General features: G+C 44.2%; 1 protein-coding gene across 1 annotated transcript; it reads right to left on the bottom strand.

Annotated features, from left to right (window-relative positions):
• Positions 1-2,920: 2,920 nt before the first annotated feature.
• LOC149434044 (opsin-5-like) lies at positions 2,921-72,918 on the bottom strand. Its single transcript, XM_089664176.1, has 4 exons — positions 72,789-72,918; positions 14,846-14,965; positions 7,454-7,624; positions 2,921-3,285 (listed from the first exon to the last, which is right to left on the bottom strand). Exons 1-4 carry the CDS (start codon positions 72,916-72,918, stop codon positions 2,921-2,923), a joined length of 786 nt encoding a protein of 261 aa, XP_089520302.1.
• Between the last annotated feature and the right edge of the window lie 51,288 nt (positions 72,919-124,206).

Below are 124,206 nucleotides of genomic sequence, written 5' to 3'. Positions count from 1 at the left end.
CTGTCAATCACAGCCGGTGAGCCAATGAGGACAGCGGGGGGGGCAAGCCGTGGTTCTATATGTCTTATGGATGCATAGAGCAGAGGCTCGAGGATAAGCACACAGTGGTGCCCCCAGGGCAAGTGGCTTTCCCTGGTGGCACTGTTCGAGGAGGAGGTGCCAGGAGCGCCATCGGGGACCCAAAAAGAAGAGCATCTGGGGATGCTCTGTGCAAAATCACTGCACAGATCACAGATCAGGTGAGTATAGACATGCTTGTTACAAAAAAAAACAAACAAAAAACCTTTAGTGTAACTTTAATGTCTTTTCTGTCATGCTTTGCTCCACTCTCCACCCTGTCCACCCACAGCTGACATAAGAACACACCACGCATGCGCACCTATCTTTTATCTGGTAAAATGCAAGCAAATGGCTAAGCATGTGCAGTGCACACTCCATGCAATCCATGGACACTCGAAGTAAAGGAGCAGAGAATGGGTGCAGGTCACTACACATATTCTATAGCATGCATTAGGAGCAGGGTAGGGAGACAAAGTTCCACCTCCTTGTCCTGGGCACTAGATGAACCTGTCCTGTTACTGCAGTCAGCAATAACTTAGGGCCCATTCACATCCCTGCATTGTGTTAACTCAATGCAATTTTTACCATGTGTTACTGCAAATGCACTGCAACCTGTGTGCTACAATGCACCGAATTGCCACTCATTTTAGACAGCACCCCAATAAAAAACATATATCCATTAAAATCTGACTGTGCTTTTATACAAATTGCCACTAGAGGGAATATTCACAATCCTGTGGCTTGTTTGGCCAGAAGAGTTAAAGGATAAGCTCACCTTTTAACAAAAAATAATAAATGCACATTTTTTTGCAGGTAAAAAAATGTGCATTTTTAAAATTTTCTGTTTCTGGAGCCTGGATCAGCAGAACGCTGGTGCCATGCAGGTCTCACCCTGACCTGTCAGTATATCTGATGATCAAACATCCCATATGTGCAAGCAAATACTACTGACAGGAAGGCTCAACGAACTACCACAGCGCTGTGGAGTGCCGTAGTAGTTCATTGAAAATCACAAGCCAACAGCCATAAAGGCTGCTGGGACTTGTAGTTTTCCCATTCACAGAATGCTGTGAATGAATGACTCTGCCCACCTGTCCGCCCATGTTTTTTTTTTCAAATTGTGACAGCTACAGAGGGGGGAGAAGATCCCCTGCTGGCTGTCACATCGGGCATCGGGGGAGTTGGGGGCTGGTCAGATCGTAACATTTTACACCAGGAATATGGGTGTAACATGTTAAGAAAGGTGAACTTATCCTTTAGAGAACATTTGACCAACAGAGAAAATAGCCCAACGCTATAGGCTTAGTACATTTAACCAGAAGAGGAAATAGTATAAGGTACTTAACTGTAAAAATGGCAGAGCTATTCATCATGTGAAACGCATGTACACATCATTGGATTGAGAAGGAGCTCAGGTAAGTAAGGGCTCTGGGAGAAGCAGCACACAGAATGTTTTTTACCTTCATGCATAGAATGCATGAAGATAAAAAACCTTCAGCCTTTACAATGACTTTAACCAATTGAGCTCCAAACGTTTTTACCCCCTTCATAACCAGGCCAGTAAATCCTGAATACGGCAGCCAGACTAATTCACTTTACCAACCGCTCCGTTTCCGCCACCTCCCTCTGCCAATCCCTCCACTGGCTTCCGATTGCACAATGGATCAAATTCAAAATCCTAACACTGACGTACAAAGCTGCCCACCATACTGCCCCAAATTACATCACCGACCTAATATCCAAGTACCACCCAACATGCACACTCCGCTCCTCACAAGACCTCCTTCTCTCTAGTTCCCTGGTCTCCTCCTCCCATGCCTGCCTCCAGGATTTCTCCAGGGTGTCACTCTGGAACTCCCTACCCCTGGTATCCTCTGGAACTCCTACCCCAACCCATCAGACTATCACCTACTCTCCTCTCCTTTAGGCGCACCCTGAAAACCCACCTCTTCAGGGAAGCCTACCCCACCCCCTGCTAATTGCCGACCTCCTCCACTCTTCCTACCACTCCATCCCCCACAGCTATCTCCTCCTGTACCACTATCCCCTCCCTCCTAGATTGTAAGCTCGAAGGAGCAGGGCCCTCGAACCCCTCATGTATCATATTGTATTGTTATTGTATTGTCGCATGTTCTATCTCCCTTTGTAATGTACAGCACTGAGCGAACTGTTGGTGCTTTATAAATACTGTATAATAATAATGTTTTGCTTTTCAACACTGCGCTACTTTAACTGACAACTGTGCGGTCATGCAACACAGTGCACAAATAAAATTTTTTATAATCTTTTCACACACAAAAAAAAAGCTTTCTTTTGGTGACATTTTATCACCACTGGGTTTTTTTTTGCTATATAAATGAATAAAAAACAAAAATGTTGAAAAAAAAAATAAAATGGATAATTTCTGATGACAGCCTTTCTTGAGGTCCTAAAATGTCAGGACAGTACAAATGACCCCTTTTTGGAAACTAGACAGTTACAGTAGAGATGGTTTAGTAAGCGGCATGGAAAGTTTTCTGAAGTAGTAATTTTTTGTCGCAATGTTTTGGAAAATGAATACATTTAAGAAATTTGCATGATTTTTGCGCATTCCTGCAACACACTTATGTAAACCTAGACTTACAGATCACTTGAGACAAACAATGGAGTTCTGTTTCTGCAAAATGATACCAAATCTGTATAGCAGTTCACTGTTGAGCAAAGGAATCTCCATACACATAACAGAGGTCTCCCTCATATTATTTCCTCTTCTGGTTGAATGTTCTTGGCCTATGGTGTTAGGCCATTTACTCTACTGATTGAATTTTCTCATGGCTTTCTTCTATAGGAATCAATGTTAGGGAAAATGATATTCGCCTTTTTAATGAGATGGCACAGGCCAGTAGGTCACCTTGGTCAGCTTGATCTCCAACGTGTGACTCTTCTGATTTCTGGTATCAAAGACTGCCACTTCCTGAGCAGAAGACTTGACTTTGACGATAATCTTTGCATAGGAGAACACAATGACAATGGTGGGCAGAATAAGGCAAAAGAACATGATGCTGATTACAAAGACCTTCCCTCTCAGAGAAGCCTGTGCCAGCCACCAGTCTAATGTACAGGAGGTTCCAAATGGTTCCGGAGCATAGTTCCCCACTCCCACCACTGGCAGAGTGGCCCAAAAGGATGCATAGAACCAGATAAGGATCAGGCTAATGAAGGCATGTCGTCTTTTCACCCAAGTACCTAAAAAAAAAATTAAGGTGCATATTTAGTGGAAACAAAAGAGAAACACAAACATTTTAATTTAACCATTTCAGTAACAGCTTGTAATACCCCATCATTACTAGGCCATTTTCCAGTTTTCACTACTGGAATAGTTTGACTGACAATTACACCATCAGGTAACATTACACCTAAATTAGTTAATATAACTTTTTGGAGACAGAGCTTTCTTTTGGTGGCATTTAAACACCGCTGTTTTTTGGGTTTTTTTTTTTAATATACAAAAAAGGGAAAAAAGACAGAAAAAATTTTTTCCCTTTCTTTCTGTTAAACTAAATATGCCAGGACAGTACAAAAAAATCCAAAAGACCCTTTTTGGAAAGCAGACACCTCAAGGTGTTTTAATTGTTTGCTACAATTTTTTTTTAAATGAGAAAACATTCTGATATTGAGGAGGGGGTAAAAACAGAGCTTGGGAATGGTGTACTAGATACATTAAGGTTACATGCACACTGGGATTAAAAACACTCAGCACTTACAAGCGTTTGGCGTCTCTTTTTTCATCCTGTAAACACACCTCTAGGTTAGCCTGGATGCCCATGCACACATAGGTGTTTACAGATGGATTAGAACATTGCCAGTGTAGCACCCTCCTAGATAGCTAGGTGGAACTAGATCACAAATAGTGAGGAGGGCTCAGTAGCAGCCTGGGTGTGATAGCTAGCAGGGTCAAATTTGGGTCAGAGCTGAAAGGCTCTGCAGACTGGCTTTCTGAGACTTCTCCCTGCACTAGAACTTTGGAGAAAGTTCTAGAAACAGTGAAAAGAAGTAAGAAGTGGCTAGTCTGCACTCTAAAGGTATCCTGGCAAATTCCAAACAGGAGGCTTGGCAAGGGGCTGTCAGGGCAGGAGCAGGAAAATGGACAGGCAGGCCTTATGGTAAGGTTACGCACCGACTGGCGACAGCCACCACCCACAAACCGGAATCCCTCAGGGAGTGGAGTCTAAGCCCCAGGCTGCCTTTCACCAGGGCCCCTGATGGTGGGGATGGACTTGACGTAGCCTGAGACCAGGTCACGACCCCCGAGAAACCCCAGCTGTGGTAACGGCTACCGCAAATGGCATATAGCTGGTGGGAGCCAGATGGGAAGACGTATAGCGTGGTCAGACAGTCCGGGTCGATAACAGCGGAGCAGACAGTACAAGACAGTAGGCAAGAATACTCAGGTCACGGGCCGGGTTCAGCAACGGGAGGTCAGGTAACGGGATAAGGCAGAGAAATGTCTTGACAAAGCCAGGTCGGTTTCCAGTAGAGCAACGAGAGCTGAACAAGAGCTTGCGGCAATGAAACATACAGGACACGAATGCAAAGAGCAGCTGCAGACAGCAGGCTTAAATGTGATCAGCCACACCCTCCTGGAGGAGGAGCCGCAGAGGCCTGAAAGCATAAAGGCTCCCACCTTGCTTTGCAGAAACCTAAGATGGATGCCAGCACATGGAGCAGCACAGCTCTGAGGAAAGGTAGGACCTTGACAGGGGCCAGGACAGCCCTTAAGAGTGACTGAGCCTGCAGGAGTCAGGGAGGGGGACCAGATGGAGATAGGCTCACCTACAGGCAGAGGACCTTGGAGGGAGGAAAGCTCAAGACTTCCCCGGTTCTAAGAGTGAGGACCACCTATGTAGCTTGGAAGGAGCGGCCCAGCTAGAAGGCCTGGTAGTTTCCACCGACCCATCAGCAGGATAGGAGTAGACCTACACCCCCCGGGGAAGGAGCACTCTGGTGGGAAACTGGATTATCTTACTACCCAGGACTGTCTTCTTTTACAGTGGTAGCAGGGGCGGACTGACAACTCATGGGGCCCCCGGGCAATAGGGGATCATGGGGCCCCTGTGTCTTTGCCCAATCTCATGCTCAATCATGCTCCTTCTTCAGACCTGAGCCCCAGTAGAACCCTGACATTTTTATAATGTGAAGGGAATGGGAGGGAGGCACGTAGTTCCTGGGTCCGAAGGACCTACATATTTTCCTGCATTGTACAGGAATTATATTTCTCCGAAATGCATTACCACCCCCTTCACCTCCTACATCCGACTCTGCTCTCCTAGCTTCATTTTTATGCACAGACACATCCTGGACTCTACTTCCTGATCCTATAGACAGATTTTGCTGCTGGACGGCTGGATGTCCCACCTGGATCTAATTACCACACGATGAGTCTCTTATAACTATTTATCTTGTACGTGCAATTTATCCATTGTTTACTAAATAAATTGGCTATACTGTACTGCACTTAGAGGCGCCTTCCTCTCTTTTTCCTTTATCAAATGCCACTAACCTGCCCAGCTCTGCAGATGCCATAGGAAGATATTACATGGCTGTTTCTGCCTGTCCATGTAAGTGCAATTTTATATTTCTTATGGTCTTTTATCTCTTTATGTTTGATCATTAAATTGACCTCTGTTTTCCATTTAAGCATTCTTTGCCCAATAGCTATTTATATACCTATTTTGAGTCCCTATTTGTCACTCTTGCTTTTCTGCGTGTCTATCACTCTCAGCAAGGGCCAACACAACTATGACTCCACCACAAGAGACTCAGGGGTAGACAAGATACTCTTGGATCCTGCCTCTTGCAGAATGTATTTATCTACCTGTGGGTGACACAACTCCCACCTAATTGTCTGTTGTACCCAGACGGTTCTGACTTCTGAGATACTTTCCTGACATTCCCCATTACTTTTGGTCATGACCATCTTTGTGCTTCCTCTAGCACCTACAATGAAAGTATCTAACCTCAGCCAGATATCCCCATTACAAAGGGACTTGTCTGACTATGGGGTTTATTTATGAAAGCTAGAGAGTGCAAAATCAGGTGCACTTCTGCATAGAAAACAATCAGCTTCTAGGCTTTATTGTCAAAATTTAATTGAACAAACTGAGGCTAGAAGCTGATTGGCTACCATGCACAGGTGCATCAGTTTCTGTGTGAACCAGCTTTAGTAAATCTCCCCTAGTGTGTCATATTAATACAGTGTAAGAAGCTTGTGGCGGACTGCCAGGCACCCCTCCTGGGTGCTTCCATCAGAGAACTGCTTCCTCATTTCTGGGACACAGGACCAAGAAATTATAATTGGACATTGCACTCTCTTTACTGTTAACTCATAGAATTGATACTACACAGGATTTATACCACACAGAATCAGGTAAGAGCTTGATCACATTATCCTAAACAATCAAAACTGTAAACAGTAATATCATCAGTACATCTAATGAACAGCTAACATCTAACAGTGATATAATCAAACAGTAATCTGCTTAACAGCTAGCCAATCAACAGCCAGGCACCCAGGCCAGCCAGGAGCCTACCCCAGACAGCCCAGCAACAAGCCCACATCCCTGGATATACAAAGTACATTACACATGCTGTCTTTCAGGTGTTTGCCTTTCATTTGTTCCAGCAGTCTGAAAAAGTAGAATTAATTAATCTTAATAGATTTCTTAAGGGAGATTGTTGATAAATATTTGTGTCCCAAGTGGAGGAGCTTTGCCAACCCTGTCTACAAGAGGGACACCATATTTCCTCTGACCTTTAACCTGTACAAGATTATTATATCACTGGGCTGTTAACCTAAACACACAGGCAATGTTGGGCTTTCTTAGTGGAAAACAGAGCAAGCTTTGCAAATTGAGTGATGGGGGTGCATCCTTTATTTGAAAAATGAAAATGGATGCAAATAATTGAAAGGGAATACCAGGGCTGTTTCTGGAGTCCTAATAGACCAGGGGCACCTCTGGGCACACAAATTAAAATGTTGAGGGTCTGGTAGGACACCATGATGACCACTCTCACTCAAATCTAAGACCAATATAATCTTTTTTTAACTGAACAAAAATGAATGGGTCTATTGAAATAAATAATAGAAGAATTAAAAAGAAGATACAATGTTCCAGAACTGTATAACACATAGAAGTTTCCATATCTCAAAGAAGACCTAGAGCACTCAGTAGAGGACCCAGGGCACATTCCCTGGGGGCCAGGGTCTAGGAACACCTTGGGGAAATTTATTATCAGTTTATAAACTTTAAAATTGCTGAAAATAATAATAGCTGGTAAAAAAAATGTACTTTTCTATTAAAGAGATGGGCTCTAATATATTGCATTTCCAGTCTTCTCCCAATCTTGAACTTACCATATCTCAGATGGCAGATTTTCATGTATCTGTCAAAGCTGACCACGGTCATAGTGATGAGACTACCACAGCCAAAGAAGAAGCCAATCCATCCGTACCACTGACAGATGCTCCAGCCAAACACCCAGCGATGGCTGAAACTGGATATGATGCTGAATGGTTTTCCCGTCACTGTAACAATATGGCAAGTAATCAGTGATCACATAGCATGACATACAGCTGTATATTGTTATGACAAAATCTTTTCATGTGCTGTAATACATTCATCATCTCTAGTTTATGTTCTTCCACTATAATTACCACCTCCCTAAACATATGCAAAGCAATTCTCTTAAAAGTCTTTTTTTCTGAGACTGTCATTCTGATCCTAAAATTACTGCCTGGTCTTTGATTGACAGGAAACAAGCACCCAGAGAGGGCTGAAAAATCTCAACTCATCTACTACGTGCATGGCTGCTGTTAGAAACCACAGGGCCACATACAGCCAACATGACAGGGCCCCCCTCCCCAAACAAAAGTACAGTTTACTATGCTTCAGTTATGAATGAACACAGTGAGTGATTGGTACCGATCGCTCATTGTTTTTATTCAGGAAAGTAAGGGGCTGGGAAATGTGACATAATTACCAGAACCTTCCCCCACTTTCCATTCTGAAGGATCCTATTGTGTGCTTGCAGCTGCCAATGGAAAGGAGAGGAGGGAAACGAACAGCACTGGAGTGGTGGGGGCACATGGGGGGCCAGGGCAGTAGAGGGAAAACGTATTGTACACAGGAAGGGTGCAGTGGGGGGGGTCAACTACTAGAACCGATCCCCTGTATGGCTCTCTGCAGCAGCTGAATACCAGCGGGAGGGAGAGGAGAAGAAGCCAGCTTTCAGCTGCTGCAGAGAGAGCCATACAGGGGATCAGTTCCAGTAATTGACCCCCCACCACCACCATACTGATCACCCTCCCTGCCCACATCCGATTAACCCAGCTGCCTGGGCCCCTCTTGCTAGCCTGGTCCCTGTACAGGAGGACTGGTGGTACGTCCTTATCCACAGCCCTGACTACGTGTCTTTTCAAGGGCAGTGCTTTTGCTAGTTAGTGAAGGAAAATAAGGATGACAGTCCTAGATCATTCACCCACAAAAAAAATATTAAGTCATAAGCTACAAATACAGTAGCTGTTGACCTTTACAAACAGGCACTCACCTATCCAATGATCCATCCTCACCCAGGCTGGTTTCTTCACCAGTATTCAGCCCCTGATACTGGCATGTTAACTGTGGGCAGCCGGCTGTGACTCTTTGGAGCTTCACAGCTGGCTGCCCAATGCGCATGCACAAGCCCTTAGCGAATGGCCTTGCAGCCTTCTGAGACCTGTGACATGTCCCAGAAGGATGTAGGCAGGGAGGGAGGGAGGAAAACTTCCACTTGAATTGCCTAGTTGACCCAAGCAGAAGCGGGGAGTGGAAGGAAGTACCTGTCAAAAACCCACTCCCCCCCCCCCCCCCCCCAAAATAAAAAAATAAAATAAAAAATTAATTAGTGCCAAAAGTTAAAGAGGAGGAAGAGCAGAACATCTCTTTTTTGGGTGAAGTTCTGCTTTAATAAAGAAAATAACTTCATGCACTTGGCATCCCCAGTGGCAAATGATACATCTGCCATGGCAAGGCAGTACTAACCGCATATCCCAAAGGCATGCAACAGCTATCTGTATAATTTTATTTAGGCACCAGAAAGGAGTACCAAAGGGTAGAACTCAGCAAGTATAACTGTGAAGGTCATCTTAAAAAATTACTTTATAGCAATGGGGGGGGATTTACTAAAACTGAGGCGTGCACAATCTGCTGCAGCTTTGCATAGAAACCAATCATCTGCCAAGTTTTATTATCAAAACTTAATTGAACAAGCTGAAGTTAGAAGCTGATTGCCTACTATACACAGATTCTGTGTACTCCAGCTTTAGTAAATCCCTCTACCCTCACAGATTCACTTTAAACTCCCCTATTAATTACAGCTCTGTTTTTGCAAATATTGGTTTCAGAACAATATTTTATCAGTATAATTCTTCAATCCATTCCAACTCTGATGTGACTTTTCTAGGCATTACATGCACGCAATTTATTGTCTGGATTTACACACTGAGAATGCTGCTGGTAAACCAGCATTGCAGTTTATATAATGCTCATTAGATGGCAGTGTTGTGGTTTAATGGATGGTCTTTACATTTGCTGCAGATAAATAATTGATTCATATGTGGTGGCGCTCCAACATCAAATTGCCCATTGGCATCAAACGGAATTCTATGTAATTTAAATGATCGCAGATGGGAATTTGTCATTTTTAAGTAGGGATCTGCCGTGCGTGAAGCTCAGCGAACCAGTTTATTGACGTAGATTACCTTGCTGAATCATGCGACGATGGATGGATATACTTCTAGAGGCATTAATACATTTAAAAGACGATATGTATAAATATAAATGATTTAATCCAGTGTGCATTTTTTTTTTCTTTAAACCCTATATGGGCAACAGGTATCAATGTACATCCATCTTTTTTCTTCAGGGGGGTGTATATATCTGGTGAATAAAAATAAATGCACATACAGTATATTGGCAGAAAAAAATAGCATTTGTTATTTTTGGAAAATGAGCCTGCAAAGCAATGCAAGTGAGATCAGATCAGTACATGGCGGGTACAATTCCAGGCCCCTGCACACTCTTCCTCCAGTTCTACATCTATATCACAGTACAGCCTTTCAGTCGGAGATCTGGAGGAAGTGTCAATGATTAGTCACAGCAGAAGCCGATCAATGGGTGCCAGCCAATCAATGAACGCCAGCACCCTTTTATCAGTGAGGAGAGTGACAGGACACAGCTCTGCCTATTTTCTGCTAAATTTTCTTTCCCTGCAAAGCAGGGAATAAAATCCAACACATTGTAAAATCACCACACTGTGTACACAAAACACTGGTTAGGCACACAGTTAACCCTTTGTTCATCCTAAATGTTTATGATGTTAAGTTTATCCAGTCAATATAAACTTATTGGGATTATTTTACCAAAAATATGTAGCAGAATACATGGGGCTAGCATTTAAAATATGTCTTAAACCCTTTCTCTATTACTGACTGCATGTATATCACTCTATGATGGAAGGTTTTACCACACCAAAGTCACTTGAGACAATTCAATATTTCTTTTGCTGCTCTACAAATCATTGTAATTGTTTTTGGATAATTCTGAAAACAATACTAAGCTTGGTCTGAAGGTAAGCACTAGGGAACACACTCATGGGAACACTGCAGGAATATTCTGCTGTGATATATCTATAAGCTGTGAAAATAAAGAAATATTGATGGGAGTCCTCTCAATTTCCTGGCTCCTGGGTAAAAGAATTTTAGGTCAACAAAACGTAAACATGAGGTTATGGATGTGTGCAGTATGCATACCAATGACTTTATCAGATCTCTCTGCCCAGTCCTTAAAGAGATACTAAAGCTAAAAATGTTTTACCTTAGTGCATTCCTTGCATTAAGGTAAAAAACTTTTTTTTTTATTTCTGTTTCCTTCCCCTTCCCTATGTATTAGGTATAGACTCCAGAGAGAGAAAGATATATTACCCGGTACAAATCATTAGTAAGATCTCATCTGGAATATGCAGTTCAGTTTTGGACACCAATTCACAAAAAGAACATTGGGGAACTGGAGAAAGTACAGAGAAGGGCAACCAAACAGATAAGAGACATGGAGGAGATCAGCTATGGGGAAAGATTAGAGGAACTGAATGTATTCTCTCTTGAGAAGAGGAGATTAAGGGGGGATATGATCAACATGTATAAATACATCAGTGGTTCATATAGTGAACTTAATTTCCAAACACAGAAAAGTTTCTTCACAGTAAGAGCTGTGAAAATGTGGAATAGACTCCCTCAAGAGTTGGTTCTGGCCAGCTCAGTGGATTGCTTTAAAAAAGGCCTGGATTAATTCCTAGATACACAGAATATAACTGGATACTAACAATTATAGGTAAAGTTGATCCAGGGAATATCCGATTGCCTCTCTGGGGATCAGGTAGGAATTTTTTCCCAGCAGGTACAAATTGGTTCATGCTTTGCTGGGTTTTTTTGCCTTCCTCTGGATCAACTCTGAGTATAGGATTATAACTTTTTTGGTTGAACTGGCAGGACGTTTGTCTTTTTTCAGCCAGACTAACTCTGTAACTATGTAACTATGTGAAGGGGAAGAGAGGGGAGAATAGGGATCCAGCGCTGTGCACGGCTGCATCTCTTATCCCCTCTCTTCCTCTTCACACAGCACTTGAGCAGCAGCTGGAGTCATTGGCTCCTGCTGCTGTCAATCAAATTCAGTGAGGAGGAAGTGGGTGGTGGGGATAAGTCCCAATGTGTGTGTCTATGGGGAGCGGCTCCATAGGCCTATCTCTGCAATACATGCACATTTCTCCATCTTTCCCTTTAAAACCACTGCGAGTATATAAAAATACCCGTTGATCTGCCAGAAATCTAGTAACCTTCTTACTTCCCATTTGGACTGACAACACAGTGCCTTCACAGCACTGACATTTCAAACAGTGTTTTCACCCCTGCCTGCTGGACTAATGAACTCTGCCTACCCCCACTCTTCTATAAATGCTCAAACTGATTTCTTTCCCAGTGAAACAATGCTTCAAGAGTCTGCCCACACATTGGGAAGAGGCACATGGGAGATGTAGTTCTGGGGACTTGAATGCATCAATAGGAACTGACCTCCCAGCAGCTGTCCCTGCAGGAATTTTACAAACCCAGTGATGAAATCACAGGAAAGTATAAAAACAGTTTCTCACTACATGAACGAGATCAATAAGAAAAAATTGTGCTGGGACATAAATCAGTGAGAGAGGGGGAGGTTTGGACGCAGCATCCTACAAAACCAGGCCTCTACCGCCAAATTCCCAGCCATTCCAGCAAAGCTATGGTGCTTCTTCATAGTAAAAAAAATATGCCTGCCCCTTCCTATCTCTTTCAAATTTATATTGACCAACAAGGCAGGCCATCCTAGTGATATGCTAATAGTAATATATGTGGCAGGGCTGGTGGGAATGGCAGGCTCTGACGCCATACACAAGTCTTGGAGCTTTGGCTGTCAGAATGTCCTTGGATTTATGTAAAAGAGCACACAGGAGGGCTCATATGCCTAGTGCACTACCGAAGGTTTATTGTATAAAACAAAACATGCAGGCAAATGGATACTCACAAAAATGAATATATACAGGTGTTGTATGACACTAAATCTCAATCCAGTGCAGGAATAGCATGGCCAAACACATCGTAATGCTGCACTGGCAGATGATGCGTTTCGGACAACGCACCTCCTCTTCAAAACTCTGGAGAAGGGCATATGTCTCCTTAAATGCATCAGTGGCCAGCACAGGATTATGATGTGTTTGGCCTCCGCTAATCATGCTCTGGATTGAGATTTAGTGTCATTCAATGTCTGTATACATTTATTTTAGTTAGTATCCATTTGGCTGTATGTTTTATTTTATACAATAAACCTTTGGTAATGCACTAGGTGTGTACACCTTGTTTGCTCTGTTACAGTTGTCTGCTAAATTCCCCAATCTGAAGAGGGCTGTATCAAAAATGCATACCAGAAGGATGCTATATAATTGCTTTTGATGATCCACTACACAAGCAGACTTTAAGGTAGACCTCTATGCACTGGAAGTGTTTATGCATTTTTTGCAATATTCTTGGATTTAGTTTTAACCTTGGGGTCTTAGAGATTGCCAAGGTCTCAATAAAGGTTTCAGTGAAATGCTACTAGCAGGCAGATAATTGACAGAGACTAGTGACTACTGGGACGTTGGTAAAGTTCCCCTTTTCCACACACCCTATTGCAGATATACTGCCACAGGGCAGCATATATGTGTGATATTGCACTTTCTGGTGTAGGAGGCGAGCGCGTGCCCCCAGCGTGCCGCTTCTGTTGTGATTAGTCACAGCAGAAGCCTATCAATGGGTGCCAGCCAGTTAATGAACGCCAGCACCCGTTCATCAGTGAGGAGAGTGACAAGTCACAGCTCTGCCTATGTAGACAAGGCAGAGCTGTGCCCTGTCAGCGTTGATCTGCTGAATTTTCTTTCCCTGCAAAGCAGGGAATAAAATCCAACACACTGCAAAATCACCACACTGTAAAATCACCACACTGTATACACAAAAACACTGGTTATGCACACAGTTAACCCTTTGATTGCTCTAGATGTTTAACCCCTTCCCAAACAGTGTCATTAATACAGTGACAGTGTGTATGTTTAGCACTGATCACTGTATTAGTGTCACTGGTTCCCACAGAGTGTCAGTTAGTGTCAGCTAGTGTCAGACTATCTGCCGCAATATCGCAGTGACACTATAAGTCGCGGATCGCTTCCATTACCAGTATATAGAAAAAATTCCAGTATACAGTATATACCACACTTGATAGACGGTATAACTTTTGCACAAACCAATCAAACCAATAGACTTATTGGGATTTTTTTTACCACAATTATGTGGCAAAATACATATTGGCCTAAAAGAAATTAGAATTTAAAAATGTTTTTGTTTGATTTTTTATAGCAAAAAGTAAAAAATATTGCTTTTTTTTTCAAAATTGTCTTTTTTTGTTTATAGCACAAAAAATAAAAAACCCAGAGGTTATCAGATTATCTATTTGTGGGGGAAAAATACATAAATTTAATTAATGTACAGATTTGCATGACCACGCAATTTTCAGTTAAAATAATGCAGCATTGTATAGCAAAAAATGGCCTGGTCATGAAGGGGGGTAAAAATTCTGGAGGGCAAGTGGTTAATAAAGACTCCACCCCTCTGAGTGAAGGCAGCTTTGGCTTATACTAGTCTTTGATCCTGATTCAGTGATCCAGAATGCACCTGGCCAAGTCATCCCAATTCTGTGCATGTGCACTGAGACCCCATTTAATTGTATGGGTAGCCATACTTGCGGCAGTCTCCAGCGGTTGCCCTGAGTGTGGTTCTCCCCATAGGAGTGAAAGGATCAAATAAGGAGTAGATGACCAAGTCCATGCAAGCAGTAAGAATCCTGAATTGAGTTTAAAGGTAATATATAAGCCCAGGTTGTCTGCACTTAGGGTGTTTGGGGATTTCATTGAAGAACAACCTCTCCAAAGAGGATGCACTTTAAACTGCATGAAAAGATCATGTACTGTGTCCAAATGTTGCAGACTAGTAATTGACATTGGGAGTTCAAATCCATGAATCCATGAATCCATGAATGTTAGAGGACTTCAATTGTACTACAGTAATACCTGTTCATTACTATTTTTAAAACCGGCACAACCAATTCAAATTCGAATACTCGGGTTGAGATTTAATGGCTCTCGCTTTTACCTGATATTCCCAAGTCACTAAATGCTAAATTCATGGTCATGATCTCAGCTGGTCTGAGCTTCTTTTTTCTTCTACATGCCATCAGCAATACATAGCCATTTCCTAAAGTGGAGAGGATACCTGTAAAGAGAAACAGAATGGACAAAAGAAATAAGACAAGTGTTGCAAAAAGATGACTCTCCCTATTTTAGATCAATATCTAGCAATCTGGGCTACATTGAAATCAAGCTCCCATAGCATACTGGTCATAGAAATCAATTACAAAGTTATGACATACTGGTATTTAATACTCACCAGAATCCTTCACTTTGTATCTGGATGCTCTCTTCAGTGCGAACAACTGGGCACATTTTACCAAATTCGGTGGATATACCCAGTTGTAGGCACGTGGCACTGTCCGGCGACCACTGTACAGAGGGAGCAGATGGCAAGGGAAACCCATGTTCCTCTAAGGCCCCCATAGGTGCCATCAGGAGAGCAGCTGTCTGATTGAACACTGCTACCTTTGATGTACCCAATGCTAATAAATAGCATTGTCCCCTTTCAGTTGGCGCGCTTTTCGCAAAGTGGTTAGGTAAGGGACAGAGACCCTGTTGGCTAGGGACAGATTGTCTAGTGAAGGGAAAAGTTCTAGTGGAGGAAGGACAGAGTAGGGATTGTCGCAGGCAGTAGCCCTTGCTCATTCAGGTGCCTTGTTGCTGGTCTGCCTTTCAACCACCTCCTCTGTAAGATGCTGTTAGGTATCAACAATGTGCATGGATATCTTCTGCACAGTACCTTGCAAGTGCTGTAAGGCCAGTGCGGCCATGTATGCAGATCCTGTACCACTTTCTCAGTATCCTCACATTAATATACTTTTCTGTATTAACTGATCTCTGTGTGAGATCTCTCCTCTTCGGGTTTCGAGAACTACACCTTGCCTACACAGTGGCTCCCCAATAATGGACTGATGTTTTTTCTTATCTCACCATGGTTATTGGACACAAAATCCCTTCCAGAGGAGAGAACACACTCTCCTTCTTGTCAGGCCAACTGATCTCTTCTAAATTCTGTTCCAGCACATGGTCCATGTCCTCTAAGTAAACGATCAGTAAAGCATTAAGGTACACCTAGAAAAAAGTACATATCTCTCAGAGGTCTTTTTGAGACATTTATTGGTTAAGAGCATCAAATACACATTACAGGGGAAAGGCCTTCTCCTTCCTCAGGGCATGATGGGAATAGGGGACCTCTTTTAGTGACTGTTAAAGACTGTCAAATCTTAACAGCACTATGAACTGCATCTCTTTCTCTCGTGATCAGAGAGGTAACAGCCTAGAACAAGAAAAAAGTCCACCAAAACTATACCATCATCAAGCTTCTCTTTGGAACTGACACGGGCCTTTAGGGTTGGTCTGACCATGGCCCTTTTACTGACTCCTTCCTCTTCTGCATTCACTCTCCCCCCAAGGTACTTAACATGCAGTCCTTAACCCTTTTGCTGCCAGAGCCATTTTTGCCTTTTTTGCACATATGTTTAAAAAATTATTTTAGGCCTGAAGATTACACAAAACCCCCAAAACATATATTTTCTGAAAACAGAGAATAAAATAGTGGTAGTTCCAATTGTTTTATGTCACACAATATTACCACAAAGGTCTAGGAAATGCAAACTTTTATAAAAAAACACACTAAAGTATATTTTAGGGCAAACAAACGCAGTAAGTTACCCTAATTTAAAAGATGAGGTTGTGCCAAGTAAATAGAACAGCTTATGAAACACAAAATTTCAGTACAAAATGCACAAAAGTTAATTTTAGAGCATGTACAGTCTTGGCCAAAAATATTGACACCCCTATATTTCTGTCAGATAATGCACCACTTAACGCAGAAAATTGTTGCAATTACAAATGTTTAAGCATTCTCAGGGCAAACAAATTCAGTAAGTTATATAAATTTAAAAGACGAGGTTGTGCCAAGTAAATAGATACCCAAACCTTAAATTTATGTGTGCCTATGAAATGGTGACGAACTCTACAAGACCCTGCATGTCTCTTCTGGCCTCCATTCAATGTATTACAATGCAGACCGCAGTGCAATAAATTGTTTCTCGAACGAGAATGTGACAGCTGTGACCCGGAAGTGACATCACACATCACCTTCCTGGTCACACAAATATCCGCTCTCCTCTTTCCCCTGAATCTGCTGGCATGTGTGTACGTGAGGGGCAGTATCAGGGGCTGTATAAGCAATTGGCCCGTAATGCGGACACCCAACTGCTTCAACCTGACAGGCAGGAGTCTGCCTATGACATTTATAAACAATGACTGCAGCCATCGGGAGGCATATAAAACCCTGTGCTGTCAAGTCCGTATTAAGTAAATCCTCCTTCCCCGATCAGCCAATGGGCTTTCCCTCTATTTCTCTAGTTTCATTATAGAATATGTAAACCCAGCATTTCATATTCCTGATATGTGCTTGCTGTACCTTGTACTTGTATTACAAAGTATCCTGTTATCTTTGTTTTGCATCATTTATGTAAAATCCCTGGTGTTACTGCCAGTCCGTCTGACTAACTGACCACACTGAGTAGGAGAACACACTGTGGTCAGTTCTTTAGCTATCCTGCTCTCTTTCAATGATGACCAGAAGGAATGGGATCACTTATAAAAAAAGGTATTTATAATGGGGGTTTTTTTCTATACATATATGTTTTGCATGTCATTTCTGATTTAAGCGGAATGGGTTGTTTTATAAATGAAGGGTTTACAATCACTTTAATGTCAGCTTTTCTCAACCACAGTTCTTTAGAAGCCTAGGGGTCCTATGGAGGTTGCTAGGGGAGAAATTTCTGCCTTTCAGATAAGTAACCACTGAAACCAATGATTTTTAGGCTATAAGGGGGGACTCATCACTTATCCCGAATGTACGGAGCATTGTTTTCCCAGTGATCATCATGTTAATGTACTATAAACTGTAGATACAATAATTAGCAGAGATCCCTAAGACCAGAAAGTTATTTCAAGGGATTCTCCTTGTTAAAAAGATATAGAATGGCTGATTAATGTTAGCAGTAACAAGTTGTATTTCTGTTGAATTAGGAAACATCTAGTAGGTTGAATATACTATTTGTATTGTTATATGCTTCAACTCCTGTTGGTATTGTGTACTCTATATCGTTTGTAACAAAATGTAAATTTAATAAAAAAAACTATTGAACCATAAATCAATATCCAGTCATGTAGACTGTTATTTTTGCAGTATCTATCCTTGCACATGAGCAAAAGATAATGCCAAAATATCATCTACTGATGAACAGCTATACAACTAGAGATCGCAGCAGATATTTCGATAAGGGACTCTTGCTGGAACATAATGATGAGTGATGCATGTGTGAGTGCAGAGGACCTAGAATCACCTCTACTAACAGAAGCAGAGCATAAAATGGTGTATTAAAAGAGGCTACTGAATACTTGAATTCACATTTATGACTGTTTTTAAGTCTTGCAGATTTGCAGTATACTGTATCTATAGAGGTTGAGTGACTAATTTTGAAGCAAAATTATTATTTTTGCCTTAATTTGTTGTTGATAAACCTATTGCAACCCAATTAATTTAATACATTGCAAATGTTTGATGAATTGTCTTGATTTTTCGTCAAAATGTAATCAAAGTGAAAATTCCAAATTTAACTCATACCTAGTATCTATATTTAATGTTAGCTATATTTAACCACTTTAGCTCCTCAGACTTTTTTTCATTTTTTGCACAAATGTTTAAAAAAATAATTTTAGGCTTGAAGATTACTTAAAACCCCCAAAACATTATATACTTTCTGAAAGTCGATACTCTAGAGAATAAAAGAGTGGTAGGGCCAAATTTTTTTATTATTTATTTATTTCAGGTACTTATATAGCGCTGTCAATTTACGCAGCGCTTTACACGTATATATATTGAACATTCACATCAGTCCCTAACGGGACAAAATCGGACGATTTTTTTTTACCGTTGGTGGTAACGTCAACCTATTGAACAACCGATTTTTCGGGGTTTTTTTGTTTTTTTTTTAAACCGCTGGTTTTCAACCCATCTATGGCCTGCATAAGGCTCCATGTACACTGTAGCTGATAAAGTTTAGGAGCTTTTCTGCGTTTTGTTCAGCAACCCCTGAACTCTCCCTAATGTTTTCCTATGTGTCCATGTACACATAGCCGTTTACAGGCAGTTGAGTTTACAGTCGTTTTTTGCGTTCAGGAGTAGATTTGATCAGCGTTTCAAGCGCCAAATTGAAATTCTTTTTAAATCTTCCATTTCCAGATACTGTCCAGAGCCTTTTTTCATCACGAAAAATGCATGCAAATTGTTTTCCCGGGACTCAAATGGACCCAGTACACCATAATTTGAGGTTTTGCATGAAAGAAAATGTTAGACATTGCTGCAATAATTTCTGCACAGAAATGAGCTGGAACACATCCAAACACCACAAAAAAAACAGCTAATCTCAACAAATACTGCTCTCTCTGCTTCTGCTCTCTCTATTTCTCTCAAAATGTCTGAAATAGTTCGTTTTTCAGTGCATTCTGGGCATTTTGGAAGGTCTCCTGAGGTTATCTTTAAAAAACGCTTCTAAACACAAACGCTCATAAACACGCATAAACGCAGCTAAACAGACATTTTCCAGCAGTCAGTTTCCATCGTTCAGAAGTGTCCCGTATACATGGAGCCTAAAACTTCAGTATATTTCATAGCTCATGAAATAATAACAGCACAGGCATTTTTACTTTACATTTTACAGGATTTTACAGCATTTTACAGTATATATTTACTTTCCTCAGTTAATTTGTAACGTTTCCAGTCCAAACATCCCTATATGAGATAATATGTGGAACCAATGAAACCCCTTAGCCTCCTAGGTAAAGTAGACATCTGAAACCTGTCATATTTATATTCATTCGGAAGCTAATATCACGCTGGACAATAATATGCATTTTAGCAGTCTGTAAACGGTAGGTATTCAGAGATATGTATACTTATAGAAAACTGTATCTGGGACTTGGTCATTTATGACTCATAAACCTGGTGACATCCCAGCAGCTACTCCTTAGACCAGATGATTGGTCATATGGTCTCTGTCAACACTCTCCTTGATGTGAAGAAAAGTGGAATGTGACCACATTTTGACAGCTCTCATTTAGCATCAAACCAAGGAACACCTAGCTGGACTTGAGAGAGCCACTTTACCATCTTTGCTTATCCATTGGACTCTACTGAAACTAGGACATTAAGTATTCTCACCCTCAGCTCCTTTTTAGTTCTCTGTTGCATTGTTGTCTTTATGTTACTTTGTAATATCTTTGGGGTTTTTTTCAAATATTTTATTTGCACCATTTTGACAGTTTTGTTTTGGTAGTTGTGGAAGTGATCTGACGGCTTCATAGTGTACACACACACTCCTGGCCACTATAGCAGCCGGGTGTGTTCAAATTTCATGATTCCAGTACAACTTTAAAATGGGGCTGTGGTAATTAGTTTAGTGCATTCGTTTCAACCTTGTTACTGCCAAGAAACCCTTGAAATAATTTTAAAGTATAAGAGAACTCCTGCTAAAACCAATTCATAAATGGCCAGTGGGGAAAATGCACCTTACAAATGAGGTCAGTTGGAAGAATGCCCCCTTGCAGCGCAGGAGCAAATGCCACTTTTACAGAGACCTCATTGAGAAACATTAGTGTAGGGTTCTATGTGCAGCAAGCCAAGTTTTAGTTTTGGAAATTATATACAGTAGTTTGTGTGTTCGCAAATGACACTAAACGACATAATATTACCAGTCTTTAGGATACCTCAAATTTACAATTTGAATAAATTATAATGGTGATCTATGGTCACAACAAACCTTTTCATTTTATAACATCAGCATTGTTATAACAATACAAACAATAGTTATTTTTGACAATCCAATATAAACTTACTTGAAAAATCTCCTTTCCTGTTTTGAGTTCTGCCTGTCTGCTGGTCATCTCTTTCCACGACTTCCTGGATTCCCTGCATGCTTTGCAGTTTCTCCTCTGCTAATTAATTTCAATTTCTAAGGACTACATATCCCATGGTACCTTGCAGTCTGCAAGCAGTGATTCCTGTTCTGACTCCGCCTCCTGAAACTCCTCCTCTCAGCACCTCTGTAGTTTAGAAGGCAGGCTCTTTGAAATGTGTGACACAGCAGTGCCTACCCAGAGGACATAGTGACTACGTACAAAATTCAAGGAAGTTAAGGTGTGGGGATCTTCACAAAATAAGTTTACAAACTTCAAGTATAAATAAAGACAACACTTTTTTTAGTGGAGTAGAGATGGATTAGAACACCTGTCAGATTTTTATTGCTGTCTTTGCCCCGTTAGGGAGATTCTATTTGTCCTGTTTACCATTATCACTAAAAGTAAAAGAAACCCCAAATTTTGGGTTGCCCGCAGAAAAGTAAAAGAGGAGAAATGTTCCAATTGGGACACTAGTCTGGGGGTCCTGAAAGAATTCTCTTATTTTGCAGAGATTTTCTCACTTCCTGTTTTGGCTATGGGACAGGAAGTGAAAGTAAATCTCCCCAATAGGACACAGAAGGCAAAAAATAAACTGGCAGGGGTTATACCCTCCATTACTCTATCCAAAATAAAAAAAAAAAGTTTTTCCTATAGTTCTACTTTCAGATCAAGAGACCAAAAATAATTGAAATACAATCAGCAAAATAATATAACAATTTACATTTTACCACAGACTGGTTAATGGATTGTGCTGAAAAATAGGGTTCAGTGTGGGAAAAGGAAAAGGTATACATTTAGGGGCTAAAAGCATAAATGTATTTTAAATTTAGTAATTGGCTTCATGTTTGATTCGAACATGAACCGTTCGTGTGTTCAGGGAACACGCAAATGATAAGGGCGTTTGGTAGGCCCCACAATGCATTGGGCCCTCACAGTGCATGGTCAGTCAGCCCCTGATCACAGTATTTAACTGTCATCCCGGTGCAGCTGCCAGATTGCTGGAGCCAGCGTCAAGAGCAAAGCTCTTTTTTCCTTTTTTTGGGCCAGTGGTGGTGGTGGGTATCGTGATTGACGTAGGATCTACTTCGGGGCAGGGGCAGACTGACCATTTGGAAACTCGGCACTGCCCGAGGGCCCGGGGTCAGTAGGGGGCCCCATGAGATGCCCCTGGTACCTCTTTCATAGGCTTTTTTGAGTTTGGGCAAGGACACAGGGGCCCCATGATCCCCTATTGCCTGGGGGCCCCATGAGTTGTCAGTCCGTGGGACGTTTTTTATTTTTGTTTTTAATAAAGGACTTGTCAAAAACTGTCTTCTGTCATTTTTACACTAAATGTTTTTTTTTACCATGTACCCCATACTCATTCACATGGGGGGGGGGATCTGGGGCCCCCTTGTTAAAGGGGGTTTCCAGACTCTGATAAGCCCCCATCCGTAGACCCCCACAACCACCGGCCATGGTTGTGGGGAAGAGGCCCTTGTCCCCATCAAGACCAGGCCCTTTCCTGACCTGCGTACTCAGATAAGGGCCTGGTTTGAATTTTGGAGGGACCCCTACACCATTTTTTTTTTTTTTTGGCGTGGGGGTTCCCCTCAAAAATCCATACCTGACCCGAAGAACTTGGTATGGATGGGGGGGGACACCCCACATGTTTTATTTTTTAATTTTTAAATTGACAGCAATTCTTTTTACATTCAGCTGTCAGCTGATGCATAAAAGAATGTTTCAGTACTAAAACACCGCATGACTTAATAATATAGCTCATTTTTTTTAGCTGTGCGGTATCTTACCACATACTCAGTGAGATACCACTTAGTGAATTGTCCTGGTCTGAACTTCGCGGGCAAACTTTCGGTAGGTTCAAGTCTTCAACCACGAACCGAACATGAGGGTGTTCAGTCATCACTATTTATAATCTAAAGCTGGTTAGGGGATAAAATTAAGATAATCAGTTAGGCTCCATTCACACTGGCGTTTAGCCACGCTGTGAATCCCAGATGCAAGAATCTTCTGATTCCTGTGGCTCTGTGCTGTGAGATTGACAGCTGTGTGCAGATAGCTGTGGCCACAGAGCCAGTACAATGCAATGCCAGGCTGTTAGCTGCTACAGCTATTCGTGAGTGTTCCCACAGCCAGTGATTACCTATGGCAATTGGGCAGGATGGTGGGTCTATATGTGGAGCCATCCCAATATATGGAATTTTCCATTGAGAGCAGAGCCTAAGCATGACCTGTGAAAGCACAGCATTTGTACTATGCATAATACATGTGTACTTGTCCCTGAGACCTAAGAAATAAAGCCGGTGTGATGGGTTATCTTTTCTGAAGATAACTCTTGCTTCCAGCAGCATGGCCGGGCTATGTGTTTGTCTCCATCTATGCTGTATATACATTGAAGAATCTGCCATGAGTTGGAAAATCTACTCCAGGGAGACAGGCAGGAGGCTGCAGGCTGGAAACCCATCATATTGGCATATGAGTACCAATGAATTATTCTTAGTGAAAGTGCAGTTGTACTTTAAAGCTGAACTCCAGGTAAACAGCTAAAGACAATAAAATACATATATGAGTGATGCATTACCTACCAATAGATATCTATTTCTGTCCATCCAGTCCTGAGATTTACACAGCTCTTACACAGCACAAACCTGGCTGGCAGGACAGGAAACCAGAATTTTAAGTTAAGTAACACTTGCAGGTCTTGTCCCTCCCCCATGGTGAGTATTCCCATCTAGCAGGGCAGGAGACCTGTTTTTTTCTACTAGAGCTCAGTATTACAATTTGGTATTGACCCTGCCCCCAGTCTGAGACTGGACAGTGAAATGAGAAGCAGCACATTGCTAAGCTAATTTATCTGTCACTCTTCTCTCTCCTCCTATACGCTTGTCCCTTCTTAGCATATGAGTACTGCCACACAAATGTAAGGTTCGTTGTGCTGCTTCTTCCTACCCAAATCTGAGCTTGGCTGTACAGGGAATGAAAGAGGCAGATACCAGGTCAGATTTAGGTACTCACATTTCCTGCATACTGTGCATATTTAAGGATTTATTAAAAAATATAGAGCTGCATTTACTTGTGTCTTTTTTATCTCCTTAGAGTTCAAGATTACATGAACAGTGTCAAAAGTTAGTAACTGAAATGACATATTTTTATTGTGCTGTTGCTTTGGAGAATGACACATATGACATGTAGGCACAGACAAATGTGATTTTCATGGTTATGTGGTTTAATGAATTTTCCATTTCTACTGTGTTTTTGAAGCTTTCTGCAGCATCACTGATTGCTGAAAGATTGGGAAAGTAATGCAGGCCATACGTGGGTCGAATTCTGAACTAATTTTCTTTAGAAAAACTGACATTTTGTACATTTTGTAATCGGAAGGTGCCACCATTGAATTCGAAATTCAATCACCCAAGTCTTCAATTTCACCTCTAGTTGCTAAAGAAAAGAATATTCGTGGCTGAGAATCTTCTTTTCTTTCCAGATCACAGCTCATGCTCATTTCTTTTTCGATTATATTTTTTGCACGATTCTCCAAAAAATTCTTTAAACAATTTAAAACATGCCCGATCACTCAAATTCGATGGTCGCATGAAAATTTGCCGTTGCTGTGGCCCACTAATGGTGTGAAATTAGATCGAAAATTCTTAGTTATGATTTTCAAAAGAAAATTTGTTTGAAATTCGACCCGTGCATGGCCTGCAGGAGAATTAAGCCACTGCTCTGGTATATTTTACTTGGAAACCTTGCCCTGATTGGGTGTGAGTATGGTCTGGAGCAGGAGCGGACTGACAACTCATGGGGCCCCCGGGCAATAGGGGATTATGGGGCCCCTGTGTCCTTGCCCAAACTCAAAAAAGTCTATGAAAAAGGTACCAGGGGCATCTCATGGGGCCCCCTACTGACCCCGGGCGCTCGGGCAGCGCCCGAGTTTCCAAATGGTCAGTTCGCCCCTAGTCTGGAGGCATTAGTTGATATGGTAGTAGTGAGCTTCAGGTTCCTTGTGGCATTTGAAAAAACTGGCCCTCACAAGTATAATTTTTTTTAGTCTCAGGCTTTGTTCACTTTTGTGCAACTCCAAAGTTGCACAATTTCCAATGCGACTTTGGATTGTGACTTTGCAGTGCTACTTTGATGCGACTTCATACTCTGGCACTCAAAGTCCCATGAAAGTAGTGCAGGAACCCTTTCAAAGTTGCTGCGACTTTAAGTTGCATAGATCCGAACGGGAGCCATTGAAAACAGAGGGCTGCCACTTGTCATGCAACTTTATGTGTCCAAAGTTGCATGAAAAGTTGCACAAGTGTGAACAGAGTCTTAAAACCCAACTAAAAGGTTCACTTTAAATCCACAAAATACTTTCCAGGTTTGTAAAGTCTTATTGTTCATTTTCTAAAGAAAGCAGTCACAGCCTGAGAAGAAAAGCCTGTTCCCTGCTAGCATATGCTGCAAATAAGGCCTTTTTTCTGTTCTTTTTGTGGAAGCAGTGGTCTCTCTGCAGAGGCCTGACACACCCCCTACTGTGCCAGAGCGAGAGCTCTCAAAGCATCAAGGGGTGTGTTGAACCTCTGCAGAAAGACCACTGCTTCTACACAAAAAGTAAGGGTCCTTCTTTGCAACATACGGCTGGGGACAGGCTTTCCTACTCAGGCAGCAGCTGCTTTCTAAAAGAAAACAAATTGTACGAATGTGCACACCTTTTTTGTTTTGATGCACCTGGAATGTATTTATTTGAACTAAATTGAAAATTTAGATGGGCTTTCACATAGATTTTTCAGCATGGGAGAGACATTTGCATTTATTGATCCATGTTAGCAAGGTAAGCACAGATACAGGCTAACTCAACAAAGTGGAAGGGTGTACAGAGTGCAAGACTATGGAAGAAAAAGGACACTGTTGAAAGCGGGGTTTAAGTCAGGGGTCTCCAAATTTTCTAAACAAAGGACCAGTTTATTGTCCTTCAGACTTTAAGAGGGCCGGACTGTGGCCATCAGGAGTGGAAATTTTTTTGGCATCAGTAAACATTGCCACTAGAGATGAGTGAATCGAACATGGCGAAGTGGAATTCGTTTCGAATATTGGGAAATATTCGATTCGCGCCGAATCCGAAAATTAGCCAACTTCGGATGCACGAATCGAATTTTCCCAAAAATGGCGGTGACATGTGTGGCGACGGAGCGGGGATCTCTGGGAAGGCGCGCACACATGGCGCGCTGACCCATAATGCATTCATTCATGAAATGTGATCGCATTAGCCAATCAGCAGCCAGCCAGCCAGCACTGTGTAATGGTGGAGCTATAAATTGCGGCCATCTTACAATTCTCCATTAGCCTCCGGTCATTCAAGAGAGACAGACCTGTCTGTATTAGGGACAGAGTTAGGGCCAGAGAGACTTTAGGGCCACAGAATCGTTACTTAGGGACACAGAATCGTTACTTAGGGACACAGAATCGTTACTCAGGGACACAGAATTGTTACTCAGGGACACAGAATTGTTACTCAGGGACAGACACAGAATTGTTACTGAGGGACACAGAATTGTTACTGAGGGACACAGAATTGTTACTCAGAGACACAGAATTGTTACTCAGGGACACAGAATTGTTACTCAGGGAAAGACACAGAATTGTTACTGAGGGACACAGAATTGTTACTGAGGGACACAGAATTGTTACTCAGAGACACAGAATTGTTACTCAGGGACAGACACAGAATTGTTACTAAAGGACACAGAATTGTTACTGAGGGACACAGAATTGTTACTGAGGGACACAGAATTGTTACTCAGAGACACAGAATTGTTACTCAGGGACAGACACAGAATTGTTACTCAGGGACACAGAATTGTTACTGAGGGACACAGAATTGTTACTCAGGGACACAGAATTGTTACTCAGGGACACAGAATTGTTACTCAGGGACAGACACAGAATTGTTACTCAGGGACACAGAATTGTTACTCAGGGACACAGAATTGTTACTGAGGGACACAGAATTGTTACTGAGGGACAGACACAGAATTATTACTCAGGGACACAGAATTGTTACTCAGGGACACAGAATTGTTACTCAGGGACAGACACAGAATTGTTACTGAGGGACACAGAATTGTTACTCAGGGACACAGAATTGTTACTCAGGGACAGACACAGAATTGTTACTCAGGGACACAGAATTGTTACTGAGGGACACAGAATTGTTACTCAGGGACACAGAATTGTTACTCAGGGACACAGAATTGTTACTCAGGGACACAGAATTGTTACTGAGGGACACAGACTTGTTACTGAGGGACACAGAATTGTTACTCAGGGACACAGAATTGTTACTCAGGGACACAGAATTGTTACTCAGGGACAGACACAGAATTGTTACTCAGGGACACAGAATTGTTACTCAGGGACACAGAATTGTTACTGAGGGACACAGAATTGTTACTCAGGGACAGACACAGAATTGTTACTCAGGGACACAGAATTGTTACTGAGGGACACAGAATTGTTACTCAGGGACAGACACAGAATTGTTACTCAGGGACAGACACAGAATTGTTACTCAGGGACACAGAATTGTTACTCAGGGACACAGAATTGTTACTGAGGGACACAGAATTGTTACTCAGGGACACAGAATTGTTACTCAGGGACACAGAATTGTTACTGAGGGACACAGAATTGTTACTCAGGGACAAAGAATTGTTACTCAGGGACAGACACAGAATTGTTACTCAGGGACACAGAATTGTTACTCAGGGACACAGAATTGTTACTCAGGGACAGACACAGAATTGTTACTCAGGGACACAGAATTGTTACTCAGGGACACAGAATAGTTACTGAGGGACACAGAATTGTTACTCAGGGACACAGAATTGTTACTGAGGGACACAGAATTGTTACTCGGGGACACAGAATTGTTACTCAGGGACAGACACAGAATTGTTACTGAGGGACACAGAATTGTTACTGAGGGACACAGAATTGTTACTCAGGGACACAGAATTGTTACTCAGGGACACAGAATTGTTACTCAGGGACAGACACAGAATTGTTACTCAGGGACACAGAATTGTTACTGAGGGACACAGAATTGTTACTCAGGGACAGAAACAGAATTGTTACTCAGGGACACAGAATTGTTACTCAGGGACACAGAATTGTTACTGAGGGACACAGAATTGTTACTCAGGGACACAGAATTGTTACTCAGGGACAGACACAGAATTGTTACTCAGGGACACAGAATTGTTACTCAGGGACAGACACAGAATTGTTACTCAGGGACACAGAATTGTTACTGAGGGACACAGAATTGTTACTCAGGGACACAGAATTGTTACTCAGGGACAGACACAGAATTGTTACTCAGGGACACAGAATTGTTGCTGAGGGACACAGAATTGTTACTCAGGGACACAGAATTGTTACTCAGGGACAGACACAGAATTGTTACTCAGGGACACAGAATTGTTACTCAGGGACAGACACAGAATTGTTACTCAGGGACACAGAATTGTTACTGAGGGACACAGAATTGTTACTCAGGGACACAGAATTGTTACTCAGGGACAGACACAGAATTGTTACTCAGGGACACAGAATTGTTACTCAGGGACACAGAATTGTTACTGAGGGACACAGAATTGTTACTGAGGGACACAGAATTGTTACTCAGGGACACAGAATTGTTACTCATGGACAGACACAGAATTGTTACTGAGGGACACAGAATTGTTACTGAGGGACACAGAATTGTTACTCAGGGACACAGAATTGTTACTCAGGGACAGACACAGAATTGTTACTCAGGGACACAGAATTGTTACTGAGGGACACAGAATTGTTACTCAGGGACAGACACAGAATTGTTACTCAGGGACACAGAATTGTTACTCAGGGACACAGAATTGTTACTGAGGGACACAGAATTGTTACTCAGGGACACAGAATTGTTACTCAGGGACAGACACAGAATTGTTACTCAGGGACACAGAATTGTTACTCAGGGACACAGAATTGTTACTCAGGGACAGACACAGAATTGTTACTCAGGGACACAGAATTGTTACTCAGGGACACAGAATTGTTACTGAGGGACACAGAATTGTTACTCAGGGACACAGAATTGTTACTCAGGGACAGACACAGAATTGTTACTCAGGGACACAGAATTGTTACTGAGGGACACAGAATTGTTACTCAGGGACAGACACAGAATTGTTACTCAGGGACACAGAATTGTTACTCAGGGACAGACACAGAATTGTTACTCAGGGACACAGAATTGTTGCTGAGGGACACAGAATTGTTACTCAGGGACACAGAATTGTTACTCAGGGACAGACACAGAATTGTTACTCAGGGACACAGAATTGTTACTGAGGGACACAGAATTGTTACTGAGGGACACAGAATTGTTACTCTGGGACACAGAATTGTTACTCAGGGACACAGAATTGTTACTCATGGACAGACACAGAATTGTTACTGAGGGACACAGAATTGTTACTGAGGGACACAGAATTGTTACTCAGGGACACAGAATTGTTACTCAGGGACAGACACAGAATTGTTACTGAGGGACAAAGAATTGTTACTGAGGGACACAGAATTGTTACTGAGGGACACAGAATTGTTACTCACGGACACAGAATTGTTACTCAGGGACACAGACTTGTTACTGAGGGACACAGAATTGTTACTCAGGGACAGACACAGAATTGTTACTCAGGGACACAGAATTGTTACTCAGGGACACAGAATTGTTACTGAGGGACACAGAATTGTTACTCAGGGACACAGAATTGTTACTCAGGGACACAGAATTGTTACTGAGGGACACAGAATTGTTACTCAGGGACACAGAATTGTTACTCAGGGACAGACACAGAATTGTTACTGAGGGACATAGAATTGTTACTGAGGGACACAGAATTGTTACTCAGGGACACAGAATTGTTACTCAGGGACAGGCACAGAATTGTTACTCAGGGACACAGAATTGTTACTCAGGGACAGACACAGAATTGTTACTCAGGGACACAGAATTGTTACTCAGGGACACAGAATTTTTACTCAGGGACACAGAATTGTTACTCAGGGACAGACACAGAATTGTTACTCAGGGACACAGAATTGTTACTCAGGGACACAGAATTGTTACTGAGGGACACAGAATTGTTACTGAGGGACACAGAATTGTTACTCTGGGACACAGAATTGTTACTCAGGGACACAGAATTGTTACTCATGGACAGACACAGAATTGTTACTGAGGGACACAGAATTGTTACTCAGGGACACAGAATTGTTACTCAGGGACACAGAATTGTTACTCAGGGACAGACACAGAATTGTTACTGAGGGACAAAGAATTGTTACTGAGGGACACAGAATTGTTACTGAGGGACACAGAATTCTTACTCACGGACACAGAATTGTTACTCAGGGACACAGACTTGTTACTGAGGGACACAGAATTGTTACTCAGGGACACAGAATTGTTACTCAGGGACACAGAATTGTTATTCAGGGACAGACACAGAATTGTTACTCAGGGACACAGAATTGTTACTCAGGGACACAGAATTGTTACTGAGGGACACAGAATTGTTACTCAGGGACAGACACAGAATTGTTACTCAGGGACACAGAATTGTTACTCAGGGACACAGAATTGTTACTGAGGGACACAGAATTGTTACTCAGGGACACAGAATTGTTACTCAGGGACAGACACAGAATTGTTACTCAGGGACACAGAATTGTTACTCAGGGACACCGAATTGTTACTGAGGGACACAGAATTGTTACTCAGGGACACAGAATTGTTACTGAGGGACACAGAATTGTTACTCAGGGACACAGAATTGTTACTGAGGGACACAGAATTGTTACTCAGGGACACAGAATTGTTACTCAGGGACACAGAATTGTTACTCAGGGACAGACACAGAATTGTTACTCAGGGACACAGAATTGTTACTCAGGGACACAGAATTGTTACTCAGGGACAGACACAGAATTGTTACTCAGGGACACAGAATTGTTACTCAGGGACACAGAATTGTTACTGAGGGACACAGAATCGTTACTGAGGGACACAGAATTGTTAATCAGGCACACAGAATTGTTAATCAGGGACACAGAATTGTTACTCAGGGACACAGAATTGTTACTGAGGGACACAGAATCGTTACTGAGGGACACAGAATTGTTACTCAGGGACACAGAATTGTTACTCAGGGACACAGAATCGTTGAATTAAAGAGTATGTCAGACAACACGCAGAGGAGTGGCAGAGGAGGCAATGTTTCAGGAGCGAGCAGACGTGGCAGCAGAGGAAGGGGTCGAGGCAGCACTAGTCGCAGCCAGAGGCCAGTGCTCCCGGTGTCATCCAGCGGTCGTGTCTCCACCGACAACCCTGCCGTCATCGATTGGTTGGCTTGGTCGTCTTCCTCTTCCCAGGTCACCTCTGACACCTACAGCCAACGGTCGGTGGGTACGTCAGACACAACCGTTAGTTGGCATGGCCCGGGAGCAAGCCCACTGAAATCACGTGTCCTCTACCTGCCCCTGTCCTTTGGTGTTCCCTCACCAAGCGAAGTATCTCATGCTGTGGGCTCAGCCCCACTGTACAGTGAGGAAGAGCTAACAGAGGGCGGTCAGGAACGGGGGGAGACATCCGCCTCTTCAGCAGCCAGGCGAAGAAGTACTGGCGAGGAGAGTGGCTCGGTAGCCGGTCTAGAGACAGGTCTGTCTCCTGACCCACACGCAGCCGAGGGGGCTAGTAGTGAGGCGGAGACCCTAATTGATGATGATGAGGCTGATCGCACTTGGCAGCCTCGTCGTCATCTGCCAGGCCCGTAATCTGCCATGGGCCCCCGTACCGACTCCTCATGCTGCTGCCAGGCCCGTAATCTGTCATGGGCCCCTGTACCGCCTCCTCATGCTGCTGCCAGGTCCAGAGTGTGTCATGGGTCCCTGTACGGCCTCCCATTGCTGCTGTCTCCATCGCCACACTCTGCCATGTGCCACTTTCAGGTCTCCTCACACTGCTGGTGGGTTCCATTTTGTCATAGGGTGCTGGCAGATTACGGGCCTCCCATTGCTGCTGCCAGGCCCGTAATCTGTCATGGGCCCCTGTACCGCCTCCTCATGCTGCTGCCAGGTCCAGAGTGTGTCATGGGTCCCTGTACGGCCTCCCATTGCTGCTGTCTCCATCGCCACACTCTGCCATGTGCCACTTTCAGGTCTCCTCACACTGCTGGTGGGTTCCATTTTGTCATAGGGTGCTGGCAGATTACGGGCCTCCCATTGCTGCTGCCAGGCCCGTAATCTGTCATGGGCCCCTGTACCGCCTCCTCATGCTGCTGCCAGGTCCAGAGTGTGTCATGGGTCCCTGTACGGCCTCCCATTGCTGCTGTCTCCATCGCCACACTCTGCCATGTGCCACTTTCAGGTCTCCTCACACTGCTGGTGGGTTCCATTTTGTCATAGGGTGATGGCAGATTACGGGCCTCCCATTGCTGCTGCCAGGCCCGTAATCTGCCATGGGCCCCTGTACCGCCCCCTCATGCTGCTGCCAGGTCCAGAGTGTCTCATGGGTCCCTGTACGGCCTCCCATTGCTGCTGTCTCCATCGCCACACTCTGCCATGTGCCACTTTCAGGTCTCCTCACACTGCTGGTGGGTTCCATTTTGTCATAGGGTGCTGGCAGATTACGGGCCTCCCATTGCTGCTGCCAGGCCCGTAATCTGCCATGGGCCCCCGTACCGACTCCTCATGCTGTGACGTTGCAACAAGGTGGAATTCAACCCTACATATGTTAGACCGCCTTTACGAACAGCGAAAGGCCATCACCGATTTCCTGATGTTACAAGCGGATAAAGGTACTCCCCTGTGTAACTTAGATGTCAGCCATTGGCAGATCATGCGTGACACCTGCCGCTTGCTCAGGCCCTTTGAGGAGGCCACGCTATTCGTGAGTCGGCAGGACTATGGGATGAATGACGTCATTCCTCTGTTGCACGTCCTGGAACAAATGCTGTTAACAATGGCTGGTCAGGGTGCGGCAGACGTGGCGCACAGATCTCAACGCCACATGACCCCTGTGGGGGCAGGACAGGAAGAAGAGGAGGAGGTAGAGGAGGACATTGGTGCTCAGGAATTATTGAGTGAAATGGGTGGTTTTTCCACTCAGCGGACAGGAGTGGAGGAGCAGGAGCATCTGGTAGAGGAGGAGGAGGAGACAGAGGACCCAGACGCACCGTGGCAGTATGCTGTGGAGATGGAGGCAGGGAGTCCCTCGCATTCCTTAGCACAAATGGCCCATAGCATGCTCGCTTGCTTGCGTAGCGACAGCCGAATTATAACCATCAGACAGAGGGATGACTTTTGGCTGTCCACCTTGTTGGACCCTCGCTACCGTTCAAAAATGGTGGCCTTTTTCACACCTGCTGAGAGGGAGGCCAAAATAACGTACTATAAAAACCACCTATGTAGTCAGTTGGTCTCTGCCTTTCTGCGCCAACGTCCATCCTCAGACACTGTGGGCCCTGTGCGCTCGCGTTCTGCTGCCATGGCAGCAGGGGAGGGGTGGGGTTGTAGGAGCAGTGGCAGCTCCACCAGCAGCGGCTGCCTCAGTCTGCAGTCGATGATGAGTAGCTTTCTTCACCAGCGCAGTGAGGAAACTACTAACCAGCCGCAGCAGCAGCAGCATCAGGTGGACCTGGAGCAGGACCTCAAATAACAGGCTTGGGCCTACTTGGGCAGCACCCTGCCAACCGAGGTAGACAATCCCCTTGACTACTGGGCAACGAAACTTGACCTTTGGCCCCAACTAGCTGAATTTGCCCTTGAAAGGCTGTCATGCCCGGCCAGTAGCGTGGCATCGGAGCGCGTGTTTAGTGCGGCAGGAGGTATTGTAACTCCGCGGAGGACACGACTGTCCACCCAAAGTGTGGAGAGACTCACGTTTGTGAAAATGAATCAGGCGTGGATTAGTCTGGATTTCAAACCACCAGTTCCTGACACAACTGACTAAATCCGCCATGAATCATGCCCCAAACATGTTATTATTTTTAACATAGGCCTCTGTATGGACTTCAATTTAAGCTGCTTACGCTTCGCCACTCTGCCATGGGCCCCTGTACCGCCTCCTCTTGCTGCTGCCAGGTCCAGAGTGTCTCATGGGTCCCTGTACGGCCTCCCATTGCTGCTGTCTCCATCGCCACACTCTGCCATGTGCCACTTTCAGGTCTCCTCACACTGCTGGTGGGTTCCATTTTGTCATAGGGTGCTGGCAGATTACGGGCCTCCCATTGCTGCTGCCAGCCCCGTAATCTGCCATGGGCCCCCGTACCGCCTCCTCATGCTGCTGCCAGGTCCAGAGTGTCTCATAGGTCCCTGTACGGCCTCCCATTGCTGCTGTCTCCATCGCCACACTCTGCCATGTGCCACTTTCAGGTCTCCTCACACTGCTGGTGGGTTCCATTTTGTCATAGGATGCTGGCAGATTACGGGCCTCCCATTGCTGCTGCCAGGCCCGTAATCTGCCATGGGCCCCCGTACCGCCTCCTCATGCTGCTGCCAGGTCCAGAGTGTCTCATGGGTCCCTGTACGGCCTCCCATTGCTGCTGTCTCCATCGCCACACTCTGCCATGTGCCACTTTCAGGTCTCCTCACACTGCTGGTGGGTTCCATTTTGTCATAGGGTGCTGGCAGATTACGGGCCTCCCATTGCTGCTGCCAGGCCCGTAATCTGCCATGGGCCCCCGTACCGACTCCTCATGCTGCTGCCAGGCCCGTAATCTGTCATGGGCCCCTGTACCGCCTCCTCATGCTGCTGCCAGGTCCAGAGTGTCTCATGGGTCCCTGTACGGCCTCCCATTGCTGCTGTCTCCATCGCCACACTCTGCCATGTGCCACTCTCAGGTCTCCTCACACTGCTTGTGGGTTCCATTTTGTCATAGGGTGCTGGCAGATTACGGGCCTCCCATTGCTGCTGCCAGGCCCGTAATCTGCCATGGGCCCCCGTACCGACTCCTCATGCTGCTGCCAGGCCCGTAATCTGTCATGGGCCCCTGTACCGCCTCCTCATGCTGCTGCCAGGTCCAGAGTGTCTCATGGGTCCCTGTACGGCCTCCCATTGCTGCTGTCTCCATCGCCACACTCTGCCATGTGCCACTTTCAGGTCTCCTCACACTGCTGGTGGGTTCCATTTTGTCATAGGGTGGTGGCAGATTACGGGCCTCCCATTGCTGCTGCCAGGCCCGTAATCTGCCATGGGCCCCCGTACCGCCTCCTCATGCTGCTGCCAGGTCCAGAGTGTCTCATGGGTCCCTGTACGGCCTCCCATTGCTGCTGTCTCCATCGCCACACTCTGCCATGTGCCACTTTCAGGTCTCCTCACACTGCTGGTGGGTTCCATTTTGTCATAGGGTGCTGGCAGATTACGGGCCTCCCATTGCTGCTGCCAGGCCCGTACTCTGCCATGGGCCCCCGTACCGCCTCCTCATGCTGCTGCCAGGTCCAGAGTGTATCATGGGTCCCTGTACGGCTTCCCATTGCTGCTGTCTCCATCGCCACACTCTGCCATGTGCCACTTTCAGGTCTCCTCACACTGCTGGTGGGTTCCATTTTGTCATAGGGTGCTGGCAGATTACGGGCCTCCCATTGCTGCTGCCAGGCCCGTAATCTGCCATGGGCCCCCGTACCGCCTCCTCATGCTGCTGCCAGGTCCAGAGTGTCTCATGGGTCCTGTACGGCCTCCCATTGCTGCTGTCTCCATCGCCACACTCTGCCATGTGCCACTTTCAGGTCTCCTCACACTGCTGGTGGGTTCCATTTTGTCATAGGGTGGTGGCAGATTACGGGCCTCCCATTGCTGCTGCCAGGCCCGTAATCTGTCATGGGCCCCTGTACCGCCTCCTCATGCTGCTGCCAGGTCCAGAGTGTGTCATGGGTCCGTGTACCGCCTCCTCATGCTGCTGCCAGGTCCAGAGTGTCTCATGGGTCCCTGTACGGCCTCCCATTGCTGCTGTCTCCATCGCCACACTCTGCCATGTGCCACTTTCAGGTCTCCTCACACTGCTGGTGGGTTCCATTTTGTCATAGGGTGCTGGCAGATTACGGGCCTCCCATTGCTGCTGCCAGGCCCGTAATCTGCCATGGCCCCCGTACCGCCTCCTCATGCTGCTGCCAGGTCCAGAGTGTCTCATGGGTCCCTGTACGGCCTCCCATTGCTGCTGTCTCCATCGCCACACTCTGCCATGTGCCACTTTCAGGTCTCCTCACACTGCTGGTGGGTTCCATTTTGTCATAGGGTGCTGGCAGATTACGGGCCTCCCATTGCTACTGCCAGGCCCGTAATCTGCCATGGGCCCCCGTACCGACTCCTCATGCTGCTGCCAGGCCCGTAATCTGTCATGGGCCCCTGTACCGTCTCCTCATGCTGCTGCCAGGTCCAGAGTGTCTCATGGGTCCCTGTACGTCCTCCCATTGCTGCTGTCTCCATCTCCACACTCTGCCATGTGCCACTTTCAGGTCTCCTCACACTGCTGGTGGGTTCCATTTTGTCATAGGGTGCTAGCAGATTACGGGCCTCCCATTGCTGCTGCCAGGCCCGTAATCTGCCATGGGCCCCCGTACCGACTCCTCATGCTGCTGCCAGGCCCGTAATCTGTCATGGGCCCCTGTACCGCCTCCTCATGCTGCTGCCAGGTCCAGAGTGTCTCATGGGTCCCTGTACGGCCTCCCATTGCTGCTGTCTCCATCGCCACACTCTGCCATGTGCCACTTTCAGGTCTCCTCACACTGCTGGTGGGTTCCATTTTGTCATAGGGTGCTGGCAGATTACGGGCCTCCCATTGCTGCTGCCAGGCCCGTAATCTGCCATGGGCCCCCGTACCGCCTCCTCATGCTGCTGCCAGGTCCAGAGTGTCTCATGGGTCCTTGTACAGCCTCCCATTGCTGCTGTCTCCATCGCCACACTCTGCCATGTGCCACTTTCAGGTCTCCTCACACTGCTGGTGGGTTCCATTTTGTCATAGGGTGGTGGCAGATTACGGGCCTCCCATTGCTGCTGCCAGGCCCGTACTCTGCCATGGGCCCCCATACCGCCTCCTCATGCTGCTGCCAGGTCCAGAGTGTCTCATGGGTCCCTGTACGGCCTCCCATTGCTGCTGTCTCCATCGCCACACTCTGCCATGTGCCACTTTCAGGTCTCCTCACACTGCTGGTGGGTTCCATTTTGTCATAGGGTGCTGGCAGATTACGGGCCTCCCATTGCTGCTGCCAGGCCCGTAATCTGCCATGGGCCCCCGTACCGCCTCCTCATGCTGCTGCCAGGTCCAGAGTGTCTCATGGGTCCCTGTACGGCCTCCCATTGCTGCTGTCTCCATCGCCACACTCTGCCATGTGCCACTTTCAGGTCTCCTCACACTGCTGGTGGGTTCCATTTTGTCATAGGGTGGTGGCAGATTACGGGCCTCCCATTGCTGCTGCCAGGCCCGTAATCTGTCATGGGCCCCTGTACCGCCTCCTCATGCTGCTGCCAGGTCCAGAGTGTGTCATGGGTCCCTGTACGGCCTCCCATTGCTGCTGTCTCCATCGCCACACTCTGCCATGTGCCACTTTCAGGTCTCCTCACACTGCTGGTGGGTTCCATTTTGTCATAGGGTGCTGGCAGATTACGGGCCTCCCATTGCTGCTGCCAGGCCCGAAATCTGCCATGGGCCCCCGTACCGCCTCCTCATGCTGCTGCCAGGTCCAGAGTGTTTCATGGGTCCCTGTACGGCCTCCCATTGCTGCTGTCTCCATCGCCACACTCTGCCATGTGCCACTTTCAGGTCTCCTCACACTGCTGGTGGGTTCCATTTTGTCATAGGGTGCTGTATGGCCTCCCATTGCTGCTGCCTCCACCGCCACACTGTGGCTCCACACTCTGGTTTTGGCCCCGTGACTGCCCAAATGAGTGAAGTGTGCGGTGATTCTAAGATCGACGGCACTCATCTGCATGTCATACTGACTGATAGTATTATTTCTGTTCCCCAGCAGACTCCAAGGGCATTTAAATTAAAAGTACAGTGTTCTGCACTGATATAAAGGCTCTCTGAAGCCTAGAAACACCCTTTTTATAAGTTAAATTCGCAGCGAATATATTCGACTCGAATCGAATTTATTCCGCGAATTCGCAGAATCAGCCGAATCGAATTTTTGAATACTTCGCTCATCTCTAATTGCCACATAAGCACCATGTGGTATCATTGGGAGGAATAGTGCCCGATTCTTGGCGTCAGTTGGGCAAATGGTGCCCCAATGTTGGTGCCTGTTGGAAGAATAGTGTTTCGTATGAGTGGGAGGAATAGTGCCCCAAGGACCAGATAAAGGCATGCAAAGGGCCATGTACAGACCCCCGGTTTGAGGACCACTGGTTTAAGTAAATTATTATTATTATTATACAGTATTTATATAGCGCCAATAGTTTGCTCAGCGCTGTACATTATAATGGGAGACAGTACACGAGACAGTACAATAACAATACAATACAATACATGAGGGGTTCGAGGGCCCTGCTCTTTGGAGCTTACAATCTAGGAGGGAGGGGAGAGTGGTACAGGAGGAGATAGCTGTGGGGGATGGAGTGGTGGGGAGAGCGGAGGAGATCAGCAGTTAGGTGAGGACGGGGTAGGCTTCTCTGAAGAGATGGGTTTTCAGGGTGCGCCTAAAGGTGAGGAGGGTAGGTGACAGTCTGATGGATTGGGGTAGTGAGTTCCAGAGGACGGGGGAAGCCCTGGAGAATTCCTGGAGATGGGCATGGGAGGAGGAAACCAGGGAACTGGAGAGTAGGAGGTCTTGTGAGGAGCGGAGAGTGCGTTTTGGGTGGTAGATGGATATCAGGTCAGTGATGTAGTTTGGTTCAGTGTTATGAACAGCTTTGTACGTCAATGTTAGTATTTTGAATTTTATGCGTTGGGCAATCGGAAGCCAGTGGAGGGATTGGCAGACGGGGGAGGCGGATACGGAGCGCTTGGTACAGTGGATGAGTCTGGCCGCAGAATTCAGGATAGACTAAATGGGTTCATAGCATATTAACCCTGTAGCTATGTTAGCCTTGCTAGGATAGATGAAATAAGTCTAATAAATGGGCTGAAATACATATTTCTACTGGGAAAATGCTGTTTTAACCCCTTGCCTTCCCGAGAATTTAACCCCCCCCGACCAGGCCATAATTTTCGGGATACGGTGCTGTGTTATTTTAACTGACAATTGTGCAGTCATGCAACGCTGCACACAAATTAAAATTACGTCCTTTTTTCCCACAAATTGAGCTTTCTTTTGGTGGTATTTGATCACCTCTGAGTTTTTTTATATAAAACATTTTTGCTATAAAACATTTCCAGTAAAACAATGTAAAAAATCAAATCTCATCATAAATTTAGGCCAAAATGTATGTCTTTGCTAAAAAAAATCCCAATACATGCAAATTTATTGGTTTACGTGAAAGTTATAGCATCTACAAATGGCAGTATATATACTGGAATTTTTTTTTCATACTAGTAATGCGGCAGCCAGCGACTTATAACGAGACTGTGGCAGGCATTCTGACACTGGGTAGGTACTGTGGAAACAGATACACATCTCCTGCGCTCAGAGACCCAAATCAGAATTCAGCGGGTAGAACCATATATAAAAGTTCATCTTTCTGAGAGTCTCCCTACTCGATGGGACCCACACCTGTCTGCTATTCCAGTACACTGACAGCCTTCCCAGAAGAGTTGAAGCTGTTATAGCTGCAAAGGGTGGGCCAACTCAATATTGAACCCTATGGACTAAGCCATTAAATTTTATTTGCATGCAAAAGCAGGTGTCCCAATACTTTTGGCAATATAGTGTGCATATACAGAATATATATATATAGTGCCTTGAAAAAGTATTCATACCCCTTGAAATTTTCCACATTTTGTCATGTTACAACCAAAAACGTACATGTATTTTATTGGGATTCTATGTAATAAACCAACACAAAGTGGCACATAATTGTGAAGTGGAAGGAAAATGATAAATGACTGGATGTAAGGGGGAACTCTGATGAGAATTCCTGGATGTAAGGGGGAATTCTGATGGTCTCTCCTGAATGTATGAGGGAACTGTGATAGGCTCTCCTGAATGTAAGGGGGAACTCTGATTGGCACTCCTAGAGGTAAGGGGGAACTCTGATGGGTACTCCTGGAGGTAAGGAGGGACTCTGATGAACATTCCTGGATGCAAGGGGGAACTCTGATGGGCACTCCTAGAGGTAAGGGGGAACTCTGTTGGGCTCTCCTGAATGTAAGGGGGGACTCTGATGAACATTCCTGGATGCAAGGGGGAACTCTGATGGGCTCTGCTGGATGTAAGGGGGAATTCTGATGGTCATTCCTGGACGTAAAGGGGAACTCTGATGGGCACTGCTGGTGGTAAGAGGTAACTCTGATGGGCACTAGTGGAGGCAAGGGGGAACTCTGATGGGCTCTCCTGGATGTAAGGGGGAACTCTGTTGGGCTCTCCTGAATGGGAATCTGGCAGGCACTCCTGGATGTAAGGGGGAATTCTGATGAGCATTCCTGGATGTAAGGGGGACTCTGATGGGCAGTCCTGAATGTCAGGGGGAACTCTGATGGGCATTCCTGGAGGTTAGGAGGATCTCTGATGGCCACTCCTGGGGGTAAGGGGGAACTCTGATGGGCTTTCCAGGATGGGAATCTGGCGGGCACTCCTGGATGTAAGGGGAAACTCTGATGGGCATTCCTGGATGTAAGGGGAAATTCTGATGGTCTCTCCTGGATGTAAGGGGGAACTCTGATGGGCATTCCTGGATGTAAGGGGAAATTCTTATGGTCTCTCCTGGATGTAAGGGCGAACTCTGATGGGCTCTCCTGGATATAAGGGAGAACTCTGATGGGCACTCCTGGAAGTAAGGAGGAGCTCTGGTGACCACTCCTGAATGTAAGGGGGAACTCTATTGGGCTCTCCTGGATGTAAGGGCGAACTTTGGTGGGCACTCCTGGATGTAAGAGGGAACTCTGTTGGGCTCTCCTGAATGTAAGGAAGAACTTATTAATTAATTTACATTTTACATTAATTTATAAAACTAGTTTTTTTGGCCCTCAAATATTTGTAAAATGTACCATGTGGCCTTCATACTGAATAGTTTGCATTAGACTAAAAAAGTGACAACTGAGGAGGAATGAGGGAAAGAGGATTTTGGTTTTAAATGGTGGACTGTCATGCAAAGAAGAGACAGTTGCCACCTATGGCATAATTATTTTATCCTGTGCCCAAACCAACAGCACCAAAACCCAGCATTGTGTTCTTAAGACCTACATCATCAAGATTCTGTTATAGAAATTGACTGACTAGAAAGATACCGCTTGTATACTTCATAAGAAAACCTAGCTGCTCCTATGCACACATATAGTAACATTAAATTACAAACAGAAAAAAAAACATATTAAGGTTATCTACATTAAGTGCAGCACACTCAAAGTAATATGTAGAGAACTTTACAATGAACCCCTTTTAAATGCCCGAGTAGTTCAGCCCTTAAAGGGTGTGGAGTAACAGCTACACAACTCTGAGCACAACACAACTATCCTTGCGCCAAGAGATCAGAAGATATGACAATTATCTCTATCCTCACAAAACCTTACATTGCTGTAGGCGTTTGCAGATGGCTGTTCAATAAAGCTTCCCTTATTGTAAAACATTAACATCTTTATAGTTTTGCTGACTTAATTATAAACAATGTTATCTAATAGATCTTTTATAAAATAGCGTACTGGCAGATTGTGGGGTACCTTAGCAACTTTTCATGGGCTCATATCATTTGACACCCACCGTTTCGCACAGACCCTTTTCTGAATTGCCCATCGTTGGCATAAAGTATACCCAGATCAAAAAAAATAAGTGATCTCTCTCATCCAAAAGTATATTTATTATTAGAGATGAGCGAAGAAATGAAAAATTCGATTCGACTGATTCGGCGAATTCGTGGACAATATTCGATTCGAGTCGAATAAATTCGCTGTGAATTTAACTTTAAAAAGGGTGTTTCTAGGCTTCAGAGAGACTTAATATTAGTGCAGAACACTGTACCTTTAATTTAAATGCCCTTGGAGTCTGCTGGGGAAGAGAAATAATACTGTCTGTCAGTATGACATGCAGATGAGTGCCGTCGATCTTAGAATCACTGCACACTTCACTCCTTTGGCCAGTCACGGGGCCAAAACCAGTGTTTGGAGCCACAGTGTGGCGGTGGAGGCAGCAGCAATGGGAGGCCATACAGCAACCTATGACAAAATGGAAACCAGCAGGAGCGTGAGGAGACCTGAAAGTGGCACATGGCAGAGTGGGAGCAATGGGAGGCGGTACAGGGACCCAGGTCACACTATGGGCCCAGCAGCAGCGTGACCAGGCGGTACGGGGGCCCATGGCCGATATGGGGCTTGGTGGCACCTATGGAAGGCCTGTAATCTGCCAGCAACCTATGACAAAATGGACAACCGCAGGAGTGTGAGGAGATTTCAAAGTGGCACATGGCAGAGTGGAAGCAATGGGAGGCCGTACAGGGACCCAGGTCACACTGTGGGACCAGCATCAGCGTGAACAGGCGGTACGGGGGCCCATGGCCGATTTGACCTCATTCATCCCATAGTCCTGCCGACTCACGAATAGCGTGGCCTCCTCAAAGGGCCTGAGCAAGCGCAGGTGTCACACATGAGCTGCCAATGGCTGACATCTAAGTTACACAGGGAGTACCTTTATCCGCTTTTAACATCAGGAAATCTGTGATGGCCTTTAGCTGTTCGTAAAGGCGGTCTAACATATGTAGGGTTGAATTCCACCTTGTTGCAACGTCACAGCATGAGGAGTCGGTACGGGGGCCCATGGCAGATTACATGTCTGGCAGCAGCTATGTGAGGCCCGTAATCTGCCTGCACCCTATGTCAAAAAATTTAACACACCAGCAGTGTGAAGAGACCTGAAAGTGGCACATGGCAGCAGAGTGTGGCGATGGAGACAGCAGCAATGGGAGGCCGTACAGGGACCCATGAGAGACTCTAGACTTGGCAGCAGCATGAGGAGGCGGTATATAGGGGCCCATGGCAGATTAGGGGCCTGGCAGCAGCTATGTGAGGCCCGTAATCTGCCTGCACCCTATGTCAAAAAATTTAACACACCAGCAGTGTGAAGAGACCTGAAAGTGGCACATGGCAGCAGAGTGTGGCGATGGAGACAGCAGCAATGGGAGGCCATACAGGGACCCATGACAGACTCTGGACTTGGCAGCAGCATGAGGAGGCGGTATATAGGGGCCCATGGCAGATTAGGGGCCTGGCAGCAGCTATGTGAGGCCCGTAATCTGCCTGCACCCTATGTCAAAAAATTTAACACACCAGCAGTGTGAAGAGACCTGAAAGTGGCACATGGCAGCAGAGTGTGGCGATGGAGACAGCAGCAATGGGAGGCCGTACAGGGACCCATGAGAGACTCTAGACTTGGCAGCAGCATGAGGAGGCGGTATATAGGGGCCCATGGCAGATTAGGGGCCTGGCAGCAGCTATGTGAGGCCCGTAATCTGCCTGCACCCTATGTCAAAAAATTTAACACACCAGCAGTGTGAAGAGACCTGAAAGTGGCACATGGCAGCAGAGTGTGGCGATGGAGACAGCAGCAATGGGAGGCCGTACAGGGACCCATGAGAGACTCTAGACTTGGCAGCAGCATGAGGAGGCGGTATATAGGGGCCCATGGCAGATTAGGGGCCTGGCAGCAGCTATGTGAGGCCCGTAATCTGCCTGCACCCTATGTCAAAAAATTAAACACACCAGCAGTGTGAAGAGACCTGAAAGTGGCACATGGCAGCAGAGTGTGGCGATGGAGACAGCAGCAATGGGAGGCCATACAGGGACCCATGACAGACTCTGGACTTGGCAGCAGCATGAGGAGGCGGTATATAGGGGCCCATGGCAGATTAGGGGCCTGGCAGCAGCTATGTGAGGCCCGTAATCTGCCTGCACCCTATGTCAAAAAATTTAACACACCAGCAGTGTGAAGAGACCTGAAAGTGGCACATGGCAGCAGAGTGTGGCGATGGAGACAGCAGCAATGGGAGGCCGTACAGGGACCCATGAGAGACTCTAGACTTGGCAGCAGCATGAGGAGGCGGTATATAGGGGCCCATGGCAGATTAGGGGCCTGGCAGCAGCTATGTGAGGCCCGTAATCTGCCTGCACCCTATGTCAAAAAATTAAACACACCAGCAGTGTGAAGAGACCTGAAAGTGGCACATGGCAGCAGAGTGTGGCGATGGAGACAGCAGCAATGGGAGGCCGTACAGGGACCCATGAGAGACTCTGGACTTGGCAGCAGCATGAGGAGGCGGTATATAGGGGCCCATGGCAGATTAGGGGCCTGGCAGCAGCTATGTGAGGCCCGTAATCTGCCTGCACCCTATGTCAAAAAATTTAACACACCAGCAGTGTGAAGAGACCTGAAAGTGGCACATGGCAGCAGAGTGTGGCGATGGAGACAGCAGCAATGGGAGGCCGTACAGGGACCCATGACAGACTCTAGACTTGGCAGCAGCATGAGGAGGCGGTATATAGGGGCCCATGGCAGATTAGGGGCCTGGCAGCAGCTATGTGAGGCCCGTAATCTGCCTGCACCCTATGTCAAAAAATTAAACACACCAGCAGTGTGAAGAGACCTGAAAGTGGCACATGGCAGCAGAGTGTGGCGATGGAGACAGCAGCAATGGGAGGCCGTACAGGGACCCATGACAGACTCTGGACTTGGCAGCAGCATGAGGAGGCGGTATATAGGGGCCCATGGCAGATTAGGGGCCTGGCAGCAGCTATGTGAGGCCCGTAATCTGCCTGCACCCTATGTCAAAAAATTTAACACACCAGCAGTGTGAAGAGACCTGAAAGTGGCACATGGCAGCAGAGTGTGGCGATGGAGACAGCAGCAATGGGAGGCCGTACAGGGACCCATGAGAGACTCTAGACTTGGCAGCAGCATGAGGAGGCGGTATATAGGGGCCCATGGCAGATTAGGGGCCTGGCAGCAGCTATGTGAGGCCCGTAATCTGCCTGCACCCTATGTCAAAAAATTTAACACACCAGCAGTGTGAAGAGACCTGAAAGTGGCACATGGCAGCAGAGTGTGGCGATGGAGACAGCAGCAATGGGAGGCCGTACAGGGACCCATGAGAGACTCTAGACTTGGCAGCAGCATGAGGAGGCGGTATATAGGGGCCCATGGCAGATTAGGGGCCTGGCAGCAGCTATGTGAGGCCCGTAATCTGCCTGCACCCTATGTCAAAAAATTAAACACACCAGCAGTGTGAAGAGACCTGAAAGTGGCACATGGCAGCAGAGTGTGGCGATGGAGACAGCAGCAATGGGAGGCCGTACAGGGACCCATGACAGACTCTGGACTTGGCAGCAGCATGAGGAGGCGGTATATAGGGGCCCATGGCAGATTAGGGGCCTGGCAGCAGCTATGTGAGGCCCGTAATCTGCCTGCACCCTATGTCAAAAAATTTAACACACCAGCAGTGTGAAGAGACCTGAAAGTGGCACATGGCAGCAGAGTGTGGCGATGGAGACAGCAGCAATGGGAGGCCGTACAGGGACCCATGAGAGACTCTAGACTTGGCAGCAGCATGAGGAGGCGGTATATAGGGGCCCATGGCAGATTAGGGGCCTGGCAGCAGCTATGTGAGGCCCGTAATCTGCCTGCACCCTATGTCAAAAAATTTAACACACCAGCAGTGTGAAGAGACCTGAAAGTGGCACATGGCAGCAGAGTGTGGCGATGGAGACAGCAGCAATGGGAGGCCGTACAGGGACCCATGAGAGACTCTAGACTTGGCAGCAGCATGAGGAGGCGGTATATAGGGGCCCATGGCAGATTAGGGGCCTGGCAGCAGCTATGTGAGGCCCGTAATCTGCCTGCACCCTATGTCAAAAAATTTAACACACCAGCAGTGTGAAGAGACCTGAAAGTGGCACATGGCAGCAGAGTGTGGCGATGGAGACAGCAGCAATGGGAGGCCGTACAGGGACCCATGACAGACTCTAGACTTGGCAGCAGCATGAGGAGGCGGTATATAGGGGCCCATGGCAGATTAGGGGCCTGGCAGCAGCTATGTGAGGCCCGTAATCTGCCTGCACCCTATGTCAAAAAATTTAACACACCAGCAGTGTGAAGAGACCTGAAAGTGGCACATGGCAGCAGAGTGTGGCGATGGAGACAGCAGCAATGGGAGGCCGTACAGGGACCCATGACAGACTCTAGACTTGGCAGCAGCATGAGGAGGCGGTATATAGGGGCCCATGGCAGATTAGGGGCCTGGCAGCAGCTATGTGAGGCCCGTAATCTGCCTGCACCCTATGTCAAAAAATTAAACACACCAGCAGTGTGAAGAGACCTGAAAGTGGCACATGGCAGCAGAGTGTGGCGATGGAGACAGCAGCAATGGGAGGCCATACAGGGACCCATGACAGACTCTGGACTTGGCAGCAGCATGAGGAGGCGGTATATAGGGGCCCATGGCAGATTAGGGGCCTGGCAGCAGCTATGTGAGGCCCGTAATCTGCCTGCACCCTATGTCAAAAAATTTAACACACCAGCAGTGTGAAGAGACCTGAAAGTGGCACATGGCAGCAGAGTGTGGCGATGGAGACAGCAGCAATGGGAGGCCGTACAGGGACCCATGAGAGACTCTAGACTTGGCAGCAGCATGAGGAGGCGGTATATAGGGGCCCATGGCAGATTAGGGGCCTGGCAGCAGCTATGTGAGGCCCGTAATCTGCCTGCACCCTATGTCAAAAAATTAAACACACCAGCAGTGTGAAGAGACCTGAAAGTGGCACATGGCAGCAGAGTGTGGCGATGGAGACAGCAGCAATGGGAGGCCGTACAGGGACCCATGACAGACTCTGGACTTGGCAGCAGCATGAGGAGGCGGTATATAGGGGCCCATGGCAGATTAGGGGCCTGGCAGCAGCTATGTGAGGCCCGTAATCTGCCTGCACCCTATGTCAAAAAATTTAACACACCAGCAGTGTGAAGAGACCTGAAAGTGGCACATGGCAGCAGAGTGTGGCGATGGAGACAGCAGCAATGGGAGGCCGTACAGGGACCCATGAGAGACTCTAGACTTGGCAGCAGCATGAGGAGGCGGTATATAGGGGCCCATGGCAGATTAGGGGCCTGGCAGCAGCTATGTGAGGCCCGTAATCTGCCTGCACCCTATGTCAAAAAATTTAACACACCAGCAGTGTGAAGAGACCTGAAAGTGGCACATGGCAGCAGAGTGTGGCGATGGAGACAGCAGCAATGGGAGGCCGTACAGGGACCCATGACAGACTCTAGACTTGGCAGCAGCATGAGGAGGCGGTATATAGGGGCCCATGGCAGATTAGGGGCCTGGCAGCAGCTATGTGAGGCCCGTAATCTGCCTGCACCCTATGTCAAAAAATTTAACACACCAGCAGTGTGAAGAGACCTGAAAGTGGCACATGGCAGCAGAGTGTGGCGATGGAGACAGCAGCAATGGGAGGCCGTACAGGGACCCATGACAGACTCTAGACTTGGCAGCAGCATGAGGAGGCGGTATATAGGGGCCCATGGCAGATTAGGGGCCTGGCAGCAGCTATGTGAGGCCCGTAATCTGCCTGCACCCTATGTCAAAAAATTAAACACACCAGCAGTGTGAAGAGACCTGAAAGTGGCACATGGCAGCAGAGTGTGGCGATGGAGACAGCAGCAATGGGAGGCCATACAGGGACCCATGACAGACTCTGGACTTGGCAGCAGCATGAGGAGGCGGTATATAGGGGCCCATGGCAGATTAGGGGCCTGGCAGCAGCTATAGGAGGCCCGTAATCTGCCAGCACCCTATGTCAAAAAATTAAACACACCAGCAGTGTGAGGAGACCTGAAAGTGGCACATGTTTGAGGCATGATTCATGGCGGATTTAGTCAGTTGTGTCAGGAACTGGTGGTTTGAAATCCAGACTAATCCACGCCTGATTCATTTTCACAAACGTGAGTCTCTCCACACTTTGGGTGGACAGTCGTGTCCTCCGCGGAGTTACAATACCTCCTGCCGCACTAAACACGCGCTCCGATGCCACGCTACTGGCCGGGCATGACAGCCTTTCAAGGGCAAATTCAGCTAGTTGGGGCCAAAGGTCAAGTTTCGTTGCCCAGTAGTCAAGGGGATTGTCTACCTCGGTTGGCAGGGTGCTGTCCAAGTAGGCCCAAGCCTGTTGTTTGAGCTCCTGCTCCAGGTCCACCTGATGCTGCTGCTGCTGCTGCGGCTGGTTAGTAGTTTCCTCACTGCGCTGGTGAAGAAAGCTACTCATCATCGACTGCAGACTGAGGCAGCCACTGCTGGTGGAGCTGCCACTGCTCCTACCACCCCACCCCTCCCCTGCTGCCATGCCAGCGGAACGCGAGCGCACAGGGCCCACAGTGTCTGAGGATGGACGTTGGCGCACAAAGGCAGAGACCAACTGACTACATAGGTGGTTTTTATAGTACGTAATTTTGGCCTCCCTCTCAGCAGGTGTGAAAAAGGCCACCATTTTGGACCGGTAGCGAGGGTCCAACAAGGTGGACAGCCAAAAGTCATCCCTCTGTCTGATGGTTATTATTCGGCTGTCGCTACGCAAGCAACCGAGCATGCTATGGGCCATTTGTGCCAAGGAATGCGAGGGACTCCCTGCCTCCATCTCCACAGCATACTGCCACGGTGCGTCTGGGTCCTCTGTCTCCTCCTCCTCCTCCTCTACCAGATGCTCCTGCTCCTCCACTCCTGTCCGCTGAGTGGAAAAACCACCCATTTCACTCAATAATTCCTGAGCACAAATGTCCTCCTCTACCTCCTCCTCTTCTTCCTGTCCTGCCCCCACAGGGGTCATGTGGCGTTGAGATCTGTGCGCCACGTCTACCGCACCCTGACCAGCCATTGTTAACAGCATTTGTTCCAGGACGTGCAACAGAGGAATGACGTCGTTCATCCCATAGTCCTGCCGACTCACGAATAGCGTGGCCTCCTCAAAGGGCCTGAGCAAGCGGCAGGTGTCACGCATGAGCTGCCAATGGCTGACATCTAAGTTACACAGGGGAGTACCTTTATCCGCTTGTAACATCAGGAAATCGGTGATGGCCTTTCGCTGCTCGTAAAGGCGGTCTAACATGTGTAGGGTTGAATTCCACCTTGTTGCAACGTCGCAGATCAGGCGATGCTGTGGAATTCCGTTCTGCCGCTGCAGCTCAATGAGGGTGTTCTTTGCGGTGTAGGAATGGCTGAAATGCATGCACAGTTTACGTGACATTTTAAGGATGTCTTGCAGTGGGATGGTGGATTTTAGGAACCGCTTGACAACCAGATTGAACACGTGAGCCATGCATGGCGCATGGCACAACCTTCCTTGACGCAGAGCAGACACCATGTTCTTTCCGTTGTCAGTCAACATGGTTCCGATTTTTAGTTTGCGCGGAGACAGCCATCTGTCGATTTCTCTGTTCATTACACTCAGCAGTTCCTCCCCTGTGTGACTACGTTCGCCAAGGCATACCAGGTGCAGCACAGCGTGACACCGTTGCGCCCTGCACATGTGATATGCCGGTCGGGTAATGGGACTTGGCACGGGGGTGGCGGCTGAGGACACGGCGGAAAAAGAGGTGGTAGAGGCGGACATGCTTGCTGGACCAAGGACGTGCAAACGTGGAGGCAAAAGCGTCGTGACCTGTCCAAGTTGCTGGTGCGGCTGTGCCGGCACCACGTTCACCCAGTGGGCCGTAAATGACATGTACTGTCCCTGACCGTAGTTACAGCTCCACACGTTGGCGCTGCCGTGCACTTTGGCAGAGACCGACATGCTCAAAGACTGGCCCACCATCTCTTCTACATGTGAATGCAGGGCTGGCACTGCCTTTTGGGCAAAGAAATGACGGCTTGGCACTCTCCACCGCGGCGCGGCACAAGCCATCATTTCTCGGAAAGGTGCTGAGTCCACCAGTTGGAAAGGGAGGGACTGCAGCACCAGCAACTTGGACAGGAGGACGTTCAGCTTTTGCACCGTCGGGTGCGTGCTCGCAAACTGTTGTCTCTTGGATACGGATTCCAAGAAAGACTGTTGACGGAATCCGAGAAGAGGAGTAGCAGGAGAAGGAGCATCTGAACGAGCGGAAGATGCCAATGAGCGACAACTCCCCTCAGCAGAGGTGTTGGAGCCTTGACTGGCTGATAGAGGGCGATTGACGACGTCGGGTGACGGAGCAAGTAACGGAGCGGGTGATGGAGCGGGGGCTGGGGCAGGCAGAACCGCCGTATGTTTATCACGGTTTTCCCAGGCCACCGAATGGTGACGCTGCATATGCTGACGCAACGCTGTAGTCCCAACATGGGCCCCCTGGCCACGCTTGCATTTCTGGCCACATAGTCGACATACGGCTACGTTTACTTCCTCGGGCGGCTTGAGGAAAAATTGCCACACCACCGAGTAGGAAACTTTGCCCCCGCTACTCTTCACTGGCTGACTGCTACTTCCTCCGTGCGCAACGGCACCACTACTGGCCGTGGTGGTAGGCTGCAGTGGAGCTGGTGCTCTACTCCGTGGACGTTTGGCTCCACTGACACTGATGCGACCCTGCTGCTGTCTCCTGGGCAACCCACCGACTGTTTTGCTCGCTGCCAAGCTGCCACCCTCTTCTCCTGATGATGCGGAAGAAATTGCCTGATGACGACGAGGCTGCCAAGTGCGATCAACCTCCTCATCATCAAGTAGGGTCTCCGCCTCACTACTAGCCCCCTCGGCTGCGTCTGGGTCAGGAGACAGACCTGTCTCTAGACCGGCTACCGAGCCACTCTCCTCGCCAGTACTTGTTCGCTTGGCTGCTGAAAAGGCCGATGTCTCCCCCCGTTCCTGACCGCCCTCTGTTAGCTCTTCCTCACTGTACAGTGGGGCTGAGCCCACAGCATGCGATACTTCGCTTGGTGAGGGAACAGCAAAGGACAGGGGCAGGTAGAGGACACGTGATTTCAGTGGGCTTGGTCCCGGGCCATGCCAACTAACGGTTGTGTCTGACGTACCCACCGACCGTTGGCTGTAGGTGTCAGAGGTGACCTGGGAAGAGGAAGACGACCGAGCCAACCAATCAATGACGGCAGGGTTGTCGGTGGAGACACGACCGCTGGATGACACCGGGAGCACTGGCCTCTGGCTGCGAATACTGCTGCCTCGACCCCTTCCTCTGCTGCCACGTCTGCTCGCTCCTAAAACATTGCCTCCTCTGCCACTCCTCTGCATGTTGTCTGACATACTATTTAATTCAACGATTAGGTGTCCCTGAGTAACAATTCTCTGGCACTCAGTAACAATTCTGTCTGTCCCTGAGTATGAATTCTGTGGCCCTGAGTAACAATTATGTGTCTGTGCGAGTAACAATTCTGTGTCTGTGCGAGTAACAATTCTGTGTCTGTGCAAGTAACAATTTTGTGTCTGTGCGAGTAACAATTCTCTGGCACTCAGTAACAATTCTGTCTGTCCCTGAGTAACAATTCTCTGGCACTCAGTAACAATTCTGTCTGTCCCTGAGTATGAATTCTGTGGCCCTGAGTAACAATTCTGTGTCTGTGCGAGTAACAATTCTGTGTCTGTGCAAGTAACAATTTTGTGTCTGTGCGAGTAACAATTCTCTGGCACTCAGTAACAATTCTGTCTGTCCCTGAGTAACAATTCTCTGGCACTCAGTAACAATTCTGTCTGTCCCTGAGTATGAATTCTGTGGCCCTGAGTAACAATTCTGTGTCTGTGCGAGTAACAATTCTGTGTCTGTGCAAGTAACAATTTTGTGTCTGTGCGAGTAACAATTCTCTGGCACTCAGTAACAATTCTGTCTGTCCCTGAGTAACAATTCTCTGGCACTCAGTAACAATTCTGTCTGTCCCTGAGTAACAATTCTCTGGCACTCAGTAACAATTCTGTCTATCCCTGAGTATGAATTCTGTGGCCCTGAGTAACAATTCTGTGTCTGTGCGAGTAACAATTCTGTGTCTGTGCAAGTAACAATTTTGTGTCTGTGCGAGTAACAATTCTCTGGCACTCAGTAACAATTCTGTCTGTCCCTGAGTAACAATTCTCTGGCACTCAGTAACAATTCTGTCTGTCCCTGAGTAACAATTCTCTGGCACTCAGTAACAATTCTGTCTGTCCCTGAGTATGAATTCTGTGGCCCTGAGTAACAATTCTGTGTCTGTGCGAGTAACAATTCTGTGTCTGTGCAAGTAACAATTTTGTGTCTGTGCGAGTAACAATTCTCTGGCACTCAGTAACAATTCTGTCTGTCCCTGAGTAACAATTCTCTGGCACTCAGTAACAATTCTGTCTGTCCCTGAGTAACAATTCTCTGGCACTCAGTAACAATTCTGTCTATCCCTGAGTATGAATTCTGTGGCCCTGAGTAACAATTCTGTGTCTGTGCGAGTAACAATTCTGTGTCTGTGCAAGTAACAATTTTGTGTCTGTGCGAGTAACAATTCTCTGGCACTCAGTAACAATTCTGTCTGTCCCTGAGTAACAATTCTCTGGCACTCAGTAACAATTCTGTCTGTCCCTGAGTAACAATTCTCTGGCACTCAGTAACAATTCTGTCTATCCCTGAGTATGAATTCTGTGGCCCTGAGTAACAATTCTGTGTCTGTGCGAGTAACAATTCTGTGTCTGTGCAAGTAACAATTTTGTGTCTGTGCGAGTAACAATTCTCTGGCACTCAGTAACAATTCTGTCTGTCCCTGAGTAACAATTCTCTGGCACTCAGTAACAATTCTGTCTGTCCCTGAGTAACAATTCTCTGGCACTCAGTAACAATTCTGTCTGTCCCTGAGTAACAATTCTCTGGCACTCAGTAACAATTCTGTCTGTCCCTGAGTAACAATTCTCTGGCACTCAGTAACAATTCTGTCTGTCCCTGAGTATGAATTCTGTGGCCCTGAGTAACAATTCTGTGTCTGTGCGAGTAACAATTCTGTGTCTGTGCAAGTAACAATTTTGTGTCTGTGCGAGTAACAAATCTCTGGCACTCAGTAACAATTCTGTCTGTCCCTGAGTAACAATTCTCTGGCACTCAGTAACAATTCTGTCTGTCCCTGAGTAACAATTCTCTGGCACTCAGTAACAATTCTGTCTGTCCCTGAGTATGAATTCTGTGGCCCTGAGTAACAATTCTGTGTCTGTGCGAGTAACAATTCTGTGTCTGTGCAAGTAACAATTTTGTGTCTGTGCGAGTAACAATTCTCTGGCACTCAGTAACAATTCTGTCTGTCCCTGAGTAACAATTCTCTGGCACTCAGTAACAATTCTGTCTGTCCCTGAGTAACAATTCTCTGGCACTCAGTAACAATTCTGTCTATCCCTGAGTATGAATTCTGTGGCCCTGAGTAACAATTCTGTGTCTGTGCGAGTAACAATTCTGTGTCTGTGCAAGTAACAATTTTGTGTCTGTGCGAGTAACAATTCTCTGGCACTCAGTAACAATTCTGTCTGTCCCTGAGTAACAATTCTCTGGCACTCAGTAACAATTCTGTCTGTCCCTGAGTAACAATTCTCTGGCACTCAGTAACAATTCTGTCTGTCCCTGAGTAACAATTCTCTGGCACTCAGTAACAATTCTGTCTGTCCCTGAGTAACAATTCTCTGGCACTCAGTAACAATTCTGTCTGTCCCTGAGTAACAATTCTCTGGCACTCAGTAACAATTCTGTCTGTCCCTGAGTAACAATTCTGTCTGTCCCTGAGAATGAATTCTGTGGCCCTGAGTAAGAATTCTCTGGCACTCAGTAACAATTCTGTCTGTCCCTGAGTAACAATTCTCTGGCACTCAGTAACAATTCTGTCTGTCCCTGAGTAAAAATTCTGTGGCCCTAATAACGTTTCTGTGGCCCTAAGTAACAATTCTCTGGCACTGAGTAACAATTCTGTCTGTCCCTGAGTATGAATTCTGTGGCCCTAACTAGCGTTTCTTTGTCCCTAAATAACGATTCTGTGGCCCTCATTAACAAGTCTGTGTCCCTGAGTAATGGTTCTCTGTCCCTAAGTAACTTCTCTCTGTCCCCAATTCTCGTTTCTGTGGCCCTAACTCTGTCCCTGTCCCTAGTACAGAGCGGTCTGCCTCTGTTCAATGACTGCAGGCAAATGAAGATTTCCAAAATGGCCGCTATATACAGTTGTGGCCAAAATTATTCAACCCCCACTGAAATTGAGTGTTTTGGCCAGTTTGACATTGCTTTTGATCATTCAGTCATCTTGCTTACATTTACATTAAAGAGGCACTTGTAGGTCAGACAAATATAACATAACAGTTATAATGAAATAACCACAAATGTCTTTTCTGTGCTCACAGCATTATCAGTTTTATTCAACCCCCAAGTGACATTCAATCTTAGTACTTAGTACAGCATCCTTTTACAGTTATAACAGCTTTTAAACGTGAAGCATAGCTTGACACAAGTGTCTTGCAGCGATCTACGGGTATCTTCGCCCATTCTTCATGGGCAAAGGCCTCCAGTTCAGTCACATTCTTAGGCTTGCGCACTGCAACTGCTTTCTTTAAGTCCCACCAGAGGTTCTCAATCGGATTTAAGTCTGGTGACTGCGATGGCCACTCCAAAATGTTCCAGCCTTTCCTCTGCAACCATGCTCTAGTGGACTTGGAGGTATGCTTGGGATCATTGTCCTGTTGAAAGGTCCAACGTCTCCCAAGCCTCAGGTGTGTGACGGACTGCATCACGTTTCCATCCAATATCTCCTGGTACTGAAGAGAATTCATGGTACCTTGCACACGCTGAAGCTTCCCTGTACCTGCAGAAGCAAAACAGCCCCAAAGCATGATTGACCCTCCACCATGCTTCACAGTAGGCAAGGTGTTCTTTTCATCATAGGCCTTGTTCTTCCTCCTCCAAACATAGCGTTGATCCATGGGCCCAAACAGTTCTAATTTTGTTTCATCAGTCCACAGAACACTATCCCACAACTTTTGTGGTTTGTCCACATGGCTTTTGGCATACTGCAGTCGACTCTTCTTATTCTTTGGAGACAGCAAGGGGGTACGCCTGGGAGTTCTGGCACGGAGGCCTTCATTACGCAGTGTGCGTCTTATTGTCTGGGCTGAAACTTCTGTACCCACATCTGACAAATCTTTTCTCAGTTCCTCAGCAGTCACACGGGGACTTCTCTCCACTCTACGCTTCAGGTAGCGCACAGCAGTCGAAGTCAGCATCTTCTTTCTGCCACGACCAGGTAGCGTTTCAACAGTGCCCTTTGCCTTGAATTTGCGAATGATGCTTCCTAAGGTGTCTCTTGGTATGTTTAACATCTTTGCAATCTTCTTATAGCCATTGCCCTTCCTGTGAAGAGAAATCACCTCTTCTCTTGTCTTCCTGGACCATTCTCTTGCCTTCACCATGTTTGTAACCACACCAGTAAATGTCTAGAAGGAGCTGAGTATCACAGTCATTTTAAAGCTGCCTAATTGGTGCTTATTATGCTTGATTGCTGCTCGGTGACATCCACAGGTGTTTTCAATACCTGATGGAAAGCACCTGTATGAACCTCTGTTCTTCAGAGTGGTAGTCTTTAAGGGGTTGAATAATTGTGGCAATGAAGAAACCACATAAGAACCATTTACTACTGTATTACATAAACAATTGATGTCATTTTAGTTGCATTTGGGTAGTTACAACGTCCTTGTAGGATTTGATTCTGAATACAATTCCAAATGTACACTATAGTCCCTAAACCCCTTTACAGCATTGGGGGTTGAATAATTTTGGCCACAACTGTATACCTCGACCATTACACAGTGCTGGCTGGCTGGCTGCTGATTGGCTGATGCGATCACATGTCGTTGAGGAATGCATTATGGGGCAGCGCGCCTTGTCTGCGCGCCTTCCCCGACATCCCCGCTCCGTCGCCGCACATGTCAGCCGCCATTTTCGGAAAAATTTCGATTCGCGCGTCCGAATTAGGCTGTTTTTCGGATTCGGCACGAATCGAAATTTTTCCGATATTCGACTCGAATTCCACTTCGGATACTTCGATTCGCTCATCTCTATTTATTATCTTCTTCAGTGGCATCTGAAGACCTATTTCCCATTTTCAGGCTTTGATTGATATATCTCCTTTAGTGATAGGATATGTTCTTCAGGTGGTGATTGATAAATGTACCGACCAATCAGAGGGTGCAATCCATGGTATAACGCCAGCCCAAGAGAGACAGAACATCTCAGTATCCTGGAAAGAGCAAAAAACTAAAGAGAAGCTGTCTAACACACGCAACAATATTTCTGGATGTGGTTAGAAGACTTTCCAAAAGCAGTGATACATTTAATGTAGAGTATCTCCTGTCCCGTTTAGTTTTTTGCCATTTATCTCCCATTTGGAAGATTTCCCTTCATTTCTTGTCCCATAGCCTAACAAGAAGTGAGAAGTGTGGAGTCATGCAACTGCCAGAAATATAACAGGAAGGTCAACCAGCCAACTCTTCAAACAAAAAGTTTTGGTGTTTTCAGCAAAAAATACAACATGCTAGCCTTATAATTATCTATTTTCTGTTAATAACGCTGTTTTTTTGTTTACCGGCCAGGCTACTAAATTTATGTCCAGATGACCCCCTATGCACATGGATCGCAAAGCAGCCACATGAGACTTCTGCCGCTAAAGCTAAAAAAAAAGAAAAAGCCAGCAAAATGGTTGATTGTCCAACATCTTTAATTTTAGTGTTAACTCTCTATTGGCCCAAATTGGAGGACATACTCAGTAGTAGGCTGAGCAAAAAAGTTATTACATTATTACTAAATGTCTCAGTGCAAGTGGAGGCATTTATATATAAATATCTGTATTATTAGCTCTTTAGTGTTTTTTTTTTTTGTTATTTCGTTTACTGGTCCTTTAAAATGAATTGAACCTAACAAATGTCATACTTTTGCAGGACGTCATAATTAAACACTAATTAGTAAAATAAAGTGAAAAGTTATTGAAAACAACATTAGGAATCAGACAAAGAGAGCCTGTGTTCACTATTTTCTCAGTTTTTTTTGCCTGTAAAGAAATCACAAGACGATCACTGCTTCTCCGCACAGCCAGACCCAATGACTGAATTGTTTTGTTCTCCGTGTGCACATGCAAGAGAAAAAACACATCCTGTGCCGATTCCATACATATGAGAATAAAAGCAGACAGTGAGAATTGCATCCAGCATACAGAACAAGAGAAGTGCTACTGTGCAGAGTCCATACATACAGAATAAGAACAGATACTGAGATTTACAATATTGTATTCATTAAAACAATACAAGGCATTATATGAATGGTGGTGGTGCCAAGCAAGCAAACCCCTGTGTTCAGTGTGCAGAGGGGAAGCCCCTGAGCTGGTGGTGGTGCCAAGCAAGCAACCCCCTGTGGTCAGTGTGAAGAGGGGAAGCCCCTGGGCTGGTGGTGGTGCCAAGCAAGCAACCCCCTGTGGTCAGTGTGCAGAGGGGAAGCCCCTGAGCTGGTGGTGGTGCCAAGCAAGCAACCCTCTGTGTTTAGTGTGTAGAGGGGAAGCCCCTGGGCTGGTGGTGGTGCCAAGCAAGCAACCCCCTTGTAGTCAGTGTGCAGAGGGGAAGCCCCAGAGCTGGTGGTGGTGCCAAGCAACCAACCCACTGTGGTCAGTGTGCAGAGGGGAAGCCCCTGTGCTGGTGGTGGTGCCAAGCAAGCAACCCTCTGTGTTTAGTGTGCAGAGAGGAAGCCCCTGAGCTGGTGGTGGTGCCAAGCAAGCAACCCCCTTGTAGTCAGTGTGCAGAGGGGAAGCCCCAGAGCTGGTGGTGGTGCCAAGCAAGCAACCCCCTTGTAGTCAGTGTGCAGAGGGGAAGCTCCACAGCTGGTGGTGGTGCCAAGCAACCAACCCACTGTGGTCAGTGTGCAGAGGGGAAGCCCCTGGGCTGGTGGTGGTGCCAAGCAAGCAACCCCCTGTGGTCAGTGTGCAGAGGGGAAGCCCCTGGGCTGGTGGTGGTGCCAAGCAACCAACCCACTGTGGTCAGTGTGCAGAGGGGAAGACCCTGGGCTGGTGGTGGTGCCACGCAAGCAACCCCCTTGTGGTCAGTATGCAGAGGGGAAGTCCCTGGGCTGGTGGTGGTGCCAAGCAAGCAACCCCCTTGTGGTCAGTGTGCAGAGGGGAAGCCCCTGGGCTGGTGGTGGTGCCAAACAAGCAACCTCCTGTGGTGAGTGTGCAGAGGGGAAGCCCCTGGGCTGGTGGTTGTGCCAAGAAAGCAACCCCCTTGTGGTTAGTGTGCAGAGGGGAAGCCCCTAGGCTGGTGGTGGTGCCAAGAAAGCAACCTCCTGTGGTCAGTGTGCAGAGGGGAAGCCCCTAGGCTGGTGGTGGTGCAAAACAAGCAACCCCTTCTGGTCAGTGTGCAGAGGGGAAGCCCCTGGTCTGGTGGTGGTGCCAAGCAAGCAACCTCCTGTGGTCAGTGTGCAGAGGGGAAGCCCCTGGGCACAGGACCTGGTAGATTGTAGAGGTCACTGTAGTAGTACTGAATGGAGTAGTAATTTCCAAGTTCTCCTGTGGCACCTTACAGTGTGCCAAGTTGAACCAATGTAAGTATACAATAAAGATCATACCTGGAGTTCAGCTTTAACATCTTCCTGGTCAATTTTGTCTAATCTTTGGTCAGCTGATGAGACCTCCTGACATCAATGCAAAATGAATAGATTTTAAATGAACTTTGATAATGAACTCCACAGAAAACTGACATGTTACATTTGGGTGGATACTGAAGGGCGACCTGGCCCCATTCACTGGCTTCTTTGTGACAGTTATTAGATTTTTAAAATTTTTATTATAAATATAACTCACATTCCCCAGACAGGGGAAAAAGTTTTTGCTTGCGCTGTCCGTAGGCAGCCTACTGCACCATGTTTCTGTTGTAGGAATTTTTGCAGCTTGGCTGTATTCAGTGCCAGGGCTGAAACAAAGTGCACCTTCCATGAAAAGGTCCTCTCTATTGAAAGCTACCCACTCCTCCAAAGTCAAATTGCGTGCAAAAGCAATTTAAAAAGAAATGCGTTATTTAAAATAAATATCTACCCTGACACTTCCAGGAGGCATGGGTGACATCACTGTGTCTCACTACAACCTCCTGGGATAGCTGGGAGTGTGGGCTACATTCCTGCAGGACTTCAAGCTAAGCTATGGGGGTGTATGTAACGCAAGGCAAACAAGGCATTTGCCTTGTCTTTGGGTGGCATTTTCCAGGGGGAGCGGCGTCGCGCCCCGGAAAAAGGGAGGGAAGAGGGGACACACGCGGCATGGGGACCAGGTGGGATCCAAGAGAGGCAGCAGGCTGCTTGACAGTGTATGCACAGCCCAATTCTAATTCCTAGGGATGTCCAGAGCTGTGCAGGTGAGTGTCCTTCTCTCTCTTGGAGGCCTTTTTGCCTCTCACCTTCTGTTTTTTGGACCAAACAGTGCATGTTAGTTGCAGTCATGTGCACCGCTTTTTACACACTACAAATCCTATAGTCCATCTCAGGACTGAGCAAGGATGGTGGGACTAATGGAGAACTAATGCAGTCAGCATTTAACAGAAAGTCATATCACAGCAGCACAAAAAAAAGGAATTCGGAGATTTGGAGGCAGCTGAGGGCAATACAATGGACTTTTTTGAGCTCAGAATATATACTTGAATGGAATTTTAAACAATTTATATTAATGTTTAGTGACTTTAAAGCGTAACTTTTCCAAAAAGGGGACGCTCCACTCTTCCATCTCCTCCCCCCTCCCACTTTTGGAAACTTTTTTTGGGGGGGAGCGGATACCTGATTTTGACAGGTACCCGCTCCCACTTCTACCTGGATCACCCAGGCGATTTGAGCCACAGACTGTGGGACCATTCACAAAGCGCAGCACGGCTTGTGCATGCAGCGGACCCAAAGACCGGTGAAGAACCAGCCTGAATGAGGATGGCACTGGTTCCCTGGACAGGTAAGTGTTCTTTTATTAAAAGTCAGTGGCTACAGTATTTGTAGCTTCTGACTTTTAATTTTTTTTGGGGGGAGGAGACTGAAGCTCCTTTTTAAGATCTATTCCTCACCACTCTGTCCACTGCTGCCATCTTCTTCCAGGTTCAGCGTTCGTCTTATTTGGCCACTGAGCGGCCACTCATGATGTAACTCCAATGCAGCCTAAGCCTTCATCAAGCACCACACTCTTAGGCACCCTCCTGCAGAATGTAGATACACCCAACATGTATATCACACCTTATAACCTAATATATTTTGTATCACAACATACAGTTGAACTATATTTCTCTGGCGGTATGTCGAATAAAAACTCCCAGACGCCAACCCTTAACTAATGATTACATTGACATAACAGGAGTAAATGTTGCTTCTTAAATGGCGTCTTGGTAATACAATCCAAAAATAAACAGGAAAAGAAAAGGGCAAATGCACCTATATAAAAAATAAGACTTACGAGGGACGTTCAAGTCAAACTGGGACTTTTGAGTTTATATAATAAAAGAATGCATTTCAAGGAGTGGAAACTGCATTTATTTTTCAACATACTTCCCTGCTACATTTATACAATTATCCCAACGTTTAACCAATGCCTGGAAAGCTTTGGCATAGAAAGATTTGTCAGTACGCCTGACCCATCCTAGGACAGTCTGCTTCACTTCATCATCATTGTGTTCACCATTCCCACAGAAAGATTTGTCTTTTGTGCAATTTCATGACAGGTTATGTGTTGATTATCCAGGATCAGGCATTCCTCACGCTGAATGTTCACAGGAATGACTGCCGTGGGCTGGGAACCACCACGGCCGGGATCATCACTGATGGACATACATTGAAATGTCTTACTGCGGCTGAGTGTCTCATCCCCGTACTGTGCTTGAAGTCTTCTGTAGATATCCACGGGTTTTTTGTTCACAAGTAACTTCATCACCATATGCTGTTCCATGCACTCACTAACCCTGATATCTGCCACCTCGATTAATGGTGTCTGGAGTAGCCCGCGACATGTGTGCCACCTATCAGTAATAGAAACAAGGTTCTTCTGGGATTTATGTTGTTGTTATGTTTATGTTATGTATCAGTAGTAGAACACACTTGACACTTACTACTGCGTGTAATACTGCCACGCTAGCATCCTTTTTATACCTGTAAAAATAAAAGTCCCAGTTTGACTTGAACGCCCCTCATTTATAAGCCCCTAAACAAACCAATAGGCAATGCCAAATGTAACACACTGCATTAGTACTGGTTGCAGGATGTTAATTAAACACAAGATGGCAGTGTGCTGCGGTTCAGTTATCCGGACTCTTATATGCTGGTAGCAGGACTTCTGCTCTCAGAAAAGGAGTGAACAGACTACATATCTCAGAAGAGCTGTCAATTGAGGCAGGAGAATATATATTGAGCAGCTCTTCATGATGGTGAGAGTGAGAGATGTGTGTGTGGAGAAGGCCATAAAAAACTCCAGAGATGCAGGCTGGATCAGGCCGTTTCGTGGAGAAGGAAAGAAAGACTGCAGATCGCTGGAATCGCTGATGAGCAGGACAGTGAGTCCTGCAGGAAGGTGGATCATAGTGTTGTCATAGGCATTGCTTCTCAACAGAGGGACCAAAAAGAACATGGGGGGCCCTCAACTGAGAGATTACTTCTTACGCTGAAAAGGCTAAAAAAAAAAGGTGAGAGGGTTCCATAACCCAGATTATCACAAATTGCAAGTTACTATGTTGATTTCAATTGTTCAATTCAGTTCACCTTACACTACAGATTATCACACTAAGACCAAGCCTGCCTAGCCCATTTTGTATTATGGCCTACAGCTTTAGTGTTTCATTAGAATCCTGAAACTGCAGGACTTTGGCTTCAAAAGAACTTGCTTCACCAGAGTAGTTGACCATCTTTAGGAGTACAACCTCTGCTGAAGTCTACTAAATTTTAGCCATTTCTTGCCTTCATCCTTTGTATTAAAGAGACCATACCCAGTTTCAGCATCACTCAAAGGGGGACTCTTCCTGTGACTATACCATCTTGAGGAAATTTTTCTCTTACACAAGGAGGGATCTGAACTTTAATGTGCACCAACTATGGCCCCATCAAGCAGGCAGAAGATGTGTCACCATTCTTTAAAGAGATACAAAAGGGAGCACAGCTGCTTATAACAAAATTATTCATCTCAAGCATTAAACCTAGTTACCTGCAACCAGGGGCGGACTGACAACTCATGGGGCCCTCGGGCAATAGGGGATCATGGGGCCCCTGTGTCCTTGCCCAAACTCAAGAAAGCCTATGAAAAAGGTACCAGGGGCATCTCATGGGGCCCCCTACTAACCTCGGGCCCTCGGGCAGTGCCCGAGTTTCCAAATGGTCAGTCCGCCCCTGCCTGCAACTGAGAACCCAAAAGTGAGTTCGCCTGGCATGTTGATTGTTCATTTTAGCTCACTTGGGGAGAGACATCACAGAAACTGGAATTTATGTTTAAATTCTGATCCTGCAGGACATTTGGGTTTGCCGCTTGAAGATCAAGCATTTTCTGGGATATTATGTTTACAAGTTTAAATCAGTATTTTTTTTGCTGGAAAATTACTTATTTTTTACATATTTTTTTAGCAAAGACTCTAGAGAATAAAATGGCGATTGTTGTAATTTATTTATGTCACGATTCTTGCGCACCAGTTTTTTCAACTCAATTTTTTGGGGAAAATACACCTTAGTTAATTAAAATACCCCAATGTTTTTGTAAAATATGAAAACGGACATTACAGCGAGAAAATAGATACCTAACATGTCACACTTAAAATTGCGCGTGTTTGTGGAATGGCGACAAACTACTTAAGAATCTCCATAGGCGACGCTTTAAAAAATTTTACAGGTTACCTGTTTAGAGTTACAGAGGAGATCTAGTGCTAGAATTATTGCTCTCACTCTACTGTTGACGGTGATACCTCACATGTGTGCTGTGAACACCGTTTACATATGCATGCACAATTTACGTGTGCGATCACTTCTGCGCATGAACGTGGTGGGATTGGGGCACTTTAAAAAATGTTTTTTTAATTTCTACACTGACTCTTTAATTTTTTTTTTATAATTCCTATTATTCCTATTACAAGAAATGTAAACATCCCTTGTAATAGAAAAATGAATGGCAGGTTCTGCTTTCCCGCTGCCCTATAGCAGAAATACTGCTACAGGGAGGCAGGGGTGTGCAAAATTTCTGGGTAGGGGGCCACGTGCAGGTCATGCGCATGCCCTATCTGTGCTGCCATTGGCGGCCTTGGCTGTCAATCACCAGTTCCCAGCCGGTTATTCCCCATCTACACCCAGCGATCACAGTGTATCACGGACGGGGGAGAGACCTGTATGTAAACAACACAGATCTCTCCCCTGTCAGCTTCTGCACACTGATTTGTATCGCTCTGTAGTGCCTTTTTTTTAGCACCAATCACTGTATTGGTGTCACTGGGGATGTCAGTGACAGTTAGTCAGTTCACCCCCAGTGTCAGAATGCCCAACGCAGTGCCACAGTGCCGCTATAAGTCGCTGATCGCCGCCATTACTAGTATAAAAAAGATAAATAAATAAAAATTTCACTATATATACCGCCATTTGTAGATGCTATAACTTTCACATAAACCAATTAATTTACACTTATTGGGATTTTTCTTTAGCAAAGACATGTAGCAGAATACATTTTGGCCTAAATTTATGAAGAAATTAGATTTGTAAAATTTTTTACTGGACTTGTTTAATAGGAAAAACTCAAAACTATTGATTTATTCTCAAAATTGGCGGGCTTTCTTTTTATAGCGCAAAAAAATTAAAACCACACAGGCAATCAAATACCACCAAAAGAAAGCTCTATTTGTGGGGGAAAAAAGGACATAAATTTCATTTGAGTGCAGCGTTGCATGAGCACATAATTGTCAGTTAAAATAACTCAGCGCCGTATTGCAAAAAATGGCCTCTGGAGGGCAAGTGGTTAAGAAGAGATCTGGGGTCAAAAAACCCCCAAATCGTCCGATTTACCTTTAAAAGCAAAAAGATACAAAAAACATATTTTGCTTTAAAAAAGAAAACAAATTTGTTTACTTCTGCTGCCGACCGGATGTGATGTCATGATGTCGCTCCAGTCCTCCACCCTGATAGAGGTGATCAAAAACAGGAAACCTGGGCAGTGGTCATTGCACTAGCTTAAACTGGAACATAGGCAAAGAGTAACCAATTCCCATCCGGCCCATAAACAGCCGGACGGGAGCAGAGCAGGGGTGGGTTGCTGTTAATAAACGGTGCCTGCAATGTTAGCCTGGGCGCGGGAACACAGATCGCTGTACGGGACCTCTGTGTGAGGTCCTGATCATGTGATCACTGATTGGCCAATCAGTGATCACATGAATAGTAATAAGCAAGATGTCACTTCTGACATCATTGCTTACTACTAGTGAAATCTGTGAATGATCACAGAGATCACATGGTACAAGGCTATTCACAACAGCCTTGTACCATGTGAAAAGCTGTGACCAATCACAGCTCGCACAGTATTACTCAATGGCTGCAAGAATGCAGCCAGAGAGAAAGAGAAATTATTGCTTTTACAGCCTTTTGTGGGTGTAAAAGGAATTTGTGTAAAAAAAAAGAAAAACATCTCCATCACTCCCCACAAGTAGTACAGTGACACTATGGTGACAGTATGTGTAAAAAAACCCTAAATCATAAATAATAATATAAAAAAATAAAAAATGTAAAAATGTTTTTGAAAAATTATAATTTTTGGTTATAAACTAATTTGGGGTATTTATTTTTTACTAAAAAGATAGCTGAATACATTGTGGCCAAGATTTATGAAGAAAGATTATTTATTTGCAAAATTGTATAAGAAAAAAAAATTTTTTTTTCAAAATTTTTGGACCTTTTCATTTATATAGCAAAACAAATTTAAATCCCAGTGATGAATAAATACCCGCAAAATAAAGTTTTATCTGTCTCAACAAATGCTAAAAAATTAATCTGGGTACAGTGTTGCATGACCGCGCAATTGTCATTCAAAATGTGATAGCGCTGAAAGCTGAAAATTGGCCTGGACAGGAAGGGGGTAAAAGTGTCTGGACTGGAAGTGGTTAAAAGATAAAGAAGCTCCATACTCAGTGATTAAATCAGTTGCTAAAAGTGCTTACAACTGTGATTTTAATATCACTTTAAGATGTTTTAGGCTGATTATATAATTCTTATTGCCATATATAAGAAAAAGGCAGTTCTCATGTAAACAAATGGCTCTTTACACAAGCTTCGGAAGGTATGAAAGAAGACCTCCAAAAAGAGTTAGTGAATCTAGCAATGTTAGACAATATTTTTTTTTGTACAATAAACCTAAAGAAATGGTGCTATTATATAGTACACACGCATATATTTTGCCCACTGGCTTCCCAGGAGTTCATTCACACAAGCTTCCTGGGTTGAGGTTATTTAACAGAAGCAAATCTCTTGGACATATAAACAGATGTTATGCTTCACAGATTGTTATTATTATTATTATACAGTATTTATAAAGCGCCAATGGTTCGCTCAGCTCTGTACATTACAAAGGGGGACAGAACATGTGACAGAACAATACCAATACAATGCAAAACATGAGGGGATCGAGGGCCCTGCTCTTTCGAGCTTACAATCTAGGAGGGAGGGGATGGTGGCACAGGAGGAGATAGCTGTGGGGGATGGAGTGGTAGGAAGAGTGGAGGAGGTCGGCAAGTTAGCAGGGGGTGGGTAGGCTTCACTGAAGAGATGGGTTTTCAGGGTGCGCCTAAAGGAGAGGAGAGTAGGTGATAATCTGATGAGTTGGGGAAGGGAGTTCCAGAGGATGGGTGACACCCTGGAGAAGTCCTGGAGGCGGGCATGGGAGGAGGAGACCAGGGAACTAGAGAGAAGGAGGTCTTGTGAGGAGCGGAGTGTGCGTGCTGGGTGGTACTTGGATATTAGGTCAGTGATGTAGTTTGGGGCAGTATGGTGGACAGCTTTGTACGTTAGCGTTAGGATTTTGATCAAGTGTTTCTGCATTTAAATGCGTTTGCCTTTACAGGGTTACATGCATTTACAGGTGTTAAGACATATTCAGAGTATCTTATCTGCCTTTGGATACACAGAATTTTATTTTCTATAAACACAACTAAACTGGACGCACCTAAATGCAGATAAAGGCACAGTGCGAATTTTACTATTTAGGCCTTAGCCCTCATGCACACTGGACATTTTGATAACGCTGGTAATGTTAGCTGTGTAAAGTCACGTTAAAACCTTTTTTTAGTGTTTTTGCATTAGTATTTAGCGGCATTTTCCCACGTTTTCCCGAATTTGCTTTTTATAGCGTTTTTTTGACCAGAAAAAAAACTTTTTGGTCAAAAAAAGTCCAAAAATGCCGGTTTGAAGCATTTTACCAGGTTTTTTTAGCGTTAGAGCGTTTTTACAGCTAAAAAAACTCCTCTAGAAACCCACTAGTCCTGGGGGATTTTTTCCAGCCAAAAAACATTGATTAAGGTCTATGTGTGCATGGACACATAGGAGAACATGCTGGGGGGTTTACTAGCTGTAGAAAAAAACATCAAAAGCTAAAGTGTGCATGAGGACTTATGCAGGCCATAGATGGGTCAAAAATCGGCTGATTTTTCGGCCAAAAATAAAATCGGCCGATTTTCGGATCGTTAGTGTGTTAATAGGTCAGCCGTTTTTTTGGTATTTTGGCAGATTTTTTTATCGGTAAAGTTTGAAAAAAATTGGTCGATTTTGCCGATCGGCCGATTTTCGCGGCAATGATGGGCAAATCGGCCGATCTTTTTACCGATAAAAAATCTGCGCATGAGCTGTGACCTGCAAGAGGAAGACAAAAAGAAGAAGAAGAAGAGGAAGAAGAAGAAGAGGATGAAGAAGAAGAGGATGAAGAAAAAGAATTCCAGTCCGGCAAAAAGTGTCCCTGCAGAAAACTCCGCTATTTCTTTGGCAGTTCTTTGACATTTATAGCGGCTGCAACAATGTATCTATTTGTTTCCGAATAAAAACATCTGTATCCGAAATGGATACAAATAGATACAATGTTGCAGCCACTATAAATGTCAAAGAACTTTCAAAGAAATAGCGGCGCTCTCTGCAGAAACACTTTTTGCATGCTGTAGACGGGATGAAAATCGGACGATTTTTTTTACCGTTCCTGGTAATGTCGGCCGATTGAACACCCGATTTTTCGTTTTTTTAAAGAAAAATCGGCCGGTTTTCTCCCCATCTATGGCCTGCATTAGTCTTATTATTATTATTAATATTATTAGTATTATATTATTATTAGTCTTAGTATGTGTATGGACACTTTCAGGCTTCCAGTGTAAATTGAGGACATATTTTCACTTCTTGGAGAGACAGCTGTAGTATACAGCCACCTATAATAATGAATGTCTGTGCGCGGGTATACACATTGCCCATGTAAACTTGTGCATGCACACAGACATAAACCCCATAACACACAAAAAGCTGTGTTCCTGGATTTATGCCTGTCCATGATGTATACCCGTGTTCAGGCATTCAATACTATGGCCCGCTGTATGCTGCAGCTATCTCTTCCAGGCATGGAAATACACTCACAATTTACACCAGATACCGAAAACTGTGTGCAAAAGGTCAAAAATCCATTCTGTGAATTTACAAATATTCTATAAAAGCACAAAAACACATATAATCACAGGGTTGTCAATATCATTGCAAACAAGGTCTAACACTGGTTGACCTAAAAGTACTAGTTCTGCATCATTTCCCAATAGATTGACAGGAAATGTCACAGGGGCTTGGCTGTGACTACTAATTTATTTGCCATGCCTCTGGCTCCTTCTTCCCGAACATTTTATGCTAGCTGACCCTAAGCATCATACAGTACATTTAAGACTCATGGGAGGCAGGTACTTGGAGAGAGAACTGCAAGTCATGGTAATGTCTTTTTAAAGTCTTGGCTAAGCTGCATGGTTTTCTCAAACCTCGTAATTGTATAACATCTGAACATATATAACATTTATTTAGTAAGTATCTTGATTGTAGCAAATCCAAGTAACAGCCTACCAAATAACTCTTCTCAAAGTTCTTCTTATATACCACTTTTCCTTTTAACCAGCAGCGAAAATTAGCCATCAACTAGCTCTAGAGCACCTAACGAGACTTTGTCACCTAGTCCATGCAGGGAATGGTAACAGTGTCCCTGGAAAGATCATTCTCCAAATATGGATACTACATTTTCCTGTGCTCCATCAAAGCATATTGTTCACAGCCTGCAGAATATCAGGCACTTCTAGGTAGAGAGAAGCTTCTGACCTGCTCCCCCCGTAAAAGTGTTTGAGCTAGCAGCCATTTGCTAGGCCTGAACACTCTCACATGACTGGGGAACAAACATCATTGCTCCTTGGATGACAGATCTAGAATCGGTTTCAGAGTAGCAAGGTGGTATGATAGAGTGGAGGTAAGGTAAGTATATGGAAGTCAGGGGATGCCCTTTCCAGAGACACAGTCACCTTGATGTGCACGGGCACCAAAAGATAATACTGACCAATAACATTTTTCTGCCCTGTCCTCAGCTTTCTGTTGTGTGTTGCCTTCCTTTGAACAATGGCTGTTATCAGTGTTGCTTCTATGGTATCATTCAAGCTTCTTCCCTACACTCCATCTTCCTACCAAGCAGAGGAAGAAGTGAAAGCAAGGCAATATGTAATAATGGATCCCTTTAAATTTACTGTGTTGGCCTTTGTACTCAGCTGTGGTAGTCAACACAGATACAAGCAGCTCAACTGAACATATATTACTTTGGGCACCTTCTAGGTGGCTTTGTAGTTGATCTGACCCTTACCATGCTACAAACAGAAATTGCAGAGCTAAAACAACTGAAAAATATAGTGTATCCACATATATAAATATGAATTCAATAATGTGCAACAATGTAAAATAACAAATATGTAGAAAAACTAAAAGTCCAATGGTGCTTTGATGAAGATTAAGGACTCTATGAAGAAGATACTATGATGAACCACATATATAGTCTTACTGTCCTCTGTAAGAAGTCTTCACCCAGTGATTCAGGACATTCAAGAGTGTCACCTTCACCAATGGTTAAAAAGAAAACTCACCAAAAGATGTTGCTGTCTAAAAGTAGAATAACAATATACACTTGTATAATGATTAACTCCCAAGATGTGATCCTCCAATACATCAGGAAATCAATTATCCTCCTCACATTGCGTTCCACCAGATGTCAGTATGTGCACTCCGCTGCCCCAGAGCCGCCTCCTCCTCCCTGCTGATCTACTTGTAGACAGGAACATCCTTTGGTGAGTTTTCATTTTAGCTATTGGTGGAGGGGGACAATATGCAGCTGCCCCCACCGCTCCTCCTATCCAAGATTTCTCTGCTGCCCCCCCCTGTGTGCTTTCTGCCCCCCTCCCCCTGTGTTCTCCACCACTCTTTCTTGGCTCACCAGTGCTCTCTCCTGGCCCCCCTCCTCTATCAGGATGGAGAGTGGAGAAGGGGCCGGTATATCATATTTTCATGTTCATTTTCTGAATGGACAGAGTCAGTGATTAGTATCAATCAATTACTCTGTTTATTCATAACTGAAACATAGTAAACTGTGTTTACTATGTTTGTTTGTGAATTAATGGGAAGCTCTGTATGAAGCCATTCCTATCCTTTTTTTCAGTGCAGCCCTCAATCTCCTTTCTCTGTCTCAACAGTGAAACATCAGAGGTCTGTTGAGACCCCTGATATCTCACCAAGGCCCCCCAACTGGGCTCCTAAATTTTTTTTTTTAAATAATGCAAAAAAAAAAATGATAAAATGGTAAAAATAAATAAATAATAAAAAATAAATAAACTACTGACACAAGTGACGGAACTACCAGGGTCCCAAATGTTATACTTGCGACCGGGCCCTGGTGTTCTGTCACAAGACATGGAGGAACCTGGACCCAGGCCCTGAAAGTTCTATGCTCTCATCCAAACTTTATTCTTACCAAAACCTTTAATCATCAAAAAAAAAATGAATTATCTGTCAGCTTAGATCTCATCACACAAAAAACAATTTACTCCCAAATGTTCATCATGGTAGTGTTCTATGCTGACCGTCGACTGCCAAAAATATCAGCGATATCCTGCAGAGATCAAGCCTGAAGTCCAGGTTGGAATCTGACTGCATTTCATTATGGCAATTACAGATAAAAACCATTGTAGCAGCTAGAGCATGAAGAAGCCTAACCAAAGGCCAGAAAGCACACAGTGATGTACTCATGGGTCTGTCCACACAAGGCTAAAATGTTCGTTTATTTTTACCTGCTGTAAAGATAAAGCTGAACTATAGGCAGCAACTATATTACACATGAAAAAGGGCGTCTGTTTTGTCTGACAAAGGAATTGTACATCTCTGTCTATCCAGCCCCAATATTTAACCAGACCTGCCACAGAGCACAGTCATAGGCAGGAGACCTGATTTTTATGTGATTCAGTTAATTAACACTTATAGTTCTTGTATCCCCCCAGCTGCGAAGTAGCAGCAGAATGATAAGCGTATCTGTCTGTCACTCTGCTCTCTTCCTATCAGCATCTACCTTGTTAGTACACAGCACATTTGATTGGCATGTTGTGTTGCTTATTTCTCTTCCACCCTGAGCTATGCTGTATAGTAGACTGCAAGAGGCCGATACAAAGTCAAATTAAAGTTCTTACACTGCATGCATTCATATATTTAATGATGTGTTAATCATTATAAAAACAGTTCACCTTTAATCATTTTTCATTATTACTTTTTAATCTGGTCAAACCTGTGGAAATTCATCCATTAAATCCCAATTTTGAATTGATTTTCTAATGCACTTAGAAAAAGAGTCTGATGAATAATTCACTATTTTCTGGTGACCATTGGGTAATTAAGTTCAAGAAACCCCAATCGAACTCAATGGAAAATACTATAGCTTTTTATATGATTGCTTGAAATGTTCCTGTGTTAAATTGATTACTGTTTGATTGCAATCATGCTTTCAATGCATTCAGTGCATTTCAGCCTGTGAGATTGTTTAAATTTTGCCTTCGTTCTTTCAGTAAGTTTTGTAATGGAACCGACCCCAAGACTGCACTTGGGTACTTCCGTAAGTCTACCGCTTCCCCGTCCGAACACCGACAACAGACACCACAGCAGACCATACAAGACTAGACGACACCAGTCTTGAGGTAAACCAGGAAATAGACGTTTATTTTAACACAGATACAAGATATATACACTCAAGGGACAAATCCCCCCTCCCTGCATAATGACAAAGGGCAATCTACATTTAGTAACAAGAGACACACAGGTATTCAAACTTCACACCAGCAGACAGACCCATCAGGAGGGAGGGCAGCTGGAGACACCCCCCCACTAAGCTAATACACATAAACACATACATCCCATAATAGTTTGCTCCCAAGCCAGACAAACAATAGAACAATGGGATGCAACCACATAACACCAAACAATCCACAACCCCCACCCCACCTATCTCCTAGACATGTCTACACAAAATTGGACAGATCACCCTGTACCACTGACAGGCACAGGGTGACTTACACATAAGAGGGATATGGGGAGCTGAGACAGGGGTCTCCCCACCTCACCCCAAAGTGAGCTGGGTTCCATGGGCCCCCCACCCAAAGTGACTCCCATCACAACTTTCAAACACACTAGCTTTCAAAAACTGTTTGAAAGTGGTTGAAAATTGTCATGCATTAACCACACCAAATTTAGGACAGTTCTAACTTCTGATCAAGGCAATCCATTACTAATACTGTAGACTTTTTGATGGTGTTCATTGAACTGTTTGATTGGTTGAATTACTACATTCGGCCATTTTTGTAGTGGCTGAAAATGATTGAAATGATCTGAAAATTAGTATGTGTGTAAATAACATTATTCCCACTCTTTAAGGCTCCGTTCACACCTATGCAGTTTGCTTTTTGTCCATTTTTCAGTGCTTTTCGCATTTCGTTTTGCGTTTTTCTACACGCGTTTTTGACATGCTTCTGATGCATTTTCTATGCGTTTTGTTCACCTTTTTTTTTTTTGTTAAAGTGGAATTTTTTTTTGTTGCTGGCCAGAATAAAAATGCAAAATTACAAATGCGGCAAAAACACACTACAATCAGCAGCTTCTCCATTGAACTCGATTGTAGCAAAAACACTGCTTTTTGCTTTTAAAAAAGTCCCTGACCCTTTCCAAAAATGCAGCAGCTCAAAAAAGCATAGGTATGAAAATGTTCCATAGGAAACCATGTTAAATGGACTGAAGTGCCTTTCTGCAAAAGCAAAATGCACTACAAAATGCATTTGTGTGAACAAAGCCTAACATCTACCAGGGCTTTAGCTCGCTATGGACCTGGCAATTTCCAGGCAATCACTTTCCATCCACTGAAAATAGCCATTATGATCGCAAGTAATGGCAGGAAAGAAGGCCCTTTTTATTGACCACCGAAATTTGAAGTTGAAACTGTGCAATACATAGACATTGATATTCATATGAATATCAAATTGTGCTTTTTTAATTTTTCTTGCATGTGATAGGGTATTCTTTACCAAGTGAAATTCCATCACATTCACTAAGCACTGAGGAAAATTCCCTTTCAAAGGCCAAATTCCCGTGCAATGTGAACTGCCTATTTGCCATTATTAAATGAACCTCAGTGTCTCAGAATGTTTTTTTCTTTATCTTCTCCCCAGTGCTCTTCTGTACGTGCACACTTCATAGATTTTTAAAAGTGTTTGAGTACAAACATGATAACTTACCAATACATAATAGGTATAATCCAGCACATATATCAGCTTCTTTTGAAAGTTTTGATTCAAATAAATCATGTCCTCTTTCAAACACTGGAATAATGCCATCGTACCCAAGGAAACTTTTATTTGCCGCCATCTTGTTTCAGGTGTCATTTATCCCTGGAGAGAAAGACAAAATTGGTAAGTACTGTATTTAAATGATCATCATATGTATGGTGTAAGTCAGAAATATTAGTACTTTACCTTTCCAGCACAGAAATTATTGATGTTAAAAGTAACTGAAACTAACAGGTTCACTTTACTATAGGGACCCTTAGGGCAAATGAATGCCTAGGCCAGAAGTAGGCAACTTTGGCACTCCAGTTGCTTTGGAACTGCAATTTCTATGAGGTACTTGCAACAGTCACAGGCATGATGGGATTTGTCTGATCTGGAGTGCCAAGGTTGCCTAATGCCTACCTCTGTCCTACAACGTGAACATACTATTGTGTATGCAGGTGCCTACAGCAGGCTTAATGTTTTTTTTCCGTGCTGACTCTGCAGTTTTTCTGCAATTATCTGGGTCAAATAAAATTGTTACAGTGTGGATGTGTGGTGGATATGAGGAACTGATTGGCTAGATTTTCCTGAATCACATAAAAAGGGGCTCTTCTGTACCCCAAGGGGGCTCTCCTGAAAAAGACTGCCAAGGCATAGGTTGTTATGGTGCTGGGCTAAGCCCCAGTCTGGGACTAGCCAGGGTTCCCTGAGGGAATGGGAACCTGGGGACTTGCTGCAAACTATGGTCTGGTTACTGCCAACTTTGGACTAAATGGGTTCTGTCTCTAATGGACTCTAAGGAATCCATGCCAACATGCAGATATGATTTCCCTATGGGCATTACTGTATATGAGAAGTTGACTTCCCAAAACTGTTCCTGTATGTTTGCCTTACTTCAGTAATGTTCCAGTTAACTGTTCAATGTCTGGTCTGAAGTTTCTCTCTTAAGTTGTGCAATGCATAGTGTATATAGCGACCACATGAACAGTAAGGGTGTTCAACCGGGCTATTCGCCTGTGCACCCCACAGTGCACAGCGCCCTGACAGTACATTATGATTGTACAAAGCAACGGTCAGGTGCAATTCTTTGGCCAATCACAGCGCATGATGATGAGTAAACTAATATAAAAAAGTAAAAATTTAAATTCCAGTATATCTACTCTACCATTTGAAGATGCTATAACTATCACGTAAACCAATTAATATACACTTATTTGGATTTGTTTTTAGCAAAGATATGGAGCAGAATACATTTTGGCCTAAATTTTTTTCAAAATTGTTGGTCTTTGTTTATAGCACAAAAAATAAAAGCACACAGGTGATCAAATACCACTGAAAGAAAGCTCTATTTGTAGGGGGGAAATTACATAAATTTCATTAATGTACAGCGTTGCATGACTGCTCAATTGTCAGTTAAAGTAACGCAGTGCCGTATCGCAAAAAATGGCCTGGTCAGGAAGGGGATTAAATTCTCTGGAGGGAAAGTGGATAACAAAGAACTTGTCAAAGACTGTCTACTGTCATTTTTACTGGCTGCTGCAATGGTGGTATTTGGAGATACTGTAAGCAAATAAATGTTGCGCTGCCAAGGAGTGATGGATACTACATACAATCATACAAGACTAAAAAAAAGTGTATATATGCAAAGGTAACAACCCCAAACCCAACCCCATAAATTGCAACCCCAGTGATGGCGTCTGTTAGGATGAAATGCGTAGGGTAGAGTTACAGCGTTGACACCATCCCACCCTCCGGGGCACTGGATACTGTAGATGTGTTATGCTCTTATTGATCTTCTCATGTGAGTAGATGTCTAGTTTTTAATAAATTTGTGTTAAATACTGCACCATGAGCAATTCCTTTCCTCTTTCATGTGACACCTTGGTATGACTGTTCCTGGGAGTTTGCCAATCTGGTTCGGTTTGAGTTGGCGTGAGCAGCAAGTAGAGGAGGTACTAGCAGAGGCTCACCTTACATACTTTCACCCAGTAGGATGCGGGATGTTTCCCTAAAATGCTGTTAGACCTTCTGTATTCAGAAGCACCTTTTTTTTGGGGGGGGCACTTTATTTGGCTGCATATTTCTTTATGAACTCTTGGACTTTTTATTTATAGCACCATATTTGGTTGGATTTTTTATTATTTGAATATATATATATATATATATATATATATATATATATATATTTGATTATTTATCATTTGGGGTTGTTACATCTGCATATATACACTTCTATTAGTCTTGTATGAATTTATGTGCTATCTGTAATATTAAATCATATGGTGCAGCGCTAACCTATAAATAAACTATTAACCAATATTAGTTAGAATTATATACGTGAAAAAAACGTGTACTTGATCCCTTCTGGGATCTTATAGTGAAAATAAGTGGAAAATAAGTGGTTAAAGTGGTTAAACATAATGATTAAAAATAAAATAAACCAAGTCCAAATGGGACTGAAATAAAGTGTACAAAGTGAACTGATCCACTCAGGGATCCAATGTGACATCCAAAAGTGATAAAATCAAATAAGTCCAAATGGGACTGAGATAAGGTGTACAAAGTGAACTGATGCATTCAGGGATCCAATGTGACATCCAAAAAGTGATAGGAGATAGTGATATGAAAAAAATAAAAAAAATACTATAAATCCAAACAGTCCAAATGGGACTGGATAAAAAGTGAAGACAATGAACAAAATGTGTCACAAATCCCTTAATATCACTCAAACACAATCCAATACTCTATAAACAGAATATGCATAAAAAACATCACTGTCCCTCAGTTGTGGATAATGATAAATGTATGTACCAACATAAAAATAACAAAAAAAATATATATAAAATTAAAAATAAAAATAATGAAAATATAGAAATATGCAAAAAAGAAATGAAAAGAACCGTGTCAGAAAAAATATAATAAACACATATATATAAAAAAGTTCAAAGGTACACAAACACCAAGTGGTCCAATGACTTTTCCAAACGTGTAAGTGATATGGTGGATGTGCGTAACAAGCAATGGGAAAAAATCCTAAAATGGCTGAAATGCCCCCTCACCTCCTTCAAGCGATCCAAATGGGCCAAAGCGCCTGTAGGATCACAAAAGGATCCTCCACAATAAGAATCTCCTCTGCGGATAATATCCTCCCAAAGCGGTGATATCCCCTTCAATTATATGCGTTTACAATAGCAGGATCCCCTCCAGGTGAGTATAGATGTGATACAGCCAACTCACATTATGAAAACATAAAAGAGATCTTCCATAGTGTAAAAACGTTTAATTAAATATAGACATCAATTTTAGCCATTGCCCACTCACTTTTCATATGACAAACTTAAGCATTAAAACCACATGCTATGGGTGTACTTGCATGGATTTGGGGTAGCAAGATGGCGTCCATGCCGGAAATATGTCACCACATTCCAAAAGAGTATTGGGTTATCTTTGAGTGATATTAAGGGATTTGTGATACATTTTATTCATTGTCTTCACTTTTTATCCAGTCCCATTTGGACTGTTTAGATTCATAGTATTTTTTTAATTTTTTTCATATCACTATGTTCTATCACTTTTTAGATGTCACATTGGATCCCTGAGTGGATCAGTTCACTTTGTACACTTTATTTCAGTCCCATTTGGACTTGGTTTATTTTATTTTTTAATCATTATGTTTAACCACTTATTTTCACTATAAGATCCCAGAAGGGATCAAGTTCACGTATTTTTCACGTATATAATTCTAACTAATATTGGTTAATAGTTTATTTATAGGTTAGCGCTGCACCATTTGATTTAATATTATAGATAGCACATAAATTCAATGGCGCACAAAAACTCCTTTATTAACACAGACAAAATTAAAAGTATAAAATAAAACACAAAAAATCATACCACACTCTAAAGGTCCCAAATAGGTGATTCCCCATCAGGAGAAAGACTTAATAGTTAAATGATAATTGTATGGCTGACTCATTAGTGAGCTATGACATGTACTATGCAGGCAAAAATACAAAAAGCATGATAACAAAATTACTTCTACACCCAGGCTTGACCTGCCATAGGAGCCAGGATAGACCCAGCACCCGACCAATGAGGTAAGTATTAGTGCAATACAGGGAAGGATGCATGATGGGTAACAAAACTTCCCTCAAACACTAATCATCAAGGCATATAAATCACAATAGCAATTGATCCTAAACGTACGATCACATATAGTCCAGAGGAGGATATAAATATGGTGTATGATAAGCCTGGGACCCCCTCAGGTGCCGAAACTATAGGGCACCATCCAAGGGAGATCCCATCAGGCCACTGAGACCTCCCTCATACATGGTCAGGTCGAGGACTAAGCTGAGAAGTGATGGTGTGTTGATGGATGTTCCTGAGAATAAATATGCTCTAAAGGGGGCTTAGATGGAGAGTGAACTCCCTAATTTTGTCTGTGTTAATAAAGGAGTTTTTGTGCGCCATTGATCACCCTCTCCTATGAGTTATTTCTTTTGAGCATTTACAAATTCCCCATTCCAGTTGAGTCTATAACTAGTCTTTTTCTCTTACTTTCTCAACATATTTATTTGCTTAACTTAATTTTTTTATCTGGTGTGTGGATATAGTAAGTGCAGCTGTCAGCATTTTGATTTTACACATTCTTACATGAGTTTTGCACATACTGATTTTGTGATAAGACACTTTAGCGCAAGATCACTTCTTTTACATTTGGAGATAATTACCCCAAAGAGTAGTGTGTTACTCAAAATATTTTCCTCTTGGGACTCTGCATGGGGCTGTTGCAGCGCCTTAGATGTTGCAATCCTGGATGCCACTGAGGGCTCCCACACCCAACTATTATGACCATATTGCAATCTTCAGTGCAATTCAAACATAAGTTTTTCTGTGGTTCCATGTTTGAAATAAGTACTAGAGCACACAACTGAATGTTACCAGGGGTCTGCAATTGGAATTTTCAGAGTCTATCACCATGTCTTTGGAAGGATGGAGCAAACCAGAATGTTAACATGCAAGGTCCATGAAGATTGTGTACTAGCTGGGCTTTAAACCAAGGAACCCTGGGCTGTAAGACGTAATTGCAAACTGCTAAGACACTGTGCTGCCCTACCATGAGCCCCATCCAAGGTAAGTAAACACACAGTCAGGTCACATTAGAACACATCTATGAACAGGTACTGTCTACAATCTGCAGCCTGTCCTGGAGATTGATTACAGGCAGACAAAGATGAAATTGTCACAGACGGGAAGGAAGAGACCTGGGCAAGCTGGAGAACCAGACAAAGTGACTTTGCAGCAAGTTGATTTGGCTGTGAAATCCCAGACTGAATTATTGCTCAATCCTAGCCTGATTTGAAATCAGGAAAAGTTACTTTGAGGTTTATTTTTATGCTTGTTAACCACTTGGCATCTGTAATCTGGACAGTAATGTGCCCCAGGCAATAAGAACATTAAATAAAATTCCAGATTAGAGCTAGGAATGCGGACCTATTCACATTCCTAGTTCTTAGACCTTGCTGTCAAGTGACAGCTCTGGGTCACCCCTAGCTATAGGGAACACTTTCACAGGTTTAAAGTTAGGACCATTACCAATACTATAAGAACTCTTCCTTACCTATGCCTTTTTATATACTGTATATCATGTGAAATGTATAACAAAAGCGCAAAAATTAATACAAACAATACAACCAAATAATTACAAAAAAATATGTGTCACAAAAGCATAAAAAGTGAAAAAGTCCCATTCCAAAAAATAATAAATTTAAAAAAATATCCAATTCCAATGTGCTCCAATTTTTTGGATTCTTAAACACTAAGGGGTTTATTTACTAAAGCTGGAGAGTCCAAAATCAGACTCCCTTCTGCATAGAAACCAATCAGCTTCCAGGTTTCATTGCCAAAGCTTCATTGAACAAGCTGAGGTTAGAAACTGATTGGTTTCTATGCAGAAGGGAGTCTGATTTTGGACTCTCCAGCTTTAGTAAATAAACCCCTAAGAGTCAAACAAGCTTTGTAAATATTACATATCCTCCATTATAAAGGTTCTCACTGCTTCAGACCAAACTGAATAATTAAAACTTTTTGCAGTATTACACTATTAGTTTTTTCTTCTTTATACCCATCAATATGTGTGGGAAATCCTGCGGTTGAAGTTTGGTCTGAAGCAGTGAGAACCTTTATCATGGAGGACATGTAATATCCACAAAGCTTGTTTGACTCTTAACCACTTCCTGTCCGGACACTTTTACCCCCTTCCTGTCCAGGGCAATTTTCAGCTTTCAGCGCTATCACACTTTGAATGACAATTGCGCGGTCATGCAATACTGTACCCATATGAATTTTTTACCATTTTTTTGAGACAGATAAAGCTTTATTTTGGTGGTATTTATTCACCGCTGGGATTTTTATTTTTTTTACTATGTAAATGAAAAAGTCCAAAAATTTTGAAAAAAAGTGTTTTTTTTTATAAAATTTTGCAAATAAATAATATTTCATCCTAAATCTTGGCCAAAATTTATTCCGTTATTTTTTTAGTAAAAAAAAAAATCCAAATTAGTTTATAACCAAACATTATAATTTTTAAACATTTTTTTTTACATTTTTATTTTATTTTTTTTTATATTATTTTTTATTTTTATTTTTTATTTTTACATACTGTCACCCTAGCAGTACAGTGTCACCATGGTGACACTGTACTACTTGTGGGGGGTGATGAAGATTTTTTTTTTTTTTTTTACACTGATTGCTTTTACACCCATATAGGATGTAAAAGCTATCATTTCTCTTTCTCTCTGTCTGCATTCTTGCAGTCATTGAGAAATACTGAGTGAGCTGTGATTGGTCACAGCTTGTCACATGGTACAAGGCTGTTGTGAATAGCCTTGTACCATGTGACCTCTGTGATCATTCACAGATTTCACACGTAGTAAGCAATGATGTCACAAGTGACATCTTGCTCACTACTTTGCATGTGATCACTGATTCGCCAATCAGTGATCACATGACCGGGACCTCGTACAGAGGTCCCGTCCGACGATCGGTGTTTCACTGTGTCCGGAGGACACAGCGGACACCGGATCGCGGTGGTGCGCGCTCCTAGGGAGCGCGCACAGCTAGAAAAGGCGGGTGCCGTTTAGGAACGGCAACCCGACCTTGGACTGCCACCGCCCTGCCGTTTATAAACAGCAGGCGGACGGCAAGAGGTTAATGTTTAAGAATCCAATACATCTGGTGAGGGCAGTATGTGTTGAATGTCACGGGTGGTGTAAATGCACTGAAATTTTGATATACAGCACCGTTGAGTAAAAAATTGGAGCACATTGGAATTGGGACTTTTTTTTTTTGAATTTGTCATTTTTTGGATTGGGACTTTTTCACTTTTTATTCTTTTGTGATACATATATTTATTTATAATTATTTGGTTATATTGTTTGTATTATTTTTTGCGCTGTGTTATATATTTCACTATTATTGTTTTTTAACAAAGAGCAGCAGCATTTGAACTAGGTTATATATACATTTTTGTTAATTATTTTTGGTGCTGGGTTTTTATTTATAATATACTGTATATCATGCCCATTTTCCAAATACTAGTGCCCTCCCATACCTTTCTCTCCCACATGTCCAACTCTTAATGCCCCCTTAACACCTGGACAATGCTCAGTCCATCCCAGGAAGATTTTCTCACACACATTACATCACCATAAACTCTCAGATTGATTCCCTCTGAGGGATCTGAACATAATAAAATGCAGGGCATGAGTGACCTTAAACTACTGTACACCTTTTAACAGACACCTTCCTACATACAAAAACCTCTTCATAACTGCAAAGTCTACTTCAGCTTTTTCTTTCCATCTTTGGGAGTCTGTAACTGCCTCACCCACCTTCTTACACCCCTGGGTACCGATGATTACTGTTACTATTACATTTTAATATATTACACTATGTATTATATTATACAGTATTATATTAACAGTAATATTACTTGTACTATTACATCATAACTATTTTCTGTACCTTGTTACTCTATGTAATGCTTTGTTAATCTTGTTAAAACTATTCAATAAAAATCTTTTGGAATTAAAAAATACTATAAGAAAGTATTGATACCACCAGTAAATGAATGACTTTGTCCAAGCCACACCCGCAGCGGTTTGCATGAACGGGGTGGGATTGTGATGCGGTGCAGAAATCGCACAGAAACCGCAGTGAATTCCGCAATGCATTAGTGTGAACCCAGGCTAAACCTTCTTTCTGAGCCACCTGGAATGCTGAACAGCTCTCTGGACAATTCATTGAATGATCGTGCCTTGAACCTTGCTTGTCATGAACATTAACCTCCCTGGCGGTATTCCCGAGTGTAGCTCGGGGTAACATTTCAGTACCAAAAGCGGTAACCCCGAGCTACACTCGGGCTTACCCTGCGGCACTGCTCCGGCATGTGTTCTTCACTTACCTTACCGTGCGCTCCCACGATGTGTCCCCTGCAGCGTCCCCGGCCATCTCCTCCGGCCGATGCCGGCATCCGGCTTCTGTGTCCTGTCCCTGTGACGTCGGGACGTACGGGCACCGCCGCCGCCGGCGGCGGGAAATTTAAAAATTTTAAAAAATGTCATTTTTTTTTTTTTACATTTTACATAGTAAAACATTGCTGTCTCAACCAATTTCACATACATATTGTCCCTAGTGCTTTGTCCTGCGCCCTGCCTGCATTTTGTCTGTTCTTTCTGCCTGGAAACTGAGAAATGTCCATGGCGTCCAAAAAGTGTCCCTTTAGGTCAAAAGCGGTTTAGATCAGCTAGAGAACAGCGATAGTAAATCAGAACCACTTGCAGAATTGAGTGATAATGATTCGGGGGGGAAATTCGTCATCAGACACTGAAAACGATTTTGCGACTGAGCTCAGCGATGTGCGAACTTGGTGCTATATTTCACATTTCAGTGTTTTTGGTTTGATTATATTATTGAATTAAATTTTTTATTATTTTTATATTATTTTTATGATTATTTATTAAATTATAATTTATGATTTTGTGTTTCAAATTTTATCATACCCGGGATATTTACTAGACTCTTGTTCGGACAGATTTCAGTGAGTTTTTCCTAAAAATTACAGCCTACAATAAAAAAAATACATATTTCCATGCAAAAAAATGGTACCGCTTTCAGCACCAAAAATCTGAAATAATCATACCGCCAGGGAGGTTAAACCCTTTACTGCTTCAATGAACTTCCTGATTTAAGCCATGTCTCTGCACTTCCTGATTGCCAGATTATTATACTCTCTCCAGCCAATGATCTTATCTTTCCTACTGCCATCCATGTCTTTGCTGCCACTTGTTACCAACCTTTGGCTTGCTCATCGACTTTGCATCTTCTTGATCCCAACTTGCAACTATTTTTTACCAACCTTTGGTTTATTACTATGCTTTTGTTTGATCCTTACCTGCTATATCCGTTACTGGATCCCAGCTTGCTCACCTCCTTGTGGGAGTGATCCTGAGGACCATGACCTGGTAGTAACACGCAGCAAAACCCATCTCCACCATCAGGAGCTCTGGTGAACACTGGTTAGTACTTGGATTCCACACCTCATGTGAGCCCACATCATCTGCCAGGGTGATCTGCTGGTACTTCTATATTGCTGGTTAGTGGGAGTCCCTCTACCACTATAGCTTCTGGCCTCCAAGCCTAACCCCTGACTGTGACAGACTTCCTGCTGCAGTAGCAGAGATTCATGAGGGCACAGACCAATTCTAATCAGTCCGCAAACCCTACATTGTCCCGAATGCGAACCTCATCCATGCTAGTCAACTGTCATTGGAGGGGTGTCTCTTATGGAATATATGCAATTAACCTCTTATCAGATAATGGAAATGAAAACATTTTCAATTTCCCCTCATTTTTCCAATGGAGACAGCATGAAGATTTCAACCCTTCCTCACTTTTATCCAAAACTAGAAAAAAGAAGGTCTGCAGTTCCACTGAACACGTTGTGCAGTATACAATGGGTATTTAAAAAAAATCACCCCCCTTTAAAATATTTACATTTTGTTGCTTTGCAGCCTGAAATGAAGACAAACACAGTTTTTGCTTTATACAACTGTATTTCTGTTTTTTGCTTTATCCAACTGTGCAATTTATAACATCCAAGTGAAAGATAACACCAACGTGTAAAAAACTAAATTTAAAAAAATCAAAAACAATCGCTGAGATGGAAAAAATATCACCCCTTGTGTCAGTAATTTGTTGAACCACCTTTTGCTTTAATTACAGCCTTTATTCTGTTTGGATGTCTCTACTAACTTTGCACATGAAGACTTTGCAATATGTGCCCACTCTTCTTTGCAGAACTGCTCAAGTTCAGTTAAATTTGATGGTCACCATTTGTGGATTGCAGTCTTCAAGTCATTCCACAGATTTTCAATGGGGTTTAAGTCTGGACTCTGACTTGGCCATGAAAGGACATTCACCTTTTTCTCCTTCAACCACTGTGTGGCCATTTTTGCTGTGTGCTTTGGGTCATTGTCATGTTTGTGACAGAGGGCAGTAGAGTTTTCTGAAGATTTTGACGGTATTTTGCCCCAACCATTTTTCCTTCTATCCTGACAAGTGCTTCAGTCACTGCTGCAGAGAAACACCTCCATGCTTTATTGTAGGAATGGTGTTATTTGGATGGTGACCTGTGTTGGATTTCCACCAGATATATTGTTTAGTTTTGAGGCCAAATAATTCAGTTCTAGTCGAATCTGAACCTTACCACCTTTTTCCATGTGGCCTCAGAATCTTCAAGGTGTGTTTTGGCAAAGTTCAGTCATGACTGCATGTGGCCTTTCTTGAGGAATACCTTTTTCTTGCAATCCTCCCATACAAGCCACATTTGTGGAGAATTTCTGATATTGTGTTCACATGCACACAATGACCGCTCTTTGTCACATATTCCAGCAGCTGCTTCAGAATAGCTATAGGCCTCTTGGTAGCCTCTCTGACCAGTTTCCTCCTTGCTCTTTCATCCAGTTTGGCAATGCCCTGATCCAGGGAGGGTCTGTGTTGTACCACATACGTTCCACTTCTCAATGATAGACTTCACTGTGCATCTAGGCATTGATAACGCGTTTGACATTTTTTGGTATCCATTTCCTGACTTGTGCCTGTCCACAACTTTATCCGAAAGATCTTTTGACAGTGCCTTGCCATCCATTGTTGATTGTTTGCTTCAGTTGCACTACTGGGGACTGAAATGCTCCAGGAAAGCTCTTTTCATTCTGAGCTAATCAAAATGGCCACAGCTGATCACAATTGAAAGTCAAATGGCTTTGTGTGCCATTAAGAAGGTAATTAGCTACACCTGATCAAGTTTACAAGTCATTTTTAGGAGAGGGTGATCCTTTTTCCAACTCAGTGATTTTGTTTGTTTGTTTGTTTTTTCTGACATATTGGTGTTATATCTTTCACTTGGATGTTACAAGCTGCAAAAGTACATTCAACTGTATAAAACAACATCTATACCTGTCTTCATTTCAGGCTGCAAAGCAACATATGTAACTATTTTAAAGGGGGTGATTATTTTCTATACTCACTGTAATCAACATTTAGAGTTCATAATTAATACTAAAACATTTAAAAACAATAAAAAAAGGAACACATTTATGGTACAATGTTTTTCTACGATAGCAAGTTTTTACTACCATTGTTACCAACAACTTTCAACTAATTTTACCAGAAGTAAAGCATTTCAGATGTAGTTTGGCCAGAGCAAAATAATTGGCTTTCTACAGAAAAAAAGAAGAATCACAAGCTCAGCACAGTAGGAGGCTGGCTTGTTTCCATATATTTAACCTTCAAATCTTGGCATTAAACTACACAGTTGACAACAATTTCAGAGTGAAACACCTTTTGGCATAAATATACACTTTATATTAAAAAGTTTGTGAACATCTGGCAATTACTCCTACACTGTATGACCAAAAGTATGTGGACATCCCTCCAAACGATTGAGTTTTGGTGTTTTCAGTGAAGGATACTCTTAATGCTACAGCAAACAATACCTTATTAGACAATTGTCCACTTCCTTTTTGTCAGGGCAGGAGCTGAGGAATGGACAGGCAGGCCTAATAACAATGTAACGCACTGGCTGACGACAACCACCACCCACAGACCGAAGTCCCTCAGGGCGCGGAGTCTAAGTCCCAGGCTGCCCTTCACCAGGGCCCCTGATGGTGGGGATGGACTTGACGCAGCCAGGAACCAGGTCGTGGCCCCCGAGACCCCAATGGCGTGTAGCTGGTGGAAAAGACAATAGAGTAGTCAGGCAGGCCGGGTCGACAACAATGGGACAAAACGGTACAGGACAGCAGACGAGAATCACAGGTCACAAGCCGGGTTCAGCAACAGAGGGTCAGATCAAAGGAGAACACAAAGAATAGTCGAGTCACAAGCCGAGTCAGATTCCAGGAGAGTCACGAGAGTCAGAACAGAGTAGTAGCAACACAAAGACACAAGTGCAAAGAGCATGTGCGGACCACAGGCTTATATGTCATCAGCCACACCCCTCTGGGGGATGGACCTCAGAGACCTGAAGGCATAAAGGATTCCCACCATGCTCAGCAGAAATCCAAGATGGATGCCAACACATGGAGCAACACAAGCTCTGGGAAAAGGTAGGACCTTGACACTTTTTTGTTCCGAAATGACTGTGCCACCGTGCACAATGCCAGTTCCATAAAGACATGGTTTGATGGTATTGACATTGGGGAACTTGAGTGGCCTCACGTAGCCTTGATCGCCACCTTATTAAAAAAGAAAAAAAAAACCCTTAGGATGAACTGATAACAAGGATGCAAGGTTTGGGAACAGGGAAGTAGAAAAAGTACTGGGACTTTTTTTTTTACACGACTGCTGTTAGTACTATTTTAAATGTATCTGCATTAGCTTTCACTATAATGGGCATTACCCTCAGTGATCAACCTATACAGTATGTGCTATAATTCTTCATTGTTCAACCTGATAACTGTAAATGTATCTTTCCAATGGAAGACCTTTTCCTGAATTCATCATTTGGAACTAGTCATCATTTACTTTTAGAGCTTTTAGAAGTCATATTGTGTTTCATCTGTGTACTTAGAGGTTACCTAGAGATTTCTAGTTGACTGTCACTGTCTCCACCAGTCTTTGCACTGCCCTATTCAATGATGTCTTTTAAAGGATGCCACAGGGGTAATTTGCAGAATCCAGATAGAGTCATTTCAACAATACAGTCTATGTCTACAAGTGTTTGGACAATTTATTTTCTGATGTTTTAATTTGTTTGGGGTATTCACATGGGGATTTCCAGTCTAGAATGCCAATTATCTTACAAATCCTGCCTTTGGGCTGCTAATTTAATTGTTCAAAGAATCAGGAGTTTAACATTTCTTCAAGGACAGAAGAAGGTGATATTTTATTACCTGTTTTGTGGGTGTTTTCTAATTCACTTCTCACCTTCCCCGAACTGCTTTTATTTTAATACAAAATGTATTTAAATCACTACTAACAACGCCACCATCTCTCCCACCCCACACGCCAAAGTCCTGGGTGTCACCCTGGACTCCCACCTCTCCTTCCTACCCCACATCCAACTGCTATCTAGATCTTGCAGGCTCCACCTCCGCAACATCTCCAAGATACGCACATTCCTCACCCCAGACTCCACCAAACAACTCGTACACTCCCTCATCATCTCACGCCTGGACTATTGCAACTCCCTTCTCACTGGCCTACCCAAACGAACGCTATACCCACTCCAGTCGATCCTAAACTCAGCGGCCAGACTCATCCACCTCACCAAGCGCTCCACATCTGCCCCCCCCCCCCCTGCCAATCCCTTCATTGGCTCCCGATTGCCCAATGCATCAAGTTCAAGCTGCTAACCCTGACCTACAAGGCCATTCACAATGCCACCCCGAACTACATAACTGACCTGATACCCAGATACTACCCTACCCGTGCCCTCCGCTCCTCACAGAACCTCCTGCTCTGTAGCTCCCTGGTCTCCTCCTCCCACGCCCGATTGCAGGACTTCTCCAGGACTTCCCCCATCCTCTGGTACTCCCTACCCCAATCCATCAGACTGTCACCTACCCTCCTCACCTTCAGGCGCACCCTGAAAACCCTCTTCTTCAGGGAAGCCTACCCCAACCTCACCTAATACCCGATCTCACCTAACAACTAACCTCCTCCACTCCTCCCACCACTCCATCCCCCACAGCCATCTCCTCCTGTGCCACCTTCCCCTCTCTCCTAGATTGTAAGCTCAAAAGAGCAGGGCCCTCGAGCCCCTCGTGTAGTGTATTGTTACTGTCTTGTCTCATCTTATGTCCCCCTTGCTACTGTACAGCACTGAGCATACCCTTTGGCGCTATATAAATACTGTATAATAATAATAATATTAATATTTACATGTCATCATGTACAGCACAAATCCCAACTGTCATCCTAATTCAATGGCCTCAATACTATTGATGAACTGATGTGCAACAAATATCATGGTCTTATTTCTGAGCTGTTGACTTTCTAATGTGGTCAGTGACTTAGAAAAATGAAAGATGACTGGTGTTTGGGATAGATGGCTTGATACTCCAGGTATGTGCTCTCTGGATCATGACGTCCTGCGGTTCAGATCACTAACATTCGATCTTGGTTGCCTACAATGATGTCTGCTTTATAACAATGATTAAACTAACACTATGCGATGTTGCCTTGTGTTATTTACAGTATGCTGTAGCCAAATTGGGATAACACGACTTCATATTTGTTACATGTTCTCATTCACATAACATAACTTAAAAAATATTAGAAAGTGCAGCTTACTATTTTAGATGCTAAATTCTGGACCCTCCAGCAAAGGAAAAGCTAGCTAGTTCGCTTTGTTTATGAGGGGGCTGGACAGTTGTGTCTGTCATTATTACCCTGTTTGTACTGTGCAGGAAGACCTTCAGTATACTGTAAATTGTAACTTGATTTGAATACTGTATGTCCTAAGAAAGGGTTAAAGGTGCAGAGACTGAGCTTCTTGCCTTATATGTTAATGAAGACAGACTTGGGACAGGCTCACTCCAACATTGTTCAAAAAAACCTTGCAGTCAGCCATGACATCACCTACTGAAAAACTTTTAAAAGGTAAGAAATATACAGAAAAAACATTTAGGTATGCTGTGTGAATGAGAACACAGAACAAACATATAGTGGGGGTTTCTCAATATTTGACAACATAAGTGGAAATACACTTCAAGTGTCAAAGAAATGAGCTGTATATTCCATTTACATGTTGGATGGAGTTTATGTTGTTCAACAAAGAAATGTCTTGATTGAGTTGACTATTTGTTTTTACAGTTCTATAGCACTGACAATTTATACAGTGCTTTACATATTGTAAATTCACATCAGTCGATCCCCTAAAGGAGCTTAAAATCTAAAGTCCCTGCCTAAACCTTAGGGCGAATTTAGACTGGGAACAACTAAAATACAAGTGCTGTATATCTGTGGAGAAACAGGAGTACCCAGAAGAGACCCACATAAGTGTAGGTAGAACATGTAAACTCCAAGAAAATTGTGTCCTGGCTGGGATTCAAACTGAAGTAAAAAGCCACTGCCCTTGCCAATACCTTTCTGACGTTTTGTTGCTGCAATGATATATATATATATATATATATATATATATAAACACTTCTTGGCAATGCATTTGTTAGCAACACCAGCAATTACATTCCAGGATGACCATACTCTAGATTACAATCCAAAAGGGAGGGCTGGTGGAACACAGAAGTGTTTGAATTAAGAAATGAATGGCTTTTCTGTATGCATTTCACATCCTTTCATATTTTTATAATGTATGTACATTGTATTTTTACAACTACTAGATTACATTTCAAAGAGAACCCCTGGGCAAAATTAAACTAGCAAAGAGTTATGTGCAGTGAATAGCTGACAGCATAACCCATCGATGTGTGCACTTTGCTTTAGGATCTATCACCGTGTCACTGCCCAGAGTCCTTGTGAAGACCTTATGCAAATATCAACTTTTTAAAGATGTAATTTGCATAAATGTTCTCCTACTTTGCATAGCTTCAGCTCCGGGCATTGTGATATGGGGTAGTGGAGGGGGTTCCCTATACTCCACCATGAAGAACTGCAAAACGCTGTGGGGGATCAGCTTCAGCAATCAGAGTAATGTTTATGGACACAATGCTCATCCCTGGCAAAATACAAAACAGGGTCACCAGGAGTGCAGCTTGACAAAGGATAGTATAAACCCCCAGAGGCTATGCTGTCATTAGAATCCTGGAAATCCTGCAGGACTAATACTACTATGCAAGAAATAATTCAGACCTCACGGAAAAGAAAAAAAGTGGATGGTAAGAGCTATGCAAATTGCTGTGAGACAGAAAGGGGTAGTCTCAAAATAATTATTGTTGCCAGCTTTGTTGGGGCCCTTATGGTGGTGCACAGTTGGTGAAACTTGGTGGCTTCCGTCTCCTTTCAGTTCAAGAGGAAAACAATAACAGTGGTGTCTGGTGAAGTTAATTTGCAAAAGAACGCAAACAGTAGCAAAGATGCAACAAGTTCAGGAAGGAGTATAGGTAGTTCTGGATTAATGATGCAACCCTGGATGAATGACATGGTAGTGCTAGTGGTAGATTGGAAAACCAGGATAATCCCTAGTGAGAAGGAAGATAAGATAACCTTCTCACCAATCCTGTGCCTCATGTGTAGATGCCAGGGATGGAGGGGCTCCGGTGAACCCCCTGCTTGAAGAAGGAGACTGATGAACTACCTCTAAAACAATAGGATGCTGCTTCTTAGGCCACGCTGGAAGGTGAGTGCCTTGAGGGGTCAGCACTCTAGCTTGGCCATCTTCTTTCTTCTCCTGCCTGGCATCAAGTGTCCTGATCCTCCCTCAGCAGTTCACTGAGCAACTCTCCACACCTCCTCCCAAGCCTCATAGATTCCAGGAAACTGTAGTTTCCTCCCACCTAGAGATGTAACATTGCCGTAAATGTTGAAGCTCTGAGAAAAGAAACTTTTTCTCCCTATTTTTTCTAGAAAAAATGGAAATGTTTGGAAAAAATTTTAAAAAAATTCAGCGTGGAATAGTTTTACAAATTGAAAAGAGGTATGTATGTCATAATAATTTAAAAGCTTCCTTCCAATATGCATTTTCAGTTATTGGCAATGCTGATCCAGAAGTAAATATGACTCTTGCAAAAGCTTGACCAATTTTCTCCTGATTTTCAGGTGTAATTTTATCTATAAATGAAGGTAGATTTTATCTATGAATGAGGCAGAGGTTTGCAGCACTTCCTTACTTGAAGATGCTGCTGGTGAAGAAACGCTTTGTGATGATCCAGAAGCAGTAGAAAAAGTGTTGCTGGAATGAGAACGCTGGAGAGAAACTCTACTTGTACTTTCATTATGGTCCTCATCATTTCATTCTATAAAGTATTTTTTTATGTTTTTAGGGCATCTCTTGTATGCAAGGACATGTGTTGTCAACCTTATAGCATTTGGAAAAGAATCTTCTCACAATATTTGCAAATTGCAGCTTTGCTCTCAGCAGAAATTGCACTGTGGAAATGTTTCCAAACTCTAGATGTTGGTCTCACCATTTTACTGAGAGGATGAAAAGAAAAACCAATTTACTGATCAGACTATAAGTAAACATTATGCTGTGGTTGTGGAGAACTATAATAGGAATCATGTAAAAGTTATAAAGATAAACTAATTTGTCAGAGAAATTTACCCTCTTTCCTGTCAATTAAGGCCTGTGAGGAGGACAGAAACTATCATCTACTGTAACTCAAGTGTTGGAGGTACAAAATGGAGCCCACAAGCAAACTAAACTGGATCCTTTCCCCTGCAGTTCCCCCCATTGGCAGAAAAGCATAATTTTCTTGTGTGAGTACTGCATTGAGAAGTAAAGTGTTACTTATTATTATTATACAGTATTTATATAGCACTAAAAGGTTTGCTCAGTGCTGTACATTATAGTGGGGGTCAGAACATGAGACAATACAGTAACAAAACAGAACACGAGGGATTCAAGGGCCCTGTTCTTTCGAGCTTACAATCCAGGTGGGAGGGGATAGTGGTACAGGAGGAAGTGGCTGTGGGGGATGGAGTTGTAGGAGGAGTGGAGGAGATCGGCTGTTAGGTGAAGGCGGGGTAAGCTTCCCTGAAGAGATGGGTTTTCAGGGTGCGCCTAAAGGTGGGGAGGGTAGGTGACAGTCTGATGGATTGGGGTAGTGAGTTCCAGAGGATGGGGGAAGTACTGGAAAAGTCCTGCAGTCGGGCGTGGGAGGTGGAGACCAGGGAGCTAGAAAGTAGGAGGTCTTGTGAGGAGCAAAGATTACGGGTAGGGTGGTATTTGGGTATCAGATCGGTGAGGTAGTTTGGGGTAGCATTATGAATGGCTTTGTATGTCTGTGTTAGTAGTTTGAATTTAATGCGTTGGGCAATCGGGAGCCAGTGGAGGGAATGACAGAGGGGGGTGGCAGAAGCGGAGCGGTTGGTAAGGTGGATGAGTCTGGCCGCTGAGTTCAGGATAGACTGAAGCGGGGATAGTCCGCGATGAGGTAGGCTGGTGAGAAGGGAGTTGCAGTAGTCTAGACGTGAGATAATAAGGGAGTGAACGAGTTGTTTAGTAGTGTCTGGGGTTAGGAACGAACGTATTTTGGAGATGTTGCGGAGGTGGAGCCTGCATGAGTTTGCCAACGATTGGTCATGGGGTTGGAAGGAAAGGTTTGAGTCTAGAGTGACACCTAGGCTTTGGCTCGCGGGGTGGGACTAATGGTGGTGTTGTTGGTCGTGATGGATAGGGTGGGGGGGGGGCACGGGCTGGGGGGAAAATCAGGAGCTCGGTTTTGGAAAGGTTCAATTTGAGGAAATGGAGCGACATCCAGTCTGATATGTCGTTCAGTAGGTGGGTGATACGGGCGGAGACTGAAGGGGTGAGGTGAGGGGTGGAGAGGTAAATTTGCGTGTCATTGGCGTGGAGGTGATAGTTGAAGCCGTGGGAGTGTATCAGTTTGCCGAGGGAAGAGGTGTAGATGGAGAAGAGAAGGGGCCTGAGGATCGAGCCTTGGGGGACCCCAACAGAGAGGGGGAGAGAGGGGGAGGTGGTAGCATTATAGGTAATGCTGAAGTAGCGTTGTGATAGATAGGAGGAGAGCCAGGAGAGAGCGAAGTCTCTGATGCCGAGGGAGTGTAGTTTGTTAAGGGGGAGGGGGTGGTCGACTGTGTCGAAGGCCGTGGAAAGGTTGAGGAGTAAGAGGACTGAGTAGTGGCCATGAGCTTTGGCGGTTAGCAGGTCATTAGTGATTTTGAGTAGGGCAGTTTCGGTGGAGTGTAGGGGATGGAAGCCAGACTGTAGTGGATTGAGGGGGTTGTTGTCAGTGAGGTGGGCGCTTAGGCAATTTTGTGGGGATAGGGTCAAGGAGGCAAGTGGTGAGGCGGGCTTCTGAGAAGACCTTAGTAACCTCCTCAGTGGTAGCAAGGCTGAAGGAGCGGAGTGTTGGGGAGGTTATAGTGTGCGGGACGTTAGGTGTGGTGGGGGGTAGGGCGGTTGCAAGGTCAGAGGAGGGAAGAGTTGGTGGGGTTATGGTGGGAGGGAGGCTAGGTGGGGAGGTAGGTTGAGCATTGGTGATGTCCTTACGGATTGTGTTGATCTTATTTTGGAAGTGATTGGCAATCTCGTGAGCGGTTAGTGAGGTACTGGGTGGGGGGGGAGAGAGTAGGGAGTTGAAAGTGGAGAAGAGCCAGCGAGGACAGGTGGAGAAGGTATTGATGAGGGTTACGAAGTAGGCTTGTTTGGCGGCGTGGAGGGAGGAGGTGTAGATAAGGAAGGCGGATTTGTAGAGGAAGAACACTCGAGGGGTTCTGGTTTTGCACCATAATCGCTCCAGCGCACAACTGCGTCGTTTAAGATGCTTAGTGTGGTCATTCTGCCAGGGTTGAAGCAGGCGGGGTCTAATGCTACGTGTGGTTAGGGGTGCTAAGGAGTCTAAGGCAGCTGACAGTGAGTCGATATACGCAGTAGTGGCCAGGTCAGGGCATGACAGTGGAAGGATACTGTCGTACAGACGGTCAGCTGCAGAGTGGAGAGGGGCCGGGTTCAGGTTGCGGAGGTTATGGCTGGTGATGGTTTGACGTTTGGGGGGGAGGCATTATAGGACGGGGAGATGGAGAACATAATGAGGTTGTGGTCAGAGAGAGGGAAAGGGGTGTACTTGAATTGTATTCCAGGATTTGCTCGTGTTCAGCTGAGAGAACTTACAATAATAATTTAGAACTTTAAATAAAGTCTTAGAAATCTTTCATTAAGGTCTTAATATTATAGAGTTTGAATACCAAGTCATAGGTATATTATTTATCAATGAAAAAAACATATTCAACACTTTTTTTTTTCAATTTTCTGGAAAAAAGACAAACCACTTTGGCAAAACGAGAATAGAATGGGTTTTTTTTTCAATTTTTCAGTTTTTTTTCCAGGCTTTCCCATTTATACTCCCAACTGTAATGCATTGCTAACTTTACATAGTGGAACTATACCTTCCACAATCCTTTTCTTACCAGCATCTCCTCCTCATAGTCCAATGTTGACTAATCAGGGGAGGACATAAAGGCCCTGATTCACTAAGATGTGAGTCTATCAGCAGAGTCTGACCATTCAGGCAGACTCCGGTCAATCAATCAGTCGTCTGACCAGCGTCTAGCAAGCTCATTAACGAGCGTCTACTGACTACTTTGCCATTAGTGAATGAGGTATCCCGTCTGGCACATCTTTAGGTGCAATACCGGATATATTCGCTAGATGGCGCATAAGCGCGGGCTTTATTAACATTCGCGTTTTCCTGATAGAAAATTCTAATACAGCTGTACTATTACATTCTGAAAATTCTCTTTTGCTATGTTTTTTTTTTTGCTGTTTCTCCAAAATGATCAGGAAAGTATTGCATTTACTAATGAATGTCATACATTCTATATTCAAATGTTAAACATTTTCACACTTATATCTCAAATAATTTATATACTTCTAATTTCCCAATATAGTTATATATCTTCATTCTCTTTAATCACATAACTATTCTATGTTAAAGACAAGTGCAGCACTATAAATGCATGTGATCAATAATGAACGCATGTAAAAACCAAAAAGTGCAAAGAATTGCAATAATGATGTAAACTGGTAAATCGTGCTAAAATAAGTTCATAGAATCATTCCTGAATAATGGAATGTCCTTCGTGTGAGAGTACCAACTCAGAGAGTGCCTATGAATGGCACGTGTGGTCTCTCCGTGACGGACAGTAGTGCATGAACTCGTGAAAGGTAAACCACCCTTGGGACTGGTCTACACTCACCAGAAAAAAAGTATTAATGTGCATGGGTTATACACATCGCACATCTGGGGGTGCAGCGGTATGCTGGCAGCTATGGGTTAGTCATCCAGCTCCATCCATCCATCCATCAGGGTGGGTGCCCAAATGGTCCTGGGGAGGAATTAGCTCAGCCACAGGAGCCAGAAAGGTGCTCAATAGTGTAGTACACTGTCACAGGGGTGGATGACCTTTCACGAGTTCATGCACTACTGTTCGTGGTTATATTTATCTTGTGTAAGACCATTTTACTAGTCTATATCATTTGACCAGCGCTCGCTTTATCATTTTTAAACAATGTAACTATTCTACATTATAGCTCAAACTGTGTTTCCCACAGTGGTTTAGTGGTTAGAGCTCAGAACTTACAGCACTTGGGTCATGGGTTCTAATTAGAGATGAGCGAAGAAATGAAAAATTCGATTCGGCTGATTCGGCGAATTCCAGTGTGAAATTCGATTCGATGCGAATTTCTCCGCTACGAAGATGACTTATTTAAAGGGTTTCTAGGCTTCAGAGAGCCTTTAAATTAGTGCAGAACACTGTACCTTTAATTTAAATGCCCTTGGAGATGAGGAAGGAGAAGGAGAAGGATGAGAAGAAGGAGAAGGAGAAGGATGAGAAGAAGGAGAAGGAGAAGGGTGAGAAGAAGGAGAAGGATGAGAAGAAGGAGAAGGATGAGAAGAAGGAGAAGGAGAAGGATGAGAAGAAGGAGAAGGAGAAGGATGAGAAGAAGGAGAAGGAGAAGGATGAGAAGAAGGAGAAGGATGAGAAGAAGGAGAAGGATGAGAAGAAGGAGAATGATGAGAAGAAGGAGAAGGATGATAAGAAGAAGGCTGAGAATAAGGAGAAGGATGAGAAGAAGGAGAAGGAGAAGGATGAGAAGAAGGAGAAGGATGAGAAGAAGGAGAAGGAGAAGGATGAGAAGAAAGAGAAGGATGAGAAGGAGAAGGATGAGAAGAAGAAGGATGAGAAGAAGAAGGATGAGAAGAAGGAAAAGGATGAGAAGAAGAAGGATGAGAAGAAGGAGAAGGATGAGAAGAAGGAGAATGATGAGAAGAAGGAGAAGGATGATAAGAAGGACAAGGAAGAGAAGAAGGAGAAGGAGAAGGATGAGAAGAAGGAGAAGGATGAGAAGAAGGAGAAGGATGAGAAGAAGGAGAAGGAGAAGGATGAGAAGAAGGAGAAGGATGAGAAGAAGAAGGATGAGAAGAAGGATGAGAAGAAGGAGGAGAAGGATGAGAAGAAGAAGGATGAGAAGAAGGAGAAGGATGAGAAGAAGGAGAAGGAAGAGAAGAAGGAGAAGGAGAAGGATGAGAAGGAGAAGGATGAGAAGAAGGAGAAGGATGAGAAGAAGGAGAAGGAGAAGGATGAGAAGAAGGAGAAGGATGAGAAGAAGAAGGATGAGAAGAAGGATGAGAAGGATGAGAAGAAGGAGAAGGATGAGAAGAAGGAGAATGATGAGAAGAAGGAGAAGAAGGAGAAGGATGAGAAGAAGGAGAAGGATGAGAAGAAGGAGAAGGATGAGAAGAAGGAGAAGGATGAGAAGAAGGAGAAGGAGAAGGATGAGAAGAAGGAGAAGGAGAAGGATGAGAAGAAGGAGAAGGAGAAGGATGAGAAGAAGGAGAAGGATGAGAAGAAGGAGAAGGATGAGAAGGAGAAGGATGAGAAGGAGAAGGATGAGAAGAAGAAGGCTGAGAATAAGGAGAAGGATGAGAAGAAGGAGAAGGATGAGAAGAAGGAGAAGGATGAGAAGAAGGAGAAGGAGAAGGATGAGAAGAAAGAGAAGGATGAGAAGGAGAAGGATGAGAAGAAGAAGGATGAGAAGAAGAAGGATGAGAAGAAGGAAAAGGATGAGAAGAAGAAGGATGAGAAGAAGAAGAAGGATGAGAAGAAGGAGAATGATGAGAAGAAGGAGAAGGATGATAAGAAGGAGAAGGAAGAGAAGAAGGAGAAGGAGAAGGATGAGAAGAAGGAGAAGGATGAGAAGAAGGAGAAGGATGAGAAGAAGGAGAAGGATGAGAAGAAGGAGAAGGATGAGAAGAAGGAGAAGGAGAAGGATGAGAAGAAGGAGAAGGAGAAGGATGAGAAGAAGGAGAAGGAGAAGGATGAGAAGAAGGAGAAGGATGAGAAGAAGGAGAAGGATGAGAAGAAGGAGAAGGAGAAGGATGAGAAGAAGGAGAAGGAGAAGGATGAGAAGAAGGAGAAGGAGAAGGATGAGAAGAAGGAGAAGGATGAGAAGAAGGAGAAGGATGAGAAGGAGAAGGATGAGAAGGAGAAGGATGAGAAGAAGAAGGCTGAGAATAAGGAGAAGGATGAGAAGAAGGAGAAGGAGAAGGATGAGAAGAAGGAGAAGGATGAGAAGAAGGAGAAGGAGAAGGATGAGAAGAAAGAGAAGGATGAGAAGGAGAAGGATGAGAAGAAGAAGGATGAGAAGAAGAAGGATGAGAAGAAGGAAAAGGATGAGAAGAAGAAGGATGAGAAGAAGGAGAAGGATGAGAAGAAGGAGAATGATGAGAAGAAGGAGAAGGATGATAAGAAGGAGAAGGAAGAGAAGAAGGAGAAGGAGAAGGATGAGAAGAAGGAGAAGGATGAGAAGAAGGAGAAGGATGAGAAGAAGGAGAAGGATGAGAAGAAGGAGAAGGAGAAGGATGAGAAGAAGGAGAAGGATGAGAAGAAGAAGGATGAGAAGAAGGATGAGAAGAAGGAGGAGAAGGATGAGAAGAAGAAGGATGAGAAGAAGGAGAAGGATGAGAAGAAGGAGAAGGAAGAGAAGAAGGAGAAGGAGAAGGATGAGAAGGAGAAGGATGAGAAGAAGGAGAAGGATGAGAAGAAGGAGAAGGATGAGAAGAAGGAGAAGGAGAAGGATGAGAAGAAGGAGAAGGATGAGAAGAAGAAGGATGAGAAGAAGGATGAGAAGGATGAGAAGAAGGAGAAGGATGAGAAGAAGGAGAATGATGAGAAGAAGGAGAAGAAGGAGAAGGATGAGAAGAAGGAGAAGGATGAGAAGAAGGAGAAGGATGAGAAGAAGGAGAAGGATGAGAAGAAGGAGAAGGAGAAGGATGAGAAGAAAAAGGATGAGGAGAAGGAGAAGGATGAGAAGAAGGAGAAGGATGAGAAGGAGAAGGAGAAGGATGAGAAGAAGGAGAAGGAGAAGGATGAGAAGAAGGAGAAGGATGAGAAGAAGGAGAAGGATGAGAAGGAGAAGGAGAAGGATGAGAAGGAGAAGGATGAGAAGAAGGAGAAGGAGAAGGATGAGAAGAAGGAGAAGGAGAAGGATGAGAAGAAGGAGAAGGATGAGAAGAAGGATGAGCAGAAGGAGAAGGATGAGAAGAAGGAGAAGGATGAGAAGAAGGAGAAGGATGAGAAGAAGGATGAGAAGAAGGATGAGAAGAAGGAGAAGGATGAGAAGAAGGACAGTTCTGTGACAGTTTCTGTCTATTTCTGACAGTTCTGGGACATTCACTCCATACAGCGGTTTCAACCGCTGTATGGAGGGAATGTCATAGAACTGTCAGAAATAGACTATTAATGACAGTTCTGGGACTGTCCTTCCATGCAGCGGTTGAAACATTGTATGTATTTGTTTCCATAAATGGATCCATTTATGGAAACAAATACATACAATGTTTCAACCGCTGCATGGAAGGACAGTCCCAGAACTGTCATTAATAGTCTATTTCTGACAGTTCCATGACATTCCCTCCATACAGCGGTTAAAACAGCTGTATGCAGTGAATGTCCCAGAACTGTCAGAAATAGTCTATTTCTGATAGATCTGGGACATTCACTCCATACAGCTGTTTTAACCGCTGTATGGAGGGAATGTCATGGAACTGTCAGAAATAGACTATTAATGACAGTTCTGGGACTGTCCTTCCATGCAGCGGTTGAAACATTGTATGTATTTGTTTCCATAAATGGATCCATTTATGGAAACAAATACATACAATGTTTCAACCGCTGCATGGAAGGACAGTCCCAGAACTGTCATTAATAGTCTATTTCTGACAGTTCCATGACATTCCCTCCATACAGCGGTTAAAACAGCTGTATGCAGTGAATGTCCCAGAACTGTCATAAATAGTCTATTTCTGATAGATCTGGGACATTCACTCCATACAGCTGTTTTAACCGCTGTATGGAGGGAATGTCATGGAACTGTCAGAAATAGACTATTAATGACAGTTCTGGGACTGTCCTTCCATGCAGCGGTTGAAACATTGTATGTATTTGTTTCCATAAATGGATCCATTTATGGAAACAAATACATACAATGTTTCAACCGCTGCATTGAAGGACAGTCCCAGAACTGTCATTAATAGTCTATTTCTGACAGTTCCATGACATTCCCTCCATACAGCGGTTAAAACAGCTGTATGCAGTGAATGTCCCAGAACTGTCATAAATAGTCTATTTCTGATAGATCTGGGACATTCACTCCATACAGCTGTTTTAACCGCTGTATGGAGGGAATGTCATGGAACTGTCAGAAATAGACTATTAATGACAGTTGTGGGACTGTCCTTCCATACAGCGGTTGAAACATTGTATGTATTTGTTTCCATAAATGGATCCATTTATGGAAACAAATACATACAATGTTTCAACCGCTGCATTGAAGGACAGTCCCACAACTGTCATTAATAGTCTATTTCTGACAGTTCCATGACATTCCCTCCATACAGCGGTTAAAACAGCTGTATGCAGTGAATGTCCCAGAACTGTCATAAATAGTCTATTTCTGATAGATCTGGGACATTCACTGCATACAGCTGTTTTAACCGCTGTATGGAGGGAATGTCATGGAACTGTCAGAAATAGACTATTAATGACAGTTCTGGGACTGTCCTTCCATGCAGCGGTTGAAACATTGTATGTATTTGTTTCCATAAATGGATCCATTTATGGAAACAAATACATACAATGTTTCAACCGCTGCATTGAAGGACAGTCCCAGAACTGTCATTAATAGTCTATTTCTGACAGTTCCATGACATTCCCTCCATACAGCGGTTAAAACAGCTGTATGCAGTGAATGTCCCAGAACTGTCATAAATAGTCTATTTCTGATAGATCTGGGACATTCACTCCATACAGCTGTTTTAACCGCTGTATGGAGGGAATGTCATGGAACTGTCAGAAATAGACTATTAATGACAGTTCTGGGACTGTCCTTCCATGCAGCGGTTGAAACATTGTATGTATTTGTTTCCATAAATGGATCCATTTATGGAAACAAATACATACAATGTTTCAACCGCTGCATTGAAGGACAGTCCCAGAACTGTCATTAATAGTCTATTTCTGACAGTTCCATGACATTCCCTCCATACAGCGGTTAAAACAGCTGTATGCAGTGAATGTCCCAGAACTGTCATAAATAGTCTATTTCTGATAGATCTGGGACATTCACTCCATACAGCTGTTTTAACCGCTGTATGGAGGGAATGTCATGGAACTGTCAGAAATAGACTATTAATGACAGTTCTGGGACTGTCCTTCCATGCAGCGGTTGAAACATTGTATGTATTTGTTTCCATAAATGGATCCATTTATGGAAACAAATACATACAATGTTTCAACCGCTGCATTGAAGGACAGTCCCAGAACTGTCATTAATAGTCTATTTCTGACAGTTCCATGACATTCCCTCCATACAGCGGTTAAAACAGCTGTATGCAGTGAATGTCCCAGAACTGTCATAAATAGTCTATTTCTGATAGATCTGGGACATTCACTCCATACAGCTGTTTTAACCGCTGTATGGAGGGAATGTCATGGAACTGTCAGAAATAGACTATTAATGACAGTTGTGGGACTGTCCTTCCATACAGCGGTTGAAACATTGTATGTATTTGTTTCCATAAATGGATCCATTTATGGAAACAAATACATACAATGTTTCAACCGCTGCATGGAAGGACAGTCCCAGAACTGTCATTAATAGTCTATTTCTGACAGTTCCATGACATTCCCTCCATACAGCGGTTAAAACAGCTGTATGCAGTGAATGTCCCAGAACTGTCATAAATAGTCTATTTCTGATAGATCTGGGACATTCACTCCATACAGCTGTTTTAACCGCTGTATGGAGGGAATGTCATGGAACTGTCAGAAATAGACTATTAATGACAGTTCTGGGACTGTCCTTCCATGCAGCGGTTGAAACATTGTATGTATTTGTTTCCATAAATGGATCCATTTATGGAAACAAATACATACAATGTTTCAACCGCTGCATTGAAGGACAGTCCCAGAACTGTCATTAATAGTCTATTTCTGACAGTTCCATGACATTCCCTCCATACAGCGGTTAAAACAGCTGTATGCAGTGAATGTCCCAGAACTGTCATAAATAGTCTATTTCTGACAGTTCTGGGACATTCACTCCATACAGCGGTTTCCGGCAAAAAGTGTATGTGCAGAGTTCCTCTATTCTGCAGATACACTTAGAGGAGCTCTGCAGATACACTTAGAGGAGCTCTGCACATACACTTTTTTCCGGTTTGGAATTATTCTTATTTTCATCCTACTTCTTCTTCTTCTTCTTCATCCTCATCCTCATCCTCTTCTTCTTCTGAGGATGAGGATGAAGAAGAAGAAGAAGAAGAAGAAGAAGAAGTAGGATGAAAATAAGATTAATTCCAAGCCGGCAAAAAGTGTATGTGCAGAGCTCCTCTAAGTGTATCTGCAGAGCTCCTCTAAGTGTATCTGCAGAATAGAGGAACTCTGCACATACACTTTTTGCCGGCTTGGAATTATTCTTCTTTTCATCCTACTTCTTCTTCTTCTTCTTCTTCATCCTCATCCTCAGAAGAAGAGGATGAGGATGAGGATGAGGATGAGGAAGAAGAAGAAGAATGAAAAGAAGAATAATTCCAAGCCGGCAAAAAGTGTATGTGCAGAGTTCCTCTATTTCTGACAGTTCTCTCACAGCTTCTTCACATGTACAGCGGTTGAAATATCTGTATCCTAAATGGAAACTAATAGATACAAATTGTATCTATTAGTTTCCATTTAGGATACAGATGTTTCAACCGCTGTACATGTGAAGAAGCTGTGAGAGAACTGTCAGAAATAGAGGAACTCTGCACATACACTTTTTGCCGGCTTGGAATTATTCTTCTTTTCATCCTACTTCTTCTTCTTCTTCTTCTTCTTCTTCTTCTTCATCCTCATCCTCATCCTCTTCTTCTGAGGATGAAGAAGAAGAAGAAGTAGGATGAAAAGAAGAATAATTCCAAGCCGGCAAAAAGTGTATGTGCAGAGTTCCTCTATTTCTGACAGTTCTCTCACAACTTCTTCACATGTACAGTGGTTGAAACATCTGTATCCTAAATGTAAACTAATAGATACAATGTTTCAACCGCTAAACATGTGTTCCTTCTGTCAGAGAACTGTCAGAAATAGCGGAGCTCACTGCAGGGACACTTTTGCCGGCTGATCGGGAAATGTTCGATTCGCGCACCCGAAGTAGGCAAAATTTCGGTTTCGACACGAATCGAATATTTCCTGAAATTCGACTCGAATTCCGGTTCGCCTAGTTCGATTCGCTCATCTCTAGTTCTAATCCCAGTCTTGGCAACATCCCAAAAAAATGGAGATCAATTTTCTGGGTTGTGGCAGGAATATTGATCAATCAATTATGATTTTGCCTAGTGACTAGAAAGTGGATGAATGTTACTTGCGTACTGTTCTTCTGCCAATTAGGTCATGTGCAAGTTTCATGCCGTGTATATTTCATTGTAACTTTTTTCTCTTTTAAATCTGTCTCCTTATACAACTTGACCCCCTCCCCCACCCCATCATCACCTGTCCCATATGCAAATCTATGGATCACCGCCCCACTCTTTAACTATCTATTTACTGATCAAGTGAATGTGTCTCATTTTCTATCAGCTACAGCTCAGATCTCACATTATTATACAATTGCTGATTGTATCTCACCACTACTCTGATTGAATTCACAATTCCTGGTCAGTCCTGTTCCCTGACCTCTAATAACCTTTAGGGCCAGTTCACACTACATGTGTTTCAGTTGCTTTTTCAGCATCACAAACGCACAGAAAGAAGGTTATATGGTTGTCAATGTCATAGTTCACATCAGCGCTGCATTGTTTCTGCACAGAACTGTGCTGGAACACATTGAAACGTCCTTGAATGTACTAAAACGCACATGTCCCTAACTACATTGAATACAAAGAAAATAGAAAAAAATAAGTGGAAGGGATACAAAAATGCAATGTAAACATGTCCAAAACGCATCCAAAATGTACTGGAACACACTAAACATGCATGCCAAAAGGGCATGAAAAAACCCCATCAGGAACACATCTAGACTGTTTCTATAGTGTGAACCAGCCCTTAGGACTTGTTCACACCATTGGTGGTGCAGAAACGCATGCAAGAACACACATTTTCCAGCACAGCAAAGAAATGCAATGCCCTATGTAGATGTGCGCAGGTACCATGATGAAAACGTTGTTGCACCTACACACGTCTATTAAAAACAGCCCCATTCACAGCCACAAATACGCATGGCACCACACTATTGTGCGGTTAGGTGCGACACACTTGGAAAATAACATAAAAATAAGCCAACATGGCTAAAACATATCTTGAAAATATGGGGACTCTGATATCCGGCGACAGTCCGTTCACGAACGAGAAGCAATTCTGCACCCTAAAACCAACATAGAGGAAAGGGATGGTCAAATTGCTGTGCTGCTTCCAAACCACCTCTGGCATGCCAGGGTCATTATGCAGGTCCTCGATGCCAGTTCTTGCCTGCGGCCACAAAATATCCACTGGCCACAAGTGAAGGTGAGTGGAGGACGTGAAGGTGGATTTCTACCAGCTTCAACCGCAAGCAGTACCACTCCTGAAAAATGAGAGCAAATAATCATTGACACGTCATCATGACAGTCAATTCTCAGTGCAGGCTATCTAGAGTGTCTTTCCTTTTTAACCATTTCAAGAGTTCAAGGAAACATTCTTGGAGCATCTACTGTGTTTGGAAAGGCCAAAGGTCCCCCCCCTCCCCCAGGCACACTAATGCTTATGCAGGCCATAGACGGGGAGAAAAACAGCCGATTTTTCTTTTAAAAAATGAAAAATCGGTTGTTCAAGCGGCCGACGTTACCAGCAATGGTAAAAAAAAAATCGGCCGATTTTCATCCCGTCTACAGCCGGCAAAAAGTGTCCCTGCAGAGAGCTCCGCTATTTCTTTGACAGTTCTTTGACATTTATAACGGTTGCAACAATGTATTTGTATCCATTTCGGATACAGATGTTTTTATTCGGAAACAAATAGATACAATGTTGCAACCGCTGTAAATGTCAAGGAACTGTCAAAGAAATAGCGGAGCTCTCTGCAGGGACACTTTTTGCCATACTGGAATTCCTCTCATTTTTCATCCTTCTTCTTCCTCTTCTTCTTCCTCTTCTTCTTCATCATCATCCTCTTCTTCCTCTTCATCATCTACTTCTTCTTCTTCATCATCATCATCCTCTTCTTCATCATCTTCATCATCATCATCCTCTTCTTCTTTTTCTTCTTTTTGTCTTCCTCTTGCAGGTCACTGCTCATGTGCAGATTTTTTATCAGTAAAAAAATCGGCCGATTTGCCCATCATTGCCGCGAAAATCGGCCGATCGGCAAATTCGGCTGTTTTTTTCCAACTTTACCAAAAAAAAAAATCTGCCAAAATACCGAAAAACGGCCGAACAAATAGCCCACTAACGATCCGAAAATCGGCCGATTTTATTTTCGGCCGAAAAATCGGCCGATTTTCGACCCATCTATGGCCTGCATAAGATATGGTGTGGCCCTAGGGTCAATGTGTGTTTAGAATACTTCCAAAATGCACATACAAAAACACTACATCCAAATGCATGTTGCATTTCTATAGCATGTTAAACAGAAGAATAACGCACTTCCATAATGTTAACATGCGCAAGTAAAAATAGACAAAATCCACATCCTTTTATTCTGGCTTCACATACATGCATTGTGGTCTAACACCGCACTCCTGGGCAAATCACATGCAATTTGTGTGCGTTGCAATTAGAGACAAACATTTTGCACACCTCAAATTGCACCGCATCCGGGCCAAAAATGTGCAGGACCCTTTTTCAGGGTATGCACATGGGTGTGAATAGGCATGCCATCCAATTTGGCAAATCGCAATACGCTTTGTGTACCAATATTGGTGTGTTGGTAACTTCACCTAGAAAGCCGCAGCAGGTGGCATGAAGGGGTTGCGGTTGTGATGCGGTGCAGCGCTTGCACAGAAAACACTGCAAATTTCACATCGCATCTGTGTGACACCAGAATGTGCCAATATGTGGCTTGACAAAGCACAGTGGTCAGTGCAGATTATTTTCAATCCATGTTTTTTTACACTTTTCATTCACTGGTTTAACTCAGGTGATCATTAATCACAATTATCTCCGGAGATCACATGCAGCCCCTCAACCATCTACACATATCTCTGGAAATCTATACAGATCTCCTTGAAAAAAAGTCTCCTCTCCTCTTCGGAAAACAATTGTCCTCCACCTCATAAACAGGGGGACAGAGAAGACTTCTCCTTGATAACTAAAATCAGATGAATTATCTGTGCTTAATAAACATACACCAATACTGCAAATGCATTGTACTGTCCAAGGCATTGCACACGAACGCATTGCACACTAGAAATGTCAAATGCGTTAGTGTGTACAGTGCATGAGTGTAAAATGCTTTAGTGCACACTGCAGTGTACAACGCATTGCACACTGTAATACTCTGTACAAAGTAATACCGTGTACACCCACACATTGTAGACTGTAATGCACTGTACTCTGTCATGCAGGCTGGAGCAACGCATTGCACACTGTGATACCGTGTACACCCACACATTGTAGACTGTAATGCACTGTACACTGTCATGCAGGCTGGAGCTACGCATTGCACACTGTGATACGCTGTCCACTGTCATGCAGAATCCAGCAACGCATTGCACACTGTTATACCATGTACACCAACACATTGTAGAATGTAATGCATTATACGCAGTATACATGTCCAGATATTCAAAGATTAGCCATGGAGGCCTAGCTGGTTACCTATTTGGCGACCGCAGATAGCCGAATAACGCTACACTGCATCCAGGCAGCTCTGGGAGGGTGTCATATGACATCCTGGCAGAACGCGCTCTCCATGATTGCTGTGTCCTAAGGACACAGCTGATCACGTGATGTGGTAAAGACCAATCACAGCGGCTTTTTACCATGTGATCAGCCATGTCCAATGACACGCTGATCACCGGGAAATGCATTTGCCGGGTCTTGGCTGCACTTTCATCACGCTGTCAGAATGTGTGGAAAGTACTGCCGAGAACCAGCAGTTATCAAAGCAGGGGTCGGCCCCGATGATCAGTGCCCACCAGTGCCACCCAACAGTTCCGCCCACCTGTGGCCAGCAGTGCCGCCTCATCAACGCACATCAGTGTTGCTAAATTACCAGTTTACCAAATGTTATAATATAAACAGACTTTTATTCATTATGAGCTATTTTGTGGTTTATCGAGCAAAAAGTGAAACTCACAGCAGCAAGTCAATACCACCCAAAGAAAGCTCTATTTGTCTGAAAAAACTGATACAAATTTAAGATGGGTACAATGTGGCATGACCGCACAATTGTCATTCAAAGGGTAACAGTGCAGAAAGATGAAAATTGGCCAGGACAGGAAGGGGGTATGAGTACCCAGTAGGCAAGTGGTTAATATAATTGACCCATCAATACCCAGGAGCTAATGTACAGATAAGTAGCATGTGCACCAAGTGAGATACTGCTAGGCCCCACCCACAAAATTACAATTACTTGTCCCTCACATGTTATAAACATATTTGCAATGGCCACAGTTACTTTACATATAAGGATCATCTCCTCAGTTGAGAACTGTGCTCTCGCCATGTCCAAATGCCAATAAAGTTATCAAAATTTTCAACCAACACAAAACCTCCAACCACTTCTCATCCACTTACACTCCCAACAACCACTTCCGGGTGCGCGCGCACCAGATGACGGACTTCCAGGAGGATAGCTGCTCGTGCGCCATGGGGGACACCTGTTTGGCGTTTATTTGTGCACGCGCATATCTATGCACGATCGCTCATTTCTATGCACGGCTATGATAGCTTTCGCGAATGTGTGTTTTAGTGATTTTTTTCTTTTTAAACCTTGGCTAATATATATTTGTTGCCAAAGGCCAAAAATCAACATACAGTGGGGACTATTTTATTACTGTAAATCAAATTGTAGAAAACCTGTAGCTGGCTGCACAGTGAATGTGACATATTCATTAGTACATAACAATATTGTGGTGCAAGCAGGTTTTTTATTTTTTTGTTTGGTTTTGAAAAAGCCAGTTTGCACCCACTTGCATATTCACACTCTTACAAGCTACATTTGAGCAGATTATAGAAGTATACAAAGTAACTATTAAGGTTGTTCATATATTGAACATAAAATAAACACAAAAACATCGGTGAAACATTTATTGATCAAATATATCTTCATTTATTTGGTCAGCAGGAACAAGTAGGTACAGTCAATATCTTGGTGAGTCACAAAAATAGGATTGATGTGGCAAAAATAAAACACTCCTGCTCATAAGAGCTTACAATCTAAAGATACTTCTAATGAACTGTGTGTGCTCAGGTTATAGCAGGAAACAAAGGGGAAGATGAATCAAGTAACATTTTCGTGCACATAAGGTTTACTTACACAATCATTTAGTATAAAGATCCATTCACAAAAAAAGTCTACACATCAAAATATCAAGAAAACAAGACATATGTGAAAAACCCCTCCCACCTCTACAAATCCCCCACACATACATTTGTCAGCAGGTTTGTAAGAAAAAAGCATTTGAGTCTAAATAAGCAAGCAAAATTAAAACAAGAGCAGATTTTAAACAAAACGATTGACATGTGTGAGGCTTTCAATGCAAAGAGAAAAAAACACAATCATTGTGCAATAACACACAAACACACTTTACAAGGCCAAAAATATGCAAACATTTCCAGCCCACTTCCAAACACAGCCTGAGTGGTGTCTGGGGCAATTCAGCACAAAATCTCTTCCTCCCCCAAACCACTACAAGCAAGGACTTAGTCACAAACCACCCGGCCTAGTAACAGGCCAAATCACTCCCTACTGCACATCTTTATATAAGCTAGGTTGTATTTGGAGCGTGCCAAACAAGGCCCCACACCCAATGAAGCCACACCCACCACTGACCTTAGTTTGGTCAGTGAAAGTGTTTTCACCTGATGAATCCGCTTCCTACCTGCATTAACCCTTGGTATACAGGCCCCACAAATCAGAAAGATATATACAGTGAAATGTACATGTGCAGCATACAACAGAACATTGAGCAGGGATGTGAAAGGGAACCCCAATTGGAACCTTTATTGCTACTATGGTCACAATTCCCTCCAGATTCTCGCATGAGTTAAGACAGTCACATGACCACATCTTGTATGCAATACTGAAAATGACAAATCGATTTGACTAGTATGGTGAATTTCCCATCAATTGGTAAAACACTCCAGAAATCAAACATCACCAAACATTACACTCTGGGCAAAGCTGATTTACAAATCATGCAACTTACAGTAAAGTTGACCATTTCAATGCAATTTTCAAGACATCTGACACAGATCTCTATGCAAATTGCCACTAAAGTAGTACATGTACTACTATAGAAATCAGTGTTTGAAACGCACCCATGTGGTCACTCTAATAGCAGACAATAGGGTGCGACTTTGCAGACGATTTACAGCTTGCATGTTGTGCAAATCACATGCCAAGTCCCACTCAATGTGCACGCTATTGGAGCGTTCATATTGTTGTGGTTCAAACTTGGTAGGAGCCGCAAGTAATAATAGAGTAATGAATACACTACTTTTCATGCAATTTGCTGAGAGATCGATGTCGAATGTCTTGCAAATTGCACTTGAAATCACCATGTACCCCGACTTTGAAATCATGCAACTTCTATGCAAGTCACATGATGTGACTGTGGTGTCAATAACACCACTTAGAAATCTGCTTTAATGTGACCGGGTAGCCCCCAGTAACATTGTTTGCGATTGCCATGCAATTGGCATGACAGGCGACTTGCAAATCGTAGACCAAGTCGCACCCTATTGGCCACTGTAGGCTCTGTTCACATCCAATTGGATTGTGAACTCGTGCAACTTCACTGTAAGTTGGACAATTGCCGCATCGGATTAGATGTGACAGTGGTGTTGGCCCCCAGTAACATTGGGTGCAATTTGCCATGCAAAGAGCAAGCTGCTGGCCATGCCAATCACATGACAAGTCACATCCAGGGTGTGCAATTTCAGGTGCGATTTGTGCATTGACATCGTACCTGATATTGGATATAATGAATGTGAGTGTATTAACATACACCATTTGTTGCAGTGAGAGTTCAAAGGTATTTGAGAATTGTGGCCATTTATTAGCAATTTAACATCTAGACTCAAATAGAAATCGCAATGCTACACACAATTGAAAACACAACTAGTTAGTAATTCTCTAGAAAACACAGTAAAATTGGCAACTTAAAGAGTAATTTTCAATTGCATATAGTGTGAGCGAAGCAGGAAATTCAACAAAGGAAATAAATCTTTGAAGGCGTGCGGTACCTGCCTGCTGGGATAAGGGTCTGCTATGCATTTGGGGGAAAAATGCACGCCAGGATTTGTGACAAGTTTGATGTGTGGATTCACCAACCGAGTCTTTTCTCTCTCGCTCACTCTTCTGAATGTCTCTCTTTATCACTCCTCAGTATGTATCTCTCGCTCACTCTTCTTCGTCTCACTGGCTCGCTCTTCTCTCTCGCTCACTCTTCTTCGTCTCACTGGCTCGCTCTTCTCTCTCGCTCACTCTTCTTCATCTCACTGGCTCGCTCTTCTCTCTCGCTCACTCTTCTGAATGTCTCTCTTTATCACTCTTCATATGTATCTCTCGCTCACTCTTCTTCGTCTCACTCTTCTCTCTCTCTGTCAGCTCTTTGCTTGCCAAATCCTTCACAAAAGTGGGTGGAGTGTAAACCATCATTATCAAATCTATTAGTGATTCAGGCCCTTATCTTATACCATTGTATGACATTCACATAAGGTGCAGCTTTGAAGGTGTTTCAACAGACAAGGCCTCATTCTAATTCACATTTTAGGGATCATTTAGACCAGTGGTTCTCAACCTTTCTAATGCCGCGACCCCTTAATACAGTTCCTCATGTTCTGGTGACCCCCAACCATAAAATTATTTTCGTTGCTACTTCATAACTGTAATTTTGCAGTGGGAGGACTAGCGCCCCATCACTGATGTCAGTGGGATGAATAGTGTCCCATCGTTGGTATCAGTGGGAGGAATAGTGTCCCATCATTGGTGTCAGTGGGAGGAATAGTGTCCCATCATTGGTGTCAGTGGGAGGAATAGTGCCCCATCATTGGTGTCAGTGGGAGGAATAGTGTCCCATCATTGGTGTCAGTGGGAGGAATAGTGTCCCATCATTGGTGTCAGTGGGAGGAATAGTGCCCCATCATTGGTGTCAGTGGGAGGAATAGTGTTCCATCATTGGCGTCAGTGGGAGGAATAGTGCCCAATCATTGGCGTCAGTGGGAGGAATAGTGCCCAATCATTGGCGTCAGTGGGAGGAATAGTGCCCAATCATTGGCGTCAGTGGGAGGAATAGTGTCCCATCATTGGTGTCAGTGGGAGGAATAGTGCCCAATCATTGGCGTCAGTGGGAGGAATAGTGTCCCATCATTGGTATCAGTGGGAGGAATAGTGTCCCATCATTGGCGTCAGTGGGAGGAATAGTGTCCCATCATTGGTGTCAGTGGGAGGAATAGTGCCCCATCATTGGTATCAGTGGGAGAAATGGTGCCCCATCATTGGTATCAGTGGGAGGAATAGTGCCCCATCATTGGTGTCAGTGGGAGGAATAGTGCCCCATCATTGGTGTCAGTGGGAGGAATAGTGCCCCATCATTGGTGTCAGTGGGAGGAATAGTGCCCCATCATTGGTGTCAGTGGGAGGAATAGTGCCCCATCATTGGTGTCAGTGGGAGGAATAGTGCCCCATCATTGGTGTCAGTGGGAGGAATAGTGCCCCATCATTGGTGTCAGTGGGAGGAATAGTGCCCCATCATTGGTATCAGTGGGAGGAATAGTGCCCCATCATTGGTGTCAGTGGGAGGAATAGTGCCCCATCATTAGTATCAGTGGGAGGAATAGTGCCCCATCATTGGTGTCAGTGGGAGGAATAGTGCCCCATCATTGGTGTCAGTGGGAGGAATAGTGCTCCATCATTGGTGTCAGTGGGAGGAATAGTGCTCCATCATTGGTGTCAGTGGGAGGAATAGTGCCCCATCATTAGTGTCAGTGGGAGGAATAGTGCCCCATCATTGGTGTCAGTGGGAGGAATAGTGCCCCATCATTGGTATCAGTGGGAGGAATAGTGCCCCATCATTGGTGTCAGTGGGAAGAATAGTGCCCCATCATTGGCGTCAGTGGGAGGAATAGTGCCCCATCATTGGTGTCAGTGGGAGGAATAGTGCCCCATTGTGGGTGTCAGTGGGAGGAATAGTGCCCCATTGTGGGTGTCAGTGGGAGGAATAGTGCCCCATCGTTGGTGTCAGTGGGGGGAGGAATAGTGCCCCATCGTTGGTGTCAGTGGGGGGAGGAATAGTGCCCCATCGTTGGTGTCAGTGGGGGGAGGAATAGTGCCCCATCGTTGGTGTCAGTGGGGGGAGGAATAGTGCCCCATCGTTGGTATTAGTGACACAAATGATGGGGCACTATCCCTCCCACTGACACCAATGATACTTACCTTGCTGACTCCTGCTCCAGCCTAGGCTCGCTCTCTCCCTCTCCCATCTACAGCCTGCATACCTGGCTGCAGCAGCAAAATTTACACTTACCTGTCAGCTGTCTTCCTTCTCTGGCCTCTCTCTTCACTCGTTCCTGCAGCTCCCTCGATCTTCTTCGATCTCCGCGCGCTGCCGCCCGGCTCCTCCTCTCCAAGCTCCACCTTCTTGCCGGTGATTGGCCGCCTGTGTGCCTCTCCTGAGCTACAGTTCCGGTGGCCAATCAGCGGCGAGGAGGCGGTGACAGGGGCAGCATATCATCCCGCCCACACATCCCCGGAGACAGGGGCGGCGTCTCGGTTCCTAAGACCATCGGAAATATGTGTTTTCCGATGGTCTTAGGCGACCCCTGGGAAATGGTCGTTCGACCCCCAAAGGGGTCGCGACCCCCAGGTTGAGAACCGCTGATTTAGACAGAATGCAAAGATGTTGCCAGAACATGTATGTGAAGACAGCCACACACGGAGATCATGCTACTACCTCGCCAGGGTTGGGATTCGAACCGACAACCCTAGAGTTGTGAGGCAGCAGTGCTAACCACTAACCCACGGAGCTACATTGCTAACCCAGCCTGTATTTCTGTGCTGTGAATCAATCCTAGGTCCCTGGGCATGGTCAGTTTAACTAGCCAGATATCTCCAATGTGACACAAATGTTGTGCTATGTTGCCAATTCAGATGTATGTTGGTTCTATGTATCCTAATACAAAGGATTGCAATACTAATACAGGCGTACCTCGGTTTACCAACGCCTCAGGGAACGTCATATTTGGGGTACAAATGCCAAACCATTTCAGTTAATTGGTCTGTTTACAAATGTTTGAATAATTTGGTATGGGCATGTGGCCTGGTATGGTTCAGGAGGGGGGGAGGCGCTCGCTCGTCGTCCCCCCCCCTTTCCTGACCTGCCGGGCTGCATGCTCGGATAAGTATGTGTTATGGATTTTGGGGGGTACCCCATGCTGTTTTTTATTTAATTTCAGCGTGGAGGTACCCCTTAACATCCATACGAGACCCGAAGGGCTTAGTATGGATGGGAGGGGGGACCCCACGCCAGTTATTTAAAGAACTGTTTCTAAATCCCTGCAATACTTTGACATTCAACTGTCAGTGGGGAAATCCGCCGACAGCTGAAACATGAGCGCTGCATTGGTTTTCATTACTAAAATGCTGCATGAGTTGATAACATAACTCATGCGGGATTGTAGGAGCGACAGCCATGAGTTAATGTTTCATCTGTCAGCGGGGTTCCCCACTGACAGCTGAATGTAAAATAATTCCCTTTATTGCATAAATAATAGAAAAAAAGCGTGGGTCCCCCCTCCCATCTGTACCAAGCCCTTCGATTCTAGTATGGATATTAAGGGGGAACTCAACGTCGAAATGTAAAAAAAAAACAGCGTGGGTCCCCTCAATATCCATACCAGACCCTTATCCAAGCATGCAGCCCGGCAGGTCAGGGAAGGGGGGGGGGGGGATGAGCGAGCACCCCCCCCCTCCTGAACCATACCAGGCCACATGCCCTCAACATGGGGGGGGTGCTTTGGGGCAGGGGGGGCTCCCCCCCCCAAAGCACCTTGTCCCCATGTTGATGAGGACAAGGGCCTCTTCCCCACAACCTTGGCCGGTGGTTGTGGGGGTCTGCGGGCGGGGGGCTTATCAGAATCTGGAAGCCCCCTTTAACAAGGGGGCCCCCAGATCCCGCCCCCCCCCTACGTGAATGATTCTGCGGTACACGGTCCGCAGACTCATTCACAAAAAAACTAAGTGTGGTGTAAAAAAAACACAGTACAGGGTCTTTGACAAGTCCTTTATTAAAACAATGTCCCCCGAAGTAGATCCAACGTCAATCGCGGCGGCGGCAGGGACCCGAAAAAAAAAATAAAAGTTCCGCTCCCGTCGGAGGCTTCCAGCCTAGTGAAGAAGAGGCTAGCTGACAGTTCTTATATAGGTATGGGGCGGGGCCAGCCGGGGACATCATCTGAGTGACCCGCCCCATGTCACATGCTTGCTGTTCTCGGCTGGCCCCGCCCCATAGCTATATAAGAAATGTCAGACTGTCTCCTGCATTCAGCTAGTTAGCCTCAGTGGAGAGACAGGGTGACATTTCTCAAATAGGTAAGGGGCGTGGATGATGTGCCCGGCTGGCCCCGCCCCATACCTATATAAGAACTGTCAGCTAGCCTCTTCTTCACTAGGCTGGAAGCCTCGGACTGGAGCGGAACCTTTTTTTTTTTTTCTTTTTTCGGGTCCCTGCCGCCGCCGCCGCCATGATTGACGTTGGATCTACTTCGGGGGACATTGTTTTAATAAAGGACTTGTCACACTTTTTTTTTTTGTGAAGGAGTCTGCGGGAGCATCTACCGCAGACTCCTTCACGTAGGGGGGGGGGGGCCGGGATCCGGGGGCCCCCTTGTTAAAGGGGGCTTCCAGATTCTGATAAGCCCCCCGCCCGCAGACCCCCACAACCACCGGCCAGGGTTGTGGGGAAGAGGCCCTTGTCCTCATCAACATGGGGACAAGGTGCTTTGGGGGGGGGAGCCCCTCTGCCCCAAAGCACCCCCCCATGTTGAGGGCATGTGGCCTGGTATGGTTCAGGAGGGGGGGGGGTGCTCGCTCGTCCCCCCCCCCCTTCCCTGACCTACCGGGCTGCATGCTCGGATAAGGGTCTGGTATGGATATTGAGGGGGACCCACGCTGTTTTTTTTTTTAATTTTCGACGTGGAGTTCCCCCTTAATATCCATACCAGATCCGAAGGGCTTGGTACAGATGGGAGGGGGGACCCCACGCTGTTTTTTATTATTATTTATGCTATAAAGGGAATTATTTTACATTCAGCTGTCAGTGGGGAACCCCGCTGACAGCTGAAACATTAACACATGGCTGTCGCTTCTAAAATCCCGCATGAGTTATGTTATCAACTCATGCGGCGTTTTAGTAGTGAAAACCAATGCAGCGCTCATGTTTCAGCTGTCGGCGGAGTTCCCCACTGACAGTTGAATGTCAAAGTATTGCGGGGAATTAGAAACTGTTTTTTAAATAACTGGCGTGGGGTCCCCCCTCCCATCTGTACCAAGCCCTTCGGATCTGGTATGAATATTAAGGGGGAACTCCACGCTGAAATTAAAAATAAAAACAGCGTGGGTCCCCCTCAATATCCATACCGACCCTTATCCGAGCATGCAGCCCGGCAGGTCAGGAAAGGGGGGGGACGAGCGATCGCCCCCCCCCCTCCTGAACCATACCAGGCCACATGCCCTCAACATGGGGGGGGGTGCTTTGGGGCAGGGGGGCTCCCCCCCCCAAAGCACCTTGTCCCCATGTTGATGAGGACAAGGGCCTCTTCCCCACAACCCTGGCCGGTGGTTGTGGGGGTCTGCGGGCGGGGGGCTTATCAGAATCTGGAAGCCCCCTTTAACAAGGGGGCCCCCAGATCCCGGCCCCCCCCCTACGTGAAGGAGTCTGAAGTAGATGCTCCCGCAGACTCCTTCACAAAAAAACTAAGTGTGGTGTAAAAAAAACACAGTACAGGGTCTTTGACAAGTCCTTTATTAAAACAATGTCCCCCGAAGTAGATCCAACGTCAATCGCGGCGGCGGCGACCCGAAAAAAGGAAAAAAAAAAAAAGGTTCCGCTCCCGTCCGAGGCTTCCAGCCTAGTGAAGAAAAGCCTAGCTGACAGTTCTTATATAGGTATGGGCGGGGCCAGCCGGGAACAGCAAGCATGTGACATGGGGCGGGTCACTGGGATGATGTCCCCGGCTGGCCCCGCCCATACCTATATAAGAACTGTCAGCTAGGCTTTTCTTCACTAGGCTGGAAGCCTCGGACGGGAGCGGAACCTTTTTTTATTTTCCTTTTTTCGGGTTGCCGCCGCCGCGATTGACGTTGGATCTACTTCGGGGGACATTGTTTTAATAAAGGACTTGTCAAAGACCCTGTACTGTGTTTTTTTTACACCACACTTAGTTTTTTTGTGAATGAGTCTGTGGACCGTGTACCGCAGAATCATTCACGTAGGGGGGGGGGGGGGACCGGGATCTGGGGACCCCCTTGTTAAAGGGGGCTTCCAGATTCTGATAAGCCCCCCGCCCGCAGACCCCCACAACCACTGGCCAGGGTTGTGGGGAAGAGGCCCTTGTCCTCATCAACATGGGGACAAGGTGCTTTGGGGGGGGGAGCCCCCCTGCCCCAAAGCACCCCCCCCATGTTGAGCGCATGTGGCCTGGTATGGTTCAGGAGGGGGGGAGGGCGCTCGCTCGTCCCCCCCCCTTTCCTGACCTGCCGGGCTGCATGCTCGGATAAAGGTCTGGTATGGATATTGAGGGGGACCCACGCTGTTTTTTTTTTAAATTTCAGCATGGAGTTCCCCCTTAATATCCATACCAGACCCGAAGGGCTTGGTATGGATGAGAGGGGGGACCCACGCTGTTTTTTTTTTTTTTTTTTTATTGCGGACCTTTATTTTTACATTCAGCTTTCAAAATAAATTTTATCTAGACCTTCAAAATAAGTAAAATCATAACAGAAATAATTATAAAGGATAAGAAACAAAAATATAATCACTAAAACGAAGGAAATCTAATTAGATTACATGAAGATATGCTTAATGCTGTTTATTAAACACAGTAGTCGCGACCGAGTGCCGGCTGTCAGAGGAATCCACAATCAGATTCACTATTAGTCAGTGGCTAAAAAGCAAACGCCCATGGCAGAGGTCTAAAAGGTGTTCTGCACATGCTCAGTTCTATCTGCCAAAGACACTGCACGGGCGTCTAGATTTTTACTGTGTCGATTTCCTTGAAAAAAACAATTTTTAACACATTCTTAATTTTTTTGGAAATAGCAGATATTGTTTAAAGTGAAGTCCTGATATTTGGCAAAGCAAATTTCTAAGTGAACATGTCTCTACAGTGATTTTTCATGGTGTTAGATGTGCTTCTTAGCAAGTCTGCTTTTGTGAGTCTGATTCCGGGCGTGTGTCTTTTTGTGAATTAGATTGGGCGTCTGCTTATGGGCTCTGCTCAATAGTGAATTAGGTTGCAGGGTCAAAAATGGACGGACGCCCATGAAAATTGGGCTTAAGCCCATAAATATGCGCCCACGCCCAATAGTGAATCAGGGCCAAAGAGTCAATATGGACATAGCGAGCGGTCTTGTCAGGACCTGTTATCCAACAATATTAATTCTGTGAAGTCCATCTTTGCCTTATTTTCCTTAAAGGGGCCCTTGTGCCAGCTCCTGGCTACATCTGTGATAAACTGTTTTTTACCTGTCAAAAAAGACTTTTTTTAGTACAATAAATTAATGACTTGGTTGAGATAAGTGAATGTTCAGATAAATGTTACTATTAATTTCCTTAAAAAGGTCTGTGCCTAAAACAGGCTTGCCAACTTTTGGAAAACAAATAATGTATAACTTGCTGGAATGGGGGTTTTTTCCCATAAAACTGAGGCATCGCTTTAATAATCGTTTTCATTATGAACTCTTGTAGTCTACATCAGAGGCACATGTGGCAGAGTGACAACACAGAAAAACAATTGAGAGACATTTGTCCCCCTATACTCCTTATGTTATCTGTTTGTGCCTACTGTACTAACCTAATGTAATCAATGTCCTATCCGTGGTGCTGAAATGGCTGCGATAGACTAGGAAATACTGTACTTGCATTTGCTGTGTAAGTCTGACAGGCACACTTTATTATCAGACTGTAAAACACTCACTACATAATCACATCATTCATTTCATCCCAAAGCTCAATCATTAAACAAAGCAATATTGTATTTGTCGAATCAGTACGGGTTTCCGAATATCTACCTAGTTGCTGAGTTTACACCCCGCTGAGAACTTTTTAATGTTGGATGATGTCTTTTTTATTCTAGAAGTAAACATGCTGTTAGCAAAATTTAATGTAAAGTCTCATAGCAGGTGGGTTGTGAAACCACTTAACAGACACACCAGTGTCTAAGATGTGGAAGATCTGAAGGTGATTTTGAATGGCGTAAATAAACTGCCTGCGATAAAAGACTGCATAAACTATAAAGCAACAGTTTTGATGGAAAAAAATGTCACTCGGTAAACTGAAGAAGACAAACACAGCAAGCGGTGAGATTAAGAAATCATCTCTTCTTCCATCTCCTTGAGTACAGTCAGGATAAGGAAGCCAACGCTGTATCCTAATTCCCTGAGTTTTAGCTCTTTACTACTTTGGGAAAGTGTGCTAGACAGATCGATTTCTTAGTGTCCCCAGCAGCACATCATCTCCTTTCTGTTTTTGTGCTGAACTGATATGAAGCAAGGACCCTAAGTGAAGGCCATGGCCAACAAGGATGCATTTAATACACAAGTCTAAGGCTGAATTTACCATTAGGGTATATGCGGTAGAGGCAAAAAGGTGTAATTAATGGTCCATGTTATTTCAACAGAGTTCAAAAACTCTTTCTATGCAGGAGGTGTCCCCATAAAACATAGGGCTCTATTTATAGTAAATTATCATAGCTGAAACTGCATGTAAATTCATCCTGCTTAATAACAGAAAAATCAAATGTTCTCAGATTATATTCTTCGCAGTTTGTGTGTGAATGCAGACAATACTGCATTATGGCCACTAGATGGAGCTGACAATCATAAAAAAATAGCAGGCTCCTCAGCTTCATCTAGTGGCCATCATGTAGCACTTCATCTAGTGGCCATCATGTAGCACTTCAACTAGTGGCCATCATGTAGCACTTCATCTAGTGGCCATCATGTAGTATTTTCTGCATTCAGGATTTACATACTGTTATGATGACCAAACAACTATGCAAATCCTATGTAAATACACCCATAAGATTTGCCTCACACATTCAGCCTACTGCTTGGTATACCCCCTTCCGACCACCTATCTGTACCACCTTTCCTCACTAGCCATGCTGCATGCTCAGATCAAGGGTCTGGTATATGAATTTTTAGGAGGACCTCACACATTTTTTTTTGTTTTTGTTTTTGCATGAGGTACCTCCTTAAAACCATACCCGTCCGCCCTATAGCAGAAATACTGCTACAGGGCGGCAGGAGTGAGCAAAATATATACATGATTTTGCATTTCCGGAATGTGCACGTCCTACCCGGAATGCACGTGCCCTGGCAGCATTCATGGCTGTTGTGGTTCTCCTCCCTATCAGCTCGAGCACACTGCTCTGGATGGCTGTGCACAGCACAGCCATCCAAAGCAGTGTGCTTACAGTTAAGCACACTGACACGGCCCCTATACATGATTTTGCATTTCTGGAATGCGCATGCCCTACCCATGCCACCATTCGTGGCTATCAATCACCGGGTCCCAGCCAGTGATTACTCCCCGGCGCCCGGTGATTTCCGACGATCTCCGGAGGTGAGGCAAACAGTTTTGTTTACTAACAGTTCTCCTCCCTATCAGCTTGGGCACACTGCTCGGGATGGCTGTGCACAACATAGCCATCCAAAGCAGTGTGCTTACAGTGAAGCACACTGGCACAGTGTAAAACACTCCCAGCACACAGTTAATCCTTTGATCACCCTTCATGTTAACCCCTTCCTGACCAGTGGCATTACTACAGCACTTTCATTTAGCACTGATCACTGTATTGGTGTCACTGGGGTTGTTAGTGACACCAAGTCAGTTCCCCCCAGTGTCAGAATACCCGCCACAGTCCCGTTATAAGTCGCTGATCGCCGCCATTACTAGTAAAAATTTAAAAAAAAATTCCAGTATCTATACCGCCATTTGTAGATGCTATAACTTTCACATAAACCATTTAATTTACACGTATTTGGAATTTGTTTTAGCAAAGACATGTAGCAGAATACATTTTGGACTAAATTTCTGAAGAAATTTGATTTTTTAAATTTTTTTTACTGGACATGTTTAATGGCAAAAAGTCAGAAATATTGTTTTTTTTTCAAAATTGACAGTCTTTTTTTTCATAGCGCAAAAAAAAAAAAAACGCACAGGCGATCAAATACCACCAAAGGAAAGTCCGATTCATGAGAAAAAAAGGACATACATTTCATTTGCGTGCAGCATTGCATGACGGCGCAATTTTCAGTTAAAGTAACGCAGTGCCAAAACACAAAAAATGGCCTGGTCAGGAAGGGGGTAAATCCTCTGGAGGGTAAGTTGTTAAAGTGTATCTAAACCTTTTATTATATAATATATTGCAGCTTACCAATCCTTAGATGTTGTGCCTGCATTAGTTTTAGTTTCTGATTTTAGCTTTTTCTCTTACTTTATTTTTACCTGGTGATCCGGCCAGTAAGGCTGGCCATACATTATACAATTTTCTTGAGAATTGTGCTTTAGATTTACCAAAAATTATATAATATGAGGTAAAACTTAAACAACATTTCAATTGTATCCAGTTAGGCGGGCCCTTGCACTACATAGTTGAAGGTAAATCTAAAGGAAATTGGGCAGAAATTGAACAGAAAATAGTATAATGTATGACCAGCCTAACACACGTTCTGTCTTAGGGTAGCTCCTCTAAGGGTTCTTTCACATGGACGTTCTGATCTGCAGACATAGGCTGGCATACATTATACAATTTTCTTGAGAATTGTGCTTTAGATTTACCAAAAATATATAATATGAGGTCAAACCTAAACAACACTTTCAATTGCATCCAATTAGGCAGGCCCCTTGCACTACACAGTTGAAGGTAAATCAGAAGGAAATTGGGCAGAAATTGGACAGAAAATTGTAGAAAATTGTATAACGTGTGGCCAGCCTATGTGCAGCAAGGCTCGGTTCACACTGCTGTGACTTGGCATCAAACTTGTGAGACGCCAAGTCGCAATACATGTGAAATCCTATGTTAGGCTGGCCATACATTATACAATTTTCTGTCCAATTACTGGTCAATGAGAGCTGTCTTAACACTACTGAAGTTGCTTCAGTATGTTCCGATACTACTTCAAGACGACTTCTATCCAACTGGTGCCTGTAAGAAGTTGCCTCCAAGTTGGATCCTCAGCTACAGGGAAGGAAATAAGTATTTGATCCCCTGCTGACTTTGAATGTGTGCCCACTCACAAAGAAATGATCAGTCTAAAAATCGAATGGTAGGTGTATTGTAACATTGAGACAGAATAGCAACAAAAAATTCAAAAGAAATGCATGTCTAACAAATGATGCACTGATTTGCATGTTCATGAGGGGAATAAGTATTGATCCCTTATCATTCAGCAGGATTTTTGGCTACCAGGTGTCTTTCATACAGGTAACAAGCTGAGATTAGAAGCTGTCTCTTAAAGGGAGTGCTGCCAATCTCATTTTGTTACCTGTATAAAAGATACCTGTCCATAGGAGCAATCAAACAATCATTCCATGGCAAAGATTCCAAACTCTCCACCATGGCAAAGACCACGGAGCAGTCCAAGGATTTCAGAGACAAGATAGTAGGCCTACACAAGGCTGGACTGGGCTACCAAACTATCGCCAAGCAGCTTGGTGAGAAGGTGACAACAGTTGGTGAAATAATTTGCAAATGGAAGAAACACAAAACAACTGTTCAAATACTTATTTCCTTCACTGTATATTGATGTGATTTTAATCCGACATTACAGGAAGATTACCCAGGCAAAGTCACATGGCATGAAAGTTGCATCAAGTTGCCAAGAAGTCACCTGGCAAAGTCTCACTGTAAATCGTGCAACTTTCAGGTTGCAGTATTGTAAACTGAGTCCAAAACACACATCTATGAAAAGTATCAGGGGACTCAGGGCCTATGAGAACTATTACTAATGCCCCGTACACACGATAAGAAAATCATACGAAAAATTTTGTGGAACCACTGATGGAACAATTTTCTCTTCGTTGATGAGCAGGATGTTTTAACTGATAACGATATTGTGAACAAAAAAATTTGGTTGAACAACAGTGAAAAATGTTGTTTCGCGTACAAACGACCGATTTTCTATGCGGTGGTATGACGGTTGTATGAAAAAAATCTATCTAGCGCTATCACGCATGAGCGGAAACAGAAGATGACCCGGATGTTTATGTCCAAGGAATCTTCGTAAACTCGAACGGAAAATCCAAATGTAAAAAGTAGATTGGCCTAATGAGATCATGAAAGCAGAATTCTGCATATTATACTTTATGTATCGCTATTTATGTATATAGATAATGTAATAAACTATATTATACTCATTGCTGGTAATTGTTGTATATATTGCTCGTTCTGGCCGGAAGGGCGTGACTACAAGGTCACACGCACACTGCATCACTTCCACTTGTACGGAAGAAATCGACGCTACGTATTCCCCTTTGATAAAGTGTCCTTACACGAAACACGTCAGGGAGGTGCCCGTATCTTGTATTAACACCGCATGGCTTGTGAGGACGGCCGGTGGCCATCTTGGAAATTCTCTGTGTAAGTGTGATTCATTATATGTGCATTCCAATCATTAAAGTATACTATACTATTGGAGGCTTTGTTTGGGGCTCTTTTTTTTGCATTGGAGCCCCCCCTTTTTGAAGGTGTTTCCTAACTCCTGCCTATCTGATGTCTGGTACCTGTATGATCCCCCTGGTGGCTGATATTGGCATCTTTGGAGGCTGTCTTTTGAACCTTGATGTATGACACCTGGTGGCCACTATACAGATGACTACAACCATCTTCAGTGCTCCAGATCCAGAGAACCAGGAGTAGGTCTTATGTACTCCATGCGCAAGCACCTTTGCTATTTGGTTAGTGCAATCTATACCTATTTCAACCATCACAGGATTCACGGATATTCTTCTTACAAGTTTATTGAAGTTTATTGACTTTTTCACAACAGTCACGTTTATTTCACGTTTATTGACTTTATTTACTTTTTTATTTGTCATTTTATTGCTCATTTTGATTGCTCATTTTATTTGCCTATTAGCGCTGCAGATATTTATTTATGTCATACAATTTTGGAGGTTTTTAGGGGTTACCTTTTATGCCAGCGGCTAGTCTTCTCATCATTTTTTCACCCAGCGCTTGATCTTGTTTGTTGTTTAGATTTACTACGTATTGCCCGACTAACTATTTTTTTAGATTGGTTATTGTGGGCCACGATTTCGACCAACGAACAAATGCCTCTCAGTCGTCCAATGACCGATCGGTCGATTTGCTAATCGTGTATTCCCACCTGAAAGGGAAACTTCAATTTTAATGGGAAAAAATCCTGCCCTAGAAAATACGTTATTTGGTTTTTGAAAGTCGACTTGCCTGTTCAAGACAGTTTCAAGAACTTACACAACTTGTATTTTTGTCCAGTATTGGTAGAATTGTATTTTATTTTTACTGCATTTATAACTGAAACATTACTCAGTAGTAGGTTATACTGTAACATTTCTGAAGTAAGTAGGAATCTCAGAGTTGAACTGTATTCCACAGACTCTTGTGAAAAGAACATAAACTTTCCATCACTTCCATCTGCATGATACTTTTTCAGAAGAGCAAATAATAGAAGGAAGCAGTGTGAAACTAATCGACATCTCTCCACTCCGGCTTCTGAGTGGGAATAATCTGTCCTCTGCAGACCACATACTATAGTAGAAAAGCACTGGGCTATGTTGTTGAGGTAGATATCTCCAACAATCACCATTACTAAAGGAGGTCTCTGTACAGGGCGAGACATGCTGTGACTGATCAACACTCGGAGCAATATTTTTTGGTCTTCCTCACATAAGGACAACTGATCCATTACTCTTCAACCACACAAGTATTGTTATAGGGCAGTTGTGTATCACAAACAGCTACTTTTATTGACAGCTCCTTTTTATTGCCGGATACTTTTACCATGTAATGGTGGAAAATGAGCTTCAATTGGTGTAAGTGCAGTTTTATTTACTTCAATTTCTGACTTTTCAATATGGTAAAACGCAGAAACTGCATGGGATTATTGTCTTTTATTGTTTCTGTTTCAGAATTGTCCTTGTTCTTTGATGACAGTCCCACCCCTGAGGAGCATAGAGTATATCTCCATTTTGTCTAAATGATGCCCCCGCTGTAGGTAGTAAGCGATGCCCTTGATTATAGTGCCACCTCCTCACATTCCCTGCCAGGCCTTCTGAACACAGAGAAAACTTTGTTACAGTGGTTGTAAACCTTTACATATACCCAGTGAAGTGATTGGCCTCGGGTGATTAAAAACAGGTAAGTTGTACCTGTTTATCTGTGCCCTCTCTTTCTACAGCCTTCTAAAACACACAGGTCAAATGATTTTTCTAAGCTCCAGCAGGCAGGGGGTGGGAATCTGATGTCACACACTACACATCATAAAGCAATGAGCTCAGTGTAATTTGAAACCTGAGTGGTGGGAAGGGACACTCCCCCCCTCCTCTACACAAACTCTAAAGGGAAACATGGACAGTTGAGACTGTCAATCACATACTGTGTGCTGCCACGGCCATCATCCAAAATTGTCTGTCGTGGATTCATGCAGAGATAAGTGTCTCATTGTCGGGAACATGATGCCAGCCGTCAAGCTAAGACGTTCTGTCTGGCTAATGAGCATAGGCAGGGGCATGCACAGAAGAGAAACTGCACATACATCATTGCCCACACAAGCATCCATGCACATCCACTGCCACCAAATGGCCTATTTAACCACTTTGCCTCTCATACCTGTACAGCCCCTTTGGACCAGAGCAATTTGTACATTCCTGCTATGAATCTGTTTATTCAGCAATAGCTTTGTCATTACTTAAATTAACATTAACCACTTCCCAACCGCCGTATAGGAGAAATACTGCTACAATGTGGCAGGGGTGTGCAAAATCATGTATATATACATTCGCCCGCGACTGTCAATCACCGTGTCCCAGCCGGTGATTACTCGCCAACGCCCAGTGATTGCCGAGCATCTCTGATGGGGAGGACTGTTTATAAACAAAACAGTTCTCCTTCCTGTCAGCTTGTGCACACTGCTTTGGATGGCTGTGCACAGCAGAGCCATGCAAAGCAGTGTGCTTACAGTGAAGCACACGGACACAGCACTTAGTAAAACAGCACACAGCACACAGTTAACCCTTTGTCG

This window comes from Staurois parvus, unplaced genomic scaffold (assembly GCF_062004578.1).
Source record: "Staurois parvus isolate SC_StPar_1 unplaced genomic scaffold, SC_StPar_1.0 ptg001846l, whole genome shotgun sequence".
NCBI lineage: Eukaryota > Metazoa > Chordata > Amphibia > Anura > Ranidae > Staurois > Staurois parvus.
Note: the sequence above shows the minus strand (reverse complement) of the source record. Positions and strands in the feature narration are given on the sequence as shown.

What these genes read in the sequence shown, in the direction of transcription:
- LOC149434044 (XM_089664176.1), bottom strand. Translation starts at nt 72,918, where the DNA reads ATGGCGGCAAATAAAAGTTTCCTTGGGTACGATGGCATTATTCCAGTG. An exon ending in TAGTGACTTGGGAATATCAG is followed by an intron (nt 7,625 to 14,845) that starts GTAAAAGCGAGA and finishes ATATTGTTACAG; the next exon opens with TGACGGGAAAACCATTCAGC. An exon ending in AATCTGCCATCTGAGATATG is followed by an intron (nt 3,286 to 7,453) that starts GTAAGTTCAAGA and finishes TTTTTTTTTTAG; the next exon opens with GTACTTGGGTGAAAAGACGA.